Below are 127,275 nucleotides of genomic sequence, written 5' to 3' on the forward strand. Positions count from 1 at the left end.
AAGTCCATCGAATTTATCTTCCAACTTGCGTACCTCTTGTCGATAAGCGGTCATATTATCATCTTGACAGGACCATTCTTTCATGACTTGATTAACAACCAACTGAGAATCTCCTCGGACGATTAGTCGGCGAATGCCTAAAAGAGACGGCAATCCTTAATCCATGGAGCAACGCCTCGTATTCCGCCACGTTATGGGACGCGGAAAAATGTATCCACAATACGTAGCTCAATCTTTCTCTAGTCGGGGAAATTAGGACAACCCCAGCTCCAGCACCCGTAAGTCTCTTTGACCCATCAAAATGCATAGTCCAATATTCCATTTTCTCCTCTGGCATGTCTTCTTGGCATTCGGTCCACTCGGCGAGGAAATCAGCTAAAGCTTGTGACTTGATCGAAGTTCGTGGCTTGAAAGATATGTCCAAAGACATCAATTCTAAGGCCCACTTCGCAATCCGTCTGTTTGCTTCGCGGTTATGAAGTATATCCCCGAGTGGAAACGATGTGACCACCGTGACCGAGTGACTTTGAAAATAGTGAGATAATTTCCTGACGGTAATTAAGACACCATATAATAACTTTTGAACCTGAGGATATCTTGTCTTGGAGTCGGCCAAAACCTCGCTAACGAAATAAATTTGTCGTTGAACTTTTTGAATATGGCCTTCCTCTTCACGCTCGACAACCAGGACCGTGCTCACAACCTGGGAGGTCCCCGACACATATAATAATAGCGGCTCTTGCGGACGTGGCGAGGCCAAAACTGGTGGAGTAGTGAGAAGTTTCTTGAAGTCTTCAAAGGCTTTTTGTGCTTCGGGTCCCCACTGGAAATTGTCAATTTTCTTCAGCAACTTGAAAAAGGGCATCCCCCGTTCGCCGAGTCGCGAAACGAACCGGCTGAGCGCTGCCATGCAACCAGTCAACTTTTGGACATCTTTCTGGGAGCTCGGCGGTTTCATGTTGAGGATGGCATTGATTTTCTCCGGGTTGGCCTGTATGCCTCTTTGAGATACCATAAATCCGAGCAGCTTGCCTGACGGTACTCCGAAGATGCATTTTTCAGGGTTTAATTTCATCCTGAAAGCACGAATGCTTGCAAAGGTTTCTTCTAAATCCGCAATCAGGTCATCCTTCTGCTTGGTCTTGACGACTACATCATCAACATAAGCTTCAACATTGCGGCCGATCTGAGTTGAAAAACATCTTTGAATCATGCGTTGATAGGTTGCTCCTGCGTTCTTCAATCCAAAGGGCATGGTGATGTAGCAGTAGGCCCCAAAGGGCGTAATAAATGAGGTCTTCAAGCAGTCGGATTCTTTTAGTCGGATCTGATGATATCCCGAATAGCAGTCCAAGAAACTGAGTAGCTCGCAGCCGGCCGTTGAGTCAACCACCTGGTCAATGCGAGGTAACCCAAAAGGATCTTTAGGGCAAGACTTGTTGAGGTCGGTGTAATCGACACACATGCGCCATTGCCCGGTCTTCTTCCGAACCAGGACTGGGTTAGCCAGCCAGTCGGGGTGGAGGACTTCTTTGATGAAGCCTGCTGCTAACAGCTTGGCTAATTCCTCTTTGATCGCATCCTTCCTATCTTGTGCAAAGCGGCGGAGTCGTTGTTTGATGGGTTTGGCGTCTTCCTTGACATGCAAAGAGTGCTCAATCACCTCTCTGGGAATACCAGGCATATCGGATGGTTTCCACGCAAAAATATCTTTATTATTCTAAAGAAAGGTGATGAGCGTGCTTTCCTATTTACAATCTAACTCAGCGCCTATTATAGCAGTTTTGGTAGGATCGGAGGGATCTAGTGGAATCTTCTTAGTTTTGTCGTCGCCTTCTTCGGTCTTTGACAGCTTGGTCGCAGGCACTTCTCCTTCGCTTGCCGTGGTCGCAGCCAGTCGGATCTCTTCGCGAGCGAGAGTGATCTTGTGGATTTGGGCCATCTCGCAACTTTCTTTGTCACATGTGACAGCTTGCTTGATGTCGCTCCGTAGTGATATGACTCCTCGAGGACCAGGCATCTTCGTCATCATGTAGGTGTAGTGTGGGACGGCCATGAATTTGGCTAGAGCCGGTCGTCCGAGTATAGCATGGTACGCTGTCTCGAAATCAGCAACTTCGAAACAAACGTTTTCTGTGCGAAAATTCTCCCGAGTGCCAAAGGTAACTGGAAGAGTGATCTGGCCGAGTGGTGTAGCTGATAATCCTGGGATAACACCGTGGAAGGGTGCATTACTCGGCTTTAATTCCGTGCGAGGAATCTGCATATCGTCCAGGGTCTTAGCGAAAAGGATGTTGAGTGCACTGCCACCATCGATGAGAGTCCGTCGGAGCTTGACATTGCGAACCACTGGGTCTAGTACCAGGGGGTACCGCCCCGGGTGGACCACTCGGTCGGGATGATCCGAGCGGTCGAACTTAATTGCTATCTCTGACCACCGAAGGTATTGGGGCGTGTTAGGCTGAACCGCATTGATCTTCCGTTCTGTTAGCTTCTGCTTTCTCTTAGATTCATAAGCCAGGGGTCCGCCGAAGATGTGATTGAGTTCTTTGCGATGATCTTGAAAGCCAGTCGGGGCATCGTCTTCATCATCTTTCTTCTTTGATGTGCCTTGATCTCCGTCTGAGGGCTTACGTGCGTTCTTGACGTATTGCTCCGCAATCTGTTTGTAGACGAAGCAATCTTTGGCCACGTGGTTGGAGTTGGGATGATGCGGACATTGGGAGTTCATTATCTTGTCGAAGGTGTTGACGCGGGAACGTTGTCGGGAAGATGGAGAGGTTGTTGCCACAAGTTCTTCGGGCTTACGCTTGCGATCCTTGTGGTTGTTACTTCCACTCCGTCCTGCGGTCGGCGTATCCTTCTTTGGCTTCCAAGTGGTGCCCGACTGCTTGGACGCCGTAATAGCATCTTCGGCTTTGGCATACTCATTGGCTTTTTCAAACATCTGCTTGACCGTCTTGGGAGGTTTGCGTCCGAACTTGCCGACTAGGTCCTCGTGGCGAATGCCTTTAGTAAAGGCGGCAATGATGACGTCGTCGGTGATGTCGGAGATCTTGTTGCGTTGCTCAGAGAAGCGTCGGATGTAATCTCGAAGGGATTCTCCAGACTTCTGAATGATGTTGTAGAGATCGAAGTGTGTACCAGGCCGTTCAAAAGTGCCTTGAAAGTTGGCGATGAAGTGGTCGCGTAGCTCTGCCCATGATCCGATCGTGCCGCGGGGTAGCCCGTGAAGCCATGACTGGGCAGAATCTGCTAGGGCTACAGGTAGATAATTTGCCATGGCTTTGCTGTCTCCTCCTGCTGCGCAGACTATGAGACCATAGACGGTGAGCCAAGACTCGGGGTTGGTGGTGCCGTCATATTTCTCGATTCTAGTCGGCTTAAAGCCGGCTGGCCAATCCACTCGACGCAGATCACTTGTGAAGGCAGCAACTCCGTCCATATCGTCGTCATAGCGATCCAGTGAATGATTGCCTCTTGCTGCGCGAAGCTGGTTGATTGTGTCACGAAGATCGACAGGGCGCCTTTGATGTGGGGAGTGTGGATGTTCAACTCGACGTTCCCTATATCGTTCGGGAGGCGAACGAACAGATCGTTCATCATGTCCCCTGCTCCTGCGACTAGATCCGGCGCCGGCAATGCTGAGGCTTGGCTGGTGATAGCCCTGAGATCGAAGGTGAGGGACTCGGCTACCAGTTGGGGTGCGGGTGCTTGCGGAGTTGGCTGGAACCGAGGCAGCGATCATGGTCTTCGTCTGGTTCAAGATGTTGACAACATGATCAGCTTGATTGAGTACGTCTTCCTTGAGGAGGTTGTCGAGGAGAGTAATTGCTGCAACCGCGTTCTGCTGGGGGTGCGAAAAACCGCTGTTCCATCGACGTCTTGTTGCCCGATGAGCTCTCTCGCTCGTCGCCCGGATTCCAAGGCGCGCTGCCGTCGATCTTCAGCCTCCTTTGCAACTCGCTCGCGATCTTGTTGCTCACGCTGTAGTCGTTCTCGCTCTTGTCGCTATCGTTCTTCCTCCAGTCGGCGACGTTCAGTTTCTTGTCGTGTGCACTCTTCGTCCGCTTCTCGGGCTCGGCGTTGTTCCTCCGTTTCGTTGTCAGCCATGAATATGCCGAAGAAGAGAGGCGTGTAATTATCCTCATAGCTGTCGTCGAAGTTGTCGAAGTCGCCGTAGTCGAGGATCTCGGTTGGTCGAGAACTGACGCCAGGGGAGCTGAGGTAGCCATCCAACTCTTCCGTCGAGACTGTCCCAAGAGGTTGGAGTATAACGCCAACCTCCCTGGATCTAGATTGGATTGGGGCCGAAGCCGGGGCTCGTCTAGATCTTCGAGTGGGAGATGCCTTGGCTGTGAAGACAGCGGCCAAATCATCAGGAAGTCTCATCAGGATTGAAGGATAGGACTCGTCATCTTGATCTGGTCGCTGAGGGGTAGATTGGATCTCGTCCGAGTGGTTTGAAACCAACTCGGGAGAGATGATCTTGGAGTAGGCCTAGGCCGAGTTCGGAATACCGAACAGCGAGGGGACTTGGTTTCTCCCCGACTGGTTCGAATCCGAGTCAAGGAGAGAGATCTTGCCGAAGTTGTTGGTGATGAAGTTGAGGCTGCCGAACCGGAACGCCTGCCCGGGAGGGAAGGCGAAGTCGTCGATGCCGGAGACGGAACCCATCGCACTTAGTCGGCAAAAACTTGACGCTACCCCTACCTGGCACACCAACTGTCGAAACAAGATTTCGGCAATACTAAAAGGGGGTGGCTATCAAGCTAGGAAAGTGGATGGGTTTGGAGACGAAGAATTTTATACAGATTCAGGCCTTCTTATTCAAGAAGTAATACCCTAGTCCTGTTCGGGGATGATTCCGCCGAATGTATTATTGATTGTATGATCTAGGAAAAAACTGCGCCCCGAGAGGCATCCAGACCCCTCCTTATATAGGGGAAGGGGTCTGCTTTACAAAATACATTCCATATCCCAACGGAACATGGGATTACAGATAAAATACAATCGTAACCGACTAAATCCCGGGTATTTCCTTGACATACAAGTTTATAATCTAACCCGAGTTCTCGTGAAGATATTCTATCTCTATTCGATACCCTATACCCAGCTGGAATATAACTGCCATGTAGATATAGGGTATCCATAATCTCCACATGGAACGGCCTAAAGTCCTGATTTGATAAGATTGTAAAGTAGATTTAGGAAACTGATACCGTGTTGGTTAAGGTTTCTATCTTGTAATCCTGCCCCCCCATCATACATAAGGTAGGCAGGAGGCTCTCTAGGAGGCATGAGACAACTAGATCGTCAGATCTATACTACACTCGGCGGATTCAAATCCCCAAACAGGAGTAGGGTATTACCTCTCATTGAGAGGGCCTGAACCTGTCTAAATCCTTGTCTCCGCATCCATCCATTTTTAGGTCTCGTGCGCTACCCCCTTTTATTATTGCCGAATTCATGTTTCGATAGTTGGCGCGCCAGGTAGGGGTGCTTCAAGTTCCTCATCGAAAAGTGTGATGGAACTAATCTTGGAAATCACCGGCGTGGTCTTCGGTCCACGATCCATCTCGTCGAATTCGATGGATACATTCTCCGTGTCGTGGGATTTTCCTTAATTTCCAATCTATTATTATTTATCAATTTCTAATACACAGATTGATGTGTGGCCCAAATTTTTGTTTGCATGCATGTCCTGGCTATTGATGAGATCCGCCGGCTACCTTCAATGACGACGACGTGCTGAAGGACCATCAAGTTAGCCATCGGTTACAGGGCCGGATGCACATATGTGGTGGTGGTTAATTTTTTAATCACCCCTGGCAAGCTGGCTGACGCCGACTTCTTCTACAAATCGATCTACATGCAAACATACATGCATCGATTAACATTCATAATCATCTATACTTTTTTATTTGTTTATTCTACTAATTCTATTTGATCTGTGGTTTATTATTTTGCATGCACTCCCGGTCGAACGTGTCCGATCCCCATCACAAGAAGTTTCTGACTGGGATTTGATCTGGACTCGGTCCTGCGATCTGTACGAGCGCATGGCAGGACCTGTCGGGTGATGTGTGGATGTGTCTAGCGTTCATGCCACAGGAGATTAGTTGGCTAATTGATCAATATATGCAAGCCGTGTATATGCATTGATATATGCAAACATACATGCACAAGCTTCTTTATACCTATATTTTTCTTATGTGGTACTAAGCAGATGATCTATTCATTGATTTATTTTGCATGTACCTGTGTCGGCTACCTTTGTTGTTGCCGACTAACATCTTCACTGACCGGCCGCCTCGTCCGCTACCGACTGGAGCCCTCGCCTGCACGGCTGGTCTATTATGCCGCCGCTGTTGGACGTCTACGACTTCACCGCCGGCCTGCCTCCGTCGCCGCCAACTGTTGTCCTCGCCTTTACGGTTGGTTGGTCACACCACCGTTCACGGGCGTCCACGTCTTCACCGACCGGCTGGCCTTCGCCGCCGCCGACTGGTGTTTCCGCCTGCACGGCTGGCCTATTATGCCGCCGCTGTTGGGCGTCTACGACTTCACCGCCGGCCTGCCTCCGTCGCCGCCGACTGGTGTCCTCGCCTATACAGTTGGTCGGCCACACCACCATTCATGGGCGTCCACGTCTTCACCGACCGGCTTGCCTTTGCCGCCGCCGACTGGTGTCTCTGCCTACACGGCTGGCCAATTATGCCGCCGTTGGTGGGCATCTTCGCTTTCACCGTCGACCGCCTTCGTCGTCGCCGACTGGTGTCTTCATTATTATTGATGGACGACTTTGTTCCCATATTGGCCACCTCTGCCACCACCAAGGGGAATATTACAAAGCTAAGTCATTAATAATTTTCTTTATATGATATTTTCCTTTTCCTCTGCCTCACTACATCAACTGGTTCGCCGTTGACTAGTGAGTCGGGGGCTATAGATGTTATATCATATTTTTAAACAATTTTTATTTATCTTGATTGCTTGTGAAATAATCCGAGTAACAATAAAGTTCCTATCGAGTTATGGAGTTCTATCTTCCTATGCTTTCTGTTTGGTTTGCCGATGGATAGTTGCCTTTGGGCCGATTGCTAGCACCCGGGGGCTCGTTGGATGGGCCGAGTAACGCAAGGTGCTAAGTATTATTCGGAATAAATCAAAAGCATAGAGATAAGATAAATTTATTTTCTTCTCTTAACAATTGCAAAAGTACCCGAGTAGTAAACTCTGAACCGTGAAACTTTGTTCCATTAATGACGAACTCATGTCACTCGTATGCATGTTTGGGAAGTGCCTAGGCCGACTCCCAGTGCTTGGGGGCTATGACTAGTCGGGCATAGTGTTTAAACGTAAGGAGTCATCCGCTCGGAGAAATCAAAATTGACAAGAGGAGAAATATATATTTATAAGTATTTTAAAATACTTGAATCTTTCTCAAGTACTGTATTTACATCAGATACTACTCATCCTATATGTTTGTTCTTCAGGATCCAGATCCAGATATGCATAAAAGGGATTCATGGCTTTAAGCTTATCTCTTACGCTCCAGGAATGGATTAGTCAGAACATCACCGACCGGCCGCCTTGTCCGCCGCCGACTGGTGTTTCCGCCTGCACGGCTGGCCTTTATGCCGCCGTTGTTGGGCGTCTACGACTTCACCGACCGGCCGCCTTATCCGCTGCCGACTGGTGTTTCCGCCTGCACGGCTGGCCTATTATGCCGCCGTTGTCGGGCGTCTACGTCTTCACCGACCGGCCGCCTCGTCCGCCGCCGACTAGTGTTTCCACCTGCATGGCTGGCCTTTATGCCGCCGTTGTTGGGCGTCTACGTCTTCACCGACCGGTCGCCTCGTCCGCTGCCGACTGGTGTTTCCGCCTGCACGGCTGGCCTATTATGCCGCCGTTGTCGGGCGTCTACGTCTTCACCGACCGGCCGCCTCGTCCGCTGTCGAATGGTGTTTCCGCCTGCACGGCTGGCCTATTATGCCGCCGTTGTCGGGCGTCTACGTCTTCACCGACCGGCTGCCTCGTCCGCTGTCGAATGGTGTTTCCACCTGCACGGCTGGCCTATTATGACCGGCTTGCCTCCGCCGCCGCCGACTGGTGTTTCCGCCTGCACGGCTGGCCTATTATGCCGCCGTTGTTGGGCGTCTAGATCTTCACCGACCGGCCGCCTCGTCCGCCGCCTACTAGTGTTTTCGCCTGCACGGCTGGCCTATTATGCCGCCGTTGTTGGGCGTCTACGTCTTCACTGACCGGCCGCCTTCACCGACTGGCCGCCTCGTCCACCGCCGACTGGTATTTCCGCCTGCACGGCTGGCCTATTATGCCGCCGTTGTTGGGCGTCTACATCTTCACCGACTGGCCGCCTCGTCCGCCGCCGACTGGTGTTTCGGCCTGCACGGCTGGCCTATTATGCCGCCGTTGTTGGACGTCTACATCTTCACCGACTGGCCGCCTCGTCCGCCGCCGACTGGTGTTTCCGCCTACACGGCTGGCCTATTATGCCGCCGTTGTTGGGCGTCTACATCTTCACCGACTGGCCGCCTCGTCCGCCGCCGACTGGTGTTTCCGCCTGCACGGCTGGCCTATTATGCCACCATTGTTGGGCGTCTACATCTTCACCGACAGGCCGCCTCGTCCACCGCCAACTGGTGTTTCCACCTGCACGGCTGGTCTATTATACCGCCGTTGTTGGGCGTTTACATCTTCACCGACCGGCCGCCTCGTCCGTCGCCGAGTGGTGTTTCCGCCTGCACGACTGGCCTATTATGCCGCCGTTGTTGGGCGTCTACGTCTTCACCGACTGGCTTGCCTTCACCGCCGCCGACTGGTGTCTCCGCCTGCACGACTGGCCTATTATGCCGCCGTTGTTGGGCGTCTCCATCTTCAACGACCAGCCGCCTCGTGTGATGCCAACTAGTGCTATCGTCTTCACGGCTGGCCATGTCGCTGCCACCACTAATAGGCGTCATCATCTTCAACGCAAGCTGTCTACGTCTGCCGCTGACTGGTTTCTTCACTTTCATGGCTGCATGATTCTGCCAGTGTTGATTGGCCTTATCGTCTTCATCGCCGGTCGTCTCGTCTGCTGCTGACTAGTGCCCTTACCTCTATGTCTGGTTTATACAGCTATCACTACTGATGGACATCATCGTCTTCTGTCGCTGACTGGTTATGCCGCCGCCGACTGGTGCTTTTATCTTCACAACTGCGCGTCTTCACTACCAGTTTGCTTCTGTTGCCGCCGACTCGTGTTCACTTCATCACGGCAATGCAACTTTGTCGTCATGGTAGAGCGACTTCATCTTTATTATCTTCGGCACCGGCAAACTCTATTGCTGCTACTTTGCAAGTTTTGCTACTTCACTAACCGCGACATCTTTGTGAACCTCGACATCTCGGCATGCGATGCCGTGTTATTTTACTACAACAAGTAGCTCTCCAATATTCAGGATTTCTACTTGGACATCTTCAACACATATCTTCAATCAAGCAATGACTATTCGACGACAAGAAGCTACAGTTCTCGACTCTATGTTCAGTTATTTCCCAACTAATCAAAGAGTCGGGGGGCTACACAAATACAAGGCTCAAAATTTGACAAATTTTATGTCAAGCTGAAGAAATCAATTAATCAACCAACGAATCAACTCCAGGAGTCATTATCTTTATCTTTGCTTCAGAGCAGACATTCTACTTCAACAACTTCAAATATTTCGGTTTAGACGAGTTGGGCAACAACATTAACTCTCCTCCAAGTGAAGCATCTACAACAGCTATAACATTAATTTGATGGACTATTGTAACTGACATCATCACCAGCACCTCTGCTTCATCGGCCCTGACATCTCCGTTGTTGCTAATGGATGATTATGTCTTCACCGACTTATTATTTCACCTTCACGGTTGACCTACTATGCAAATGTTGATGAGCGTCTTCATCATTATCATTGGTTGCGACACTGCTATTGACTAGATCGCCGACATTGTCATCTTCATCATGTCAGTTGCGTTTGTCGTCGGCGACTATTTCCTGCATCTTCATGATTGGTGGATTTCGTCATCGCCTTTGATGCGTGTCTACATCTTCACCATCGGATTGCTTTCATCACCACCGACCGGTATCCTTGCCTTCACGGATGGCTTATTATGTCGCCACTAATGGGCATCTTCATTTTCTTCACCAGCTGCATCGTCTGTCTCCGACTGATTATTTCGTCACCATGGCTACAAAACTCTGTCGCTATTGCTGGGTGCCTTTATCTTCACTGCTAGTTGATCTGACTACTGTCGACTGGTTTCCTCGTTTCCATGCCGATTGCATCAGCTATCACCGATGGACAATTTCAACTACTCCAAAGGGATAAGCTATATGCTTAGGGGCTCACGAGCTCAAGCACAACGATCATACCTTCAAGATGGATTTTGTTCCGGATACATGCAACATGAATTCATGATCATGGGTTTATTTTCTATGCTCAAAGACTGGACTATTTATTATTCCCCGTAAGGGTTATCAACCGAATACTTGCGCCAGTCGGGATTCAATTTTTATATCTATTTTGGAGTATCCCATAAGGGATAATCACTTATATCAGAAGCTATTCATATTAGCTACACTTGGTCTATATCACCTGGAAGATTTATTACTCGGGAGCATGTTACATGCGTCATCCTTTAAAGGGTGTCGAAGGCATTTTTTTGGCCTAGGCCTAATATGTCTGCAGCCCATATTTTTAGGTATGGCCTGTCACGTTCTTTTAGGGACTTAGGCACTTTTTGCTTAGGCCAAAGTGCGCGTGATCAAGTGCCCAATACCTTAAAATCCTTTTATACCGCAATTACTCAACTTTTTAGGAGTTGGTACAATGCATCTTAAAAGGTGTCAAACAGTAAAGCTTTATATAGCTGCCTTGTTGACTTTTTTTATATAGTCATGACGCTGTTTGGGTTTATCAAGCAATTGATTGGATACAATATCATTGCTTTTTGCCACGTAAGTGTGCATTTTTATTGACCAATATTATGGCTTAGGTTGATTATATATTTTGGTCATTTTCCAGATGGTTGGTAAATCCTTATGAGTTTATTTACTCGGATGTTACACCACATATGCCATATATTTCCAGGTGTGGTGAAACCATGTGTCTTTTAGGGACTTAAGCACATCTGTTAAAGCAGTGTGCGCATGGTGTATGCCCAATACTTTGGAAATTTCTTTATTCACAACATCAAGCTCTTCTTTATAGCTGTTTTGCTATGTGAATTTTCAATAATGTAGTCAATTTTAGGTTGCATGCATCATATTTTACAAAGCAGTCGGTATATCACTCGGATCATGTTATTCGGGATTCACACCGCATATGCTATATATTAATATTAAGTCACTTGGTTGACTACAATTATCAAAACCACTCGGTTGGTTGGATTATTTATTCCTTGACTATATGCTTAATTTGTTCAGCTAACCACATAGTCGGGGGCTACACCTATTAGGTGCATCTAGTCGATGCACCTGACTTTATTTTTCAGCCCTTCACGGTCTTCATATTTGGTAAAAGTACTCGGGAGATCATGGCGATGATGATTGAAGCACTCGGCTTTGGAGTAATCTGGTTTGAGAGAAGATTATCTTTTCGACTGCGAAGGTCTCAGGGGCTACTGTGGAGATTATGGGTACCCCATACCCATATGGCGTGGTTATCCGACTGGTTATAGGGGATAACTTATATCTATAAAATATGTAACGGATTATGACTTGGGTATTACGTTTCCCTGTATATTATGGAACGGCCTAAAGTCCTGATTTGATAAGATTGTAAAGTAGATTTAGGAAACCGATACCGTGTTGGTTAAGGTTTCTATCTTGTAATCCTGCCCCCATCATATATAAGGTGGGCAGGAGGCTCTCTAGGGGGCATGAGACAACTAGATCGTCAGATCTATACTACACTCGGCGGATTCAAATCCCCAAACAGGAGTAGGGTATTACCTCTTTTTGACCTGTCTAAATTCTTATCTCCGTATCCATCCACTTTTAGGTCTTGTGCGCTACTCTATTTTATTATTGCCGAATTCATGTTTCGACGTAAAGATTGTTTGACAAAGCAGATCATGATCAGGTTGTTCTGAAACAAGGAAAAGTTGATTTAATCTTCTTCTTTTATTCACGTTATCATCATGGCAGAGCAGAGGACGTACGACGATAGAACATGAAGGCCTCCACGATGCATATTGAATTTCTTATTAATGCAAGACGAGAGTACTATACGTACGACTACTAGTTCGTACAATGTAATTAATAAGGTTGTGATCAAACATAATCGATCTCGATTGACCTGTAATCTTGAGCATTGATCTGCTGTGCATTGCTTAATTGAGCTACCACTGCACGAAGACCTGCAGATGGTTCATGTGTGCAGTTATGGATCGATATTAGGTTTCGTCAGCATGCAGCATGATGTGTATGTGTTGTTTGATGCGTGTCAAGTCATGGAGATGGAGGCTAATTAAGATAAATGAATTCAATACAGCTTAGATCTTGCATGCAGGATGAGAATGCAGATATATATATATATATATATATATATATATATATATATATATATATATATATATATATATATATATATATATATAATGGGAAGCAAAAGCTTCATCCTTGCTTGTTAATTAAGATCTATAGTTGATAGTAATAATCCATGTACATAAATATGGGTTGTTATCCATGAAAAAGATTGGGAAATTCTTTGTTGAAACTAATAAGGAAAAATGGCGCGTATTGTTCAGCATGCATGCCTTTCAACTTTTTTTCTAAAACAAACAACATAGTGCGATGTTTCACTGAATAGAGTAGAAAAAAATTATAAAACTACTATCCTAAGACAATAACCAAGAAAATAAAAATAAAAAACCACCACCATACACTGACAGCACCTACACACAACCAAGAAAAGGGCTAGCACCGGGACCGGCCACCACTAGACCCAGCAAATTAAGGAGCTATAGCCAAATCACCAAAACAAATCTCTAACAAACAAGCACCTAGCTGACAACACGACAGCGGGATGAAAAGGTAATAGAGAGAGACGGTGAGAAAGAAGAAAGTTCCCTCTTCCTCACGTAGACCAGTCAACCCGTTGCCACCCACCGGCTTCGCACCAATTGTCTGAGCATGGTTTTGGCAAAAATAAACCTCCTAAAGGACGTTTTTATGAAGAAGAGCGACGAAGAATGCCGTCCACCGTTCGCTGAGGTCTCAAGGAGATCCAAAATAAGGTTTTCACCCCACCTTTTACTTTTGCTATTCATTCATCATAAGTTAGTACAATATTTCTCATTCTTTAGCCAACATGCTTTGACTATGATCCACACATCTCTCTCATATGCAGGTGAGAGATCATCATGCAGGTGAGATGAGACGGCCAAATTTTATTCTTGATTCTTCGTGCATGTATGCTGCCCTACTTGACGGCAGATACAGTGACAAAAGCTATCAGTCGATCGAGACTGAAAAACAAATATTGCCGACAGGATGGGCCATCATTCCCTGCAAAATTCTCCCTTTATCTGCACACATATATATGTGAAAAGTTCCATATTTTTTTTTTCAATTTCATACTAGCAACCTACCTACCTCGCATGCCAAGTGTCATCAAGAACAGCAAAGATTTTCGCAGATAGATACTTCACATGGACACGACATGCGTGCATGGCGAATTGGTGATCAAGCAGTTAGCTAGTGCGCGGCAGCATTGCTGTCAGTTCTCTCAGCTGAGTCCGATGGATGCATGAGAAAATTCAGAAAAAGCTGATGAACTTTACCCAAAAACGAATCCAGTCGCTAAGCTATTAGCTTTAATTTGATCATGTATATGTCAGTGGCATCCAGTTCATAGCGAGTAGTAGTAGACAGTAAGACAGATGCATGCGACTTCGTCCTAGCTAGCTAGTGCGCCTCTCAGGCCCATTTGCTTGTCGACAGCTAATCCATCGATCGATTCGATCGATTGGTGTTCATCATCACTCCAAAGATCAGAGTCAACGATCGATTTCAAGAAGAAACTAATCCATCACTATATATCATTTCGAAAAATTAACAATCGACACATGAACCATTAACTTTTTGACTAATTAATCACACTTGCAATACGTGTATATATATCTACGTATATACTCCAATAATGCTACATATGTACAAGGATATACGCATACGTATGTACATGTATACGTGTACGTATGTATGTATGTATACAGTTAAGCTTGTTGTATATGCTACGACGACGCCGGCGACGACCACGCCCAGCGACCGGCGATGCAGCCGTCGAGGATGGCGCGGCCGATGTCGCCGCCGGCGGCAAGCGCGTTGAACTCGCTGGCGCGCATCCGCACGGTGAGCTGGCCGGCCGCCGGCGGCGGCGACCAGGGGTGCACCGCGGCGGCGCTCGCCGTCGTCCACATCTTCTTGGATGCGCAGCTCCCCATTTAGCCAGCAGCAAATTAAGCGATCGATGCAATTAAGAACCTAACTAATTATGATCATATATCACTCTTGCTAACTAACTAAAAACTTATAAATATTGCTGGCTAGCTACCTAGATTGCAGTGAATCGAACTCTCAATTCATTCTTTGTGTACTGTCGCTCAGAACGAATTGCATCATGTGCTAGATGACACACATGCATGTACAAACTACTAACAAACATATTTATAGATAGACAGAGATTCATGGATCGATGTAGCTAGGTAGCCGGCCATAAATTGCGGCAGATATGATATTGCTGCTACTGCTATGGAGTACGTAGTGTGCAGAAGCAAAGCATGCAAGCAATGCAAGCTAAAGCACATGAAGTTGGACAAGCGTCAGGAGAGTGGATGGAGACGCCGGCAAGAAACACACTACTATATACATCTCCTTTGCATTAATATTATAATATCGCCAATTGAATTAATTATACATTTTCTTTCAACAATACTTATATCTATATATGTGTGTGTACATATTATAAATATATATGTTGGGTTTGTATATATACTCCCTCTCAGTTATATTGCTCTGGTGTCATTTTAGATTTGCCGTATGTCTAACTTTTTATATCTTTGACCATTAATTACGAAAAAATTATATGGTTTGACATCATAAAGATTAGAGTATTTTTCAGATTCACGGTAATAATTTGCATATTGTTGAACTACCAATATGATTTTTCTATGAATTGATGGTCCATCAATAATGATAGAAATGGTTGAGTTGGGACAAAGCTGTTAGAATAATAAGTAATTTGAATCAGATGGAGTCGATCAATGATAGAAATAGTTGAGTTGGGACAAAGTTTTTAGAATGATATATAAGTAATTTGAAACAGATATGATGGAGTCGATCAATGATAGAAATGGTTGATTTGGGACAAAAGCTGTTAGAATGATAAGTAATTTGAAATGGATAAGTATTACTTTTCTTTTAATTTGGTGATCCAGCTTGTCTCGAGTACTAGCTAGATACATATATGATGATCTTGTTGACAGGGTAGACGACTATTGTCGCTAGCTGCAGTGCTGGCAACTGATCCTGCTGCTTATGTTGCTGTTGCTGTTGCTGGATTATGTAAGGTTAATTAATTAGACCCTGAAGACACGGATATTGGACCATATGGACATAGGTTTATGGGGCGGCCCCGCTTGCTTGTGATACTTTCATTCCTTGGACGAATGCAGAAAGGGAGATTGTTGTGTGCAAGCAACGTTCTTGAAATCGGCAAGCCTGAGATACACATGCAGTTGTCACTGTACAGATTCGTATCTATTCATACTACACAGTTGACCAGTTGTTTTCCTTTAACCGAACGGCACCAGCAGTGATGAAGCTTCTTTCATTTTAAGGCTTGTTTAGTTGGGGAAAATTTTTAGGTTTGGTTATCATATCGGATATACGGACATACATTTGAAGTAATAAAAGTAGTCTAATAACAAAACAAATTACAGATTCCGTCAGAAAACTGTGAGACGAATTTATTAAGCCTAATTAATCTATCATTAGTAAATGTTTACTGTAGCACCACATTGTCAAATCATAGCGCAATTAAGCTTAAAAGATTCGTCTCGCAATTTACACGTAATCTATGTAATTGGGTTTTTTCCTACATTTAATATTCTATATATATGTCAAACATTCGATGTAATAGCATGAAAATTTTTATTTTGGGAACTAAAAAGAGCCTTAAGTAGGGAGTCTTAATCGTGCCATTTTGCATGATACTCAATATGAAGACCCATGGACCTTGATGTAATTTTTCAAAAGCTGGGTGGGCATGACCAAGTTTGGTCTCTATGAAACTTCGCCACTGGGCACCAGCCTAGTTCGAAGCTTATGCTAGAAAAAATTACAAGATTATAATCCTAAAAGAAAATAATAAGAGAAAAGAAATAATATCGCATCACACGTACCAGCAACCTCCACAAACCGCTGGAGAGAGAGCTTAACACCGGTCGGTCACCGCTACATGTGACAGTTTGCCACCATGCTAACAACCGAGCCACAGACGTGGCCAGCTGGTTTTGGCCACGCTTAAGTTGAGAAAGTCTTTAACATTCACATTCATATATAACTAGTTCATAATCTGTGCATTTCAATGCCAAATTACAAGGTGTATGCATTCTCATAACAAGGTTAATTTTTTTTCTTTCTTTTCTGATTAAACAAAGGCCAAATTTATGTCCGATGTGTTCTGTTCCAAACTTTTGATAATGAAAATCAATTCAGCCTCTACATCAGACATATATTCCTTTTTTTCCCAAAAAAAAAAAAGAGCGTATGTACGACGTAGAGGCTAGATCGATTTTCGTTATCAAAAGTTTGAAACAAAACATATCAAAGAGTACTAGTAGCATATAATAAAAGTGATTAATTAAGTTGGTGTTGTTATACAGATGACAACAGATTATATTCCATATGTCCCAAAATATAAGGTTTTTTAGGTGGATGGGACACATTGTCTATACTACGAATCTGGACAGAGAGACTGGATATATATACGAATCTGGACACAGTCTCTCCAGATTCATATATACTACTAGAATATGTCTCATCCATCCAAAACCTATTTATTTTGGGACAGATAGACAGCCCCATCGGATGGCCTAATAAGCCAAAGAAAAAGCCAATTTTTGAATTTTCAAGCTTAATTTTAAGATTGATTTTGACATATTTTCAACGTAGTTTCTTTTTCAATATTGACTTTTAAGTAAAAAAACACATTTATAAAAGTTTTACCCACAAATTTATTTTTATTTACTAATAAGCCGTAGCCGAACGATGGAGACCAGAGTATGATGTAAAACAAGTACGGGTTGGTAGCTAGGCAAGCTGAGATATATATTCAGAAAAATGGTGTACATGCATGGGCCTGCTGCTTGACAGTAGTAGTGATTTGCATCCTGGTACACTCACACATCAAGGCTACGACCACACTGTTTTTAAGTTGATCCAAATTGATTATGCACGGATAGTTCAGCAGACAAGAACTGTTTGAATGAAAACAAGCCTGCTACTACTAAGATCAATTCTGGCAATAATTAGTATTCCAGTTAGTTGGGAAACAGCAATTCAATTGCCTAGTTTGTGACAGATGAAATCATCCCAATTCCAACTGCATCATAGTATATAGGTAGCATAGGGAAATGCAGTTTACGACATTAGGAAGCCCGTAGCCGGCATCACACTACATTTTTCACATGAGGCATCTCAAAACAGCGAGGCGCTGTGCACGCGGTTGCAACTTTTCTTAAGCTACAGCGAAAAGACAATTAGTACTAGTTCAGAATTTCAAATCACGAGCTCGATAATCAGAGAAATCAAGTATCCTGCAGATGCAAAATTCATGAGAAAAATGGCAATCTCAAGTCTGAACTGATGGTGATCAAATCTCTGGCCTCTGCTGCACCCACCTCGATCGATGACTGCACAACCTGCAACAGTAGCCACTAAAACCTGATGTGCAGTTTTGACACGACCATGTGATGCAATAGTGGAATTTGAGCCTAAAATGAATGGATGTACGTACTACCACTGGACAGCTCATAACCATGGAAGCTCTTCTTATCAACGACCAATCAAGAAACGAACCATAACATAGTTGCAGTTGCAGTTGCAGTTCCAGTGCATCCATCCAATGGTGGATCTGACTGTACAGTTCCACATGTCTGCCTTCTACTTGTGCCATGTTTTGCAACTCGACCAGAACCAAAATAACTTGAGATGAATATATGCATTTAACTCTGAAATCTACTGACACGGTATTGTGCAGACAATAAACATAGAAATCGGCATAAGGCGATAAAAACGAATGTTCAGTGCAAGAATAATACAGTTCCGACGAGTGAATTGAAGGCGAGATCTGGGTCAGTAAGAAAAAGATAGCAGGTGGCAAATGTACAGCATAACGATAAGTCTCCATTTTCAGGTAACGAGTTCATCAGGTTTTCAGTAGCAAACAAGACACAGCAAACAACTGAACAGCGACAAAAGTCCAGGAGTTTTGCCTTGCTGCATCAAGGACAAAAGCGTCAGGCCCACTTCTAAGAAGCGCTATGTGCAAGGTAAAAAAGAAAAAGACCAAACCCGGTAACGGTTTCCCCCCTCCATTGCAAGTGTAGATACTTACTAACGGTACAGTAAAAAGAAGGCCGAGCAGATAAAACAAAAGACATATATCGTAACTTCTCTTTCATATATGTCTATCTCTATATATAAGCAGTGCCATCAGCACCTCCTGTACCTACAACACCTAGTGCATCAGCTGGCGAGGTGCACGGGGACGCACGGGAGTCTTTGAGGGGCTCACCCTGAAATATAAGCAAAGCCGCCTCAGTCATTTCCGTAAATAACTTGTTTGTACAAAAGCTGTCAATATGTGAAAGACCACATCTTTACCTTATTGGCAAGGAACCCAGTATGACACCACTGCAGTTGAGAGCAGCAGTGGCACTTTCAGCCTGAATGTTGACAAAAAGAAGTTAAACGTAAGATAGAGATCAGTTATGTATACACAGAAACTAGCACCATGTAAGATTTTGGATAAAGGAATACAAGTTTGACCCCCCACCCCCACAGACAATATGCTTCAAAGCTGAGGGCGTATCAAGTTAATGCACTTAGCATAATGACAGAAACAGCTAGCAACAGTTCCTGTAAGCAGGAAACTTATCAATCAAGAGTACTTAGGACCACAGTCCAGGGTTCAAGGACATGATTTTAAAAATCCACCTATACTGCCATGCAATGCTAGACAAGAGATCATAATTCATAGCACCAACCAACACATCTGTTGTCACCAATTAACAGGAAATCACTGTTGAGTAGGACTAATGGAGAAGAAAAATTTCAAATAGCAAGGAATTATGTAAATACCAAATACACTCGATCTCGTCTTTCCACAGTTCTCGCTCAAAACATCAAAGGCTCTGAACTGTTTTCTAGCTGATTTATTCAGTTGATTGGACTAAAAACTCAGATAGCGCAGAACAATTTCGTGCTGCACTGATTGACAACTGGATTCCATAAAAGTTCTTTAAAAAATCGAACTACCTAGAAACCACAGTAAACTGACTAGAGAACAGTTCATTGTGCATATTTTCTACAAAGTCGTGAGCAGTGTGCTATTCTGTGTTGTCAACTAGTAACACTAAAAATTTAATGTGTGTAGAAATGCAGCAATTTTAGACAAATATGAAACAGGCAAGACATACTGACCATCACAAACTCCACAAAGGCGATGCGAGTAGAATGATGGTAGTCACCAAGCAACCTCAGCCGATATACCTGTAAAGGTGGTATTGCAATGAGGGAAGTTGTTCCTTGAATTGCATTTCAGTATGATTGTGAAGAAAAGGTTGACATAAGGAATGACAAATCACCAACCTCTCCACATATCGACTCGAAGAACAATTTCACATCTGCCTGAGAGACCTGTATCAAATGCATCAAATGCCAAAGAAACATGAGCATAAAGGATAACGAAAAACAGAGTACAATGACTGGATAGCAAATTGTAGCATACCTTCTTGTCAATGTTTGTGCAGTAAATAGTCCTTGCACACATCTCACGCTCATCATCGGACTGCAGGCAACAAGAATGGGGGCCAGCTTTTAGACATCAGGTGTACACGTATTTGCATAAATTTCATTGAAATAAGAATTAATAATGAAATTTATGCAAATACATGAATTGTGCAGATTCAGCTTACCCTGGGCAGAAATGTTGGGTTAACAGGTGCAATCGCAGTTTTTGATGGCAGCACCCTGACAGGATAATATCCAAGCACGGTTCCCGACAAATTTAGAGCAGCCCTTGCACTCTCTGCAGCAGAGCAGTTTATTAACCAATTGACTATTGATCTAAGTATATGCTTAATTATCACTCGACCACTTACCCTCATCAGTGAACTCTATGAAAGCAAAACGAAGAACAGAATTCGGATCCCCACACATACGACAGTCCACAACCTTCAGAAAGAAAAATTTCAAGATTATTATGCACAATTATCACAGAAAGCAAGTGTGGAGCCAGAAAAATGTACCTGTCCACAGTTGATAAATAGTGCTGCCAGTTGCTCTTCAGTGACCTGAACACCAAGAAAATGAAAGCTATCAACATGCTTACAATTTCTGATTTGCAACTGCATTAAAAAGAAGGGAATAAAAGGAAACTGGATATCATCTTGCACAATGGAACAGCAGAACAATAATACAAATATGGACTTATGGAGTTCAACAGGCTCCAAAAGTTGAATTTATAAACTTTATCAATACAGAAGAACAGCCAAGTGAAAAATAAATTTAAAATAACCCTTTGAATGCTGAATTAGGCATTTCAACACTGAGAGAACATAGCCTTACAGAACACAACTATAGTAAATGCAAAACCATTAGCAGCACCTCTAACATAAGTGATGCCATAGATCTCAGACCTTGTCAACAATTTCTTCAAGAAAAGCTGATTCAGTGTAAAGCTTTCAGTACATAAAAAATGCCGACATGGCAAATATAAAGAAGATACAATTGGAATAATTTGCATGGCTGCATATCTTTAACAGGACCTCATTTGTCAAAAGAGAAGTAGCGAGTGATTTGCTTCTTGTTATGAGTATCAGAGTATATGCCACAAAATAGTATGGCATGGAGCACACAAGGACATTGTTATACAGATAATAGAACAAAGCAAAATCATATTTACCATGGACATAAAACGTAAAGCATCTGACTCATGATTCAGCGTTACATTAGGAACAATGCTAAACATAGAGACTAAAGGTACACTTGGCTTGGATATCCACACAATCCCATGAAAAACAATAATGTGACAAGTTGTCCTAAGATTATCTAAGAACCATAACAAGTGATGCAAATGCACCTACAAAATGCTTGGATGAACTACACCTAGCATTCCACCAACTAAGCTCAAACCCATCTATAGACAGGCTAAATGACGACACCTGGAATTAAAAAAGAAAAGAGGCATCCATTTGTGTCAGCTTGCTGCTATACATACAGTCTCGAACAAAGGATTAATTGAAAAAGATTAAATTGCGCTCATGGTATAAGAACTTGAAATATGTGTAAATTGGTATAACAAGTTGACAAGTGGGTGCATTTTCTGATTTGACTGTGCCACATGTTCAAAAGCGACCATGTCAGTGTGCCATCGGATCCCCACCGTGCTCAGGTACCTCCTGCCATTGCAACACCGTGCAGCACCATTCGATGATCAGAGATGATTGATATCTTGCAAGAACTGTGTAAAACTTGTGGACTAAAGCTGTTTCCATTGCTTAATTTGATTTTTTCCATTCCTACAATCAATGTGATTCTTCTCCCTGCTGCAGCAAGCAATCCAATGGGAGACGGAAAACTTCTAGCAAGCGGCTTAAGCAGAGAAGATTGGCCTGCTGAACCTTGTCCTCACTATACATCCACACTGCCGACATGTTCAATGCGATCGTCTGAACTCTAGCCCTAGACATCATCGTTGTCAGGAAAAACACCAATCTAGCATGGACTCCTCTCAATAGAACCAATTCACGGTTGCATGCCGACATAGTCAATTTTGCACACGTGGCTCTGCCAAATCAGAAAATGCACCTACTTGGCAAGTTTATATACCAATTTGCACAAATTTCAAGTTATTGCACTAAATCGCACCCACTCACTAAGTTCCTATACCGCAAGAGCAATTTACTCATTAAAAATGCATCCGTATGTGTCATCTTGCTGTACGTACAGTTATCTCAACAGAGCTCAAACAAAGGGCAAAGAGAATGCATTTTCTAAACTTCTAGCATACTTCAACCAAGAATATGGCTACAAGTAGGACAGAATATAAATCCATTGAATGTGTACAGACTGCAAATGCACAGGTACTATTGTCATCACATACACCACACAGTACACAATACTGCCTAAATGCTACAGCTAAAATGTACAGAACACCATAAAGTGATGTGCTTTTTTCTTTCTACCGAACAGATATGCCAAAGAGAGAAACATTTAGGTACCTTGCACTCACGAACATGGCAAGAAACATTTAGGTATCTTGCACTCACGAACATGGCAATAAAATTGTTTCAGTATATACCTATTAGGGAAAATACTAGATCCAAGAAGGGAGATGTATAACTAATGGAACATTGATCATCCTGCACCAAAAAAGAACGCGTTCACTAGCAAACAGAATCAGCCATTTAAAGCCTCAATCTTAGTAAACATCACGAGCAACCAAATAATTTGACGTTCATTTCCAATATGCGGATATGAGACTACCTTAATGAAAACCAACCAGACCATGCAGGCTAGGAATGTCAGCATGAAACCACAATATACACTCATGAACAGAAACATATAAAATCTGGTCCTGGCTGTATCGCACCAAATAAGAAATCCTAAGCATTTACTCTCAAAAAGTTATCACTCTGAATATACTAATTTTGCAGGGTGGTAATACACAACAGGGCATGGATTTTAGTTACTGTTGTTTCCTATTAGGACTAGAGCATACAAAAGGAACATAGAAGCAGGGCTCATAAATGAAGACATTTCCAGAAATACATAGCTAGCAAAGTAACTCCCACATTTATGGTGGCTATGTTTGCATATTACTAGATTGAATTAGTTACATGCGTAACGTATGCAACGTTGCAGGCACGAAAGCTACCAAGGTGACATACTACAGGTGCAGGATATGTGAAGAAGCCAAAGAAGGTAGCAGTGCCAAACAACCAGAGAAGAAAACAAAAACTCAACAAGGCTGGCTGCACCGAACGTAAGCACAGAAAAGGAAAAAAGAAAACACCCATACTACAACTTTCTAGATTCCATAGGAAATAAATCGCCGAGAAGTGCAAAAGCAGAGCTTTGGTAAGAAGGGGCACCCAAATCTATGAAAGCAACAGAGAGGATGACCCATGGTAGCGTACTGTACATCCCAACCTGCTCCTCCCACCCATCCATACCCATTCATGATTCATCATCTATGTGACTCTGTCTCATGGTCTCTCTCATCGAGATCCTGTAAATGGTTTCGTCCCTAACCCATCTCAACAGCACGGGTGACCCAAATCGAACTGATATAATCAACTAATCATGAGAAATACAGGAAATCGGCATGACGAATCAAATCGACAGGCGAAATAGAGTTGTGGGATTGATAGCGCGGCGGAAATGGAGAGAAATGAACCGGATCCATGTGTGGGGGTGGGGGTGGGTGACCTGGTGATCGATGTCGGAGACGTAGACGGTGCGGCGGATGACCTCGTCGCGCTGCGCCATGCTGGTGCGGCTGTTCATCCGGCGCTTCCCGGCGTGGCCCTGGCCACCGAACCCTCCTCCTCCACCTCCTCCTCCGCCCTTCTTCTGCGGAGAAGAGAAGAGATGAGACGAAGAGCGTGAGAATCAGGAGGAACAGCAGGAGCCGCGGGAAAAGGTGAAACAAAACTCCTGAGGTGGTTGGTTGGTGTTACCCTGGGTCGGGGTCCGGCGAGGCCATCGACGGCGGGGAAGACGTGGGAGGGGGTGGGGGTGGGGTAGTAGGCGTAGGCGGTGGGGGAGGCGGCGGCGAGGGAAGGCGGGACGAACTCCTCGGCCATGGGGTTGAGCTTGGAGAGCAGGTCCTCCAGATCCCGCATCTCCCTCTCCCCGGCGTCCCCCTCGGGCGGCGGCGGCGCGGCGTGGTCGGCGGAGGTCTCGACGACGGCCATCCCCGCAGCAACGGGAAGGTGGATCGGTGGATGGAAGGGGACAGGCGGCCAACCAAATTACCAAACCACGAGGCGAGGGTGGAGGTGCAGTGGTTGGTGGAAGCGCGGGAGGGGAGGCTAGTGATGACGCATCGGATCGGCGGGAGGAGAAGGAGATGGAGGAGGAGGTGGATCGGGGAGGGGAGGGGACAGCAGAATCAGGAGGAGGCAGAGCTCCGACCAACCGGCGCAGGGGGAGGAGCAGAGCCCTCGTCTCCTCCTTTTTTCTGTTTCTCTCTCTAGAGAGGAGAGGAGAGGAGACAGAGGAGAAGGAAGGAGCTTTGCCTTTTTGGGAGGAGAGAGGAGAGAGAGCGCCCGCCACTTCCACCTGCTCCTCTTCTCTCCTCTCCTCTCCTCTCTCGCCTGCCTTTTTTTTTTTTGCCGGGAAACCCTGCAGCGTTCCGGAATTTCCCTTGTCAGTGGTTTTCTCTTCTCTCTTTTTTTTCATTTCTTTTTTTTTTTGTTGATTTTCAATGTTGTGAATGAGATTGGTGATGATTTTTTTTACTAAGATGTGTCACATCCAGTACCAAATTCGTTTTTATTGGGACAGAGGGAGTACTTGTAGTTGTTATGGTTATATTACGGTATATTTCTTTTAGCTTTTTGCGTGTGGAATGTTTTGACTGTCGAAAACAGCATGTAAAATTTATCGGAGGGAGTATATTAGTGTTGTGGTGTGTTCCCTCGGGTGGAAATATTTGTCGTTTTCGGACCAACAAAATGGTTTGTGCGTGGAAACGACGAGATAAAACTGGTTGGAGGGAGTGTTGTTATAGTTGTAATCTTAATCTCAGCTCTGATTGGTTAGTCACAGCGAATAAAGCCGAAGCCACGTGAACAAAGCAAACAAAAGTGATCTATGAGAGAAGCTTATATATCTGTAATGGTTTAAAAGACGAGGCTGAAAAATAGACTAAAGAAAATATAGAATGAACTCTTCAGTTAGTTTTCGGAGTTTATAATTTTGTTGTGCGCGACAAGCTACGAGTAGATGATGAGAGCGGAATTTCGTCAACATATAATAGTATCTCTAAAAATGTGTCTAGTTTATTTTTCTTATTGCTTCCTTTTTTTTTTCTCTTCCTTTGATCAGCTGCCATGATGTTTTGTTGGGTTTGCACTCCGAAGAAATGGAGGTGAGTTGTTTTGATATGGTGACTTGGTGGTGCTCAACCCATGAAATCAAGACCTTGTCTATAAGGATGCAGAAATCTAATGGTGACTGTCTCCACCCACTTTCTTGAGTTTTTCTTACTTCTATTTCTAAAACAAGTTGATTTCTTGATTCCTTTTCTGTTCAATCTACTAAAGGGGTCTTGACCTATATTTGTATGAGAAGATTAATCATGACGAGCATGTAGAGATAGGGTGCGCGCGTGATGGATCGATGTAACAATGCAAATGGCTAGATGATATCTTCACGATGAACGCAACGTGGCAATGTAACATTGAGTCAACACGCCAAGACAAAAAGGCATCGGGGCACGAGAACGATGGGCCCACCGCACCTGGAAGCTCTCGGGCCAACAACACCTAGAAACTCTCACCCTATGTGTATCTCAAATTGAAAAATAATTATGTTCCCCATCATGCTTTTCTGTTCTCCCTGATAAATAAAGAGCTTTTGTTTTTTCATCCATCTTAGAAAAGTGGTGGCATTAGAGTTAGACACCGCTTTATAATTTTACCATAAGTTAGAGAGTAGATAAAAGTCGTGTTTTGATATGTGTACCAAAGTCATAAGATATGCCATGTTGCTAAAAGTTTTTATTAGCATTTTCCTACCAACCAGCCATTAACCTATAAAAAATATTACCAGTACTAGATAAGTAGAAATTAGGTTGGATCATCGTCCATAACAAGCCGACACAAAGCCTAAAAACGAGAGCGCCTACTACACTGCACAGTTAAAATGAACCATTTTGACCAATCTTAATTTTTACAACCTTAGGAGGCTACCGCTTCCATCGGTTGCCCATTTTGCCTAATAAGCCAAAATGGCTTATTAGAAAATAAAAACTAATTTATAAGTAAAACTTTTATAGATTTGTTCGTAGTGACTTAAAAGCCAACGTTAACAAAAATTACGTTAAAAGCATCTCAAAATCAACTTCAAAATCAAGTTCAAAAATTTAAATTTTGGCTTACTCTTTGGCTGTTTAGGTCAAAAGATGGGGCTGTGCTTCAAGTGGAGTTCAACAAAAAAAAAAAAGGAGTGCTGGACTGTGATGCAAAAGCAGGAGATTAGAAGGGGTCACCTGTGATATAGAGAGAAGAAAATAAAAGGGAAAGAGGAAGGTTCTTGTTGCATACTTGCAATGGCTGGTTGGTCATTTGGTACGGCCACCGGGCTTGGACTATGGCTGCTATATGAGCAAGGCCCATGACGAACACAGGAGAAGAATAGAAGAGGAGATCCACTCCTACGAATGCATGGACCTGGCTCCCCATGCACCGCAGGCTTTGCACACGTCAGCACCGCTCGTCGTCTTCCCCGGCTCACGTGGACCCGGTCCATCCGGTGGCACGGTGCGTGCATGCATCATCGGTGCATGCACCGAAGAGGGTGCGAAATTTGCAGGGAGAAAACGAGTTCTTTTTCTTAATTTTCTTGTGATGATTGAAACATTGAAGAAGGTTAGCACGGATGGTTTTTGAGATTTTATCTATACTTCAAGTATTCAATTAAACAAAATCGAATTTTTAGAAGGGATTTGATGTCATTGTTTGTAAGGCGAAGAGGTGGTCCGCAAAAAAAATAAATGATCTACTTAATTTAAAAATTGAAAATTTTAGAAGGAATTCGAATTTCATTGTTTGTGAGGCGAGTAGGTGGTCAGAGAAAAAAAATCGTTTTTTTTTGCGGGGCAATGAACATTGAACGAGAAGAACACGGATGATTTTTGAACTTTTTATCTACTTAATTAATTAGTTGGTTAGTTAGAAATCGATTTCTTAACAAGGAATTTGAATTCCATGGTTTTGCTTTTCGACGTTGGTGTATGTCTTCGGCTGGGGAGGCAGGGTGGAGACCAAAGCTGGCGTTTTTATTCGTACATGCTACTGGTGTTCTGTTACACCATCCCTCCTTCCTCTTGCTACGTCTCTCTCTCGTCTCGTGTTTGTGTTCTTGAATCTTGATATAAATGGATACAGATAGAAGTACTACTCGATGCAAATATGTAGCAGGACGAGGCAGCAAAAAAGCATGGGAATATCCACGCCAACACCTGCTTGATCCGGTGAAGGAAAAAGCTGCTTGTCTGGCTTGGTGTACACTGGCACAGTATAGTACTCCTACAGTCCTACAGAAAGTCAGAAACACAAATGTGGACTCTTTTAGATCGAAGGAAAATCAAATGAAAAAACAAAGGATTGAGGTGGTGTTTGGTTGGAGGGACTAAAGTGGGGCTAAACTTTAGTCCCTCTCACAAAAACATAAGTTCCTACCATAGAGACTTATACTTTTGTGAGAGGGACTAAATTTAGTCCCTAGTTCCCAAACACCCCCTTAGTGCAGCATCATGTGGATACATGATTCAATCATAGGAGAAAAATCCTCTAGTTTTCTTTGCGTAACTGTATGGTTGTGTTTGGATCTCCTGAAGACGAAGATAAAGATTAAGTGTTTCACGCAAAACGAGGTAGTAATAACATGTGATTAATTGAGTTTTAATTATTACAAACTTGAAAGATGGATTAATCTTATATTTTAGAACAACTTTCATATAGAAAGTTTTCGCACGAAATGCCCTATTTAGCAGTTTGAAAAGCATGTCACTTTTATCCAAAAGTTTATCCAGTTTTTGTTGGAGAAAAGAATAATGTCTATGTCGAACTCGGTGAAGATAGAGAAGGTTTAGAAAATACATGGTTGAACCCAACAATTGTACATAGTTCCTCCACCCATTCAACGAATTGGCCTTCATCTTTTGGCTCGTAAAATCAGCCCATTTGCCTTCTCTTATTTGATGACTCTACTGCGGACAAGATTCTTCTAACATATTATTGCCCCTGATATGATCACTAATATGTGGAGGTCATCGTCAACCGTCCACATGACTCTTTAAGTAAATTAAGTAAAAGGATCTCAATCTCTCAGGTGTTGTCTCTTCCCTTTGATTGCTTGAGTACCTTGGTGGCTATTTGTGTCTTTTGACTTGAAGAATGGGAGCGTTCGTCTCGTTTGCCGTGAGTCCACAAAACTATGAGCTTCCTCTAATTCAAACCCGCGTGTTTCTAATCCTCTTCGTCTCATAGCCTGCAACGCAAGAGAGTCTTGATGGTTTATTTCTTTTACCACATCATGTGACGCTTACGATGTTAGTTTATTATAGATATAATGCACAATTTGTTACTCTATTAGTTAACATGCAAAGTTTTGTAGCAGTAGCCTCCTATCATATCTTGAAAGTTTTTTTTCCTGTCCCATGTAATTTTACAGTCATTTATTTTGCACGAAAAATCTTACCGTATCCTTATGTTTTTGGTACACTCTTGTGTTTCCAAGGAGCGTTGACTATTCGGCTTGAATAAAGGTGTGTTTGGTTGGGTGGATGGAGCATGGATAGGAGATGGCCACCCGAGTTTTTGTGGTGTTTGGTTGAAGGGCAGGGTGGATGGGGCAGCCTAGAATAGGGAATATTCCCTTAATATGCTGGATGAGTGCATCCGGCCGATTTGGCTGGATGAATCCATCCAGTTTTGGACTGGGTGATGTGTCCTATTCTGATTAAGTGTGGTTGGTTTGATTTCCTGTTAAGCAAGCTCCAAATGATTTTTTTCTCCTAAACCGTTTGTCTAATTTATGATTTAATTACACCATTATATTTGTTATAATTAAATCTTTAAAACAAGATTTCGGATGATTATATTTTGATAAAAAAATATATATGATAAATGAGTCCCACTAACTTTTAGCTTTTCGCATCTATGCTATATCCCTCCAACCAAACAAGAAATTGGATCGCCATATCCATACAAACCAAACAGAAAATTGGATCGCCGTATCCAATAAAGTATGGATGGCCATATCCTATCCATACATGACCGTGAATCAAACACATTATAATAGGCCTCCACTCACGAATCTGATCATGGGCTTGTGCCTGCCAGCCTATGCATCATTACTTAATGGGCCTGGACCCTTAAATGGGCCAAGTTCATCACGCAAACAAGATGTGGCCCGTATCGGAGATTCCCTCAACGAAAAGGGCCCATCTCCCCCGGGCTGCTCGGACGATGGCCCACATACTCACGGCCCACCGTATCCTATCGTGCCCTATCCAAACACGCGCAAACACCGCACGTGCCTGACCCAAACTCCGCAAACGGGCCGGATCCGAACCAGACGAGGCCCACGATCCGGCCCAAGAGGAGAAACCCTAGCGAGGAAGAGAGCGCCTCCTACCCGCTATAAATTACCAGCCACGCCGCCTCCTCCCAAACCCTAGAAGCCTCCTGCGCCTCCGCCGCCGCCGCCTTCTTCGTCTGCTGGTACGCCGCCCTCCGCCGCCGCCGCCTCCGCATCCAATCTGCGTTGTTCTTCCGCCGATTTCGATTGCCTCACCTTTCGTTTTGTTTCTTGATTGATCTCGCAGAGTTCGTAGATCAGCTCGAGCTCGCCGCCATGTCGTCCAGCGAGGTCGCCTGCACGCTCGCCGCCCTCATCCTCCACGACGATGGCATCCCCATCACCGTGCGTTACTACACCTTCACCCCTATTTTGATTTTGCTTTTCTTGGCTTGGGGTGGATTTGGTTTGTGAGATTGATTATTTATTTTGTTGGTGATTTGGTGACGAGCAGTCTGAGAAGATCGCCACCCTGGTGAAGGCGGCCAACATCAAGGTCGAGGCCTACTGGCCCGGTCTCTTCGCCAAGCTCCTCGAGCACCGCAGCGTCGATGACCTCATCCTCTCCGTCGGATCTGGTAAAACCTCCCCGCCCCTTGTCCCCTGCCTCCTTGCTATGCCACTGCGTGATTGTCGATGTAGATTTGATTGAACCTAGTTTATCTCATGAGGGAAATTACCATAGATTTATATAGGGTTTGTCATGAAGATGTAATCCTATTAGTTGGTTGCTTCGGTCAACCTTTGTGCAATTTAGTAATTGTAGTTGTACATCTGTTATCTCATAAACATTGCGATTGCCATCGGAATTATATAGTTTGGTGTAGATTATTACAACTTAGTTACTAGTTATGCCGTGGAATTGTCTTGATCATGTGTTCTATTCTAATCGTGTCAATGTTGTTTGGAAGTTAAAAGCTGTTTTGAGCTGTTGTCATGTTTCATCTTTGCCATATTTAACTAGGAAACTTGAGCATGTCAATTCTGTTAATATTATGTTGTGTATGAGTTCTGGTTCTAGGATTACTTGTTTCGTTCTGTTAATAAATCGTTATATACATGTTTGTGATCTTAAAACAAATATTGTATTTACTTTGTGCATCGATTATGGTTGTAGGTGGTGGTGCTGCTCCAGTTGCTGCTGCTGCTGCCCCTGCTGCTGGCGGTGGTGCTGCTGCTGCCCCAGCTGCCGAGGAGAAGAAGGTGAGCTATACATACAATTTGCTTGTTATTTTTGTCATGACACATGTATGTTTTGTTTTGTTTTGTAACTTACAAATGTCTTGGTTTTCCTCTTATCAGGAGGAGGCGAAGGAGGAGAGCGACGATGACATGGGTTTCAGCTTGTTCGACTAAGCAGTCCACAGATGTTAGCCAGTCCGCCTATGCTTTGCAAGACTATCTTATGTTGTGTCTTTTAGGTTCACTTAAAGTACTCTCAAGTTTTGAGTTTTGATATGGTGTTATCGAGAATCTGTGTCTGGGATGAGAACCTCAAACCTCCTTGGATGGTCCTATTAGAATGAAACCGTTCTACATTCTTATATCTAGCTCTTTTATTCTGTGGTCTACTTGTCGAGATATCTTCGTTTATTTTGTCTTTGCTGTTTAATATTTTGATATGCAATGTGTTCCCTTTGAAATATTGCTACTAATTGCTCGGCTCACATATCTCAATGCGCTTAAGTACAGTCTATTTTAACTTCAAATCGACACGAATGCGCAGCGGTAAAATAAATTCACATTCGTGAAATCTCTCTACCGTACTGATCATCCTTGCCTTTTATTGTCCGTATCGCTTACGAGAGCAACCAGCGGTGGAAACAACGATTTCTTTCGCACTAACAAAATTCAGTAAATTCTATCTACTTTTGCAATTTGTTTCTTGGTTAGAGTTGCAGATTTGGAAAGTTCATTGCTGAAAGTAATTCTCATCTCTATTTTCTGAACAACTTCAAAACTTTTCCACTATCAAATACATAATCCAAATCCAAATGCAAGCGTATGAATAACTTTCTTCGACAAGTAGTGTTAAAACTAACATGATCCGTCTGTGCTAAACTCGAACAAAATTTTTGAAACCGCTGCCTGAATTTTTAAAACAAATAAACCGCTGCAGCATTTCCAGCAATCAGAAAACAAATATATTGATTCAACAAAAGGAAATCAACGGAGTGTTCCCAAAAATCAGATATGCAAGAAATTGTCATATTTGTCAGTCATATTTGTCCTGAAGCATGGAAAAGGAATTACTATTGACATGGAAAAGGAATTAATTTACAGTGTCATGAAGCATGGAAAGAAGGAATTACTAAGGAATTTACAGGGGCTATTAATACTCGAGCGTTTTTTTAGTATTGCCTTTTGATTTTATTTACAAGAACTAGTCATTTACCTAGTGGGGGGCTATGGACAAAATTCCCAGGACGCCTAAAATAATAATAATAAAACCATCCTAGCTCAACTGGCACCGATATCTCACAAAATTGGACTATCTACATAATATGCGTGGTGGATCATCGTTATATCTAGTTATCTACCTACACTGTTCTAGTCTTACAAAATTGTCTATGGCATGATTCAGCCGGGAGAACATCAAAAAACGTGGAATGATCTTGGCTGGTGATCTTTTGAGGTGCAAAATGATGGCAACCACTGAAACGAATGTTATAGAACTTCAGTAAATGTTGCTTCGGTGAATGATGTTCTTATCCCATCTTCGCGCTTTCCCCTTCTCGATAAGTGCCAGTAGGATCTGCAGTGTGCCCTCTGCGTCTTCAATGTTTGGCATCTCTACGCTGAAATGGAACAGCGGGATGAAGGCCGAGCTCGCACCCCTGTTTCTTATGCTCCCTCTTTTGTCCCTTGGCGATGTTTCACCGTTGCTCCCGACAATGTTCACTACCTCCTGAGCTCTGTCCAGATGAACAATGCTTTTGAGGCTCATCTCGGTTTCGATCGCCCATTGAGGGTCAGGAGGAACACCAACAAACTGGGGTGATCCTAGATCCACCAAGTATGGGCTAGAAACCAGCAGAAGCAGTTTCTCGGTAAGCACAAGAAACTTCCCGGGCTCTCTGAGCGTTTTGCACATGACAAATGTCTCCTCCCTCAGTCTACCACCATCAGCTTGGAAAAGCAGTGAAATCCCAATTGCTTCTTCCCAGGAGTAAGGGAACAACGAACGATCTCTGGCCACGGGCCTTGGGAAACGGACTCGTAGGCGGTTCGATTCATGAGGGTTGCTTCGGTTTCTTATGCTCTGTGCAGTTCTGCCAGTCGCTTCAAGAATGCTGGCCATAGGCCTGGCTACAAGCCCTGCTGTTCCCATTGCTATACCTGTAAAAACAGATGAACATTTGATCAGGGATATGAACAACAGTAAACTGATTACGGAGGCACATTGAATTGACTACCTGAGATAACTCCAGGAAGACCATGTTTCTCGGCACCCTTGATTGGTGACTGCAGGAGCCCGGTCAAACCCTGCAAAAAATGATTGGACAGAAGTAAGCTGTGACATAAAGGTGAATTTTTTTTCCTCCCTAAGCATATACTGATAATAAAATTGTGGTTGAAAAGAAGTGCAATATTCAGCGACAAGCGCCAAATGGTTCAATTCTTAAGCAAGACGAGGTATTGGCTACAAGGTTAAAACAATCTGATAGAGAAATGGCATTCACCTCTAAAAATCCGTTTAGCACTCCTTCCCCATGCAAACTTAGCTGCCTCTCCCGTTCATCCATTTTAGAAGCAGCTTGCTCATCATATGTAAAAGCAACAAGACCCTGCATAACAAAAACATTCCTGAGCCATATTTCTTGAGAACGTAAATCTCAAATTATCAAATAGGCACTTGGCATAATACCTTATAAGCAGTTTTACTGAAGTGAGAAGTGGCACTACTAACAGCATAAACTGTACTGCCGATAAGTGTTTTTGAACCTTGTGCTATCCCATTTAACAGTTCAACCGGACTCTGTCAAAGTGCACAGTATAGATATGTGAGATGCAGGATTACATAACTGCATATTCCTTCCAAGGCTTGCATCTACAAACCTGCAATATCCCTCTCCTAGAGGCAGAGACGAAGTCCTTCAAGCCAAATCCAACATTCCTAGCGAAACCCATAGGATTTCCAATAACACCAGCAGAGCCAAAAACCTGTCTCATCACAACAGATTCGGCCGTTTGAATTCAATAATTCATACAGCAAACATAGACTACCCTTACTCCTTGCAAATTGACACTTTTTAAAAACATATATATGACTAGTGTTGCCCTCAGTATTTTCTGAAGACCCAGTGGTCCTTTTGGACGTTTTACTACCTACCAAGATGCAAAAGCCGCCCTTGACCACAAAGAAAATTAGCCTGAATGGTAGCCATTTACCTTATAAACTTCATGAAGCAGTTGCCTGCTATAATGCCTCACAAGAATGTCCTGAATGGATTGCCAGCTGGCCATAAGATTTTCCACCACTATTTCTCCAAGGTGAACTGGTACTCCTTCAACATCAATCAGGGCCATAAGACCTCTCTGCAACCAAAAGTTAAAAAGGCCAAAGAGGCAAAGCACTCACATAAGATTGCAGTGCATATAAAAAGAGAAACTGCTACAAGTAGCATAATAGAAGCACACATAAAGAATAAATAAATTTAATAAACAAATATATAACCACATTAAGAATTTTCCTATTTCATAGCAACCTTATATAACTGAACATAACATTAATAGAAGGAAATAAAATGTCAATGCCTGACCAAATTAGAGCCCTCAACAACACTGACTACAGCTTCGGAAAATATTCTGTGTTGCCACTTCACAAGTTCTCATGCCGTGCATGAAACTACAGATGGCAGGATAAGTGGCTTATTTCTTGTGAGCTTTAACAAGTATGCTTATAATACATGGTCCTCAACTTCAGGCAGCTTTCTACATTAATTTCAAGCGGAAGGTTAAGTGCCACAATTTTGTAGCATGCGTGGAACTGTACTTTTTCACGTAAAATTTCTCCAAAATTCCTGTGCTCCAGACACCCAGCTTTCTCAGTTTTCTCACAGAATGCCTACCATGTGTTGCCTCCGATGCTGTCTTTTTTTAAGGAATTCAGTCAGCTAGTTACTATCCTAGTGCAGGATGAAGATTAGACAACCCAAAGCATGACCGGTGCTTTGATGTGAAATATGATTCTCCTATATATTTTTGTAAAGATAGTTTCTTTCGAAAAGATGCAATACAGAGTGAACATGAGCATACGCTGAATACACAGGAGTTTTTTTTAATATGGATAAATAACTATTCTTTCAGATGCATGATCGAGTAATACTATATAAACCAGAGAGCTCTGTATAGAAAAACAAGGTTTCTTTTTAAAAATAAGAAGTATTCTGCAAGGGGAGTGAAGTATGCTTCCACCTGAATTGCGGTACTGTTGTTGAAGCTTGTGCTCGGATCTGAGCTACTTTCATTCCTATTGAGCCATGGAGTGCTTGTAAAACTACAACAGAAGACATGCAAACAGATAAACTGACTGATAACACTTTTCTGCAGTGATGTCCAGGAAAAATAAAAACATAAACAAAATAACCTGAAAGTCAACTTGATAGGAGTCAACTCAAACAATTCAATGTATACTTTTTTCTGCTTTCTGGCCAATAGGTGTATTTGTTGCCATGGAGCACCGATTGGGACAACAGAAGGCAGAAGTTGGTCTTGCTGTGCCTCCACCATGTAGGAACTTTGGGGCTTCCCAGATATGCGCTTTGAAATTTTCTCATATCGACCAAATATATCCGTAGCATCATCTAAAATACCCAAGTCAAAACTTCTATCCAGCTGTCCAAGATGTATTCTAGTGGAAACAGATCTGATAAAGTCAATCATGCTGAAGACAAGTCGTTCTTCAAGTTCAAGGTGAAAAGGTGCTATGCTGCCAAACACCAGATGGAGAAAGTTATTACAAGTTTAAATCTCAACATACAAAAGAACATATAATAATAATTGAACGACTGGTACCTCATGTTTATACATTGGTACGAAACAAATGGTGCGTCATTAGATCTCCATTTAGCTGCAGCAAGGCGCAATATGGGTTCTGGAGAAGAGTTTTCATTTGGAGATCTCACCTTCGTATCTCTACTCTTAAAAAAATTCATGTTCTTTCCTTTGTGACTTCCCTCAAATGATAGCATGACAGGGTATGGACTGTCAGAGAATTGATTATCAATTTGCATAGATTGCATTTCAATCGTAATTTGTTGCTGATCTAAACTCTGCATGGCAACAATTCTTGTCTCCCTAGCAGAAGCAAACAACAATTCCTGCCCAAAAAATGAAGTATAGTAAAACAAAATTCTCTTTTGAAGCAACTGCTGAAAAACATGGTAGATTTGAGGATCTACCTGGGAAAGTGAGCTTATCAAAGATATCCCAATAAACGGCAAGTGTATTCTGAAAACATCTGAAAAGTTCAGCTCAAGCTCCTGTTTCTGATCAGCATCTTTAGGTTCCCTTGAACCAAGGAGATTTGTTTCTCTTTTGTCCATGTTGTGGCAATTTGAATCAATAACACTAAGCACCTGCAGTTTATAATTTTAAATGCATAATTTCCAATGGAAATGGATTAATCAATTCTTAATAGTTAGTGAGCCTGAAAAGCAACCTTAATTGCTCCCTCCGCGTGCACCGAAATGCAGAATTTCCTTTCAGCTTTCTGTTAAAAGTATATCAAAATTAAACCAGGCCATAAAGCAAGAGTACTGTAAGGAGTAATTGGTAAGCAATATCAGTCAACTAAAGATTATCATAAAAAAGAAACCCAGATGTCCCAGCAGCAATCCAGCCTCTCCCGTTGTTTAATGTGATTATGTAGATTTATATCCTAGTGATTCTAGACATAACAATGTGAAAAATTGGACAACGCGATTTCCAATTGTACAAACCTTCAATCTTTTCTGAGAGGGTCCTAAGAGGATAAAATCCTTCTCCACACAAAACTTAAAACATTAACCAGGGGTGCAAAATAATTGAACCGAAAGCTAAAAAGATATTCACAAGCACAAAAAATTGCTTTCATAAATCCTGGCAAAAGAAAGTTCATTCAGAAAGAAAAGGTCTACTGATTAACTGCTACTTTGATGACACCTGTTTATTTTTCTGAAATTCCATGATTAGAGAATCATGTTTTGACCAAAGGAACCAGCTCCATTTGACAGTGTTTAATCAGAAGAATATGACAAGTTTGCCCTTAAAGAATTCAGTTCAAAACACATATGACATGATACATTGCTAGACCAACTTGAGAGTATAATTACCTCGGATGTCAAAGGTAGGGACACATGAATATCATCATTTAGAATATCAAGATTGTATGTACCCAAACTCCGTTCACCAGGAACCTGCAAAATATTACGGGAGTCAAACCATGTTGTATGATTGCTTGACATGGAAAAGAAATCCAAATGCCCCCCACACTTTAGCTAAGAGTCTCCCTAGCACCATGAACTTAAAACTGGGTATTGAGCCCCCTAATATATCCAGTCCAAATAACCACTTGAGATATTTCGCACAGTGGTTTTTCCCACGTGATGCACTTAACAGTTCTACCATACTGATGCATGCTCACTCGAAAATTTTGCCACGCTGGCCCAGTGACTAAACCACTAAGCGAATAACAAAAATACAACAAGAGCAACAATGGCAAGGCTGCTTTATCTTTGCTCAACTGTCATCATCCTTTCTGCAACCACATATGCTCATGCTATACTTCTTATTTGGTTAGTGGATAGTTAGCTCAGTAACATGGCAAAATCATCGAGCCAGCACACCACACAGGCAACATCACTCAGGGAGTATTTCGACAAGATGAGAAATTTTACAGGGCTCAATACCAATGCTAGGTTTAATAGTCCAGGGTGCTTGGTGGGATGGGGCAGGATTAGACTTTTTCCTAATGGAAAGGAATTAAACTGTCAAAATGAATCTTGACAAAATACCTCGACAGTTAGGCGATGAGGATAGCAAGGTTCATCCCAAGCATATTGACAGGATGTGTAAGGATACACAATTGTTTCAATGGATTCACATTTCTGCTGATATATACGCAATTTCTGAAATTATTGAATGAGAATTGTTAGTTTTGAGTGTTTTACAGTTCCCAAAGTGAACTACACAGCAAGAACTAGTTACCTCCATTGAAAAATTGTCAACCCTGTAAGGTACGAAACCAGTTTTGTCATCAGAAAGCAGAATCAATATTGTACCGGTATTGCTATTGTTTCTTCCCGCAAATTTATTGCTGTGTACATCGATATCAGCATTTTGTACTTCAACTCGAATCATGTTTGACACCCCTGAGGCACTATTCCTCATTTTCAATTGAACATCACCTAACCGGTCAGGGAAAAAACTACCAGACCATTGCCATCCTGGCCCATCGAAACGAATTGAAACAAGTAACTCTCTGCAAGAAGATACTTTAGCACACTCGGTAAAGATTGAAATAAGATGAACGGATAATACAAGTAGCCTTATCATTCTGGCAAGACTGATGACTGATTCCAGTTACAAAAATTAACTCCTAGAGTATCAGGATAGCAAACAAGGGGTTTTAGCATGCATGCAACAATAGAAAACTAGAGCTATCTATAATTTAAACCCATATTTTACAACATACATGAATGAACCAGAGCCTTAACATAATTATCCAGGTACATAGGATATTAATAAAATTACCTCTCTGTATCAGACCAGTGAAGAAAAGAGTGTTGTCCAGAACTTAAATGCTTAGAAAACCTTGTTCCCTTTTGCCTATAGAACAGGTCATTGCTGCATGCATTACAAATCACATATCTGCAAAATAGCCAGGCGACCATGTAATGAGAAAGTTACATAGGGGGAGAACATGAAAGCAGATCAAAATATTACTAGTTGCCTGCAAAAAGGATGAGCTAAGATAGAATTATGAAGTCTTAATATCAGAAATGATGAATCCTTCTCTAGATCTAATGTTATCGCTGGCATCAGATGATCTCTTGGCCAGAAAGAAATTCTTGAGAGCAAGCAAGGGGGAAAAAAGGAAAAAATTCTTGTTCAAACAATCTACTCCCTCCGTCCCTAAATATAAGGAATTTTGATTGGATGTGACACATTCTAGTACAACGAATCTGGACATGAAGCCTGTCCAAATTCGTTGTACTAGAATATGTGACATCCAACCAAAATCCCTTATACTTAGGGACGGGGGGAGTATAAAATTAAGAGTTTAGACTACCAATGCAGTCACTCCCTATTCTGTATCTTGAAACAAAGGAATGACCAAATGGTTTCTCTTAAGAAATTGTTAACCAGTTAAATCAAATGCAAACGAAAGTACTGCACAATAAATGCAAACGAAATGCAACTGGGGATTTTTATTTTCTCGATCATGATGCACTAGGGATTTCAAGGGGTCAGAAACCACATAAAAAGAAATACCAACCAATGCTATTTCAATATCTAGTCTTATTCTTTCTATTTATTCTTCATAATGGATCATGATATTCGTTTTCTTTCCAGTGATTGTATCTGGATTTAAAACGAAAGGGCTCTGAACATAATGCACATTTAAGATATTTAAGAATATCTACTGTGCACTGACGAGAATCTTGTCATCTAACAACCATGGATAACAACGGAAAAACTTTCAATTACCTGGGCTGGAAAGCAATAGCCCTTGTTCTTCCAAAGAGTTCTGTTGAAACAGGTATAGATGTTGCAGCAACTAAAAATGCACCAGAACTAGATGATTGTGGAATGGTGGCATTCATTGAACCACTGGCAGGGACAAGGAGAAATGGACTTGACCAATCTCGTCGAGTTGTTTCTGTTCCGCTGTTAGGTACAGATGCATTCAACTTTACCAAAAGTTCAGTTGCAGGTGTATGCCCAGAAGGAGCGAACATGTAAGCTTTAGCCTCTTTGTTGCATTCTTTTGGAGCATCCTTAGTGTTATTTGCAGCCGTTCTGTTTGAATAAGAGCTGCCTCCATCAGCAAAATCCAACTGTGGAATTTTATTTGCAAAAGACCTGCTAAGCAAAATGCACACTATGCTGTTAGGCATAAAATCTTCAAAAGTAGTTTTTAAAAATAGTATGTATGTACTTTAAGCGCCAGAAAGACACTGACTGTATAGGTGGATCTTCTGAAACAAGAAAAAGACCATTTTTGCCAAGCAAATGTCTTGTCTGCCCATCCAACTCGAAACTAGAAGGGATCACAAGAGTGGATCCATTCCTTTCACAGCTGCTTTCTGTGATAGTGAGCAACAGATCTGTGCAGTTGTACAACAAAAATGGGACAGAAAGGTACAATTCTCTTGCACCAGAATTAGCATCCATTGCTTTCTCCAAAGTAACATTGAGAGGACCTGCAAATGAAATTTATCACTGAAACTTTAAATATTTAGAAATATATTAATCAGAATAAAAAAAAGATAGTCCCAACAGCATACAATTCAATTCATTTGAGTAGAAGGTAATTGTCTCTGTTAAGGAGAATTTTGGTCCATTTGATTTGGCTGCAGTAGAGAATGATTCCACACGAGGGAACTTTATGGCCAACGATCTGTAATCTTGTATATGAAATGTAATTCCAAGATCATTGGAAGGGTCAACAAAAAATATTGAGGCAAAGCTTACCTGGAAAATATTATTTAGTAACAAGTTAGAAATAAAAATATATAATTTAGACATATGTAAGGCACAAGAAACTTACCTCCTTAAGTGAAACTTCATTCGCAACCCCACCATTATCTATTGTCAAAGAAATGCACACAGGAAGATAATTCTTTATGAGAAGTGGTGTACTAAGTCTGACTTTCCGAATGAAATGTTTCCTTGCCAAAATTTGCTTAGAAGCCTTTGGAATAGGATTCCCATAGTTTGGTTGGCTTTTCTGGGTACTACTGGATGTAGGGATACTGTATTCTTCAACAGATACGCAGCAGCGAAATGGATCATTACTAGGGTGAGAAGGATAACACACAGATGATTTCATAAACCCAACCCTGCTTTCATGTGAAAGCAAACTTGATAAAGAGTGGGTTTCACTCCACAAATAAGTTCTGCCTACTGGATGCCACCTAATCTGGCCAGCCTCTGACAAATGAACTGGCAGTGGAAACTCTTTGTCAGGAAGAATTGGCCCTAATACCTGCAGAACAAAAGTTTCTTGAGAAATCTTATATTTTGCTGATTTCAATTAACCAATTTCTATGAGTAGTTCAGAAGTTGTCATTGGGTGGCTGACACATTATGCAAAAACAGGCTACATATAGTACCAAAAAGGGGGAAAAAACAGATTCGAGCAGGAACAACAACTAGCATATTCATTATTGTTGTGATCTGTAATACAGGGGGAAGGGGTACTGTTTGTGAGACATTACTGTTTGCCGCCCACAAGCACAATATTAGTTGGAAATAACATATATGAATAATTAATTCCCCTGCTATGGGATTATTTCCATAGAGATATATCCTATACATTAGATATAAGTTTTCTTAAGTCAAAGCTTGTTAATGGGGATCAAGGGAATCATGATTATCAAAAGGATAGTATGTATCCGTTGTTAGCCAAGGACTAATGAATCCTGCCATGATATGAAGTTCTCTAGTCCCAGAAAATGGTTATGCTCTTCAAGACATGCCTTCTTTGCAAAGTAGTTAACCAGTGCAGTGGGAACCACAGTTCACATTAATTATGCTGTGTGTAGAAATAATTTGAAGCCGCTTGCTAGTACCAAACTACCAATCTCTGATAAAGTTTCATCTAAATCCAAATACATAACTTTGAATTCATAAGCGACTTTAATGTTGAATTACAAACAACCTATTTTAAACCCAGATTCTAGTTGTTTTTCCTTTGAACCATCTAAAGGCACAGAGAGGCCACCATTGGGTTATTTCTAGAGGTTCACCCACAAGAAGATACAGAAGCAACAGGTAAAGCTAGACATTAGAAAATATGTATCCATCTACTATATAGTATATACCTTTGAAGATACACCGAATGGAATATCAAATCGCAATTCGAGGGGCATTGATGTTGCATTGTAGAGTTTGACCTACAATAAAACATACTGTTAGTCTGTGTAAGCATCTAACGATGAAACTGATCATTTAATAGGCCATTACCGTCGAGTAAACTCGTATAAGCTTGCTGTAGTTGTGTAAGGAGACATCGAGTACCACAGGCACAATTAAGCCGCTTTCATGACTACCCTTTCTGTTAGATGCAAATGCTTCCCAGCTTTCTTCACTAAGAGTCTTCTTACTGGATGAGAAGTTTACTTCAAAGAAGTAAATGCCCACAAGATCCATTGACATTGGCTTAGAGGACCCAGAAGTTGCATCAAACTCGATGGATATCATATAATGTGAGACTGCACTCATCCGTTTCTCAATAAGATGCTCAGAAGATCGTGCTTCCCTGTGTTGAAAGAAGAATTCATCAAGAGCTTCTTCAACATAAATTGGAACTGCATACCCTGCCGGCACAGAATTTTCATCTACTACTGAGAAACTATCAATGTCATCTGAATTGACAGCGCCACGGTACACCCTGAACTTAAATGGTAGTGACGTGTCATTCGCGAGGATGTATGGTGCATATCTTCTGGTATGCACATCATCACGACTTAACCTCAGGATCCCAATATCTTCTCGAAGACCACCTTCACTAACTGGATTAAGAGAATTTGTAATCATTTGACCAAGCCTGAGGATAGCCTGCCAATTTATTTGAGAATTAATACTTAAAAGCACAAAAGGTCCCAGACATATATCGAACAGATCCTATAGAGTTAGTTCTTAAATCCACCGAGAGGATTTCACATAATCCATCTGATGTATGGATGAGTCCATTCTACGGATCTGTAGTTCCCCACCCATAGTCCCTGACTCTAAGCTAAAGCACCAACGTTTTTCAACCTAATGAATTCTAGTGTTACAAGAAACCTCACATATTACTTTGAAAGGCTAAATAACACATACTCCCTCCATTCAAGTTTGATCATCATATTTCAAAAAATCGGATTTTCAAGTTTGATCATCACATTTGCAGTGGGCAGGCTGTTGCGCCTCATCCTAACTCCTATGCGCTGGCCGTTTCATTTTACATGCACAATTAAGCAGCTGCTGTGCGGACGCCTCGGGAGCAGTCTATAAAAGCTCGTGGCATGCACGCGAAATTAATGGCATTTACAGTTGGCTACAGAGCATTTGGTTCCATCCTGCATGCATGGCCAAACGATAGGCAGCTGGCCTGGAGTAGATTAGGAAGATGATAAGCGCGCATGTTGTCCTTGGTCTTTGTGTCAGACTGAAATATGATGATCAAACTTGAATGGAGGGAGTATTACTTAAAGCTAAATAATAATCACAGAACTAACTTTCCTGAAACCTGCATCACTATTTGACCAAGAAGACAACAGCAGTAAAACTTTATGTTTATCACTTTGAGATATTATCTTTTGGGGGCATATCACCTCGAGATATTGGTAGGAAAAGAATACAAGGAAGTTTGCTTACTGGTAAATGTTGGAAATGAAGTATAACAGAATAACTTACCTCAATCAAAGGCTCTGATATATTTAGATTAAGCTGATTGCTTGAATTTAACCACACCTCAGTACTAGGAGATATATCCAGCGCATGATTGGCACATTTTCTAATAACATTTAACTGAAATTTTGAGGGTTCTATAAAAGGCTCCCACATAACCTGCATGCATATGTGTTGTTATTCCTTTACTCAGAACCAAAGATACAGTATATAGAGCAAGAAGGTAGAACTTTACCTTATCAATGTTGTTGTAGTTTACTAAAAGGTCAACAAAAGCAGAAACTTCAATCCGATAGCTCATTTGACTAAATTGCACCAGTAAGTTCTTCATTAGGGTCTCTATGACAGGCCCATGACTGCCCCACTGTCAAAAGCACAGAAACAGAAAAGAGTCGAAGGTTAGAGGCAGAGGCTTATTGAAAAGCAATGCCATTTGGCATATCTGGGTATTTAAAGATAGTACAAATCCATGTTGCTTGACTAGTTACAGAATGTGACTTTTTTTTCTAGGTAAGGGTGGTGCACTGAACACCAAACCTACATTACACCATTCATTTGAAAGGTTGACCAAATGAAGCTAAATATCCATTACTGCTCATAGTACAAAATCTTCTGTGGACAAAAGTATCTATTTGCATGCACTCAGTATTAAAGTTTTATAATCCAACAAGTGCTCCATTCACGATGTCCTTTTTTTCTGTTAAAAGTGATGTATTCGATTTGTTTCTAAATTTTTAGCTTCCAAATGACCAAGAAAATATATTTCTAAATAGGTAGTTTAAGGATGGTTGCTTTATATTGGCAGTGTGTCGGTATTTTCATTTGCAGCAAATAAATAACTAGCAGTATACTGTTACTTACCCTTCCATCATTTAGCAGGATAGAACCTTTTCTTAATCCCACTTTGAATGTCACAGAATAAAATGAGGAAGCAGATGATGACGATACAGGAAACTTGAGTTCCATACTGCGACAAAAGCTAAATATCTGATGTGAAAAACCAACATCCATGTATTCTGCTTGTAAATCAACAGAAAGATGTAGCGGCTTCCCTTCCGGTTGATGAATATAACCAGCAGCTTTAGCCTTGGATATATGCATGAACGGAACAGAGGTACCCTTATCCCCTTGAATCATCTCCAGTATTATCTTCATCCTATCTAAATCACATCTGAAGTTCATCCTGCTATCACCTAATGATACAACAAAATGTTTACTATTGAACATTAAGGTGATAAACTTGCAATCTTTTGATTCAGGAGATCGAATATCATCTGCAAAGTGATGACTGGTAGCTTGCATTGTACAAGAACCATAAGTCCCAGGCATAACATTGCTTGCACAATTTTCTGTTTTCTGCCAGATAGGTACATGAACTACACAATCAATATTTTCACATGTTACCAACAACTTAGAATCATCTAATGAACCACAATCTGTTTCAGGAAATGATGGTGTTGCAGAGTCTGAAGAACAAGGCAAAGCAGCTGAATGCACCACAGGGGAACTGCTTTCTTCTTTCCTTGCGTACGAATGAAAATGATTGATAATGATGTCCCAATCAACTAAGTATAGCCAGACCTCAAAAGAAGGTACAGACATTAATATTTCATCTCGTCCATCATGCTTCGCAAACTTGATGAAAACAGGAGACAACGACCCATCAGACATAATGGAGACAAGAGTGTGACTGTCAGATGACTGAAGGGCTAATGAAACAATATCCATGTCAATGCGCTCTGGTTTTTCACTAACCAATACAGCAGAGACATCAAACTTCATATTTGCATTGGCAATCTTCTCCAATGCCAAACCCTTATCTTTTGAGTGACAGAAGAAAATCGCCAGATCACTGACAGAAACAGTGATATTAATGGAATCATTAGGACCAGGGCTCTCCTCATTTAAAATTCTTTGTTCTAAAAACTGCAAGGCGTTGCCTTTGTACAGTTTACTTGCTTTGCCAATAGAAATTAACTCATCAGTAACAGCAAAAACTGCCTCCATTCCATCCACAAAATAAAGATCTGTACATAAGAGAACAAAGTGCAAGCTATTATTACATAACCAAGACAGTTGCAGAGGTGTTAAAATTCAATCAGGATGGACCTTTACCTTCAGCAATTAAGTTGCATTTTGATATTTTGCTCATAATGAATGTGGGCAAAGATGATTGCTCGGAGCAGGATAGTTCTATGCAAGGAATTTGAATCCATATACCAGCGTCAAGCTTTTCCACAAGAGATTGGATTCTTCTAGGCATGTTTTCATCAAGCTTCAGGATAAAATTTGCTTGGTCATCTGGAAATAAAAGTGATATGGATGCCTTAACTGCACACAGGCTGATGATGTCAACTCTGCTGGAAACCATACACTCTGAACTGAAGAATTCTTTGGGGATACGATTTGCAAATTCTGCAGTGCTTCCAGTTGAAATGAACTCACCAAAAAAATATGGAACACCAAGTCTTAGACCAAAAAAATGTTGATTTTCCACAGGAAAAAGCACAACACAATCACATAACTCAAATGTATATGTCATACTGTCAAGTGATTCTCCAGAGCTCTCAAGATTGTGATTTTCCACAGAGTGATGCTCTTCTGGCAAAGAAGTCCAATCGTCCAACAAAAAGAATCCAATAAACATAGCGAGTAACTTTGATGGTAATACACAGCAAACATTTTGAATTCCAATACATACTTCAGTTGACAGTGCAGGAAAGTCCTTTTTAATACGGATGTTGAGAATATTAGCATTACCATGTGAAGATCTACTCCATAGTAGTTCATGGACACTTGGAGAGGTCCATGATGAAGAAAGCATTATATCTTTAGCAGACAACAACAAGTCCCATGAGCTTGCATCAGACAATGAGAGTGCAGCTATAGACTCGGGAACACTAAGTGTAGCTAAAATACCACATGATTCATGGAAATGCACCCTAACAGAAACAAGAGATAGATCTAGAACAGTTAAACTGGCATTCATGGAGTTCTGAGATGAGTTGGATGAACAATTGGAATGCTTGGTTTTGCACAGTGAATTGCTTGCAGGCCCTTGTGCACAGTAACAATTTAAATCAGAAGTCTCATTGCATTTACTCTTTGAAGATGAACCACCTGATGCCTGATGTCCAGATATGAAATCCATCCGTACAAAGGGAAAGTGATCAACAGGGATTCCTGCAAATAATGTGCCGTCTACACCACAGAAACTAGAAAGAGCAAACTTAGGAAATTTGGTATTGGCTGATCCTAATTTCATTGAACCCAGATCCAGTTCTGAGAGCACAACATTAGTGCCATCTGGATATGCTGCATCAAGACTTTTTAGAAACCTCCTTATCTGACCAAAAACAGAAGGAATAAGATGCAGATCAACATCATTTAGGTTCAGCTGGTACACATGGTGCATTTGATCTTCATATTTAAGAGTCCTGTAATGCAGCTTTAAGCAAGCATCAGAAGTGGAACTTTCAGGAAATCCTGTCAAGTTTACACAGGTTTTGCAGTTTCCTGATAAACATAGCACACATGAATATGATTCCTCCTTCAGATTATTGGAAGTAATTTGAACCATCTTCACAATAACCCATATATCTGACAATTCCTGGATAGCATACCTACAAATTACAGCAACATCTAAAAGTCAAGAGAAAATAAACAAGATTGCAGGACTAGTGATTTAGTGAACAGATGCTGACCTGATATCAACATCTCCAATACAAACAGTTATAGCTGAACTTTCCTCGTGATGGTCCTCAAGGTCAACCCTTAAACTCAGCTTGGCTAATTTTAGAGATGCAAACATATTTAAGGCTAGCTTCTTGGGTTCACTCTTAGTATCATCCGAAGTGTTATTTCTGATTAGGTCGGTTTCTTTCGCATAGTAGAAACACAAATTAACAAAAGCACTGTACAATGTCTGACAAAAGTACATGTTGGCAAATGGCACAATAAACGAAACCTGCCAAAACAATGGTTTCAAATAATTTGCTTAGAGAAACTTACAGCGAGAGCATATTGTATGCAGATAGAACACATTGTATGCACCATAGTGAAACACCTTTTGTATGAATCATATAAATGCATGATAACCCAGAACATCAAAAGTCAACTGTAAAGTAGTTAGTCACCAGGTCTTAAATAATGAGTACCTCCAATTGCTTCAGCACTGGTTCATCTAAGAATATGCACAATCCAAATACAATGGAAGCATCCAGTTTGACAAATGTGGAGGAAATATCATGCTTATCCGGCATCAATACCTTCACCTGCAAACATGTATACATTTACCATTGATTCTGGTGGATATTGAATGCATAAAAAAGAATAATAAAAAGTGCAACATGCCTAACCTCAAATCCGGTGAGGCTAACCTCAAAATGATTATAAAGATCATCCAATTTGAAGCCAATGAGCAGGTCATCAGAAAAATTACTAGGAAGAGTTTTCGATATGTAATCAAGGAAAGAATTGCTTTCTTGTGTCCGTGAAGCATCCCTAACTGTATCTTTGGATTGCATGGATACATCTCCAGCCTCAAAAACCTGCAATATGTACTTATTGTCAATCACAATTTACAAAGCCAATTAAAACAACCAACTGAAAGTTGGAAAATATATAAAAGACTATATTTAATGTAAACCACTTCTTTTAAAGACCATTGAGCTAGAAAAAATGTTGTGAGGACATTAAGATGATAAGCTGGTATCAATGGATTCCGGCTGGCTAACAATAGTGTCTGTTATTAAACAGTCCAAATTATTTTAGTATAAGTCAAGAATGAAACAGGGGCATGGTATTGACTAGTTATCAAGTTGTCATGGAGATTGGATGACTCTAGACCCAACCAGCACAAACCTTGACATAGACATCAAGCTTCCAACTCAGAAGGGCAGAGAAGAGATAGCCTCATGAAGAGTTCTTCTTTCTTCTTCATCATCAAACTAAACCACGCTAATCTCCTAACAAAAACTAACTGATTTTCCCATATCTACTGCCAGGTGACTACTGCGACTGAAGCTTGCACATGCAAATGCATGCACATAACAGTCTGTATGTAACAAGCTAAAAACCCATTGCATGTTGCTCTTGGCCGTAGTGCTTGTTGTTGAAGGCAGGCCAGACATGCACATTACAAAAGTATGAACTCCCCAAAGTGAATCTGATCTGCAATGCTGGCTTACAGGCATCTACCGGATCCACATCAACAAACATATAAGGAAATTTGGAACATAAGATTTATGAAAACATTATTTATAATTAGTCCATACCATAATAAGCTCTTCCGTTCCACAATTTCGTGATGGTAGCCTGACAACAAAGTGGTGAATCCTTAAATCCCAAAGAAGCTTTTTTCGGTTTGCAGACGTATACCTATAATTATGTTAAAGCAACAAGTCAAGTGATATTTTTACATTACAGTGTTAACAAAAAAAAAGTAAATGGGGGAGAACTTACTTTAGTTTGGAGAGAAGTCTTGCTCCAAAACTATCAAAACGATTTAGTGAGGAAAGTACCTGCAGGGATATACAAGTACATAAGACTAGCGACACACCCATGCCTTGACGACAGCCACCAGACAAATATAGTAACATACTATATGATCTAGAGTTTCAATGTATTTATACACATTGACCCAAAAACTAAGTATACACATATACAAAGAATGTAGTTTCTTTAACAAAACACATTGCAAACATCCTCAGCCATGTATACATACTAATATCTAGCAGGGTTTACAAAACCGCGCGGTTATCGCAGTTACCATGCACAGTAACATTTTCAGTTTTTAAAACCATGGTATGTCTCGCGGTTTTCGCGGTAACCACCTTACCGCAGGGGTCCGGTATCCGCGCCGAAAACGGTAAGGGGAACCATGATATCTAGCCATATGGGGATTGGTGCATAACGCACATCATCACCATAACTCCTATTTTAAGGAACAAAGAGCAATCCTAGCTGTCACTCTTTTGGGGAAAAAAATATTTAACATGGCATTTACAAGCCGCCGTACAACCTACTCCTTGGGATGAAAAATCCCAGTCCAGGCATGAGCATAAAGTACTTGGAAGGTGCAACAAGTAAATTACAAAAGAGTAAATTGCACCCACGGTACAACAACTTGGTAGGTGGGTGCGATATAGTGCAAGAACATGAGAATTAAACGTCCGAGTGCAACAACTTGACAAGTGCGTGCATTCTAGTACAAGAACATAATAATTTAGTATTTTGGTATATCAACTTGGCTAAGCTTATGCTAGGTGAGTTTTTTTCACATTACATAGTAATCATACGGATATTATCTTATAATATTGAATTTAATCTTTAAGAATTATACTGCACATAATAGTACAATTTACAGACAAATACCTTTAAGAATTTTTTTTTTGTTTTCTTCATCTTCTCAAATATCAATCGAAATATAATAATTTCTACATCCAATTTAATTGGCTTTCAGTTATCAGTTATTAGCATAAAAATATAAACATACTTATACACATCCGTGCTAGTATATTGTCAAAAGTAGTACTTAAAAATTGAATTTATATAAAAAAAATGCTCCAAATAATTAAGTTGTTGCATAACCTTTTAATTTATTGTATCAAAACCGTACCTACCTTGCAAGTTGTTGAATTTATACGATCACTGATAAAGTTCTCATATTAAATTGCACATACATGCCAAGTTGTTGCACTAGAACGCTCATTTTTCAAGTTATTGCACCAAATTGCACCCACCTGACAAGTTGATGCACCGTGAATGCAATTTACTCATTACAAAATGAGATAATGTTAGTGCAGGGGGAAGCACATAATATGCATAATGGATCAATATGTTTATGTTTATCCTCCCAAGCAATAGAACATGGGTGTACAATAGAACACTCACCCTATCATGCTGAAACTGGAAGGAGGAAAACAAATCATAGATGTGCATGAGATTATAGATGAACACTGGTTCATATATGGCACTGAATTCCTGGACAACAACCTAAAAAGGGAATGGACAAAAATATACAAATCAGCAATTAAAATCTTTAAGCCATATGTAGTGACTTCTGTAACTCTCTTTGGATGGAAATTAAGTACCCGTGTCAAAGCTTCTGGGCTATGGTTTGACTTAGGACAGTCAACTTGAACACTGATAACAGGTGTCCCCAGACCATCACCAGTGCTACACTAAAATAGATTATATTTTAAAAGACGAGCAATTCACAAAAGGAACAAAATGTTCCTGATGATTTATGTAAGTGTACCTTTTCAGCCAGCAAGACTTTATTTTCATTTAATGGGTTGATGATCTCAAGTGAATCAAGCCAGGCAAGGATAGTTGTTGAATCATCCCATATTTTACATTCAACACCAAGCCCAGTGAACATTGCATCTACAAGTTTCATGCCAATTTTCCTAAACCATAAAACATTTTGCGAAGTTAACCAACAATAAATGTTTCCCCAGATAAATGAAACCAAGTAAACAGTGTCACACATATGCATATAGCTCTGCATTTATCTTCTAGCATAGGGTATTTATGCGTATTTTTGTCTGTAGCTCTGTTATAAATACTTTGGACCATCGGCCCATTGTCATATAAGGTTCATTGCATAACAAATAGGAAACAGAACTCTTGATCATCAGTAACAAATAACCAAACTATAGGAAGTAGGAGCTACAGGTTTTTTAACTGCCACAAGCCCACCACACCAATAGACACCCATCTGACAAAACAGCAAGTATAACAAGGAAAGACTTTCAAGAAACTACAGAGATAAGAACTTCTGTAGACTCTAAAAGTTTTAGTTAAGTTCAAGGAAAAATGGTGTTCTTGGTGCTTGTGAGTATGGTACATGGGGGGTTAAGTCGTTAGGATGGACAGCAGTTTATCAGGAGTTACCACCATCCAAACAGAATCTAATAAATACTAACATTTAATTGTTTCATGAAGGTTGAAGCTGTTATTGTGATTGTTTACAACAAAATGAGCTCAGGGAGCGCTCATCACACAGGGCCCTTTTGGGCTACTCTTGTTTTACTCAGCTAGGTAAGCAACTGCATTTCAAATTCATAATAGAAATTACTTTACTAAATATGGCCAAAAACTAACTACTTAGCTTGTTGCTTCTGCAATATTTAGCAAATTAGCAGTGCTGACCTAAAATTTATTATAATTGGTAATGGAATGTCTGCAACAGTATAACATGGAAGTACCAGTGATATAGGTATGCAACACTTGCCTGGAGGTGATGCTTACAAGGATCTCAGAAAAAGATAACCTAACAAATAAAGAATAGTGGTTTTCTTTTGTCAAATGATTTTCAGCAGAAGAAATAGGATGGAATTCCGTTCCCTCGTATATATCCTGAGAGATTTTGAATGTAAGATGTTATGTCATTTCTTGTACCTATAAATCAATTGCAATGGCCTTATATACAGTAATTCTAGAACCACAGAGTACCTTAATAATGTCATCTGAAACATCAGCAAATGAGCTGGTATCAGCTGTTCCACCAGCACCAAGCATTCCACGAGAAAGCCACTTTAACCATCCTTGGCCTGCCCCAGCTGACTGATCATCAATTCGAGGACTTCCTGGACTAGAAAAATTATCTTTGGTAGATTTCACCAATGCTTCCTGTAAATAATCAATGAGATATTGGCAAAGCTAATGCTGAAAAACTAAAAGATTGATATGCATTCTAAAACATGAATCTAATATATGCAAGTTCTACATAAGAGGCCAAAAACAACTGTAGATCACGCCCAGGTTCATTAATTGTTCTTATAATGAAAATGGGAAGAAAATGCAATCAAAGCTACAGTCCAGATGCATTGCTCGTATTGGTCGATCACTCCCAGGTCACTTTCTACCAAAAAGGAAAGTAATATGATATCCCTGTTTAATCCCACATTGGAGAGCCTAACAGAGGTGGATTAACGCAAAATTGATCCTAGAATTACTGCAGAGTGAGAATCTGATGTGTGTATAGACATACCAGGAGGAAACAAAAAAACCATGGTAGCATATCCAAGCCTTGGAGATATATACTACTAGTTAAACTAAGTTGCCAAGGCCAATATACCATCAATCCAGATTAAGAATATTGGGCAAGTGAGAAATTATGAGATACGGATGTTAGATATGTGATTGATTAAGGTCAAGCCATCAAGATAGTTTCAGCTTCAACGGTAAATGTGTTTTTTGACAAAATTAAGTCTCATATTCACATTATTCCTCACATAAAAGAAACCAAGTACCTGTAATTTCTGCTCTGCAATAGTTCTGTAGTTAAGTATATCATCTATATCACCTTCTCTGTCCATATTTTCCAGCTCTTGTAGAATGTCTTCACTAACAAGCTGAAAATAACAGACTTATGTCAATGTGTGCTCCAAAAACACATATGAAAAAGATGAAACATGTTCTATGTCGAGAGAATCACACCTGTCCTTTCTGCAAAAGCTCCAATTTCATTCTGTAAAAATTGACATATTTCCGACGGCAGTCCCTGTTAAACACATCAAGGAGGCATATGTGAAGAGTGGTATTTTCATACACAACAGAATATGATAGATGGACATTTGGTTCAGATAGACAAAAGCAATCATACTCGTGAATCATCAAACTGAAAGTATTAACTCTTAGTGGTTCCAGAAATTTTAAGATAATGAAATTTGATAATCATAAAGTTTTAGAGTTAAAAACCAAGAGCGGTATGACAAGAAACCAGGTTTCGCACGATGGGTTGGCAAGGAAGATTAAACAGCTGTTAAGCTGTAGGTGCCTTCCAGAGGTGGAAGATTTGCATTCTTCCTATTTGACCTGAAAAGAAATGACCAAGACATGACCAGGTCGAAGTGAGTTCTAACTAGTAACTTCTAACAGGCGTTGGAGGACTAAACCCATGTATGTGGCAAAATATGAGGATGACTTGTAACTAGGGGTGAAAGGCCAACCAAGTCAGCAATTGCTACCACCATCTAGTAAAAAACAATAAAATGTTCAAGTAGCTATCTCTACGTCATAGATAGGGTCCATGCCTCATTAGTTCTGAGACCCTGAGCTCCCTGAAGCTTGTTTAGAAAGAAAAAAGGAAAACAGGAGCATATATTAATAGGTATCTTATTGCATTTGCTGCTACCAACAACCTAAACTTTGACACAAAAGGGAAAACCATACAGCCAATTAGTTTAGTCATTTCCCTGAGGAATAAATTTCAATTAGTTTCCAAGATCTGAATATTTACCAAAAATGTATTCCATTTTATATGTATGAAAATAACCATATAGAATAATTGGTTATCTTTACCCATTCAACTACGATTTTATGTTCATTTGACATCTTACAAATCAAGTTGAAAAGGAAAGAGTTTTCAAAAAGCTCACAGTCGTTGCCCCAAGTAATTCCATGAAGTTTTCCTCAGTTCTCTGCGAACATCTGCTAAAACGGATCTCTGAGCATAGTGCCACCACATCCTCTGCCAACCTTTATGTCTCTTAGATAAAGAGCTTTGAGAGGGACGATAACGGCCATACCTGTGAAAATATGGGAATAAGCATTTATGGCTTAATCTTACTGTATAGCAGATGCTCAGAGCAAATTTAAAAAGTTTGCAATAATGCCCAATTACGAAAGGATTATTTTTGTGGAGGGGCGTTCTTAAACATCTACTAATCTTATCAAGCTGATTGCCCATCCTTTGATGATGGAAAACAGATTATTCTGGGATTATCTTTTGCCAAGGTTCTAAATCATGATTTTTACCATCTTCACACTTTTGCACAAAGACTTTTGATTTTAGTCAATTTTCTAATAGAGCATGACATATTGGCAAACACCTATGGGCCCGCGTTTCAGAATCCGCCTCTCAGCAATTGGTGGCATCATGAAATACTAGTGTTCTCAGCAATTCAATGGCATATGAATTATTTAGAGAGGACATGAAGTACACATCTATATGGATGGGTGTAAGAACAAGTGCATGTTGAATGGTACAAGTTTCCTACGGATTCTAAAGAAATGAAACTATGCTCAGATAATCATAGGTTTTTTTTTCTTGAGCTAGAGCAGCTTAGCATTTAGATTGATGTACCCAAACATTAATTTCCAATACTAATATGATCCAAAAAAATCTTCTATGTATCCATAAAAAGAAAAAAAGAGACCAGCATTTTTGTTCACTCTGATGTGTGTCATCTGGTCAATATTGTGCATGGGATTTGTTTCATCTGTCCTTTTCACAATATTGTCCATATGGAATAAGTAATTTCATTCAAAGAATTAACTACTCTTGGTTATTTGAACATTTGGTTAAAGAGTGGCACATTTGTGAGCTGTTCCCCAATAAATTTAGAAGGGGGAAGCTTCTTTTTACTTTGGAGATGTTGGGTTAACGGTTTCAAAGAATGCTACATTTGAATCTCTCTGTGGGGGATATTTATTTTCACTTTTCTCCTATAACTTTGTTTATATGATTTCAATCCCTCTTAATTGATTTACAGTTGGACTCTCCCCTACAGATTGTCCCCAAAAAGACGGGTAGCAGGATCATATTGTCATCACTCATCACAAAGTCAGAACAAGAGTAAATGGAACCTAAAATATATGTTTTAATAGGACGGCAGCTTTAGTCATTTAGATTAGAACAACATACTTTGTTCGCAAAGCACAGATGGAGAAGTAATCACAAAGATTCAAGATTTGTTGAATCTGGATTTCATCAATCGATAGGATCTACAAAGATAAGATGGAGAATGTAAGGAGACAATAAACAATTCATTCCCAGAATATTTTAACATAATTACACTGTGCTAATAATAGAACAAAACGAACCAGAGCAGTTAGCTCTACAGTTATGTTATACCGAGGTGCACCATCAAGCTTTCCAGCTTTGTTAGCCTGTTATAAAGATGAAGTTCCATTAGATTAAGTGATCAACATTCATCATTAATTTTTTTAATAAAAAAAGACAAAACAATCAAGGTTATCATGAAAGAACCCAGAAAACTTTCGAAGGCCGGCCAAAGAAGGACTCCATCATTTCGCTTATTGACGGAATAAGCGAAACGGCATATTTGCAAACGGAAAATAATTTATAAATAAAACTTTTATATACATGTTCTTAGCGATCTAAAAGTAAAGGCTGAAAAATAAACTACGATGAAAATACTCCAAAATCAACTCCAAATTTAAGGTTGAAAATTCAAATTTTGGCTTATAAGCATAAGCATAAGCCAAAAGATGAGACTGGAAGGCTGCTTGAGAATACTATCATTAATAACAGACTAAATTTTATAAAGCTTAGGTTTTGCTGTCGAAGTCATAGAAACACCAGGTACCGTGTCTTGTGGATTTAACGTGCATAACCCACATTTTAGGGACATAAGGTTTCACATCCTTGCAAAAAAAAATAGATTCAGACATATGCATACAGATTAACTCTTTATGTTAAGATTCAACAGATGAACAGAAGGATATTTGACCAGTCCACCAGAACTCATTATCTCAAAACTGTATTGACTACATGTGAGTCGAAAACTCGGACACCAAACAATCCCTGACTAGAAAAGTCAGGGGTTTATGGGATTAAAATTAAGCCACATTACATTAATGGAATAACACTACTGAGTAACTCAAGTCTCTGGACAGTTTCCACGGTGCCTGAGAGATCCATGAGATGCTCCGAAGCATACTGAATGGAGGCTCAGCTATCCATGTGGACGTTGTTGAAGGATAGTTCCAAATGACCCAAAGGGGCACGAGAAGCAGGACATGTATTTCACCCTATCTTTATACCATCATAAAATATCTATGAATTGTTTGTTTGTTGTTTGAGTTGATCAAAAAGTCTAATACTGTGTTATTTTGGAGAATATTGTAGCAAAGATGGTTAATTAGTTGGAATTTGTCTAGGTTGTGGTTTTCTGAAACCTTAAGGCCCTAAAAGTCAGGGTTATATGCACGAACCATAACACCTAGGTTCTACAATTTCAGCCAGAAAACCTGGACTGTTTTAAATTTAGTAAAATTATTGAAGGAAACATGTGGAATAAATACACTTACAAGCACAAATATAGTCACGTTAAATGGATTTAGAAGATAAGCATCTCTTGGATGGGCCAATTCGTGACTGAAACTGAAATTAGTTTCAGTAAGACCACCAGTATCACATGAACCCTGCTGTTCATCCAAGTGATGACAGTAAATGCCAACATTGGATATCTCTACTGTCTTGTTTACTTCATCTTGTCTTGACATGGCCATCAAAGACCTAAAGCACAGAAAAAAAATGTGAACTTTAACATACGCACACAACACAAGCACATATCTGCAACCAACCGTTTGGCTACCAAATTATCTGCAAGCCTAGCAAACCGTATCTCTACACCGCAACATTGGCATACAAATTGTCCATATTCCATAGCCATTAAAAATGTTTGTCCAAAAAGGTGCAAGAAATTGTTTAACAGCAAAAGGCTAAAAATTCCTTATGATTTCATGATACATCATAATTCACACAACAAGAGAGAGTTCCAAAAGCTATAGCCACAACCGACAAAGGAAGTTCTTGAGGCGTTTGGAAATAAAATTTGTTGTAGAAGTATGGGTTCCTTCAGGAGCCAAGCTAATCTTGTAGTGCAGTTTCTGAAACAAGTTTCCATATTAGGTTGGTTATCTCTAAGACCCCACTTGTAGTTGACGCTTCTAAGAACTTCAATGGCTGGCAAGCATTTCCTTTAGTGTTTAGCAATTGCATCAGTTTTAACTTTTTTTCCTGATAAAAAAATCCTCTAATCTCCAGTAGCAAAATAATGAAGAACTAGTGTAAACTTTTCTTAATCAAAATATCCTTATCTTCAGCGGCAAAATAATGAAGATAAGAATAAATTGTATATAAATAATCCATTGAACTGAACCGGAACTGGAAGCTTTGGCTCTCAATATGTTGTTCCTTTTCCCTCTTGTTTCCTCATTTTTTGGCAGCTTGGCAAGAACAAAGAATTAAAAAAAATGGCTAACTCACATGGCAAAACTTTGTTTCTTCGGATCCGTTTGTATCGAGAGACTGGAGAATTCCAAACCAAACATGAAATTTCCCTGTTGACGTATCAGAAAGAAAATAAGCAGAGTTGAGAATAACTGACAGAACAACTGGGGAAAAAAAGAAACATATGTGTGAAACTAGAAAATAAATGAGCTTGCTGAAAGGGTGCATCACTATTGCCACATCTTCTGCACAAACCATTAATGTTTTGGACTGAAAATGTAATTTAGGAAGCTACCATGGTAGAATTTCCGAACAGGACTATTCCAAGATAGTCTCCTTGTTGTAAACAAAACTGATAAAGTGAAGATATTATAACTTCCAAGCTAAAGACAAAGTGCAAAAATTATGACTATGGAAGTAGCAGATTAAATGAAATCTCGTGCAAACCTATCTTTGGATTCTATCATTCAAACATTGAATGTAGACTACTAGATGGTATTTGAATTTGATTTTTTTTTTTAGCAAAACAATCACACTAAACACACAAAATTATTTGGTTGGACTAGATTCATGGAAACTTGGAGGTACATGGATGACCATTTGGAAGTTCACCCTTCATACGGCAACAATATCAGCCTTTAACCCCAAGCAATTTGGGGAAGGCTAAAAGTGCACCTTTCATATGGTTTGAGAATGATGTAAGAGGCATTCCACCAACTTAAATCTAACAAATACAAATTAAATACAATGGTCTCAAGTGACAGCATCCAAAGATTTGTGTTTGCAGTTGCACTAGATATATCCCAGCAATCACTAACTTTGAAAACTTCATAGCTTTTCTTTTTCATCTGGCAAAAAAATAAATGAAGGCCCTAGATATGGATCTAATTTGAGTAGGAAAAGTAATAACTGCTGGGAAAAAACTTCTGGTGCTCAGTAACAATGTGCATACAAAATCCTATAATTGTAGGGAAAACATAAACAGTATCCATGTTACAAACAAACGCAAACTTGAACCTCAGGCGAAACAGAACTGTACACCCAATCTGCATAGAATATGATGTAAACAGATATACCTGATCTTTGTAGTTATCAGCATAGGTGATATGAACATTTCTTATAGAAACTTGGATGTTGTCCAGTATCTGACAAGAGTAAAAATGAACAGTAATTAATGTTCTAGCACTACCTCCAAGTTTAGAGTCGCTTGAAAATAAACTGCAAGCTTGTTACCTTTGCTAATATGTAGGATAAAAGTGATTGCCCCGTTTGGTTATCTAGAAATAAAAACAAATGAAGTTGTCAGAGGTGGTTGTTAGTTTCTCCAAAAGGACATGAAAATCCCATACAGTTCCATTGACAATATGATAAAACTAGGTAAAGAAACATGTTACATACATATTACAAGTTAATGTAGCAGAGTGGTATATTCAAGAGAGGACAAAATGCATGCCATTGGAAATAATGAAAACAACGGTAATCCCGAAATGACCACTAACAACATGTTGTTGAAGTTAATAAGCTTGATAACAGTGATTTAAATATGAGACTAAAGCATCGTAATTTTCTTAAAAAAACAAAATGCACGAAGAACACGGAATCAGGACCTGTAATTCTTCTGGAAATCTTAGCAAGCTCAATAGCTTTAAGTTTAGCCAATTTTCCATCTAACTCTCTCTTATCCAGAGAATCTGAACTCCACTGGAAAAGAAACAGCCATTACTGGGTCAACATGTCATATCATTACAAGTAAATTGAACAAAGTATGACAAGATTCAATAACATGCCTCAGAGTCCTCCCGTGGACATGCACAGATAAACACGTCTTCTATGGCAATAATTATGGCACCCCACCCAAGTGTTTTCCATGGAATCCTGACGCTTAGTTTGCCAATCCGTCCTGTCAGGTAGTAGAACAGAAAAATTAGAATTCACAACTACACAAGGCACAACAATCTAGCAAAAAGTAAAGGCGATGGCATCCATAAAAACAGCCCAGGATCGATACCTTTCTTCAATGCGAATGGCAACTGCAGGTAGTCGAAGGCTTCCAGAATCAGCTCTACATCTACCAATATTATTTCCTCTGTTGAACATGGAGACAACTAGACTCTTAGCCACCATGCCAGAGACAGCACAATATTTTTTTAAAAAAAAGGACGTACATATGTGATCATCAATTCTAGGAAAATTAGTTAGCCATCAGTGAAAGAAAAAAACAAAATCAGCATCCATCACAGTCACAAAGCATAAAGGGACACAGCGCGCACAGGGAGAAAAAAAAATCACAGAGCGATCAAACTGGGTCCTAATTGCACATTCACATTTATTACATTGCAATCGCCACACAGAACAGTTTCGGCACTAAACGCAACCAGCCATAGAATCCGAAAACCACATCGCCGTCGCGGCACCGGCGGCGTGATTGGGGCGAAGCGCGATGGAACGGGGGAGGGGGGAGCGCAGAGGTCCTCGTCGGCGCGTGGAGCGCGGAGGGGAAGGGAAGGGATCGATCGAGGACTTACGATTCCAGATGTTAATGGTGAGCTGGTCCTTCTGGAAGCTGACGTAGCGGCCGAGGAGGGCCGGGAGCACCTTGCTCACCAAATCCTCGAACATGGCGGCGGCGGCGGAGGAGGAGGACCCTAGAGAGGCCGCGCTCCCATGGGTTTGGAGGGGGGGGGGGGGGGGGGGGTGAGGCGGGCGGAGTTGGGTTTGGGAGTTTGCTTGGAGGAGGAGGAGGAGGCGGCGGCGGCGGAAGGAGAGGGGCGATTCGTGTGGGGGCTCCCTCCCTGTACGTATCTGCGCCGTATCTGTACTCTCTCTTTATTCTGGAACGACCGTATTTGTATTTGTATTGTACTCGCTTGAGACATTTTGACTTTAGAACCCTCGAAGATTTAGGCTGTGTTTGCCATTAGAGCGAGTATAATAGTAGGCTATAAGCTGGCTAAATTCTGAGGTGGAGGAAAGAAGAGAGGAGAAGCGGGCTGTAAACTTACAGTCGGCTCGGACACAAGAACCAAAAAAAACTCTGTGAGAAAGACAAGTGGGCTATGTATTAATTGTAGAGAGCTCACTATTATATGGGTAGGCTGAGAGTAGACTACAAAGAACCTTATAGCTAACAGGTCGGCTATATTATTAGCCTTGCTCTAAGACATGTGTTACCAACCGGAAAACACGGAAACCGGAGCAGTCCATTAATGCATGATTAATTAAGTATTAGCTATTTTTTTCAAAAATGGATTAATTTGACTTTTTTAAGCAACTTTCGTATATAAACTTTTTTTAAAAAAAACACACCATTTAGCAGTTTGAAAGCGTGCGCGCGGAAAACGAGAGAGAGGGGTTGGGAAAAAAGGGTGCCGAACACAGTCTTAGTCGAACTCTTAAAACTTAGGCTGTTTTTATATAATATTCCGTCCATTTCATATTATAAGTTATATTATAAGTTGTTTAACTTTTTGTCTTAGTTAAAGTTCTTTAAATTTGACCAAAATTATAGAAAAAATTAGCAACATTTATAACACCAAATTAGTTTCATTAAATTTAACATTAATATATTTTGATAATATGTTTGTTTTGTATTGGAAATCTTAGTATATTTTTCTACAAATTTAGCCAATTTAAAGAAAGTTTGACTAAAAAAAATCAAACGATTTATAATATGAAACAGAGAGAGTAAATATTTAAGTTCGTAAAATCTAGTAATAAGTTTATGATATTATAATTGTTATTTGAAGCTTCTAATAATTCAATTTGTGATTCGTGAGAATACATCCACAGATAGTGATATTACTGTTGCAGTGCTAGGAATCCGAAATTTATCTGATAAAGGAGTCTAATTTCATGTAGGATCAAAACTTAAGCTTTGGTGATTACTTACCAACTACCCAGCTTAATACTCCCTCCGTCCCTAAATATTTGACGTTGTTGACTTTTTAAAATATATTTGACCGTTCGTCTTATTCAAAAAATTTAACTAATTATTAATTATTTTCCTATCATTTGATTCATTGTTAAATATACTACTACTACTCAAGTTTTTTAATAATATTCACAAAAAGTTTTTGAATAAGATGAACGGTCAAACAAGTTAAAAAAAGTCAACGGCGTCAAATATTTAGGAACAGAGAGAGTATAAGCCAATATAGTAACTATAACCCGGCATTGTTAGGAAAGCCAAGAAACTAGTGTAGTACTATGAGATAGCATAATACATGAAACGAATAACGACAGGAGTGCCGCGTCAATGCATCATCCCAATGTTTACAAGTCTGAAGGTCAGGAGTACAAAACAACATACAAACCATGCTACTTTCTCTCAGAACAATTAGCTGCTTTGCCATGAAGTAAACAATCAGCATAATCATGTAATCTCGCAAATATCAGGCCTTAGCCTCCCTTGCCTACAAAATTTGTACAGCTAAGGATATGTTTTAAGTCTTGGACATCTCGCTGCTAAAGCAATTATTCACTCAGCCAAGCTGGCAGCATCTTTCAAGCGCTCCCGTAGTATGTCACAGAGCTTACTACAAGCATCCATGCAGAGCTCTACCGCCTATTGATGGAAGGAAGCAAAATGTTAGTAATTCATACTGTTTTAGTATCATATGTTGATGTAACAGAAAAGACACACACATTGGTGATTTTGCCATCAGACCACTCTCCAGTAAGTGTTAGCTGAGTGATCTCCTTGCGGGCTGGCATGTACGCCACCATAATGCTGCCGTCTTGCCATGCTTCCTCGTCAGAGGTTGGGTCGATGATAATGTTCTTCCCGAAACAGGACTGACAAAGAAGCAAAGAGTGGATTGTCTTCAAATTCAAATGTCGAGTTTTTAAGTGTACGCATTGTAAAGCGGAGAGAATGTGTGGCCATACCACAGATACCGATGTAACAAGGTCATACATCATGATTCCGGCATCAGCCAACGCAAGACTAGCACAAGAAATAATGATGGGAAGATCACCTGAAATCAAAGTATTTCCAGTATGAATGGAAGTAGTTCAATTCTTTTCTGTAAAGAAATAAAGTTTCTTGGAAATAACTCATGATGATATGAAGGCTTCTTTCAAAAAATATGGAAGACGTTCTTGTGCCATCATATTATACTAGTTCACAAAGTTTAAGTTCAGGTCATAATTCTTCCTAAAATAAGTAACTACAGTGTACTACACTAAAACAGCACAAGCATATCAAATGCAGCAATATCATAATCAAATTCAAGGATAGTATCTTACTGCCACCAGACTCAAGAACCAACGCAAAGACATCAACAGTGGTTTTTGGAAAAGTGTGTAGCATCACTGCGCCTTCCAGGGCTTTATGGAGCATTGCGGAGTACTCCTTGTTGTCCATTCCCTGGAATGAAGATGCAGACTTTCAACATTTATTTCGAAGCATAAATGGTCCAGTAAGAAATTTGTTCAGAGACAACGGAGAGCTAGTAAAACAGCAGACCTGTCCACGTATAGGGGTGGCAAATGTTGTGTAGCTCACATTGCAATTGAGTCTACCGGTATCACTGTACAACATTGCTTTCTTGCTTTCTCTTGGTCCAAACCTGAAAAATTGCTCATCAAATAAACATGACCAAGCAAGCAGAGTAATAAGACAAATTCAACAGGAATAAACAATATGAAGAGTTTGACTGACAAGATATGTGAAACTTATGTAACATGAAGCTAGGAAATACATGTTAAAGGTCAGCCTCAATGCCTTCAAACTATCGTTGTCATTCTTATTTGGGGTCCCTTGAGAAAGGGCTAACCATAGAGCTGAAACCCTCAAAAGTCATAAGAGCACGAGTTTATAAAATACTGATAAATGTTAGCACACTCAACTGATAGATGCATAGAACATATTGATACATGAATCCAAGCGAGTATGAAATGTTCTCAAGCATTTAGTAACTTTTAAGCGTATTTCAAGTTCACAGAAAGAAGCTGTGAAGTGTAAACATATTTCAGTTGACCTTAACTTTCTAGCATTTGGTTCCACAAATGCCAAAATCTTTTCAAAATTCGAATTTAGAATGATAGTTGGAGGATAGATTTGGAATATCATAATGGAAACTATTATGTTTTAGTAGGAAGTTGAATTTATAAGAGACAGCTTTCACATTGGGATCTAATGAAAGACATGTTCTTTAACACTTGGAATCTAAACTAAACCACAAATATACATACATGTGGTACATGATTGTATAAAAGTGCAATTATACTTACACTGACACAATGACCTTTGTCTTCCCAAATTCTGCATAAGCAGATCCTGATGCGGCAGTTGTTGGTCCTGTTTGCATAACTGCAAACCAAATCAAATTTATTGTTGACTCTGATTGACAACTGAATCAAATTATATTATCGACTCTGATTGACAACTGAGAGTCCCACTAGCTTCAAGTCAAATTCCAGCGATGGTAGAACACTTTGTGGAACCATTCAAGTCAAAATTGAGAAAGAAATAGCGATAGTGAAACACAGTTTCAGAAAATTTATCAAAGAAGATTCTGCAATCATGTAACATAGACCATAATTCTCATACATGAAAACAAAATTTTGCTCTTTCTTCAAGGTTGGTAGTATCATAGATGCATGTTGTAAAATCCTATCTAAATTCAAGAGTTTTTTCCTAAGCTTGCGTATACTGGTCCAGATGCTGCACTGCCCTATTGCAATCAGACACACATGACATGTAACATGCAGCAGCATTTGCTTTTATGTAATTAACAGCAAACATGCTCGAAAATAATAGATGGGTATGTGTCGAGGAGTGATCCTCTCTAGCGGGAGATCGTGAGACCCCCCTTTCGTGAGTTCGGCCGGGAGAAGAAGCTCGCCTCTAGAAATCGTGTATCCGTCCCCAAGGCTCCTAGCTAGCTCGCACACAACCAAATTATACAGGTTCGGGCCGCTATGAAGCGTAATACCCTACTCCTGTGTATGGGATTTAGACTGAGAGTTACAAGGGTTCCTAAACTCGGGAGAACACTCTTACTTCCCTCCTCCACAAGCTCAGGTTTTCTGAGAGTCGTCCCCTCTCTCGGTGGGCAAGGTCCTCCTTTTATACCTCAAGGGGATACCACATGCACCGCCTCTACCTACTCTTCTTTCGGGTGGGGACCCACCCTATCTTGACTGGAACTCGACCCGTGCCTTCGCCTGGAAGGTAAACCACAGCTTGTCCTTGAGCAGGGCCCAGCGCCGTCCCTCGCCTGACACGGGGGACAGCCCTGTCATTCCCTCATTAATAGGTGAAGACTTGTGGTGGCCGCCGTCCGAATGACCCCCCGATGGGACGGGTCATACCTACCTCCACTCCACCGGAAGCAGATGCGACGTGGGAGCACGGTTGTCCGTCCAGTCAAACGTGACCGGCGTCAGGCCGGTCACAGATCGGTCATTCTTGACCATCGCGCGTCAGTTTAGCACGCCGCACGTCTGCCCCACTGCATTAAATGCGACAGGGGGCAGTTGGGGCGCTGCGCGCATTAAAGGAAGTTTAGCCTGGGCCCCCTCCTCGCTTGCTCCCCCCGCCACACAGCGGCTGGGCGAGGGCCTCGGGGCAAAGCAATGCAAGGGCCCGAGGGGCATGACGTGGCACCCTGAGGCCCCGACCCCCCGGCCGCTCCTACGGTTTGCGGAATGCGGGGACAGGACCAGGCTGTAGGGAGACGTGGCAGGATGGGAAGGTAGATTCCCCTCACTTCGCATACCCCCGGGCCCATATCTCCGACAGTAGCCCCCGGCTCCACATCGGACATTGGCCTCCTGAGGTCGGTCTGACGTGGTGCCTCACGACTTCCCAAGCTGGGGTTGTGGGCCCGGCAGGGAATCTAAGCGGATGCCGCCGAATGGCCAGGTTGGCGTATAAACAACAACAGCGGTTTGACCGCCACTGACCGCGCTGATGATGAGGAAGCTTAAGGCGCGAAAATCAGGGGGTTGGTTGGACCACACCTCGACTCCCTCGCCCGCCACGCATGCGGCGGTACTGGTGACGGTTCGCCCAGATTGCGCCCGTGACCGTCGCACGCCCTACGCCGAGTGTGCCGCTGACAGGCGCACTAAATGCGGGGCGCGGATTCAGTGGGCGACGTGATGAGTGGTCGCAGGAAACGACGAGGCGACTGCAGGCGCGAGAATCGTGGGGGCAACCGAGAGGGCGTGAAACAAGGAGGCAAGCGCGAGCGAGGCAGGGATAAAAGGATACGGAGGCGGGGACTTTGCCTCCTTCCTTTCGCCAACTGCTCACCCGCACACTCGCTCCCTAAGCCCTAACATTCTCGCCACTCCACGCTACTCCGCACACCAAGCCCCTCGTCGTTTCTCCGCCGGTCATCATGGCTCAAGATGCCGGCGACGCAGTGCTTCCGGCATCGCGCATTACGGCGGATAGGCACCTTAGTCTCCCCCGCAAGATCATGCCGGAAGATGCTGCCGTGAGGGCAGGGGAGTCGCGGCCGCGGTACCCAGAGCGATCCGTGCACCTCCTGTCCTTTGCTATGAAGGGGTTGATCCCGCCATTCTCCGGATTCTTCCACGAGGTTTTGGATTTCTACGAAATCCATGCCTTGCATCTCGCACCCAACGCCGTGATGACGCTGGCCATCTTCGCGCATTTGTGCGAGATGTTCATCGGGGTGCGGCCGACGATGCGGCTGTTCCAGTCTTTCTTTGTCCCGCAGCTGCTGCAAGGTGCGGTGGTGGGGGGATGTTACTTCCAGCCCCGGCCAACTTCCCACCTCGAGCGAGCACTGTCAGATGGTCGCTCTGGTCAAAGGTGAGCTTCACCTCCGACCAGCGCGCCTTCCGAGCCGCTTCGTGGGTTGGGACGACGGCCAGAAGCTCTCGCCTCATGGCCTTGAAGCCTCGGCGGGAGGTGTGAGCGCAAGCCCCCCCGTCGAGCGTGGCGACGGTTCCCTGAGGTATCTAGAACTCCAGATCCTCGCTGTTATCGCCATCATCGGCGGGAGCCTTCTTGGCCTCCCCTCGCCGGTCATCGGCTGGGGTCGCGGGGGCTTTGCCCTCTCGTCGACCCTGCTGCTTCTCCTCATCAGCTTTTCGGAACCGCTCGGCCAAATTCTTGACCGAGCGGCAGTCGGCGAGACTGTGCTGATAAGTGTTGTGCACCGAGCACCACTTGTCTGCCGACCGGTCCTCGCCGGATGGAGCAGTGGAGCTTGGCTTGTCACCGGTGGCCTTTCCCTTGCGTGGGGCCTGTGAGGGCCCATCAGCCGCAAGGACATGGCCCTCGTCATCGGAGCGGGCCGGTTTCCTTTTGCCCCTCCTATCTCGCTGCTTAGAGCGGGGAATAGACTCGGGGGTAGCCGCAGCCGCCGCGCCGGTGCCGGGGGAGTTCCAGGCCCACGCCTCCTCCTTCCGAGCCACCTTGTCCGCCAGCTCGAAGAGCTCGGTGGTGGTCTTGGGCTCCTTGGAGGCAATCTTCTCTAGCATGCGGTTATGCCGCACGCCATTCCGAAACGCATAAACGACCGCATGGGCCGGAATGCATGGAATAGTGTTGCGGACCTGGCAGAAGCGCTATATGTACGAGCGGAGGGACTCGTCATCCTTCCGCCGCACAGCGTGCAGGTCCGCCTCTTCTCCTGGGCGGGGATATGTGCCCTGAAAGTTCGTGACGAACTGCTGGCACAGGTCCTCCCAGGAGTGGATGGAGTCGAGGGGCTGGGTCATCAGCCAGCCACGCGCCTGACCCTTGAGGGCCATGGGGAAATAATTCGCCATGACCCGGTCGTCGCCCCCTGCCGCCACAATGATCGTGGTGTAGATCTGGAGGAACTCGGAGGGATTGATGCTGCCATCATACTTCTCCGTGAGGTTGGGGCGAAACTTCAGGGGCCACCGGACATTCCGAAGACTCGCCACGAAGGCCCTACAACCAGTCCCTCCAGGGGTGAGCGTGGAGGGAGGACCGTCTCGTGAGGAGGAACGCGGCACTCCAGATGAGGAGGCACCTTCCCCCATGCGGGCAGCTCGGCGCTCGTCCCGGCGTCACTCGATATTGATTCGAGCGTCTTGCTCCCCGTAGAGACCGTCGGGACGCGTCCGGCTTCCCGAGGGCCCCGACGATGTTGGAGCCGTGGACCTCCTCGAGGCCGTGGCCGATCGACGGGCCCTCCTCCTCGCTGACGAGGAGAGGGTAATGGGGGTACGCGACGTACCGGTGACGGCGGGTCGGCCGCCCGCGGCCAACTGCCACTGGGCAGTGGTGACCAAGTTGGCCACGTCGTCCAACCAGCGCTGAACAGGGGTCTCCGGCTCCGAGTTCACGGGGGGATGCAGCAGAAGGGCACCCGCTGCCTGAAGCGCGCCTCGGGGCGAGCCGCCGTCACCGTAAGTGAGGCGGCGCCGTGCCCCAACGCGACGTGGCCTCCCTCCGCCCGAGGGCGGGGAGAGGGCCGAACCACCTGAACGAGTGGGGTCCTCCCTCCGCGAGGGATCGCGGTGGGGAGGAGTTGGAGAGTTGCGGCGGCGGTGACAAGGGCCGCGGCTCTCGCTAGCATCCTCACTCCCAGATGGAGTGGGGGTGAACACCACTGCCTCCTCCTCCAGGACCTTGACCATGATCGTCGAGGGTCAAGGAAAACTTGGGACGGAAGAAAACGACTTCTCTTTAAAGCGCGCGACTTCCCCCTACCTGGCGCGCCAGCTGTCGAGGAGTGATCCTCTCTAGCGGGAGATCGTGAGACCCCCCTTTCATGAGTTCGGACGAGGAAAGAAGCTCGCCTCTAGAAATCGCGTATCCGTCCCCAAGGCTCCTAGCTAGCTCGCACACAACCAAATTATACAGATTCGGGCCGCTATGAAGCGTAATACCCTACTCCTATGTATGGGATTTAGACTGAGAGTTACAAGGGTTCCTAAACTCGGGAGAACACTCTTACTTCCCTCCTCCACAAGCTCAGGTTTTCTGAGAGTCGTCCCCTCTCTCGGTGGGCAAGGTCCTCCTTTTATACCTCAAGGGGATACCACATGCACCGCCTCTACCTACTCTTCTTTCGGGTGGGGACCCACCCTATCTTGACTGGAACTCGACCCGTGCCTTCGCCTGGAAGGTAAACCACAGCTTGTCCTTGAGCGGGGCCCAGCGCCGTCCCTCGCCTGACACGGGGGACAGCCCTGTCATTCCCTCATTAATAGGTGAAGACTTGTGGTGGCCGCCGTCCGAATGACCCCCCGATGGGACGGGTCATACCTACCTCCACTCCACCGGAAGCAGATGCGACGTGGGAGCACGGTTGTCCGTCCAGTCAGACGTGACCGGCGTCAGACCGGTCATTCTTGACCATCGCACGTCAGTTTAGCACGCCGCACGTATGCCCCACTGCATTAAATGTGACAGGGGACAGTTGGGGCGCTGCGCGCATTAAAGGAAGTTCAGCCTGGGCCCCCTCCTCGCTTGCTCCCCCCGCCACACGGCGGCTGGGTGAGAGCCTCGGGGCAAAGCAGTGCAAGGGCCCAAGGGGCATGACGTGGCACCCCGAGGCCCCGACCCCCCGGCCGCTCCAGCGGTTCACGGAATGCGGGGATAGGACCAGGCTGTAGGGACATGTGTCAGGATGGGAAGGTAGATTCCCCTCACTTCGCATACCCCTGGGCCCATTTCTCCGACAGTATGCCTTGAGCAACAAACACCTTAGAACACTCGGGAGAAATTGCGTCAAGCGCATGCTTTTGTTAATTGAAAAGCACACACTAAATGAAAGTTCAGAAAGGAAACTTCAACTTGTGAACTCTGGAACATGAGCAACGTGCACTTAAGCTTAGAGAGGTATAACGGTTTGATTTTTCACTCAAAACTATTTTGGTCACATTCTGTTTGTAAATCTACACTTGTAGATACTGTGGCATGAAGAATACCTAGACTGCTGTTTGTGAAGTGCTCCAGCTCAGAAAACCAACAAAAAGTATTCCTCAATCCCCTGCTCAGATAGAGAGCGCCAATGTAGTTCTGCCAATGTAGTTCTATTTTCCTTCGATTTAGTCAATAATGCCTAAGACATACTAGTATATTCACGTTGGACGATGTCTTAAAGAGTAAAAGAAAGCATTTGACAGTGGGAATATTTCGCCCAGACCACCATCAGCAGCATCCTGGCTCTGCCACTGAGGACATGGAACTGCCGTTGTCAGTACTACTCACGCATAACGTCGAACACCTCAAGCACAGACCAGGCGATGGCAGAAAAATGTTGCTTAACCGGGACCCTTCAGCACGAATGGGTGGGCGCGTTCGATGAAGGTCGTCACTAAATCAGACATTCAGGGCAGAGCAGACAGAGAAATGGGAGCAGGTTGAGAAGGTGGACGAGGCATTTACATGCGGGACGGCAGTCGTGGAAGGAGCGGCCGTCGGCGCGGGGCCAGTCGGCGTCCTCGGCGAGGTGGCGCCGCAGCTCCTCCTTCCTCTCCCTCCGCTTTTCCCCCGCGGCCGCCGCCGGAGAGTACGTCCCAGCAGTAGCCGCCGCCGCCGCCGACATCGCCGGAAACTGCGTGTATTGCCTAGTAGCGCAGCTCGCTCGGTTTTTTGGCTTCAGCGACGGCTCGAGAGAGACGATGGCTGTGTGAGCTCGCGCCTGGGCCGAGAGAGACTAGCTAGGTTAATTGGAATGGGCTGGACCTGGGCCGAGTAGGATATCGCCTTGGGCTTGCTTGGTTTTTTAACCATTTGTGACCTTACCATTTTTATTTTGGCAATTGGCAAGAATTGGGTAGGGTTTTTTTTTTTTGGTTTTATTGCCAAAGTTGTACTAAAGTACTGTTTATGTATTGTAGTACTAAGCAAAATAATTTGGCAGTACCAATTTCTTTGGCTACAAACCAAATAGATGCCAGGTTAGGTTTGGCCACAAACCAAATTAGCCATAAATATCGATTACTCCTTTGGACCGCATGATTTCATATATATCAGTTCAATTCCAGTGAAAATCTTCTAAAAACTTGTTTTAGCTCCTATGAAAATCCTATAAAGTTCCTGTGTTTCAAATGATGCCTTGGATTGTATACATGAATATCAGGCATTTGGACATATTTTTACATTTATCTTTTTTTTTTCTTTTCCTCCCATTTTAAGTTTCAACCAATGCATTGCAAACTAGCCAGGAAAAGATGCCAACCACAGGGCGCACCTGAAAAAACTAACCACTGCATTGCATAACAATTTCGTTCTCCCGAGCAATTTACATGTTGGGTTCAGAGAAAACAATACTATGAGGATGCCTGAACTACCACCCATTGGTTGTCAAAACTGTGCCTGCAAATCGGCCACATGACCTTCCCAGCATCGCCGGTGCACCTCCTCCATCCTCTCCACTGGATTGCAGATGCCGGTGCAGTTCCAGTCGAATGACGCTGCGCACGGGTTCCCAGCCTGCGCCTTCCATTCGCAGTCTGCAAGACCAAACATGCCACATGAATGTATCTGAAGGGTCAACTGGAGGGCTTTGAAACATATGACAGGTAAGTAGATGCTGGATGCTTATGATGGCTGAGATGATCTTAGGTGCATCTCAAAAGCATTGCCACTATTATCAGAGCTGACTGCAATGATTGGTGGGGCATATCGATGGCATATGTTCCAAAGATAGACGAACTGCGCAAATAGTAACAATTTCAAACTTTGGATGATGAGACGATACAACAATGTGTCCATGCCTTCTGAAGCGCAAATTGCAAAGAGAATAACTGCAGCAGAAATTAGCTCTACATTCACTGTGAGGACATCTGTAAACAATTGGCATCGGCATCATATTATTGTGAGGTCATTCAGTTAAGAGTAACCAACTACTGCTAAGTGCCAGACAGCCAGCAGCATTCTGATGAATAAAAAATAGATGCTTTCAAATATTTGTTCAAAATGTCAACAAGCTGGTTTGAGTATAATGCCCAACTATCATTTCAGAACAGCAGGGATCAGAAAGGTGGTAAAAAGGCTAAAAAGAGTCTCGCGTCTTAATTATTGAAGATAGGTGCTAACCGCCATGGTAGTTGTTAAGACATGCATGTCATCTTTTTCTTGGTAGAAAAAATGAAAAAGAAAAGCTTTGATCAACTACTTAATATGATTACATGCAACGTCCAGGTTGAGTGAAATCATGTCATTGTTGAGCATACAAAAGATAAAGAGATGCAATAGGAGAATATGCTGAGGTAACATGGAAATCGATACTAAAGTAAGACAACTACCTGGGGGAGTGCCACAGCAAAGGCTTCTCTCATCCACATGCTCAACATCCAATCCAATCAACCAAGAACCAAATGACACGTCTTCGTTTGAATATTTGTGCAAGATATGCCTGAAAGTAAAATCAAACAAATATGAAATGGAGAAGTAACATAATCCAATCTTGCATATCCAAATTAGAACTCACCGATTTGCTGATATGTAGGTTGCTAAATCTCTGGTTACAGCATACAATTGTCGTGTTGCATGCCTAAAGTAGTTGTTACCCTCAGTCCCAAATTTCCAATGATCTGGTTCATAATACTTAGATTCACTGTTGACATCAGGCAAGCGCTTCATTAGACATTTTGAGAAATAAACATTGTTAACATAAGCATATATAGTAAGATGTGTCCTTATATTAGGAGAATGTGAAGTTGTGAACTTGTGTTATTGATTATCTATCAGTTGAATTATATTTGTCAAATACATAAAACGAGATGAGTGTAGCTTCTATTGGAACACTATAAAGGCTAGCTTTTGCAACATTAGAAAGTAGCAAGACTAAGTTCCCATTTGAATGGATGATACTCCCTCACACAATCAGGCAGTAATATCATATGTTTGCATTCTATTTTGATCGAAGTTCTCATTTAGCACATTTACCAATCTGTTTAATTAACTGAAAAAAAATTGCAAGGTTTCTGGAGTGTTACTTTTTATCAACAACAGGTCCGGATTTCATGCAGCCAATGTACACCCGAGGTTTTGATCTGTGCCGTGCCAAAATCGACCTGGTAATACCTGTGATGAAAGAGGGACAACCTTACTATGCGCTATCATTGATACATCAGAATATCTTCAAAACAAAACCACAACAGCCAAACTTTAAAGAATGGTCCTGGGTTGGCATACCTATGTTGACATGAACATCGTCATCAACTTTCACATAGAAATCAGCATCCCAAATGGAAAGAGCGGTTGACAGAAACATCTGAATCTTCAAAGGAAGACTGCCATTTCGTTCAACATGATCCTGGTAAGGATGACCGCTGTGTCAAAACTTCAATATTATCAATAGATTGCTCAAAAACAGGAAAATTGAAACTAGAAGAGCCAGCATACAAGTCTCAAAATATCATTGTATTCTTTATCTTCTGCAGCAATGGCACGCTCCACTTCACTGTCAGGACTTGGATTTGCACTACAAGAAGCAAGGCCCAAATTCAGCGGTACAGTAAGTGAAAACACCGACTATTTTCCCTTTTTTATCGGGGACATTATGTCATTATATTAACAAGAAGAGGAACAAGACCATAATGTTTGATACAACACTCATTATTTTTCCCCAGGCCTAAACTAGACAATACCTGCGCCCGATAACAAAACGGATAACAACGCCCTTCTCCTTCTCCAGCCTTTGCAAATGCTCGCCTGGACAGTGTCAAATTAGGTAGGTATGGAGCAAAACCTCTGTGATGCATTACACAGAAAAGGGTTATACAAATATACAATACCTTGTGGCAGCCATGTCTGCCGGATGGAGTCTCTCCGCTTGCGATTAGCAAACGTGGTCACAATGCCCATGACAAAAAACAATCTAGCCCTGGTGCTTCCCTGGTCACTACCCGAATCACTCGGAGATAAGCCCTGGCTCCTAGCTTGCATGGTTCTAGCAGCAGCCAGGCGCATCTCGATTTCAGATATTGTTCTATCCAAAGCTCTGCAGCACAAGTAGTATAAGCAAACCTAAACATCAATCTAAACTAATTCTGACTGCATAAGCTTCAGACATTACATACATGATGACTTCCCGAGTTTGTGACACTTGGTTCATTACAGCCCCCGGATTATCCGAATTCACCTGGCAAAATCCGACCAGACGACATTGTACCGCATCCCCATTAACACAGCAATTAAGAGAAAAATAATGGATACAACATGATAAATTACCTTGGTTCGGCAATCGGGAAGCTCAGGAACCGCCCAATATCTGCAAAACCAACCAGACGAGCAAAAAATCACCATTCCCAGCCTCAAAACCGACGAGCATTGTCTCGATTCATGTGGCGAGGAGAAGAGATTGCCTAGACAGCACCGAAGCGGGTGCGGCAGCATGGAGCAAGAGGAGAGCAGCGGATTTGGGGAGCGGACAGCGAACCAACCTATTGACGACGCAGACGCCGAGGAAGAAGCAGGCGGTGCAGAGCGCGGCCACCAGCCGCGTGGGCACCCGCGCCGGCGGCGCCTGCTTGTGCGGCCTCGCCGCGGCCGCCGGCGCGAACATCGCCGGCCGCCGCCTCCTCCTCCTCTCGGATTCGTCGTTCGAATGAGTGCGAGATAGCTATCTCTCTCTGTGCCTTGGCTTGCTTGCTGCAACGCACTGGCTGCCTGGCTCTCTCGCTGCTCCGTGGACTCGGTCCATATAGCCCACCACCTGCTGCTTCTTTTTTTTTTCTTTTTTGCCCCTTTTGCAAAGTACAATTCCATTGTCCTATCTGAAATGATTTCACCGGTTTTTCTCCATGGTTTTCGCATTCGGGAATAACATGTGGCTCGATTTTTCAGATAAAGTATTCAATGCTATGGTTATTGCTTTTCTAGTACAAGTATTAGATAATATAGGCGCACGTATGGTCATACCGCTAATCACATGTATGTATGCATAAGTCCGTTAAGAAACATATAAAACGAATCAAATGCTTAAATATATGAACTTCAGTGACCTTTTCAATATGTTTTTTTTAAAGACACATGCTTATTATGATATTAATATTAATCGTGTTCTTAGTATTTCAAAAAAGACATTCGCATCCGTGACAATTGGAACATAAGAGCATCTACAGCGTGAATATAAAATCAATTTTACGGCAAAAGAACCGAACCATGCGGTTCGTTGTAGTTGTCGAAACGTAGTTGTCAGAGAGCAAATTGAACTCCAAATTAGAGTCCAACAAAGGGTGTAGAAAAATTATTTAGATGTGCGTGAATGCATAGAAGGTAGACTAGTGATTGATTGATTCTTTTCTGCGAGTCCCACAAAATGATTTTAATGCTACAACTATTGAACTAAAATTTTGTTTAGCTCTTCGATTAGATTGGTCGAATAAAACACTACAAATGCCCTAAATTGAGCTTAGGTTATAAGATGGCGTATTTAAACGAACTTAAGTAGTACAAAATTTGATTTAAACTCAATAAATTCAAGATATCACCTTTGCCACCGGGTTGAGAATCACACACGTTGCTACTGCTATCAATTTTGTCACACAAACATTACTTCTGTACAACGTACTCCTACAAACAAGTGACAATTCGTCGTAGCGTCGTAGTTGTACTGTTTGGCATTGGCAGCATATTTAGTTTGCTTTTTCCAGCATTATTCATCCTTACAAGAAAAGAAACCAAAAAAACCACATCAGTTCAGTACTAGTCCGTACTATATTTTCCTGGTAGTAGGAAAGAGAGGTAGCTGGTGGTGGACCAGGTCCACCAACAATTTCACAGTACAGGCCGTCCCAACAGACAGCGGCATTTATCATCCTCAACGCCTGGTACGCCTAGCACAAAGCGCGCACGTCCTCCGGTGCTCCTCCCTGGACCCGGCGCAGCAACGCCGCAGAGGGCACCGACCACCTCCTCGGTCCACGGGTCCAGGGCCGCGGCGGTGGTGGTGGACCGGTTCGCCGTAGCACGGAGCCACGCGGTCCACCGCTCTTCTTCCCCTGTAGTGAGTGTAGCGTAGCCTTTTTGGACAGAAATTTCTGGGCCCACTGTCATTGATGTCTGTCTGCTAGTGCTGCCTCTCATCAAAGGCTAGCTGGTCTAATAGTAACACCCTGTTTTGGTAGCTAATGATTCTGACAAACTAAACTGGTTTTTCTAGCTTCTACTCATTTTTTATTAAAATAACTAAGCTTAGTCTTGCTATACTTTATAATAAACAAAATAACAAATTAAGCTTTCATAAAATTAGACAAAAAAAATAGTATATGACATGTAGGTCAGATGGCTATAGGTCACGCAAAGTAGAATTATAGCATATGAATCAAAACATTGTCTATTAAAACTATAGCTTGTCTAAGGTTAGTACTTAGTATAGCAAATTTAGTTGCCAACCAAATAGGTCCTAAGTTTATTTTGTGGCATTCGTGTGGTTTCTCCGCATGCACGTTTCCCGAATTGTTAAACAATATGTTTTTCAAAAAAAAGAAAAATATTTTTTTAAAAAAACATATTAATATATTTTTTAAATTTAAAATAATTAGTACTTAATTAATCATGAGCTAATGTCACATCTCGTTTTTTATATCTTCTCACTCTGATACGAAAAACGAGGTGAGCTATTAGGCGCCGTAGCCCCAAATGTGAACTGCAATCTTGATTGTTTAGGAAGTTAAAATTGTAAGAAGGTGGAGTAGTCAGAAGCTCCTAAACAGGGCTTTAAGTCCTTTCTTCTTCTTTTTTTCAACAATCTATGATTATTTGTGTTTTAAGGCTATGTGATAAGTAATCTATTCATTTCATACCATATAAAACATTTTGGGTTTTAAATAAATTCATTCATAGATCAATGCATATGCTTCATATATATATATATATATGTATCTAGATAAATAATGAAGATATTAAAACGTTTTATAATGTGAAATAAAGGGAGTAGCATGTTTATTTTAGCTAAAAGAAAGGTTACTTTTCTTGTGTAAGCACAAATGATGGTTGGTGTGCACATTAGTGGTCATCATTTCTTTAGCAGTTTGATTATTTCTGTGCTGAGCTTATGCGTTGCATTGCACATTTGCACATGAAGCATGTGATGGCGTGAAGTACTAGCATGATTGGGGGTAATCATCGGCAAACCATTGTTCAATTTAAAGAACGAGCCAACTAAGTAGGTTGAAAGTAATGAAATACTAAACATTTCAACTGCTCGGAATGTGGTTAACAGTACAACTGTACAAGGTGTAATAATGCCAAAAGTTACTCATTAAAATCAATACCTGGTTTGCTCCATCTGGACCACCTATATATTTATTAATAAATTTTCTTCAAAAGTTGATAGATACAAATATATTATAATCATAGTGTAATTATATTTGTAACTTGCATGTAACTGCTATATAATTTATATGCAATTTTCACAAAATTTATTGGTAACATGTTATTTTTATGAAACAAAAGTCATGGAACTGAATGCCCTCACGTGCTCTTTGCTCCAAGCTTTTTGGGCTCATTTTCCCACATATCAAAATGGGCCTTTTTAGGAAGTCTAATGGGCCTTGAAAGCACCTCCAGTGTACTAAAACCTCTAGACTCCATCGATCGGCCACGGAATGTCTAGAGGTTTTAGTACACTGGAGGTGCATAAATGTTATCCCTCAACTATATAAGACCGCCAAAAAAAAAGTCCTGAGAAAGTATAGATGTTTCGCTAACATGTCATCCTAGTCGCAAAACATAAAGAAAAAAAGTGGTGTTAACAATCCTAGACCTTGTTTAGTTTCTAAAACAAAAACTTTTCATCCATCACATCGAATGTTTTGACACATGCATGCAGTATTAAATGTGGATGAAAAAACCAATTACACAGTTTGTGTATAAATTGTGAGACAAATCTTTTAAGCCTAATTGTGCCATGATTTGACAATATGGTAGTACAATAAACATTTACTAATAACGGATTAATTAGTCTTAATAAATTCGTCTCGCAGCTTCCTACGCGAAATATGTAATTTATTTAGTTATTAGACTATGCTTAATACTTATGTTCGTATATTCGATGTGACAACCAAACCCAAAAGTTTTCCCCAACTAACGCTGTGTTTAGTTCTGAAATATTTCTTTAAACTTCTAACTTTTCCATCACATCCAAACTTTCCTACACACATAAACTTTCAACTTTTTCATCACATCATTTCAATTTCAACCAAACCTCCAATTTTGGCGTCGACTAAACACAGCCAACAAGCCCCTGGTTAGTAATCTTCTTCTCTCGTTTTTCCCTTTGCCGCAGAGCGAGAGCGGCAGCGGGCAGCGGCGCGCGGCCGGAGGCAGGCGGAGCGGCGGCGTCGGCAGGTTGCGCCGCGAGCGCGGCGGCCACTTCCCCATTCCATCCCGTTTCGCCGACGAGACGCTCACCGGCGCACACTCGCCGCCTCCCGCCGCCGCTCATCGGTCCGGTACTCCTCAGTCGTCGGAAAGTAAGTATAATGGCGGCTGCATTTCGCTTCCCCCTAGCTGTTTCCATCCTGAATTCCTGACGCCTTTCTATCTCCCCCGATCGATCGCTCACTTGGAACCCTCTCATGATGGAGCTAATCCGAGCTGAGGGAAATCGAGGTTTGGGTAGGAGCACATGGCGGCGGAGAGGGGGAAGGGTGATAGATAGCGTTGTCCCCCCCCCCCCCCCCCCCCCCCCCCCGCGTCGCTGGAATCAGTTTGCAGGATTTTATCTCTTTCCTCTTACCGATGGCGACGACCTTGGTCAGTCACCGTCGAAGTCGCCTTCGGCCATGGTTGCCTCAACTCAGTGCAGGCATATGATCGATTTTGCCAACTTAGTTTGGTTGCAAGTCAGCTAGTTTTAGTCCTTTTCCCAAGTTAACACAAGTTGGTGACAGAGTTTTAGCCTATTTGCAAGTTAGCACCAGGTGTGCTTGCATTTCTGAATGAACCAGTGATATATTTGATAGAACTATGTAATTTGTGTTTTATTTGGTTGGCCTTGGCCCTATGCAGTTAACGTTTTCTCCCATGCGAATTTGCCACGTATTTGGTTGGCTGGCAGGATGTCCAACGTGACTGTATGTGTGCGATTCAGACCACTGAGCCACAAAGAGAGGAAGACTAATGGTGACAAGGTCTGCTTCAAGAGATTGGATTCAGAATCTTTTGTTTTCAAGGTTTGGATACTCTTTTTCTTCTGCCATTATTGTTTCACAGATAAGGCAGGTATACTGAATATGTAAATGACCAGATGCCTTTTCTGTGAGATGTGCAATTTGGTTCTAGAATAGGACTCTTACTCAAGATTACTGGATTTGTTTAATGTTCTCATATCCATGAGCCATTAACCTTCTTGAGCATGTCACATAGCTGGCCCTGTGTGCAAGGATGGAATGGATAGTTAATAAAGAGAGGAGCATTCTTATGTTTATTTAGTTATAGATGCATTCTCCATGCTAAATCCCTGTGATATTGTTGGCAAGCCTTTTGTGTTTGCTCATGTTTTGTTGTTTCTGCAAATAATTTTGAGTTAGGATGAGAGGGAAGAAGATGTCATATTCAGCTTTGACAGGGTGTTTTATGAAGATGCAGAACAGTCTGATGTCTATAACTTCCTTGCAGTGCCAATTGTCGCAGGTTTCTTTCTGCCTATTCATCAAGATAGTCAAGGCATCTGCTTATTGCAATAGTCTCTAGTTTTGTCTTGACTGAATTCTCTTATAGTCATGAGGTGCCATGCTTTGTACCAACTGTCTAAATTGCTTGGACGCAGATGCCATCAGTGGAATAAATGGGACTATAATTACTTATGGTCAGGTATGTATTGCTGCAAAGTGCAAACGCCTTGTTCCCTAACTAGACAGTTGTACACAAATGTTTGATGCACAGCTTGCATAAGTAACTTGCTTATTTTGTTGCTACTACACTACCAGCCTCAACCCTAAAATTTACACTGAACAGTCACCATTTGCAGTGCACCTAATACGCTGTTACTATGTCTGACATGAGCTACCCATGTCAACACTGACATTTTATTTAACTTTTCCTATGTGAAGACTGGAGCAGGAAAGACATACAGCATGGAGGTAAAGTGTACATTGCTGGGATTAATTTAAGGGATGATGACTGACTGCATCACTTCAGCTTTGACTTGTGTTTTTGTTTAATTTGGATGTTGGCACAGGGGCCGAGCATCTTGCATTGCAATAAGCAGAAAACTGGACTAGTCCAGAGAGTTGTAGATGAGCTTTTTCAATCTCTACAATCATCAGAAAGCATGGCTATGTGGAGTGTGAAATTGTCGATGGTAAAAATTCCAGCCTCATGTTCTGAATTTGAACCCACATCACTAAATCTTTACTCACATTGATATACCACTTCTCAGGTGGAGATATATTTGGAAAAAGTAAGGTCAGTGTTGTTGAGAATATTTTCTTATGCTTCCGCTGTACAGATTCATATGTTGGAAATAGAGTATCAAACTTTATTTTGTCATACCTCAGGGATCTTCTTGACTTGTCCAAGGACAACCTACAAATCAAAGAGAGTAAAACTCAAGGGATCTACATTTCTGGAGCAACAGAAGTAAGAGAGAAGTGCTTAAATTGTGTCCTTACGTTTTGTTTTTCATTTGATATTCTGAAACAAGTATATAATTCCATTTTATTTTTCCTTGATGGCTTGTGACATTTCATCATCTCTGTAGGTATCCATCCAGAATAGTTCAGATGCCTTGGAGTGCCTTTCTGTAAGTTCCTTGTGTTTTTCTTGGAATGCCTCTCTGTGATTAGATACCAATTAGTTTTTGTTTGTTTCTTTAAATTACAGGAAGGAATTGCCAACAGAGCTGTTGGAGAAACACGTATCCTCTATTTACTATTTTACTGCTTCTAGAACAGCTGTAAATATTAACACTATGCATTTTATCGTCCTTAATGTACATAGAAATGAACCTGGCTAGTAGTAGAAGTCACTGCTTATACATTTTTTCAGTTCAACAAGGATCAACTTCTGATGAGAGGTATGCTTAATGAATCATAAACATCAGCAATCAGTAGTTCAGTGCAACATTGCTTCCTGTATGTGGATAGGTGTTCCTTATTCCCTTTTTCGTATTGGTTGCAACTAACTATATATAACCTTAAATTTGGTGATGCCCATTCCTTTGTGCTATAGACTGATTTAGTGATTTGATATCCAAATGCTGGATTTCTTTTGGCTCAAATTGTTAAAATCTGGTTATTCAAGGAAAATTGCAGTTGCCTGTATTTTAAGTAAACTGCCATCCTGAATAAATGATGCTAGTCTGAGCAGGACGTGTTTCTTTTTCTCTAAATAAAACTTTCAGGGTGAGAGGAGGGAAGATTATTCTTGTTGATTTAGCTGGTTCAGAGAAGGTTGAGAAAACTGGTGCTGAAGGACGAGTTCTTGATGAGGCAAAGACAATCAACAAATCTCTCTCAGTTCTCGGGAATGTTGTCAATGCTCTAACAACTGGTATAGACTTTTCTGGAGAGAATAAACATCAACAGAAGGTCACCCTCACGATTTATGCCTTGCTATATTTACTTGTCTTATCTTTTCATCTTCAGGTAAACCGAATCATGTGCCTTATCGTGACTCTAAGCTTACGCGCATTCTTCAAGATGCACTGGTTGGTGAAAAGATTTTCTCAGGAGTTTCTGAATCGTCGGGTTTGTCTAAATGCCACTGGTTTTTGCAGGGTGGCAACTCAAGAGCGGCATTACTGTGCTGTTGTTCCCCCAGTGCTTCAAATGCACCAGAAAGTTTGTCTACTGTTCGTTTCGGAACAAGGCATATCTCTTGAACAATGCATGCTGGAGTATTACATTTCTACCTCTGCATATTGTCCTGATTCTATGGCAGCATCTGTCCAGGACAAAGCTCATAAAGACCACACCCAAATCAACCTCTCCCGAAGTGGATAGCATCAAGAAGCCCATCCTTGATTCTCATGGCCAAAATGATCTGCGTGACCGGATTCTGAACAAGGTTTGTATAGCAACTAACCAGAGATGGCCAATTCAGGTCCAATTTTTGATCACTTGATACCTCACTGAAGATCAATCATTTTTCCTCAGTTAAGGTTGAGCCTGAAGGAGGAAGATGTGGACCTTCTGGAGGAACTGTTCGTGCAGGAAGGCATCATCTTCGACCCCAACTACTCCGTGGCAGACATCGACTCAACCTGCCAAGACGCCGCGAGCCAGGAGGTCTCACTGCTCACACAAGCTGTGGAGGAACTGAAAGAAACCGTCGAAGAGGTAGTAGTAGCATCAAGCCTCCATAGTCCATATACTCCCTCCCAGTGTCATTGTTCAGGCAGTAACTGTAGCAAACATGTTTTGCAGCTCACCGATGAGAACGAGAGGTTGAGGGGTGAACTCGAGCTCGCGCAGGAGGCTGCCGCCGCCGCCGCTGCTCGGGCTGACGGCGTGCTGCTTGGTTTCGTGCCGGCGGTCGCCATCAGCTCCCTCCTCCGCCCCTTTGGGTTCGTTCCAGACTGAAGACGAGATACAAGGTCACACATAATACATTTTGCTGCCATTTCTGACGTGAGATACAGTGACGGTAGGAACTAGGAAGAAATGCTAATGTCATCGATCGAACTTCTCACTTGCCTTTATCGCTGTGATAGTACACAGAAGGAACATTGACATCGAGCTGGAAGTTTTGTCATTTCGAGAATACGCGTGTTTGAGTGGCTAATGTCACCGATCGAACTTCTCACTTGCCTTCATCGTTGTTATAGTACACAGAAAGAACATTGACATCGATCTAAAAGTTGTCATTACGATAATACGCGTGTTACTTAAAATTACCGTATTGAAATGCACCCTAATCGTTTGTTTGCTTTGCTTATGTTGTGTTTCCTTGAAGCCTCGATTACTTCGACATTTCCAAAACTTGTAACAGTGTTGATTTTTTTTCAATGGCGTTTGACTATTTATACTGTTTAAAAATATATAATTAGTATTATTTATTTTATCGTTACTTCTTTAATTATCAAAGAAACTTAAAGTATGACTTATAAGCATTGTACACTAAATTTTTAAATAAAATGGATGATCAAGTCAATTGCATTATCTATTATAAAAAGTAGACAATATGTTATTTCCTTGGCGAAAAAGAGAAATAAAACTTTTCCACAACTTGTAGTGAGCAGTGTAGCATGGAATCATTTAACTCATTCACAAGCATTAATCTGTTTCATATTATAAAACGATTTGGTTTAGAATAAATTTCTGCATTGATCCATGGGTAGGAGTATGTGTCTAAATTCACTTGAAAAATTTGTGAGGGATGGAGATGCTAAAACATGTTATAATTGGAACGGATGGAGTATTTTGTTGAGTAAATTTCACAAAACTATATATACTTTGGTCAAATTATCACAAAACTACATATTTAAGGTGATGTATCACAAAACTATAGATTTAACACTAAATTTCTCACAAAACTACAAATTTAAGGTATAGTATTATAAAACTATATATTTAGTAGCAAAATAACAATAAAACTACAAGTTTAGTGTTCATTTAATCATAAAACTTAGATGTTTATAACTCAAACATAACACACCAGTACTAAAGATTTAAACGCTAAAATATGTAGTTTTGTGATAACTTTGTTAATAAATCTGTAGTTTTACGATACTTCACCTTAAGTATGTAGTTCTATGATAAATTTAGTGTAAAATGTGTAGTTTTGTGAAACATCACCTTAAATCTATAATTTTGTGATTATTTAAATAAAGTATATGTAGTTTTATGAAATTTACTCAATTTTGTTTGGTGAAGTTGTCGACGTGGCACACCATCGAGCCGCTCATCTCTCTCCCAAGCCAACACCCGAGAGTGGGTCGAGACAGGGAGCGTATCATCCTCTTCCTCCCGCCCCCGACCTCTCTTCCCTATCCACCCCATCCATGGCTGCCTCCTCCCACTACGCCCTCCTCCACCACCACCTCCCCAACCCTCTCCATCCCCGCCACCTCTCCTCCTCCTCCTCCCCTTCTCCTCCCCCTCCTCTCCACCTCCACCTCCACCTCCACCGCCACCGCCTCGCCCTCTCCACCGCCCGTTTCTTCAGCCTCGCGGAGCGGCGAGCCAGCGCGGGGCCACTGGTGTTCGAAACGGAGGAGGAGAGGAGTGGGTGGTCGGGTGCGGAGGCAGCGGAGTCGAACTACGACGATGAGGAGGATGAGGAGGAGGAGCAAGGGTGGGCGGGCGGCAATGCCGCGGGGTGGCGCGGGGAGAGCCACGAGGATGATCAGGAGGAGGGTTCCGGTTCCGGGGAGGGGCGGAGGCCGCGGCGGTCGCGGCCGCGCGAGCTGTTCGTATGCAATCTTCCCCGCCGCTGCGACGTCGACGACCTCTACGAGCTCTTCAAGCCCTACGGCACCGTCCTCTCCGTTGAGGTATACGCATATCATTCATTTCTTTCTTTCTTTGCCTCATTACTACTGCAATTCCAACACCTGGTGGTAAATCTGGTGATATACTATGTTACTGCTACTGCTAAGAAAGTAAGAATCACCGACCAGCTTAACCCAAAATTTTACTGACCAATTGAATGGGGTGGACACTGTCAACAAGTGAATTGGGGAGCTCATCATATATCCAATGCAAACGGTGACTAAGGCTGTGTTTTTCTCCCAGTTTTCCCAACTCACCTCACTCATTTTCAGCGTGCACGCTTTTCAAACTGCTAAACGGTGTGTTTTTTGCAAAAAGAATCTATATGAAAGTTATTTTAATAAAATCGTATTAATCCATTTTTCAAAAAAAAAAGTTAATACTTAACTAATGATGCAATAATACGTGTTTCGTTTTACGTGCCGGGGACCCCTCCTCCCGAACGCAGCCTAAGACTCCCCTTTAAGTTTTGAACGATTGTCAAGTTGTTGAGTAGGCCTGGAGGCACAAACTGCAAGTTAGTTCTTTGATGTTTCAGACTTATATGATCTCTTTGCAAAACACCTGCTCTTGCATTTTGATGCTAAATATATGTATTTACTAGAGAACTATAAGATTAATACATCAAGCAAAGTTTGGAACTTATATTAGATGCTACTACTTGCTTGGAATGGATGAATGACCCCTACTTGATTCCACTTAGCTAGCATGTTTAAATTCTTCAATTCCCATATCACACCGGTTTGCATATCATGATGTTAGAAAGCGCTTCAGATTGATTTTAGAGGTGCGCTGTGATGTTCATATCTGATGACAACCCGCAGATTTCCCGTGACCCTGAGACTGGACTTAGCCGAGGATGTGGTTTCGTCACAATGCGTTCTCTCCCAGAAGCTCGGACAGCCATGAACGCTCTCGATGGATTTGTGAGTCACACAAGAGCCCTGCAGTTTCCCCTTCTCACACTGTATTTATCTGCTTGATTTACAAGTGACATCTAACCTTCTCTTGCATTCATCTCTCTTCTAGGACCTGGATGGGCGTGAAATGCTTGTAAAACTATCATCCGACGTTGTTTCTAAAAGGAGAAACATCAACATGACTCATACGCCACCTGTGAAAGACCACATCTTCGAGAGCCCACACAAGATCTACGTTGGCAACATCGCGTGGTCTGTTGAGCCACAAGAATTGCGAGAGTACTTCTCTCAGTGCGGAACCGTCGTCAGTACAAGGCTGCTGACAGATCGCAAAGGAGGGAGAGGCCGTGTCTATGGATTCCTCTCATTTGCTTCAGCTGAAGAGCTTGAGGCTGCATTGAAGCTTGACAATACGGTATAATGCTAGCCATTTTCCTTACTTTTCTGAGTCACTGCATTTGCTTGATGCTAGAACAGAACTCATAAATTCCTCCTTGGATCTCTGTTCCCAAGAAACTTCATATCTGGATTTGCTTCGGAAGCTGCTAATGGGGTAATTTTGTGTTAGAAAATCTGAAATGAGGATTATGGGTGTACATTTGTATTTCTAAGTTTCTGCTTGAGTAGAACTTTGCCAGTTAACTGTAGCTTATGAGGCTTAAGCAGTCCTGGTTCACATTTTCTCCAGATTATTTTCTGAGCATGTACCTCTCATTTGCCATGGCTTACGCTGATTATTGTTTTTGCAACAGCATTTTCATGGACGGAACATCCTCGTCAGGCAAGCTCATGAAGAGCGTCAGGCACGCTGAACCGTCCAGGGATTATTGGAGACCTATTGCAATTTTGTCTAGCTTATTTGCTGATTGAGTTCGTCCTTGGGCACAATGCTGCACATCAAGACTAACATGTGTTTTTTTTTTTGGTATGTATTGAGTATTCTGTATTCTAGTGACTTGAGTACAATGCGAATGGGTACTAGCAATCTTTCCACTATATACTCTAGTCTGATGAAATGATTCTGAGGAACAAACAGCTTGTTTTTGTTCTAGTCAGAATCATTTCACTGAGTACAGGCAGAATCATAATATGGCATCTAAATTTAGAAAAATAGCGCCTCAAGTTTGGTTTTAACGATTTAAACAACTTACTCAAACCTGAAGCTGAAAATAGTATCACTCTCCTTAAAATCAACGCAAATCACACAGGACAGACCACAGCAAACAATTTAGAGTACAGAATGATTATAATAAACAAAATCTCGATGCACATTACTAGAAGTTTAACGTTCAGAATATTGAATGCATAAGGGTTTTATGGCATTCTCCAGACAAAGGAAAATTAGCAGCTCCTGCTTGTCTCAAGACTCATAATGCGCTACATAAATAAAATCCATTCCTAGAACAAGCTAAGCTTGAAGCAGCAAGGAGCACAGCAGAAGCAGAGCTCTCTCTCTAGGCCACCAGAGTGCTGGCTGTGGTCGACTCACTGCAGAAAACAAGGAATTTGTCAGCCACATATAAATATTACACTATGACTGAATCAAAATTGTTAATATAACAAAACAAACACAATCATTCAGGCATTCGGCATTAACACCTACCAGCGTGTATATATGGAAAAAAAAGCTACTAAATCAGCAAGAGTAGAATGCATGTATATCTATATGTAAGTTGAACAAGTCATTAGACTGCGAGCATCAGCATACTCACCCATAAGCAAAGAAACATAACTACAAAGAAAATGTCGAGCTTAAGAAAACAAAGCATACTATGACAATACCACCAACACAAGTGCAGCTACAAAGCACCTTTAATTAAGCATATTCTCATCTTCATTGAATTTTGTAATATTGTTTAGAGTACCCAAAAATAAAAGCAACACAATCTCAGCCTTTTGCAACTATAGAATTAGTGTTCTTGATTACTGTTATCTCCTAGCACATAAGAAATATCATTCTTGATAGGAGTCATACCGTCCTAACAAATTTGAAACAATAAGGAACATCAAATTTCAGAAGACAGTTTTTTCATAAAATATCTGCGTATTTGACAGGCATAATGGATGCTAGCCTTTTCATGACATATTAATGTATGAATGCCAAAGTCAAAATCTAATTATCAGTAAAATATAACTAACTGATAGAATCAGATCGCTTAGCTAGCTTAAAGACCTAACCCAGTAGTAGGAGTTCAGAACGAGTAGCAGTAAAATCACATCATTTTCTGTACATATCAATATGTTCCTCTTCCTCCAAAACATGTCAAACAACAGTATTATGTACAAACCAATATCTTCCAGTAAAATTCTTATGTATCAAACAATACGCAGTGTTCATAATATTTTCTGTAGAAAAACATGATCAAAATTCTCAAACAGGCTCCAAATGGGCTAAACATGTACAAACAAGCCTGCAGCAGAACATCGTCTACAATACAATTCCTTAAGGAGCTTGAAAGTAGTTCAAACATACAGCACTGAGCTGGTATGTAGTTCTACTAAACAAAAAATCACAATTCACAATTGTTGGGTTCTTATTAGCAGTTGAAATAAATATGATAAATCGCTGAATGCACAGAACTGCTACAAGCTGAACCTAACTAAGAACAGCACACTAGTAAAGTTATATGTGACTAACAATTAAACAACTAACAAACAATACAAACAAGTGGGCGAGGTGTAACTTACTACTTCCAGGTGGGCGGGAGCTTCTTGGTGCGCTTGTAGTAGCGAGCGAGGCGGTGGATCCTGCTCTCAACAAGGATGAGCCTAAACTTGGAGTCCTTGTCCTTCCTGTTCCTCTCCAAATGCTTCCTAATAGCAACAGCCTTCTTGATCAGGAAGTACAGGTCCTCCGGGATCTCCGGCGCAAGACCTACCCACCATCACACACAGACATATCTCCACATTAACACACACAAGGCGTCGAGCGATGGTAATTGAGTGTGAGAATTGGGGGTAAATCTCATTCTCACCATGGGCCTTGAGGATGCGGAGGATCTTGCTGCCGGTGACGCTCTTGACGAGGGGGATTCCGTGCTGGTCACGGAGCACCACGCCGATCTGCGACGGCATCTGGCCCTTCTTCGCGGCCTTCATGATCATCTCCTCCACCTACCAAGAACCGACGCACACAAACCGTATCAAAATCACCGTGAAAAGGGAATGGAAAAAAACCAAATCGAATCAAAGAATCCAGGAGATGAGGAGGCCCTCACATCGGCGGCGGCGGTCTTGACCCAGCTTGGGGGAGTCCTCTTGTACGGAATCGCCGACGACGAGATGCCCTTCCTGCGCCCACACACCGTCGAGTAGCCGCCATTAGAACAGAGATTTCACTAGACCAAGAATACTATAGTAAAAGGGGATGAGGAAGAAGAGGAAAGGATACCCGCGGCTGTGCATACGCCCCATGGTGGCAGTGGGGAATTTGGCGACGGCGACCGGCGACGGCGGTTGGCGACTGCGCGGCGGATGAGGCGGCGGCGGCGGGAAGAGCGAGTAGTGAGCGGGGTGGCGGCGCGAGAGAGAAGGGGTAAGGCTAGGGTTTGGGGTGGCTACTTATGTGAGTGTATTTACAATTCAGTCCTCCCGAAAGTGTATTTTTAGATCCAAATCCACCTTATTTTGTGTATGAGTGAATTGCACTTTGGGCCATGTTTTATTACCAAAGTTTCACTTTGGACCACCCTGTACGTAATATTTTCGCTTTCGACTAGATAACTTTGCCTTTGTTGCACAATGAACTACCCTAACTCTTTTCGCTTGTGATGTCTAGCGTCTCTTTCGACAAAAGTATGTCATGCATATAGGTATGAAAGTTTGCTGGCATGCCGTTAACAATTTGCTCGAAGTCATCGAAAAAATGAAAATGTGTTTTGGGGTGGTCCATTGTGCAACAAAGCTAAAGTTACCTAGTCGAAAGTGAAAAGATTAGATAAAGGGTGATACAAAGTAAAACTTTGACAATAAAACATGGCCCAAAGGGAAATTATCTCTTTATGTATATCGGTATCACATCTTTGCAGGACCAAAAATGCCAGCTTATTAGTAATAGGTGGGCCAAATTTTTAAACTAAAATCTAACCCTGCACAATTAAATAAAGTTAACCATTTTAGAGACTAAATCAATTGAGATATAAAACGCCAATACTGTACAAAGTCACGGATTGTGATCCAATGCGAAGAATCAATTTCCAACTAGAAACTTTGAAATATGTCTAGATAGATTTTTAATCGATTAGAACAACATTGGATTATAATACATAAACAAACACGAAACAATTCAACCTTTTCGTGTTAGATGACATTAAACCATATCCCCATCACTAATGATGAGCACTATTCAACCCTTCTTACGGCCAAGGTTCTAAATAGTGGGTAACAAGGTTTTAGCATATTCGGGTTGATATAGCGAATAGCAAAACGCTATTGCACACAATATTCCATGACTTCTTTAAAACATACTCACTCCGTCCCAAAATAACTCAATTCCTGGGTTTTCGTGTCCAACGTTTGATCGTCCGTCTTATTTGAAAAAATTATAAAAAATTTTTAAAAAGATAAGTCACGCATAAAATATTATTCATATTTTATCATCTAACAATAATAAAAATACTAATCATAAAAAAAATTTATATAAGACGGATAGTCAAACGTTGGATACGAAAACCCAGGAATCGAGTCTTTTTGGGACGGAGGGAGTAGTAAAACTGTGACCACCATTTAAAAAAGAAGTACAATATTATTCATTACATGCTAAGAAAAAACAAAATATTCAAGCAAATAACTAACAAAATGGATGACACAACACAAGTTCAAGCTTCAAATTTCACACTACAGCACTTAGTCATTAGTGTGATTTAAATTGGCACCAATGTCTTCTTCAGAAAAATAGAGTATTACATATCCGATCCAAATTACTATCAATTTATGTTTGGCTACCGGCAATAGCAATCATGAGTTGACTAGCGGTGGTGTGGTAGCATGCACTGAACAGATGGAGGGGATGACCACCAACAAAAACCAAGATCAGAACACGAATGATGGAGGATTATTCTCAAGATCAGAACACGAACGATAGAAAAGCAGAACAGAGAATGCTTGTGGCGGCGGAGAGAAATCACAATATAATTTGAGTTTGCTATGGCTTCAAAAGCTTTGCAAATCAATCCATATGTCATACTCAAACAATCACTTCACCCGTATAGATACATAATACAAGCAATATGGCAACCACAACGTTCTTGATCGTTGATTTCAGTCTCGACCTGGACGCAGCAGTAGTCATGGATTTTCCACAATAGCAAACGCTATTTAGAAACTTATTACATGTGACTCGAGGAGATGGCATAATGGGGAGGAAGGAAGATAAGCAATATTGGCTCATGAGACAGTTGATTATGAAATCAATTATTGATTCATAGCGTATCGGCTAGAGCATGTTAAAGATTAACTATCTTGGTTGAGTATTGCAGCATTGAGTCGAAGCGTAAAACAGCCCAAACCGTATTGACAGTTAAAAGGTATTGCATATTTCAATTTTCTGGCAAAAGTTAGCAGTTCACATGATCATCGGTGTTGCAACAGTACATTATGAGATCACAGGTGGAGACTTTGACGTATCAGATGATGCAAAGACAATGATGCTATGAGATGACACCAACGAAGAGGATAAGAGAGCGGAAAAGCGCGAGGGAGCACGTATTTTGGTCTAGCCGAGTTTGCTTAAACACCAAAAGAAAAACACCTTCAATAAAAAGTGAAAAAACACTTATCCAAACCTAATCTGTTGCAGCGTGAGTGAACCAATCGACAAATAGTCGCACAAATAAGATATTCATAGCACCGGATTTCTCTCACAAATATTGTGAAAAGTTCTATGAGAAGCGCTTGAGAGCAAATTAGCCTCGATCAACCAGAATTATGAACTAACATCGTACGATGAGTTCAAACACAATACCAAAGTACGGGATAGAGCTGGATGCAAACGATGCCGAACATTATGGTAAGGTAACAGCTAATTGTAAATAACAAAATACCGATGCATGTTTAACAGACAGAATTGTGAAACCAAAAATGGTTTATAGGATCCCCCGAGTAAACATAGAAAAACTTGCAGTTTCTTGTCCACGTCTAACTCGCTCCAAACTCAAAGCAGTACATAAATTGATTTCTAGAACCAGGTCCATATCGAAGCATCTAAGAGCACGCCAGTGTTCTCTTAGGCCACCAGAGTGCTGGCCGTGGTTGACTCACTGCATAAAAATAATTGTTGTTAGCAGCTATTAAGGGAGATTACGAGAATCAACTAGTTATCAAACACACATGTTGTGAATAGCTTTAACTAAATTAAGAGATAAAAAGCAATTAACAAAGTGACCAGGTTAATTAGGCCAGTATTCCAAAGAGACAAATTTAGTAAAAAAAAGAACTAAGAAAGGAAATCACTGTTAGTGTATAAGTTGGGCTAAACGAGAATGCACCATAGATGCAGACAGCACACCTAAGACAACAGATTATATAGCAAGTGAAATTTAGCTTGGAAAAACATGTACTCTATTATACTTGTTGATTCTGATATATATATACAGTGTAGCCAACATCATTTCACAAAAGATTGGCCTAAGTGAACTCATAGTAGTCTCACAACTCATGTTATTATGTCATTCTCAATAGTAATCAGGCAATAATATCACAACAAAGGAACAGCTAACTAGTTATTCAAGACCAATTCCACATGGATTCATCAGGCACATACGAATTCAACGGAAAGTGTGATAAGGTCTCACAGGTAACCATCATCACACACTGCTTATGCCCATTAATTAAGTACAACTATCTACGACCATTTCTAGTTTTCACAGCACAGACTACTTTAAAATCGTACTACATACATAGCATAATCAAAGAATTGTAGGAACAACAAGAGGAAATGGCCATATGGGCAATGTGACTTACTACTTCCAGGTGGGTGGGAGCTTCTTTGTGCGCTTATAGTAGCGGGCGAGGCGGTGGATCCTGCTCTCAACAAGAATAAGCCTGAACTTGGAGTCCTTGTCCTTCCTGTTCCTCTCCAAGTGCTTCCTAATAGCAACAGCCTTCTTGATCAAGAAGTATAGGTCCTCCGGGATCTCCGGGGCAAGCCCTACCCACCAATCAAACCACACAAATCATCAGCACACAAACGCACGGTGCATCAATCAATGGAAGAAATCACAGGGAGGGAGATCTCACCGTGGGCCTTGAGGATGCGGAGGATCTTGCTGCCGGTGACGCTCTTGACGAGGGGGATTCCGTGCTGGTCACGGAGCACCACGCCGATCTGCGACGGCATCTGACCCTTCTTCGCGGCCTTCATGATCATCTCCTCCACCTACGATACGAACCAACCAACCCAACGGAGTCAGAATCCGGAAACCCCCCACCCCACAAATCGAACCAAATGGAAGAGAGCCAATCGAGAGAGGGAGAGGAAGGAGAAGGCACCCACATCGGAGGCGGCGGTCTTGAGCCAGCTCGGGGGAGTCCTCTTGTACGGCAGCGCCGACGACGAGATACCCTTCCTGCACCACCGCACCGCAGCGCAGCCGCCGCCATTAGACCAGAGAGGAGAAACCACTAGAGCCAAACAATTACACGCCGGAGAAGAGGGAGAGAGGGGGATTACCCGCGGCTGTGCATGCGCCCCATGGCGGCGTCGAGGGGTTTAGCTCCGGCGACGGCGGGCGGCGGCGGCGGCGGCGGCGCGCGAGGGCGAGAGGGGCGCGAGCGGGCGGTAGGATGGAGAGGTGCGGGCTAGGGTTTTGGGGTGCTACTTATAGTGCGCTGGCGGCGCTGGGGATGGGATGCTAGGGCTGCGCCATTATGGGCCGGGCCATCGCGCGTTAAGGCCCATTGCGTGAGATGTTTCAGCCCAGTAAGCGCCTAATCTTGGAGGCTCCTTTTTATTATTTTGGAAATGGAGTATCTATAAAAAAACCGTCGAAGTATAATTACATTGTAACGGCGTAGAGGCGGACGTGGTCGAGGAGGGGCGGGAGGTGGAGGAGCACAAGCCCCAGTAGGTCCGTCGGGAGATCTTGCCACTACGGTGATGGCTGATGCGCCGCTGCCATCCTCCTCCTTCTCCTCGTCGGCAGCGGTGGCGTGGAGCGTGAACAGGAGGCAGCCGCAGACGGGGCCGGCGGCAGCCAGGGCAGCGGGTGGAGCGCGAGCAAGAGGTGGCCATGCGTGAGGCGGCAAAGGCGCTCCGTATCAGGGGCGATTTTGCCATTTCAAAAAATTTATCACCTATTTTGACTTGGAAATTATAAAATATTATCTCCGGTGTCGTATAGCCAATTCTATATGAATGTGGATAATGCTAGAAAGTCTTATAATATAAAACGGAGGGAGTAGAAGGTATCATAAACCCCATGGATCAGGAACATGATTGAACTCACATCAATTAAGTCAAATAAGTCTTAAACGAAGGCTACCATGATGGTTCATGAGCCTTAGAGATCTTGGCAGAGATGCAAATGCTTAGGGGGAGATATTAAGCATATAGTAGAGTTTCCACGTAAACGAAAAGCTGAATACAAGAGGATTGGGAAAGTTGTAAATTGATTGTGGAGTTTCAAGTAAATGGAAAACATCCAGGTATTACTGTACGAACAATTAGCATTATGCATGAGAAAAAGGAGTATCTAAACTCTGAACAAGAACTGCAGCGTGGGACTTTTTTTTTACTAAAAAAGCACATTATCAACAGATTAGCACAATTAATTGGTGAAATCAATTTAGTGGAAGAATAAAAGTACCCAATGTAACTAAACAACCATCAGTGTTGCATGGAAGTGGAATTATGGGAATACTTCCCATTTCACTAGATTATAGCTCTGTGAGTGAAATGGGGGGCAAATCAATGACCATTCAAAAAGCAATTTCTGTTTAATTGATATAGTTCTACTGGATTACTCACTGTTAAAGCTGGACCAACATATTCAAGAAATATGTTTCATGACAGGAGAAATGCTCCAACGAAATTAAGCCATGTTTCTTGTATCACACGCAAATCGAGCTAGGCTGATGTAATTCCTTTTTTTTTTTGCATATATTACCGTGCAATTCTTTTTACATTGTGCCAAGGCACCATAGTTAAAACTTCAGAGCAAAGAATGAATAAACGCTGTGCTGTGCAGCGTGCACGACGGCAGCAGCAGAATGTGATTCCAGAATCAACGAAAAAGATAGCCAGTGCCGAAGCTCATGCATCTAGCTGCCAAACAAATCTGCTGACTTAGAAAACATCAGACAGGGCAACAAGCAGCTCACCTACAGCTTGATCCTTGAATGTAAGACAGTTGCTAGGAGCCAATGCTTGATTTGATCTACTTCATATAGATGTTAATGAATCTAGACACATATGAATATCTAGATTCATTAACATCTTTATAAATGTGGACAATGCTAGAAAATCTTACATTGTATAACGGAGTGGGTGGTAGATATCCAATGCATGGGCTTGCACATTTATGAGACAGATGAATCGGAGCGTGCATCTTATTAGTATGGAGCATGAATAGTGCATTTTGCTTTTTCATTCAGCTTTGTTAGGCACAAGGGAACCTACTGTTCATTAGTTATTTTCTCTCACCAGCACATGTCAGCAGAACTTATCTAAAAGTTAAAAGAGCTTGTATTTCCTATATCCAACTAAATCCGCATTTATGATCTCTTTAAATCTGCTCTTTTAGCTGCCAAAAGGATAGTAACAATTTTCCATGTCTAAACTAATAATGTGTTGTGCTGGGCCAAGGAACCCACCAATATCTCAGTTTGCTAGAAGGTATAAAAAACCCCATGGATCAGGAACAGGATTTAACCTATATGAACAAAGTCAAAGGTCTTAAACAAAGGTTACAAAGATGGTTCATAAGCCTTAGAGATCTTGATAGGGATTAAAATGTTTTTTTTTTTGGGGGGGGGGGGGGGGGATATTAAGCATATCTGATTGGGAAAGATGTAAATTATTTGTGAAGTTTTTTCACGTAAATGGAAAACCCCCAGTTATTACTGTAGTAGCAATCTAGCATCATGCTTGAACAAAAGGAGAACTGCAGCATGGGACTAAATAAATTATTACTAAAAAAGCACATTATCAACAGACTAGTGGAAGAATAAAAGAAACCAACGTAACTAAAACAATAACCGGTATTGCAGGGAAGTAGAACCATGGGAATATTTCCCATTCCACTACACTAGCTCTGTGAGTGAAATGGGAACAAACCAATGACCACTCAAAAATCACTTTCTGTTTAATTGATAAAGTTCACTGATTACTCACTGTTAAAGCCAGACCAACATATTCATCATAAATATGTTTCATGAAAGAATAAATGTTCCAACGAAATTAAACCATGTTTCTTGTATCACAAGCAAATCGAGCTAGGCTAATGTAATTCCTTTTTTTTTATGTGTGTATATTACTAATTAATTGATTATATTAACTTGCAGCTTGAAACATGGCCAAATTTGAAGCACAACATTACCATTGTGGGCGACAATACATTAATTGAAGGCCCCCTTGTCAATGATCCCATAGTATTAATCAGCGAGCTGAAATATGAACAGAAAATGCCAATACTAAAATCAGGTAATGAGATAGGTCCTACTGCTCCGTGGAAATTTAAGTTTTCAGGAACGATAGGATGTAAACAATTACGACGATCATAGTAACATCAAAATGCCACAAATCACGCCATCTGTTTTGTGATAATAAGGAAACAAGCATGGCCATACACCAGATTCACATATTTTGGATGATTGATAGATCCACAATTTACATTGCAGAGAGCGAAACAAAGCATCATTAATCATATCCATCCATCAATCGATTAATCATACCACTATACAGACCCTAGATTATCCAAATCACACCGAAAAGAAAGCACAAAACGAAGTAGGAGGGAGCAAGCAAAGCGTAAATGAAAATAAAGAGAGATCACATGATAGGTAAGGAAACAACAGACCAGAGAGTTATTGTGTGTCAAAACTGTGGATCCTGAGAAGAGGAGGGGGAGTAGAAAAACAGAAACTATGAACATGAACAGTGCATTTTTCTTTTCATTCAGTTTTATTTTGCACAAGGGAACCTACTGTTCATTACTTCTTTTCTCTCACCGGCACATGTAAACAAAACTTGTCTAAAAGTTAAAAGAGCTTGTATATCCTATATCCAACTAAGTCTACATCTATGATCTCTTTACATCCTGAACTCCACAGGCTATTTTAGTTGTCAAGGGGAGAGTAACAATTGTCCATGACTAAACTTAATGTATTTTGTTGGGCCAATGAATCCACCAATATCTCAGTTTTCTAGATGGTTATGAATCCACCAGTATCTCAGTTTTCTAGAAGGTATCGCAAACCACATGGATAAGCAACAGATCGAGTTAATATCAATTACAAACAAGGTCTTAAACGAAGGTTACCAAGGTGGTTTACGAGTTGTAGAGATTTTGACAGGGATGCAAATGCTTGGAGGGAAGATATTAAGGACATAGCAGAGTTCCCGTGATTGAAAAGCCAGATAAGAGAGGAATGAGGAAAGATGTAAATTAATTGTGGAGTTTCAAGTGAAATGGAAAACTTACAGGTATTACTGTATTAGCAATCTAGCATCATGCTTGTAAAAAGGAGTATCTAAACTCTAAACAAGAATGGCAGCATGGGACTAATATGATTTTACAATTTTACTAGACAGGCTCATTATCAGAAGACTAACACTATTGATTGGTGAAATCGGTTTAGTGGAAGAATAAACGAACCCAATGAAGCTAAAACAACCATCGGTCTTGCAGGGAGGTAGAACTATGGGAATATTTCCAATATCACTAGATTATAGCTTTGTGTATCAGAAAAGGACAATCTAAACAAGAACAGTGAAATAGGAGCAAATCAATGACCACTCATGGAGTACTTTATGTTTAATCGATAGAGTTCTACTGGATTACTCACTGTTAAAGCTGAAATATATTTCTTGAAAGAAATGCTCCAACAAAACTAAACCATGTTTCCTGCATCACAAGCAAATCGAGCGGTAATGTAATTGCTTCTTCTGCATATATTATTACATAATTGATTATACTAACTGGTAGCTTAAAACATGGCTAAATTTGAAATGCAACATTACCGTTGCGGGCGACAGTACATTAAATGATCCATAGTATTAACCAACAAGTTGAAATACAAATGGAAACAAAAAAACTGCCAATGTACTCCCTCCGTTTCACAAAGTAAGTCATTCTAGCATTTCCCACATTCATATTGATGTTAAATTAACATCAATATGAATGTGGGAAATGCTAGAATGACTTACTTTGTGAAACGGAGGAAGTAATAACTAAAATCCGGCAATGAGATAGGTCCTACAGCTCCCTGGAAATTGAAGTTTTCAGGAATGTGGTAGGATGTAGTAAACAATTGCAGTGATAATAGTAACATCAATAAGCCACAAATCACGTCATTTCTTTTCCGATAATAAGCCAGATCCACATATTTTGAATGATAGATAGATCCACAATTTACATTGCAGTATTGAACAGAGCGAAACGCAAAGCATCATTAATCAGATCCATCCATCAATCGATTAATCACACCATTATCCAAACCCTAGGTTGTCCAAATCACACCGGAATGAAAACACAAAATAGAGAGCAAGCAAAGCACAAATCAGGAGAGATCACATGATAGGTAAGGAAACGACAAGCAAGAGAGAGTTATTATGTGTCAAACTGTGGATCCTGAGAGGGGGAGAGAGAGGGAGAGAGGGGAGAAAACCAGAAATGACAAATTATTTGGCGACGATGCGGCGGATGAAGTCGTCGTAGCGGATGGTGCCGTCGGGGGCGACGTCGACCTCGCGGATCCACTCGTCGAACTCGTGGGGCTCAAGCTTCTCGCCGATGGAGGTGAGGACGTGGCGGAGGTCGGCGACGGAGACGGTGCCGGAGGCGTCCTTGTCGAGGACGCGGAAGGCGTCGCGGAGCGGGCGGTCGAAGGGCTCGGGGCGGAGGTGGGCGCGCATGAGGTCGAGGAAGCGCGGGAAGTCGAAGGGCGCGGTGAGCTTCTCCTGCGCGGCGATGTCGCGGAGCTGCGCCTGGGTGGGGTTCCCGCCGAGGGAGCGCATCAGGACGCCGAGCTCCGACGGCGCGATCCGGCCGTCGCCGTCGGTGTCGAAGAGGGAGAACGCCTCCCGCATCGACGCCACCTGCTCCTCGCTCAGCTCCTTCCCCCCCATGATCCGATCCGATCCGATTCGGTGGGGATCTCGCCGCCGGAGATGGAGATGGAGATGGAGATGGAGGTGAGGAGATCTCGCGGTGGCTGCGTGCGCTTCTCCTCCTCAGCTGCGCGTCTGCCTCTTTGCGCGTTGCGCTTGCTGTGGTGGGGAACAAAGTGGGGGATCGATCTCGCGAGGGCGAGGAGGAACGTGGGGTTGGTGATGCGGCCGCTGGTGGGCCGTCAATCTCACATCCGGCCCAGCATGCCGTCATCTCGATGGGCTTCCTCCATTCAGGCCCATCAACGTGTTTAGGCTGGAAATTTACAGGCCCATCAAGTAAAGGCGGGACAGTTTTCAGTTGGGAATAAGTTCACTTTAGCTCCCTCCAGTAAAGGTTGGATATGATCGGAATGGTTCACTTTGACTCCTTTAAAAGTTACCTGAATCTAATCCGTAACCCTGAACCGCAAAACCAGATATCTTGACCCTCTAAACTGTTAAAACCAGTACAATCTGACTCCCTCGGCGGTTTTGCAGAGCGGTTTCGCTGACATGGCACTTTACGTGGTGGTGTTGTCACGCCCGGAATTTCTATCCAAAATTCCAAACGCTTACATGTGTATGAACCCTCGTCCAGGAATCAGCCGAGGCACACAATAACAAATTGATAATAGAGTACAATTATTACTCTAATTAATAAGCGAATAAAATGTCATTACAGAGGTAGATAGTTCCTCTCAATCAATAAAGATCTAAGCAGCGGAAAATAAGATAAACGGCGCAGACGACTCCACTCCACAGGCAGTTTGACCAGGGCTACACCTAATCCTCCACACCATCAGCATCACTGTAGAGCTCCTCCTCTGATGAATGATTGCAAGGTGAGTATATGACATACTCAGCAAGCCACGCAGCAAATATACAAGTGCACAGGATAACAAAGGACGGCATAGTAGGGTTTCATTTGCATAAACAGCATTTAATAAACATTTCAGAATTTAATAAAACAGATAAGTAATAATTAAACAATATTAATCCAACGCTATACAACATACCCTGTTGCATAGGTCCAACCATTCTGAACAACCAACCCGGCTGCACAGTTCTATCTCCAAACCAGGAATATACCATTCTAATTAGGAGCTAATCAAATTATTACCAGTTATAGCATCTTTCATTATGATGAGAGGTGTGAGACTAATCACGAAAGACATTGTTAGACCCGCCCATAACCGCGGGCACGGCTATTCGAATAGTTTTACTCTGGCCAGAGGTGTACCACTGTACCCACAAGACACAGCCCCACAACATGTCACCATGTGCCTCAATACCACCACGGTACCTCAGAAAGGAGCTGTGATAGTACCCCTCGCACAACACAATCCACCACAGCGCACCGTTCCTGGATCATAATCACCCCCTTATAAACAAGGCATGGACTCCCCAGCGACCCCCGTGGGCTTATCTCCGCCACTTCTCAGTCTGGTGCCCCGCAACGAACCATGCTATACAAAAGTTAAAACCGTTGCCCACGCTGGCTTGTGGTTGGCACGGTTAATGTTTCACAACCGAAACTCGTGAACCGGTCCTTAATTGTCATGAGCACGACCATCAAAACCATGTGCTCACAACCCACCATTATCAGGTTTTAGTTGGCAAATCAATTAATTAACTAATCATGATTAACCATCATGAGCTATCATTAAGCCATCATTAAATATTAGTGAATTAAAAGTTATCCCAATAGTGTGCTAATGTTTCTAAGCATGGCTAAGCAATCACATCTAATATCTAGCTGAACCAATATATAAAGCTCAACTAGTCAATTTATAATAACCCAAGGTATCAAGGAATAAAGTAATCAAGAACAAAGGGGCTATAACAAACCATAGGTTAACTCCACCCAATGACATTCGAAAATAAATGCAATAGTTGAATAGAAACAATAGCTTCAAACGGGATCAACATGCTCAAAGGGTCGTTTGGGATCTGTGTGACTTGCCTTGCTGGCCTCGGAACTCTTCAAATTCTTCTCCTGCGAAAACGGACTCTCCGGAAACGTCGTAATCTAAAGAGAAAAGAGCAAAATCACCCAAACAGCACATAAACAAGCATGAACAATACATGTGGATATTTTTAACATGTAAATCTCAATTTTAGAAAAATTTAGAAACTTGAACCAACTAAATCCGAGCTAAGATGAATTAGTTATGAATTTTCAAAGATTAAATCGGATTAAAACACTTATATGGATTTTGATTGAATTATGACGCAATAATGAATTATTTTTGAAAAGGAAAAGAGGATTTATTGCGTCAGCGGCTAGGGTTTGCGGTGGACCGAGTGCACGGCGGCGGTTCACGAGATTGGACGGCCGAGATCGATCCATCCAAAACGAACGGTCGAGATCGACCGGTCCACGGCCGGATCACGGCGGACGGCATCGATGACGTCGGCGATGACGTCACCACCGGCGGCGACCGAACCGCGCGAGCTCGCCGGCGAACCACGGCACGACAGCGCGAACGGAAAGCCTCTACGGGTTGCGGGCGGCACGGCGAACTCATCGGCGACCAAAGCGACGGCGGACGATGACCGGACGACGTCGGCGACGAGGAAGAAGCGGCGGCAACCTTCGGCTGGACGACGGTGACGGAGTTCCGGCGGTCGACAGCGACGGCGGAGGGGCGGACGAGGACGGCGACGCGACGGCGACCACGACGGCGGCCTTCCCGAGCGACGGCGACGACCGGAGCGACGGCGGCGCACGGCTGGAGCGACGGCGGCGACGGCGGCGCTAAGCTACACGGTGCTAGGGCGCTACGGGCGGCGAGAGACGAAGGCGAGGGTGGCGACGGGTAGCGGAGACACCGGGGATCCTTTTAAAGGGGCAAGGAGGCGGCGGCGAAGGCCCACGGCGACCGGCGACGCGAAGGAAAGGTTAGGGTTCGGGAGAGAGAGACGAATCCGATTCGAGATCGAATCCTCCGCTTTCCAAACGATTTTAGCCGATGATTCCAAAAGAGAAAAGATAGAGGAGATCGAGAAGATCATTTCCCCTCTATCGATTTCATCGGAAACGGAAAGGATCGGCCGGATTGGAATGGCGGCGGCGGCGCGGCGCGGCTAGGGTTTCGTCGGGAGGAAGACGACGACCCTGACAGGCGGGCCCCACCTGTCAGCGAGCGGACGCGCGCGCGAGCGGCGGCTGCGGGCCGGCTTGGGCCGAGGAGGAGAGAGAGAAGGTTTTGGGCCGACTTTCGGCCCAAAGCCAAAAGAGACTTTTTAAAACCTTTTTCAATTTAAATTATTCATGAAATGCAATTCCATTTATTAAAAATACTTCCTTAGCTCAAATAAATCCCAGAAAAATCTAGGAATTATAGAATTAAGCAAAGTATTTAATGAAATTTTATCTGGCCCCACTTTATATTGGAATTTATTATTTAAAATTAGATCTTCTCTTCAAGACTTTTAAAATCAATTCTAATAATTCCAATTAAACAACAATTTATATTTTTAGGATTTTTAGGATGTGACAGGTGTTGACCTAGTCTTCGTCACACGTGGCGTTTTGACGTGGCGCTTATGTGGCAGTAGAATTAAAAATTATATATGGGACACATTTGTCATTCAAAAACAAATCGTGGGGCCCACCTATTCTCTCATCCCCTTCTTCCTCCTCTCTCTCTCTTTCTTTCTCTTTCTTTCCTCTTCGCCTTTCTGCAGGGTAGGTGAGACCTGAAGCGGCGGCGGGCAGGAGGGTGGGTGCTGGAGCGGCCTCCATCGCTGCCTCCTCCCAAACCCTCCCTTCCCCCGTAGCCGAAGACGCCGTGGCAAGCGCCATGGCCGCGGCCTCTCTCTCCGACGAGCTAGAGCCCGCAACCGCCCGAACCCGCATCCGATCCATCCCTTCCCTCCCCCATGGCCGAAGATGCCACGGTGGCCGCTATGGCCACGACCTCCCTCTCCGTCGTCCTGAAGTCCGCCACCACCCGCACCTGCATCTGGCGAGCACGTCGTCATGGGCTGGTGTAAGTTCAAGTGCCTTAATTTGGTTTCGGTGATTAATGACAAATATAATTATATGAGACTAACGTTTTTATGAGCCTTTCTTTAACTAGTCTCATTTGGATATGAAAGTAAAAATGATGAGAGGTATGTATTAAACTTCACATATTCTAACTTGGTCTCTCTTGTGGATCCAAAATATAGTGTGAGCTTCCTATTTGATCTTTATTGATTATGTGCATATGCGTTCCTTCATATCCATATGTATGCACATCTTGAGGGGGAGCTTATTCTATATTTTGTTTATTATAAGATTTCTATCTTGATTTGAAATCATTTTTCATCTCATCTCTCTATATTGTTTATATCGGGTTATTATCCATCACCAAAGAGAGAAAAGATTGAAAGATCTTGGATTAAACAATTTGTGTAATTGTTACTTTGGTGATAGATGATAAACCGATGTTTATGGGATTAACCTCTCTTTTGCATAAGTTGTCTACTAGGTTATTTCCCGATAATGAGATGTGGAAGACATGCATTCTTTTGTGATGGACCTTAATCATGACAAGGATGAAATGCATGGAGATAAAACGATATGTACTACTTCTTATCTCCTACTTTTTGATAGGTTCATATATATGATTTCCATGTTATTGATATATAAGTGTGAGACTAATGTTTACTCGAATGTTATCTTATTTAGTCTCATTTACATTGAGAACATGGAGATCATGAAGGTATATGTTTTATGTTGGTCTACATCATTACTACATATGCCTTCTCTATATGTATAGGATAAACCCCCATTGGTCATTCTCTAATTATGCATACACTTGCATCTCTTGTATATTTATTTGTATGCATATATTTAGGGGGAGCAAATCCTATACATTTATTGTGCATGTTCTAGATCCATGTTGTTCACCTATTATTTATATCGGATCTTTGCGCTTGAGCTTGCATACGAGTATATGAAACTTGTGATGTTAATGAATACTCAACAAACATATCCATATCTTTCATATGCAACCGGTTGGTCATTAAGTGAAGGATAACAACCGATTTGTTGAGACTAATGTTCTCCTTTGAGGTGTGAAAAGGAATAGGTCCCACTACGATGAGGCTAATGAATGACACCATGGGTTAGTGGTCACCAAGCCAAGGACATCGTCATGTTGGCAAGAATGAAGTCAAGCTTGTGATGATAATAAAGTCTTGACAAAGGATGGACAAGACCTCGGCATAAACATGGTTCAACCGGATGGTCACAAGTGTTGATCTCGGCTCAAGCTTGACCCCAAGATGGATGGCGCAAGGCAAAGGTATAATGTAGCTAAGAATGTTTTCTTAGTCTTTTCCCGGTCTTGGTGTTTGGTGTAGACCGGATTTGCTAGATAGACGCCGTACTATCAAGAGGGGTCTATGAAGCGAGCTTGTGGATGATCTTGTGCCATATTAGTTCATATGCATGTAGGTGCATTTTGTGGGCTTGTCTAACCAAGTGTGATGAGTTTTCTCAAGTCCTAAACCAAGAGAGAAGTGGGCATGTCCAATAGGAGTGAGTGACATCTTGTGGGTATGTCCGGTGGATATCCTTTGGAGTGTGAGCCCTTTATCCTTGACTTAAGTTGTGTTTCTTGGATGGATTTTTCATGGGTTTGATGGCCCTTTGAATAAGCTTTCCATAGAGTCCAAGAACGCCAAATTCCGAGACCCGAGTCAAGAGATATCGCCGTTTTACTAACGGTCGGTTGAGCTGAAAAGTGACCTGTGGTCTGACCGTGGGCCTTAGGCCGGTCTGACCGGGTCTGTTAGCCGGTCTGACCGGCGTGATAAGGCCGGTCTGACCGGCCCCACTGGTCTGTTGCACTGGTCTGGTTTTTGGTGGCGATACAGAGCCGCCAGAGCCGCAACCGGTCAGACCGAGCCGATGGCGGTCTGACCGAGCCGTGGACGGTCTGACCGGCTACTACACTGCGGTCAGACCGGCCAGGTTGAGTGGGCTCAATGATTACCCTGTAATGGCTAGTTTTCTAGCCGTTACAAAGTAGTCCGGTCTGACCGGCCTCACAACAGTGGTCTGACCGACAGAGCACAAAGTTGGGGATTTCGGTTCCAACGGCTAGTTTTGGTGGTTGGGAGTATATATACCCACTCCCCACCAGCAAGGGTAAGGTTTTGGCACTCCATTGCATTATCTTGAACCCTTGCAAGAGCTCTCACACCCTTGTGCACTTAGTTTATCTAGTGAGGTGTTAGAGAGTGAGTTAAGCCAATCCAAGTGCATTGCTTCATTGTTATAGCTAGTGTGGCACTTGATCATCCTCGGCAAGCATCCTAGACTTGTTACTCTTGGAGGTTGCCGCCTCCTAGACGGCTTGTGGAGGTGTTGCCCGGTGACCTCTCCGAGGAGATTGTAGAGGAGGCCCGGCACCGTTTGTGAGTGGTTTGGAGTTCACCACCTTCGGAGTGAAGGAAGAACTACCCCGAGTGATCGAGGCTTGGGTAGTCCTCTCCGTGGGCCGGCACCCGCCTTACCCACCCCTTGACGAAGGGGGCGTGCGGTGGCTTCGTGGTTGAGCGGTGGAGTTGGGCTCGCCTCAACGGGGATTAGGAAACCGGCGAGTTTCCGAACCTCGGTGAAAAATTTCTTGTCTCTTGTCTCATTTATTTGTTGCATTTACATTTGTGCTATTTACATTCATAGAGACATATTTGAGCCCATATCACTTAGGTTTGCAAAACTTAACTTAGTTGCTTAGTTAACCTTGCACCTCACCTTGCCTAGCAACTTAGGTTAGTTTTGTTTAAGTGCCATTAAGTTTTAAAACCGCCTATTCACCCCCCCTTTAGTCGGCCTCCTCGATCCTACAGCTGGTGGGTCAAGACCGGGCGAGAGCAGGAGAAGGGCTCCTTCGCCTTCCTCGAGCTCAACGACGGCTCCTGCGTCTCCAACCTGCAGGTCCTTGGCGACGCCGCTGTCCATCCGCTTAGGTCACTTCGAGCTCCTCCGCCAATCCTCCAGCCCAATCTCCAGTAGCGGCGACATACCGTTCCCCATTCCCCTAGCCCCCTCTCTAGCGCCGGCAACACGCCAATTCACCATCACCGTCTCCAGCGCCGGTGGCACGCCATTCCCTTAAGAAACACAAAACCACCACCAGGAAGAAAATAACCTTTTTACAATCAACCCTTGTCTCCTCTCCGGCGACAAAGAAGGGGCCATTTGCCAGCGTCGTCGGCATAGCCGAGGACGAAGTAGGGACCTCCCTCGAGCCCCTCCGCCGAGGAGCGCCCTTGCTGCTGCCCGCTTGCCGCCAAGTGGTGCCCTGCTGCCGCCCGCCGCTGACCTCTCCTCCACTTCCTGCAGCAGCGCTGCCTGCCGTCATCGCCTAGCTACATAAGAGAGAATATAGAGAGGAGAAGGAAGGTGAGGGAGGAGAGGATGACAAGTGGGCCCCACATATATACTTTTTAATTCTAATGCCATATAAGCGCCACGTCAACGCCACGTGTGACAAAGACCAAGTCAACACCGCCACGTAGGTGCCACGTCAGCGAAACCGTCCTCCAAAACTGCCGAGGGAGTCAAATTGCACCGGTTTAACAATTTAGAGGTCAAGATATCTGGTTTTGCGATCGAGGGTCACGGATTAGATTCGGGTCACTTTTCAGGGAGTAAAAGTAGACTTATTCTGACATGATTAGTATCTTTCAACTGAAAAACCGCTGAGGGAGTCGTTTCATACATTTTTAATATAGTTGAAAGATATGTTATACCCGATTATACGGTGAGGGAGTCGTTTCATACATTTTTAATATAGTTGAAAGATATGTTATACCCGGTTATACGGTCGAGGGATATAAATCATGTTGGAACAATGGTGGAACCAAATCCAACAACATATTTGAGGGAGTCTAATTGGATTAGTTTCTTTTCAGTTGTACACTTGTACTGCATCAGCAATTCAGCATATGCAGGTCAGGAGGCGTACGTGCACTCTGTATATCCTCCATGGGCCATAGCAATTCGACCTGCAAGGCTTGCAAAAGTGCAAAACCAGATGAGAGTAATCTGTAATCACCTTCGTTTTCGTGTGACTGACATATGGAAGCTTTTCCCTTTTTACTTTAACCTTTTGGATCTGCACAGTCACAGAGCAGCATGGGGCCCATTGATCAGTAAATTAATGGCGTTTTTTGACTCACCGTCGCGTTTGAAGACATGGCATACAACATGATGCATTTAGTTACAGGAATAATGAGTGTTACTGCTGCTCCAGTACGAGTTACAACTGTGCCGTGTTGTGTGAACGACGACCTGACGAATTCGTTGTTTCCTTTGTCCGTTGCTCATACCAGTTTGCATGATCCACCAACCAGGACAGTGTTGGATCAGTGGAAGACAGAAAATTTCAGCTCCGACAGTGTTCTCTTCCTTCACTGCTTCCCTGTAGTGCCGAACTTACTTCAGACATGTCTGGAACAAGCTATACGCAAAGACAAGAGGGGGCTTGTTTTTTCTCAAAATTTAGCAACACCAGAATTTAGATGGGTTGACAGCTATTGCCAAGTTTTGGTAGAATAAACCAATGCAATGTTACCAAAAATTCTCAGGCATTACCAACGTCTGATAATAAACTAAATGAATTCACTTATTTGTTAGTTTTACTCAACAATGGTACTTTCTCTTTTTCACGTAATAGCATATTTTGGGTTTTAAATAGATTCATGTATGGATTTATGTGCAAGTGCTTTATATATGTGCGATAATTCATATGAATACTAGTGAATCTAAGGAAGGAATAGAGGGGCTAAAATTCATATGGAACAGAGCAAGTATGGTTTAAAATGACACCACATTAAATGAATTGTTCCTTCCAAATTATCGAGCACCAACTTTTAGGGCTGGTTTGGTTTGAGGCCTAAATTAGGCTTACCAATATTTGGCAATTTCAATAGTGTTTGGTGTCTATTTGGTTTGAAGCCAAATTTTGGTATGCCTAAGAAAATAGGCCATTTCAATAGTGAACTTAGACTATTTTGGCTTCAATCCAAATACAATTTTGCCTTACTAAAATTAGTCATGCCAAAACTTACTGAAATTTGGCACTAACAAAATTTGATAAGGTTTATTTAGGCCACAAACCAAATCAACCCTTAGTTCAGTTCAAACTCTGCCTCTCCATGGGCTCCAAATTCAAAGCTAGCTGAAGGGAAGGGATTCGATCTCCAACCCACTGGGCCGCTTATCTTAACTCCCGGGGGCCCAGCAGCAGGCCCGCGCCACGTGGAGTGGTGGCGGGGCACGAGGCGTTGCAGTTCCCATCTCGCCGCGTGCGCGCCAACCACGCGCTCTCGGCTCGATGCCCCGCCTCTCCCACGAAAAATATTAAATACAATAATTTTGGACGCTCCCCGATTCAAAATTTGAATTCTCTGCTACAGTTTCTCCTCGATCTGAAACAAATCCGACCGACCTAAACCAACCAACCCCATCGACTGGACGTGAATGCAGATCGCATTTTCATTTGGATTTTGGATCGATCATCGCCAGCCAGAATGTTTTTTGCTCAATTTGCGTTTAGATAATTAGCCCGTGATCGATCGCCGTACGGCCCTTGGCCACCTGCTCCAATCATGCATGTGCCGATTGGATTTTTGAACAATTTGTACTAATTTGATTTCACTCTAAACAGTCGAGCTTAAACTACTGGAGCAGTTAGTTACTGCCATCATTCTGATTTCTCAACACACGTACGTACACGTACACTGACTGCAGTATGTAGAAGCTGGTCAATGCAGACACTGGATCAAAATTATTCCCACTTTTTCAAAACCGTATACTTGACGAGGATACAGTATCTGATCCGTATTTTTATACTCTAAACTTTTATCAAACTCAAACGTACAATACATCTCAGACAAGATAGACATGCACACGTTCATGTACTGTACATACATGCAACAATCCCAATAAAACCCCTCCTTTTTTTCACCTTTTACCATCCATCCGATATTTCCATTTTTCCTCTTTTTACCAGTTACCACGATCACTTTTTTTTACCGTAAACCCCCTATAAACCTCCGAATTCTCACTCCTCCGCTCTCCACACGCCTCCAGCCTCCGAGCTTGTCGCTTCCACATCCCATGGCGTCCACCACCACCAAGAACGCCCTGCTCCTCCTCCTCCTCCTCCTCCTCCTCCTCTTCCCTCTCCTCCACTCCTCCCTCGCGGACGTCTCCGCCGCCGCGCCGTCCTCCGCGTCGGCGGCGGAGGTGGACGCGCTGATGGAGCTGAAGGTGGCGCTGGACCCGTCGGGCCGCCTGCTGCCGTCGTGGGCGCGCGGCGGCGACCCGTGCGGCCGCGGCGACTACTTCGAGGGCGTCTCCTGCGACGCGCGCGGCAGGGTGGCGGCGGTGTCGCTGCAGGGGAAGGGGCTCGCCGGCACCATCTCGCCGGCGGTGGCCATGCTGCCGGGGCTCACCGGGCTGTACCTGCACTACAACGAGCTCGCCGGGGCTATCCCTCGCCAGCTCGGCGACCTCCCCATGCTCGCCGAGCTCTACCTCGGCGTCAACAACCTCTCCGGCACCATTCCCGTCGAGCTCGGCCGCCTCCCTGCTCTCCAAGGTGACTCACTGACTGATCAGTTATTGGATTGCATTCCAGCTGCGATTTGGGCAGAAATTAGTACTACTGGTAGTTTTTATTTTGTTGTTTCTTCTCTGCATGATTAGTTCGAGTTCTCTAGTGTTTGTAGTTTGGGAATTTTGAAAATGTTTAGAGTTTAATGATTTGTGTATATGCAACTCTGTTCCTGAATTTGATGGAATTTGGAGTACATTGCGTTGTTTGTGCTCTGCATAATTAGTTCTAGTTATTTGGTGTTTCATTAAATTTAACATTAAATATATTTTTATAATATGTATCTTTTGTGTTGAAAATACTACCATGTTTATGTTTTTCTGTAAATGTGGTTAAACTATAATAAGAATTTTAACTAGGAACAAAATTCAAGGCGATTTATAATATGAGACGGTGTGAATAGTTTGTAAAATCTGAAACTGCTAGGAGTTTAATGTATTGTGTACAGTATATGCAATTCTGTTCCTGAATTTGATGGAATTTTTCGTACATTTTGGTACCTACTAGTAGTAGATAGTACTTGAGAGAGGGGCTAAAGTCCCAAACACCCCCTTAGACTTGACAAGTTTCTGTTCTTTGTTTGGCTCGGAGCTTTGAGTTGACATAGATAAAACATACTGTACTACTATTATCGGGGTACATTATTGTGTTCCCCAAATGCTAGTACCAAATCATATGCTCTTCTTTTGTCTGAGTGCCGATGATTACCTGCCCCGCTGCCCATACAATCATAGTACTACTCCATCAAAAAAAAAAATTGAATCTAGAGGCTTGTTTACTTTGCTATCATTTTTAACTTTACCAAGTTTTGATTTTGGTAAGATTGCCAAAATATCTTACCAAAATTTTAGCAAGGTTGATAAATTTTGGCAAGATTTCATATGTACTTACTAAAAATTGCCAACAAATTAAATGTAGCCGCTTTTTTGGTAACTTTGCTAAAAAAAAAGGTAAGGTTGAAAATGGTACTAAAGTGAACAAGCCCTAGGACTGGAGGTGACATATTCTTGTACGATGAATCTGGACAGATGTATGTCTAAATTCGTTGTATTAGAATATGTCACATTCAGTATTAGATTGGTTTTTTATAAGACGAATGGAGTACAACCCAAGACATGTGAAATGACAAAAAGTTTGAGCTTTGCTCAGTACAAATTGGCGTATTTGCATTCCTTCGTAGTACGGCTACTTGATGTGTGTATCACGAAATCCGATCTTTATTCTCTGCCTTTTGGCAGTTTTCATCTTCCGTTTCACTCTCTACACTGACACAAAAACAAGTCCAGATTCTGCTCAAGAAATTTTATCAGTGTTCTGAACTTTGAACTGTTGCAACAGCTATCCACCTGCTCCAGTGCTCATGATGCCAGTACTACTACTCTGTCTGTTCAATTAATCCAGGATTAATTAGCCTGCTAATAGCTTGATTGCCAATCAGAGATACTAGTATGACACATTTGGCACATGACACACCTACCAAGAGTTAATTATCATCATTAACTGTTCGGCAAATGACTGAAGAGTTTTTGTGTTTCACTGTGCAGTACTGCAGCTCGGGTACAACCAGCTCTCAGGGAGCATCCCTACTCAGCTGGGCCAGCTCAAGAAGCTCACTGTGCTTGCCCTCCAGTCCAACCAGCTCACCGGCGCGATCCCGGCATCTCTCGGGGACTTGCCGGAGCTCGCACGGCTGGATTTGAGCTCAAATCGCCTCTTCGGATCGATCCCTTCCAAGCTCGCCGCAATCCCCAAGCTTGCCACATTGGACCTCAGGAATAACACCCTTTCAGGAAGTGTTCCTTCTGGTAATTATCATTAATCATTAAACAAAAACAGTTTTAATAGAAAATGAAGAGTTTAACCATGGTGTCATCAGTAATTGTAATTAGTTAGTTTTGTGTTTCATCTGAGTAGAATCCATTGATTATTGTAGGCCTGAAGAAACTGAACGAGGGGTTTCACTTCGATAACAATTCAGAGCTCTGTGGAGCTCACTTTGATTCTCTGAAACCATGCGCAAACGGCGATGAAGACGATAATGAAGAAGGCAGTAAAATGGCTCGTAAACCTGAATCAACCAATGTCAAGCCACTGCAAGCTCCACAGACTATGAATGTGAACAGAGACTGCGACAATGGCGGCTGCTCAAGGTCATCGTCGTCGTCGACGACGCTCTCTTCAGGGGCTATTCTTGCCGGAACAATCATCATCATCGGCGGAGCGGCGGCGTGCGGGATATCGGTGATCTCGTGGCGGCGCCGGCAGAAGCAGAAGGTCGGCGGCGGCGGCACGGTGGAGAGCTTGGAAGGACGAGCTAGTAGTAGCAATGCGTCGTCGTCGTTGATCAACGTGGAGTACTCGAGCGGCTGGGACACCTCGTCGGAGGGGTCGCAGCAGGGGCTCCGGCTATCGCCGGAATGGTCGCCGAGCGTCAGGTACAACATGGAGGAGGTGGAGTGCGCGACGCAGTACTTCGCCGGCGCGAACCTGCTCGGGAGGAGCGGCTTCGCGGCGACGTACAGGGGGGCCATGCGCGACGGCGCGGCGGTCGCCGTGAAGAGCATCGGCAAGAGCAGCTGCAAGGCGGAGGAGGCCGACTTCCTCCGGGGGCTCCGGGCGATCACGTCGCTCCGCCATGACAACCTCGTCGCGCTCCGCGGGTTCTGCCGCTCCCGCGCCCGAGGCGAGTGCTTCCTCGTCTACGAGTTCATGGCCAATGGCTCCCTCTCCCGCTACCTCGACGTCAAGGACGGCGACGTCGTGCTCGACTGGGCCACGCGTGTCTCCATCATCAAAGGCATCGCCAAAGGTACACTGTACTTCACCGTGCTCCGTTTGGTCTGAAATATTTAACGTTTAGGAAAAAATTTGGTTAAATTGTTGAGATTTAATCACGAATTTTATATTTTTAGAATTTGTAGACAAGATCCGATTGAAATGTTAAAATTTGGTCATCATTCTCATATTAAAAAAAAAGTATAACTAAGATCCGGTTAAACCGTTAAAATTTGGTATAAATTTATTTTAATATGAAATTGATGACCAAATTTTAACGGTTTAACGGATCTTATTTATATTTTTTGCTTTTGAACTAAGAAAATAAGATGTTATTTTTGTTTTTAATCTAAGCAATTGAGAATTTAGTTATAGTCAGAATTTTAAATGTTTGACGGAATGTACATTGTTCTGAACGCTAGTAAGAGTTTCTCTTTTCTGTTTGAACTACAAATTTGAAGTTTTTGTTTCGTTTGTTCGGCGTTGAGATTGACTGATTTAAATTTGAAATGGCGAATTTGTTCAGGAATCGAGTATCTGCACAGCAGCAAGGCGAACAAGGCGGCGCTGGTGCACCAGAACATCTGCGCGGACAAGATCCTGATGGACCACCTCTTCGTCCCCCACCTCTCCGGCGCCGGCGAGCACAAGCTGCTCGCCGACGACGTGGTGTTCTCGACGCTCAAGGACAGCGCCGCCATGGGCTACCTGGCGCCGGAGTACACGACGACGGGGCGGTTCACCGACCGGAGCGACGTCTACGCCTTCGGGGTGGTGGTGTTCCAGGTGCTGACGGGGAGGAAGGCGGTGTCGTCGGAGCTCCGCCTCCTCGGCGGCGGTGGCGGCGCGGAGTACTCCGGCAAGCTGGACGACCTCGTCGACCCGCGCCTCGGCGGCCGGTTCTCCAGGCCCGAGGCCGCCAAGCTCGCCGGCATCGCGCTGCTCTGCACCAGCGAGTCGCCGGCGCAGCGCCCCGCCATGGCCGCCGTTCTGCAGCAGCTTGGCGCCACCCAGTAGTGACAGCGTCAAGCTGCCATTGTCACTGTAGGTTCACCTTGTATTATTAGCTAGGTGCCTAGGTGTTGTAGGAGCTAGCTAGCTGCCATTGTCGTTCTTCCAAGCTCCACCTTCGGTTCCTTTCTCAGGAACTCGATCGTTTGCAAGTTAGCCATTGTTACATTTGCCAGAATTGAAGAAGTTACTGCATGATTACACTACAATAAAATTTTCCATATATGTTTTCTTTTTCCAAACACAAACATACAAGTTCAAATTTAAACTATACAATTAATACTATTGACTCATAATTTTATTTTCGGAGTTGCTAGAAATATGACGCCATATGCTATGGTCGATTTTTTTTCAGCCACTTACACAGTAGTTACACCTCATTTACACCCCACTTACATATGTAATTAGTATGTAATTTTTGAATTTACATATGTAATTTTAGTACTTACATATGTAATTTTGAGACTTACATTGTAAATATACTAAAATTACATATGTAATTTAGGGACTTACAATGTAAATACATGCCGACTATTTTTTAATGAAAAATATGGCACCATAAATATAACTACACCCTTTATTTCTTTAACTTATATATTTGTGAAATGATATACTCCCTTCGTCCCAAAATAAGTGCAGTTTTGCACTATTCATGTCCAACGTTTGACCGTTCGTCTTATTTGAAATATTTTTATGATTACTATTTTTATTGTTATTAGATGATAAAACATGAATAGTACTTTATATGTGACTAATTTTTTTAGTTTTTTCATAAATTTTTTAAATAAGACGGATGGTCAAACGTTAGATACGGATTTTTATGACTGCACTTATTTTGGGACGGATGTAGTAGTACGTATTGATCTATCTTTTTAAGATTTTTTAGTGATACTCAAAAACGAATGGACGTACTTTCCCAAATAATAAAGCTACAGGTAATGTACTCATTTTGATGGAGTAACTTTGAATCTGGCGGTTAGTTCGATCTTCGTTTGATGAAACTTGAGAGCCAATTGTGCGTGCTGACGAGGGCGACGAGAGGAAGCCGGGATCTTTGTTTTTTTTTTTCTTTTTTGCAGTGTGCCGGTAAATCAGGGCAATGTGCTTGGTTTGAATTGGTTTTGAATGCGCTCATGCGGCGTGCATGTAGGATGTTGATTTTGGCCATGATTTGAATGCCACCGTGACGAGGCATTGAAGCCAGTGGCCCAGGGATTTGATTACTCTTCTTGCAGGTTGACGATCTACTGTGCCACACTGCCGCTGCAGGGGTAGAGGGTAGTGTGTTTGATGATGAGAGAATCGAGAGGTCAGAGGAGGCGCTTCAGCTCTGGCATTAAACTCTGACGAACATGCATGTTCAGATTCAGAGTACAGAGTCCACTAGTATTTCGGAATGTAAAAAACATTAAGCCCAGTTTAGTTTTAAACTTTTTCTTCAAACTTTCAACTTTTCCATCACATCAAAACTTTTCTACACATATAAACTTTTAACTTTTCCGTCACATCGTTCCAATTTCAACCAAACTTTCAATTTTAGCGTGAACTAAACACACCTTAAATCCCCTCGAAATTTTGGTGAAAACTTTTGGATTTTGAACACATTATTGACAAATTCAGGGGAAGAAAAGTAGGAACTTATTTAGCTGGAAACACATTGTTAGCAACTTTTTGTGACAAGTCAACGAGCACGATCGTAGCACCTAACGTTTTGCGGTGATCTTAAAGTCGCCAACCACCTCAATCTAGCAAAAGCTAAATCAAGATGGGTTTTGATAAACTAAACTGGCTAGCAAAGCCGATTTAGATGAAACTATGGATAACTACCTGTCTAGTGAGCAAAATAGAAGGTTTTTAGGACAAATCTACAAAGAGGTGTCGCACTCTCGCAGCGACAGCGGATGATTTACAATGCAAATCGATAAAGATGGAAAGACTAAACTATAACTAGAAGTAAAAGAACGATTCGATTGATTGATAGTTGATTGTGTGTTTACAATTGAACCGGCCTTTTCCTTATATAGGGGTTGGTCTTGCCCTCTACAGGCTCTCCTCCACATCCAACTCAGGATAGAATCCAAAGGAAACCCAAAACATGCCTTCTCGAGTAAGGAAACCTCGAGACCCGACGAAACGGATTCGAACTCGGACTCTGCCGATAAGACCGGCCACCAGTCTGACCGGTCTACTGGCGGCGGTCAAACCGGCCTACCCAAAGGAAAACCGGCAGAACTCCAAACTTTGGCAATTTTCCCTATTCTATTCCTAGGTGCCAAATTTAGGTGTAAACACACATCCTACCCAAACCCACGTATATATAAACCCAAAATTTTGGGAATTTCGATTGGACGGAGAGCGTTCAGTAGTTGATGAACTGGGAATTTCCACATGTTCTGAATTGAACCCATGACGCCACATCAAATTTTGATTTAAATTTCAATGGCAAATTGTTAGCCCTTGATTGAGTGGCTGGTGCTCCACGTTTCCCGCCAAAACGTGCAACGCGGCGCGCGCCATCATGCACGGATCGCGTGGCCAATGGGAAATTTTTCCCCGTCTCCTTCGGATCGCGCGCGGCCACTCCACCGGACTCCCCGAGTTCGCTAGCTCCTCCGGCCACCCATGTCGCTGGCGCCGCCGGCCGCCAGGGTGCACCTGCAGGAGGTGGCGGTCAATGTCAACAAGAGCCTCTTCTGCTTCGACCACGACTCCGGCGCCACCTCCTCCGGCGTCTTCGCCGGCGACGACCCCCTCAAGTTCTACTTCCCCCTCTTCCTCTACCACGTCTGCACCGTCTTCGCCCTCTCCCGCGCCATCAACGCCCTCCTCCGCCGCGCCAACGTCCCCCTCGTCATCTCCCAGATCCTCGTACGTTCGCGCAGCGTCGTCTTCTTCTCCGTCTCCGGCAAAGCTCGCCGGCGTTTTTGATTGGTTGATTTCTTTTTCAATGTGTAGGCCGGCACGCTTCTTGGCCCGTCGTTCCTCGGCCACATCGCGCCGCGCGTCGGCGAGCTGTTCGCGACGCCGGAGGGGTGGGTGCTCATCAACACGATCGGCGGCTACGCCTTCACGCTCCATATCTTCGTCATCGGCGTCAAGACGGACCTGGGCATGATCCGCAAGTCCGGCAATAAGGCGATCGCCATCGCCGTGCTCGGCACCGCCTCGCCGCACCTCGCCATGTACATCACCGGCCTCGCGCTCAAGGCGCGGGTGCCGGCGGCGTGGGCGGCGTCGTTCCTCCTCACAAACCTCAACTCGTGGTGGTCGCTCTCGGCGTTCATCGTCGTGTGCTGCACGCTGCACGACCTCAACCTGCTGTCGTCCAAGCTCGGCCGCCTCGCCATGTCCGCGGCGCTCATCGGCGACTTCGCCAACACCTTCGCCATCGCCGGCGTCACCTCCTACCTCCTCGCGGCGAGCCCCTCGGAGAAGCTGCAGCGGATCGGCATCGCCTCCGTGATCGCCTTCACGACGTTCATCGCGTTCATGGCGCTCGTGGCGCGGCCGGCGATCCTGCGGCTGATCCGCGACGTGCCGGAGGGCGCCCTCCTCACCGAGGCGCGCCTCATCGCCGTGCTGCTCATCTGCCTCACCTGCAGCTTCACCGGCGAGCTCCTCGGCCTGCACGCCACGTACGGCCCGTTCATGCTCGGCCTGATGCTCCCCGGCGGCGCGCCGCTCGGGGTGACCATGGCGGAGCGGCTGGACCGGCTCGTCGCCGGCGTGCTGATGCCGCTGCTGTTCGCGCAGGGGGGGATGCGGCTGAACGTGAAAAAGATCACCGACGCCTCGACGTGCGCCCTCCTCGAGACGTTCCTCGTCGTCGGCGTCGTCTCCAAGTTCGTCGCCTCCATCATGCCGTGCCTCTACTTCCGGATGCCCGTCCGCGACGCCGTCGTCGTGGGGCTCATGATGAACTTCAAGGGCATCACGGAGGTGGTGTACGCGTCGGCGTTCGAGGACGCCCAGGTGCTCGACGAGCAGGTGTACGCGGCGTTCATGATCAACGTGCTGCTGATCGGCGCCGCGTCGGCGTCGGCGGTGAAGTACATGTACCACCCGGAGGAGAAGTACGTGGCGTACCGGCGGCGGACGGTGGAGCACAAGAAGCTCGGCGAGGAGCTGCGCGTGGTGGCGTGCATCCACTCGCAGGACGACGTCGGGCCGATGCTGGCGCTGCTCGACGCGTCGTCGCCGACGCCGATGTCGCCGCTCTCCGTCTATCTCCTCCACCTCATGCCGCTCGCCGGCCTGACCAGCTCCGTGCTCCGGCATTTCAAGCACGGCAAGCGCAACTGCGTGCCGTCGGGGACCACCGACTCGGAGCGCGTCGTGAACGCGTTCCAGTTCTTCGTGCAGCAGCGGCCGCCGGGCGCGGCGTCGCTGGTCCCCTACGTGTGCATCGCGCCGTACGCCACCATGCACGACGACGTGTGCGCCGTGGCGCTCGAGAAGCGCGCCATGCTCATCGTCGTGCCCTTCCACAAGCGCCTCGCCATCGACGGGTCCGTCGAGCCGACGTCGCACAACGCCGGCGCGATCCAGGCGGCCAACACCAACATCCTCAACTACTCCCCCTGCTCCGTCGCCATCCTCGTCGACCGCGGCAGCCTCTCCACCGTCGCCGCCACCGCCGCCGCGGCCGACGGGTTCCCGCACCGCGTCGCGCTCTACTTCCTCGGCGGCCCGGACGACCGGGAGGCGCTGGCGCTGGCGGCGACCATGGCCGAGGACGCGACGATCGGGCTCACCGTGTTCCGGTTCATGCTGCCGGCGGACAGGCAGAGCCGCGGCGGCGAGGGCGACGGCGAGGAGGACCGCCGCGACGAGGCGGAGCTGCAGGAGTTCGTCCTGCGGTGGGTCGACGACCACCGCGTCGCCTACAGCGAGAACATGGTCGGTGGCTCCGACGAGATGGTGGACGTCATCCGGAAGACGAGCCCGGCGTTCAACCTGCTGGTCGTCGGCCGGCGATCGGAGAGCCCGGAGTCGCCGCTGACGGCCGGCATATCGGACTGGAGCGAGCACCTGGAGCTCGGCGTCCTCGGCGACCTCCTGACGTCGACGGACTTCGGATGCAGGGTGTCCACGCTGGTGGTGCAGCAGCAGACCATGGCGGCGGCCGGAGAATCCTGCCGGTTGCCGGAGTTGCCTGCAAAGCACAAATCAGATGAACCTGTCTGACAAATCATGACACTCTTTATCTCTAGTTGTAAGCATATTTTACTGTGTTGTACCACTAACATCTTGGCAGCTAGAATGCAATCTGTAGCAACCATGCCTTCCTAGTCTTTTCTATGAACACGCTAATATGTTTATAATCTCATGATTGGATCAACAGACTAAACAGCTCAGATAGCAACAAAAACAGATCTACTAGTAGAGTAGTAAGTCTCCAAAGAGAGTTAAGAGCAAGTACCATTGCTTAGTCCAGCAAGTGACATACTGACAGTTTTGGTCACAAAGAGACCAACCTGGGTAAAGTGCAGGTTTTCTTTTCTTACATTTCCCGTGTAGCTCTGCATGCAAGCTGAGCATAGAAACGACACAAAAGTACTATACTAACAGATCATTTGCCAAGGTGAGCACGAGTTACATTTGTTTTGGGTGGAAACAGTATGTTGCATATACTACTGGGGAACTAAGTGCGGCGGGAAGATGTGTTCTGGGTGGGCCTCTTCGTCCTAGAAGAACTGGCGCCACGGGATTGACCAGGGCCAGGTGCTGGAAGCGTAAGCATCTGATTCCCATCTCGGATGCCAGAACGAGCAGTTCCTGCATTGTTGTGAAAGATCAAGAATTTGTGAGAACAGAGCTATAGGAATCAAGTTCATTTGTCAAGATTTGATTAGAAATCAAGCCCAAAACAGAAGTTGCCAAGTTCCGACTCAAATCACGTACATAAAATAAAAGGCATGATTTATGGACACACACAACCAAGATCATTGAAACACGATAAAAATCACCATCATTCCTTGATTCAAAAATCTCTGGACACATCCATTCTCCTGCAATTGTGTTGCTCTGCAATTTTATATTGGTCCAACCTTTATTGGTCCTGAACCCATAATTTGACTCAGCAAATTCTATTAAAAAACTGCCCTTTCTAATGCATATTACTAGTAATACTAGGTGATTCCCCGTGCTTTGCTGCGGAAATTCCTAAATAATTTTTAATTTTTTTTAATAATCGAGCTAAAAGTAAAAAAATTATATTAGTTATTAGCAACACACAAAACTAATTTGTCAAACTATGTTCAGAGAGAAATACATTTAGTATACTTTGTATGAGATTGTAGATGAAATATGATATCCCACACTTTAATTATATGGATGAATATATATATTAAGGACTATAAAAATGGTGGATATATACATGTTAAAAAATTTTGTGAAAAATAATGTGAAGGAAGATGATTGGATGTTGATTTGTAGAATTCAATGAATTATAGATTAAGCTTGCATAAATTTTGCATGTAATTATTGCTAGTGGATGATGAGGTGGCATGTTTGCATGTTGAGCTTTAAAATTAGTGGGTTATAACTTTATAGTAAGATAGGATTAGGGGAAGTATCTAGACAAACCGTCCTACCATGGTACAGTGATGGACTGATAATTACAACATTCAAGAGTTTCTTTCAGACTATTGATGAGCGGATGCACCAAGGTATGACCGATATGGGTTAAGGCCTTAGGGGAAGATGACCTGATCTATTATCCCACAACCATTAGTAAGTACACTTTCCCATTTTGAGAAATTTGATCGATAGTAGTAGATAAGTTAGCACAAAACAGACAGGCTGTCTGTAGTAGATAAGTTAGCACAAAACAGACAGGAACCATAACTTCTATTCAGTGTTTCCAGAAACACACATTACATATTCTACTACAGTATTACACAGTGCATATGCAGCATGTCCATGTCTGTTTGTGCATGTGAGAACAAGAGGATGTACCAGTGCTAAGCATGTTCACTCTGGGATCCCAACCAGACAGATTTTGCACTGCATTTCTCTGCCACGATTCCTCAAAACGAGCAAGCTCATCTGTAATAAAAGGAAAACAACGTCAGATCAACTCGGCTGAGGATGGTAAAGGTTCCAGGATTAGAAGGGGCTAAAACCTTCATTCAAGTTGTGCAAAGTTTGCATCGTGTCAACGTTCCCATCAGAACTCAGTTTCCTTGTCAATGAATGGCCCTGCAATGCGAGAATAATAAATTTTATTCATGGAAAAACAGCTGAATAATAACTTTAACAACACTCCCAATCTAATTGGAAGGAATAAAGCAGGTTATTTATCTGAATTACCAAGTACCTTATTGCCAATTCCACGTAAAATCCTGTGAGTGGCTTTACCAGTGGTCGTGTCTGCTTCCTTCCTTTCTTCAAATGTAACCTAGAGATATAGAAGAAACAGTAAACACTACAACTTTGGAAGTTCCAACAGAACAAATAAATAGGTGAAGGAAACAAAACTGCTAAGATTACTTACTCCATCTCCACCAGTCCTCCTAGTGGCTGAAGACGTGTAACAAGCTCCATTTGGACCGCCATACGTAACAGTTGAGCTCTGAAACATAAATGTCTGAGGTTGTGGACGCGATGTGCTGGCTCTGGCATACCCCCTTTCAAACTGCTCGTGCCTAGACCTTTTATTATCTGCTAAAAGATTTTTAACAACAGTACATGGTTGGCAACAAGCCCATACTAGAAAACGACCAGCAGCATAAAATAAAGTAATAAACCAACCTTCAGTATCTTCGTCAGGATCCTCCACATATGGCATTTGGGCCATCCTTGGATGCTTCCTAGGGTTATCATTCCTCTTCTCATCTTCTTTATTCACATCTGCGCCATCCTCATCATCTGAAGATAGCTCCTGGATTATTGGCCCTCTCGGCCTGCTTGGTTCAGGAGCTTGCTGAAGGAAGCCTCCAGTATTGCTCAGTCCATTGACATTTCCATGAGGCCCAAACATGCTTGACCCAAAGCTCCCAAACATGCTTGGCTGTAACAAGCTAGGTCCCATCATAGCACCGAAAGGGTTTGTGAAGAAAGGATCATCAAAGGGATTTGCCCCACCAAAGAAACTTGACATTAGGCTCCCTGGTTGTCCAAAGCTACCCAAACCTGGAAAGGGGTCCCCAAAACCGAAGAAACCATCCCTCCTGCCTCTCCCCCCTTGCATCTTCTATTTTTGAGGTACCCTGCCCAGTTAAAAGATATTCATTATACAAACAACTATGTTATATGATATATTAGACGAAATCATTAGGTCGTCAATAAGTAGGATCTATAAGAAAACCAGACATCATACAATGTGACTTTTGGAATTAGCCTGCACATTGTAGGCATGCAGCTTTTTTTCATTGCAAGGTTATCAATAAGTAGGATATAGAAGAAAACCTGACACCAAACAATTCTGAATTTTTGGAATTTGCCTGCATGCTTGAGCACTAATCTATCTGTTCTATTACAAGGCTACACGCCCACACGACACACATGTGAACGTGATCCCTTAACACATGGCAAAGTATACAGAGGACTATTATTACTTAACATCATATAGTGAAATAAATACACTTATGAAAGATTGGTTGAACTCTAAAGTTTAAACAGAAATCAACTACAGAATCAAACATAGTGACCAGCCGAAAAAAGGCACGCTCAATGACATAAAGGGATTAAAGGAAACAAAACAGCAACTAATTTATCTCATTTATCCATTATGGTCCATTATAGCAAGTATAGCTACAAAAATTTCCCTGGCACACCATATCCATATACTCCTACCAAAAAAGCAGAGAAGTTCCCTCTTCATCAATTTTATACCAATCAAGCAACGGAAATTGCTAGTTAGCCATGCATTACTGCCATCCGACCAGCTAGTATCAACTATCAAGTAGGAGTATCAACTATCATGCGTCATTTCACCATGTAATATTCCACATGGGAAAAAAGAAGGCCCTAACAATCGCGGACACTGCTCGGGCTCGGATCGCTTCAAAATCTAGCAACCTAAACTAGCTAACACGATCGAGAGGCCTACCAGCAACGCGATCCAAAACTGCCGCGGAACACGAGTAAACCCCAACACTAACAGCAACAGGAGGGGGGGGGGGGGGGATTCGCACGTACGGACTCGTGGAGGAACGGAACCATCCATCCATACCTGGAGCAGCGGCGGCGCGGCGATCTGATCGGAGCGGGAGGCCCTAGCTTCCGACGAGCTCGCGATTTGGGAGGAGAGAGAATTGCAGAAGCAAAAAGCTGCGCGTGTGGAGAGGGAGAGAGAGAGAGAGAAGAGGTGGAAGTTGAACGGCAACTCGGGGGAGAAGAGAGAGAGAGAGAGAGAGAGAGAGAGAGGCCTCGAGACTTCCAGAAGCGGATTCTTCTCAGGCCTCGGCCCATTAAGAATTCTTCCGTCCTATGGGCCCATTGAAAAATTTTCTTTTTCCCAGCCCATTTGGTCTCACGTTTATTCTTTTCTTTTTGTTTTCTATCTAGCAGGGTTTTACCCTTTTTTGGTTTAGGGACGAGCGACCGCGGGATAAGTTTAGGCAAATTTTGCTAAATTTGAACTAAATTCTACTCGAGTTTACTGTTTCAAATTTGAATTCTCAAAAACTGTGTTAAATATGTTTTCGTCCTACGTCGAAACCTTGAAATTTCGCGTTTTTCGAACTTGGGACACGTGGGTATACAAACTTATATTTGAGGATTTCTCCATATGAAATTCCAGATGTCCACTATGTAGCTTGAGATGCTAATAACCATTATCTACTCTATCAGAATTTTTAAAATATTCCCCCTAAAAAAGAATTTTAAAATATTTTCAATATAATAAAAACGGTTAATATTTCCCGCCTCTACGATTAGACACACAACCAATGAATTCTGTCGCGTAAACTTCTAATCAGCTGCACTACAAAGTAGCTGGAATGTTGCATCTAAAGGTCGACAATGATACGTAGGAGTATGCCAAACTCGAAGAGTAGCATCTGATGAGCTTTTAAGCTCTGAACAGTAGCATCCCTGAACTCTGAAACTGCTGGCTGCTGCCTTTGCTGGTAGGCTTTATTAAGGCTTGTTTTTGTCGGTCATCATCAATGCCCCAATCTTAGCTTAGCATCTGCCGCGCACATTCCTGCAGCCAAGAAAGCACCAAGCATGGTGGTGGCCTCCCTCGTGCAGCAATCTCCGAGGCTGCAGGAATCAGGATCCTCCTCCTCCTCATCTGCAACTCTGAATAATGCAAGATATGCTTGCGCTTTTGGCATCTCGCACCTCATGGCTGCAATCATGGCGGCAGCATACTGATCACACCATAGCTAAAGCTCTCAACGACGTACAACCAGTGGCTTGGGCTAGAGCTACGGGAGTAGCTTCTTTGTTAGGCCATCTGTCTCCATCTTCAACATCCAAGCATATATCCTACCCAGCTTTTCATGCGTACAAGATATATATGATATAATATGCTCATAGTATTTTGCTACTATAAATCATCTGGTCAGTTCAGATTAGCTGTGTACATCAGGGATTGAAATTTCGCCCCCACCGGCAAGCACATATCTCACCCGAAATTTTCGGTTTTATTATTGTATTTTTTTAATTTGGTCAAATTTTATTTAAATTCATTCCAAATTAATCAAAATTTCAAATAATTTCGGTTAAAAAAATACCAAAATTTCAGACACCCCCAGGTAAAAAAACATATTTTGAAATTGAAAACCTGGTGTACATCTGTTTTAATGTAGAGGCCCGGGTTCTAATCTATTTTCTAAAACCAAATCTGGCCGGTTCAGACAGAAGTTCAGAATTTCAGATCAAGCATGCTGCACATGCATGAGGTAGCTAGTATGATGATATATGTGTGGATTAGTTAGTTTAACTCACCCAGTAGTAGTCTTTTATTGCTACTACTAATTAGCAGTAGTTAGCTACAAAGTGTTCATCAACTACAGGTAGGATTTGTGGAATTTTTTCTTCGGACAAGAGAACAGCTCTGAAACTGAAAGTCCTCCGACTCCGACTGACAGTACTAAGTGTGAACTCAATCACACTGAATCAATCACACTGGAGCATCACTGATGAACTCTACAAGTGTCGATGGCCATATATTTATTTATTGGCCTTATTTATTTTTCCATGAGACTAAGCTTAGCTAGGTGTAAGTATAATTAAGCTAAGGTAGCTAACAAGAGGTAGTTCGTTTGTCACTAAAAAAAATACTATCAGCTTCCGTTAATTAAGGAGCTAAAAGCATGAACACATGTCAGTCACTGGCAGTTCAGCAGATGCATGCGTTCTGCAACTCAATTAGTGGGCCTCTAATCTACGCTTTTTACGCCTAAACACCAGATTAATTAATCTAATTAAACTATGAGCTTTGCTAGCTAGGTCGAAAAAGATGGTGGAATATGCCCATGCGAGAAGAGCCCAATAATACAGACAGGCGCATGCACAAAGCAAGTGGACTTGGATAATGATAATAACGTATTTGGGTAAGCTTAATCACTTTGGTTATATGGTTTCTTAATTAGGGATTAGTGTTGATAATTAGGAGCCTTTGGACCACACATGTAGTAGAGCATGTGGTCACTATAGTGCGCTGGAAGCGTGCAACAAGCTCCTACTTCGATGTGAGTGTGTTGGCGTGCACCCATTAGAGCCAAGAATTTTAAACCAGTTTTTCTCCTGTAAATTTCTCCTTGGTGATTAATTATGATTTGGATATAATTTAAACGCCCTTTTAATCTCACCATGGGCATCTGCCTTCACTTCACTAAGGCACTAACCCCTGCAAATGGAGCCTTGTTAATATATATAAGCTGTGGGAATCTTCTCCAACAAATGCAGATGGCACTACTGAACTGAACACTGTGTTTTTCTTTTGAGAGGTACTATAATGAACCAAATATATATAATTATTGTCCCAAATTAGAGCATAAATTCTGTTTGGAATGTGATTGAAACTTGGAGCATATAATTGTACTATGATCTTTTAGGATAATAATATTATTGTGCTTTTCCCCCTTGTTTTTATCCTTTCAGGAAAGCTTATATTTATCAATATTTCTTATGGAAATTAAAAATAGCAAGAATAAGAGAAGTTCCTTATCCATATCTACATGGACACTTTGAATAGATGTGCAAACCTACAAAATAGCTGATGAGCTTCTTTCTTGGGCTGTTTGTGCTTTTGCCATTTGTTTCCTCATGATGGACCCTCAGTTTGGGTTACATTTAGCTTTGCAAACAACTTGTGATTAAGTGGTGCTTAATGCTTAATTAACCATCTCTTTTGTATAGGAAAAAGTTAAGTAGGGAGACCCACTTGCCCATCACATCCTTTAAGTACAAAATGCCTTGCTTTTGGTTGCTTGCTTGTCTTCCCATGGGTTAACAGGGTGGTGGAGTACCCATGATCTAATCTCCTTTTTCTTCCCCTCTTTTATTTATTAATTTTAGATTAGTTAGATAGATAGATGGTTTAGGGGGCTAGAAGTTGGAGTAAAGCATATGTCATTGGTCTAATCTTAATCAACTAATCCAATTTCTTTGTGTGTTGCTTTGCTTTCATGGATTGTTGAATATTGACTCCACAGTGTTTATTAATTGCTACCATTATATTTATAAATGTTTCCATCCTAATCTAGCATACGAAATCTTTTTTGTTTTTTGTGGGATACTAAATCCATATCTTTTTCCATGCTTGTCTTGCAAGGAAATAAAAAGATTAATTAATACTGGAGAATATATTTGTTATCATGAAAAAAGCAAATTATTGTTGAGTGTTGGTGAGCTGTCCACAATTGACTTTTTTGGGATGCATGCATATTAATATGCGAATGTGTCTAAGTACATATAATTTGTTCTGATTAAAAATAGCCCGTGTTTTCCTCCTTTTGTTTTACCGACTACTACCTCTCTTCGGTAATGCACTGAACAGCATGATAGTTTTTTAATAAAAAACTTTCTATATACATATTTCCTATCACCCTGTTCTAAATTCATTTAAATTTTTTCTAATATTTAATTTATTGGTTTGTACCCTTGAAAAATTATGTATCTATTGAGCATTCTATTCCATTCAGCACAAAAGAACACCCTTTGAGTCAAGAATGAATGTAGTAGTATCCACTATCCAGAGACCAAATCCTGGAATTAATCCAATGCTGATGAGTGATGAATCATATATAGTAAATAAAAACCTAAATTGTCAGGTTCCTTTTGGACCAACCGACAACTAAAGCATATACATTGTCGATCTCGAATTGAAATGGTCGTCGATCTAGCTAACTAGGTTCGACATGCCAGATTTTTTTTTTGGCACAACCTACAAAGTGTCAAAGCAGAAAAAACATTGTACTTTCATGTATGCACGTACAAATCAAATATCTAAACGGTCGATAAGATCCAAATGTAATTATGTGATGCTAAAGAAATTCAAGAAATAATTTGTAAGAAATATAGTTTGTCTCGTCTTTTCTAAACACGTAAATATAACACAACAATGGGTTGGATTTTTCAAAACTTGTCCGATGTTGGGGCGGTTTCCACTTTTTAGTTTTGAAATTTCTCAAATTTGTAAAACCATTTGGAAAGAAACTCATTTGTAAACTCTATATGTTGTTCTTATTAGGCCCTGTTTCTGTTCCCAAAACAAAAATTTTCATGCTATCACATCGTATGTTTGGACATATGCATGGGATATAACTGTAGAAAAAAACCAAATACACAGATTGCATGTAAATTGCGAGACAAATCTTTTAAGTCTAATTGCGCCATTATTTAACAATGTGGTGATACAATAAATATTTGCTAATGATAGATTCATTAGGCTTAATAAATTTATCTCGTGGTTTTCTGATGGAATCTATAATTTGTTTTATTATTAGACTATGTTTAACACTTCAAATATATGTCTGTATATCCGATGTAATAACCAAATCTAAAAATTTTCCCCAACTAAAGACCTTAGTCAAAGCAAGGGCTTGTTCAGGATCACTAGCTAGGTTGTTAAGTTTAATCTGTTGACCACCATACAAACAGCTTAATTAGCTTTCGGTATGGACACAAGACAAACTTACTAGCTTAATTAACTTAATTAATCTAACATTAATTTGACTCTCTCTCCTCTCTTTGACTCTCTCATGGAGGCATATTGCCTAATCATATGGCTATGGGCTGTCCATCTCAGCTTTCTTTTGCTCTTTTGACCGCCGCCCTCCTGCACTGCACAATATTCCAGTACAGTACGTACTATGTAAAAGCCACTCCTGCACTGCATGCCAATGGATTTGGATCACGCGTGTACGTACACATGCAGCCCGTGTATGCAACCATGTAGTGCCACTACCTTGCATATGCTCAGCTTTATTTTGACACGTTCCAACGCACAAAAGACACAAAAGCTATGGCCACACAAACATGTACTAGTGCACAGCATGCATGGAGCCATAGAAGAGGGATATAATGGAGATAGAGCAGCCGAGAAAAGCCGTCCGTTGTTGTGATATGATGTGTATAGTAGAAATAGTCTTCTACTGTACGCAGTTATGATTGTTGTTTCTGGTTTTGGTCGTAATGGTTTCTTCTTTTCCTTTCCTTTTGTTTTACAAGTGTTCGTACTAATTTAAACTTGTTTGGACTCTAACAAATACAACAAGATAAGGATATCATAATTAAGAGTAGTTACTTTGTGCTTGTGAGTTGGCTTTTATTCTCTAGTGGAGAGTTTGGCGTATTCATTGTGTTTCTATATTTTTGTTTTGTTGTTTTATCTTGCACAACATGTTGGGCATTTGGACAAAAGGGTGGATATGTCTAATGTATGTGGTTTGCAAAAACTTATAAACATAAAGGTGGTAGCTCCAACCACCATATTCTTTTCATACCACCTACATTAGGAATTTCTTCATGGCTTGAAAGGATTTTTTTTTTGGAATTCTCTGCCAAAAAAATTGTACAAAAAATATTACATCAAAGCATACTAGACAAAAAAATCCTTGTTAGATAGA

General features: G+C 42.8%; 13 protein-coding genes across 19 annotated transcripts; 5 read left to right on the plus strand and 8 right to left on the minus strand.

Annotated features, from left to right (window-relative positions):
* Positions 1-18,443: 18,443 nt before the first annotated feature.
* LOC127782210 (polyadenylate-binding protein-interacting protein 11-like) lies at positions 18,444-24,616 on the minus strand. Its single transcript, XM_052309297.1, has 10 exons — positions 24,025-24,616; positions 23,774-23,917; positions 20,590-20,634; positions 20,443-20,515; positions 20,257-20,369; positions 20,070-20,129; positions 19,931-19,978; positions 19,763-19,831; positions 18,944-19,005; positions 18,444-18,855 (listed from the first exon to the last, which is right to left on the minus strand). Exons 1-10 carry the CDS (start codon positions 24,259-24,261, stop codon positions 18,798-18,800), a joined length of 909 nt encoding a protein of 302 aa, XP_052165257.1. The 5' UTR covers positions 24,262-24,616; the 3' UTR covers positions 18,444-18,797.
* Positions 24,617-29,702: 5,086 nt separating this feature from the next.
* Positions 29,703-31,227, plus strand: LOC127781899 (60S acidic ribosomal protein P1). The gene is made up of 5 exons (XM_052308964.1): positions 29,703-29,799; positions 29,904-30,001; positions 30,111-30,234; positions 30,774-30,859; positions 30,959-31,227. The coding sequence occupies exons 2-5, from the start codon at positions 29,933-29,935 to the stop codon at positions 31,010-31,012; spliced, it is 333 nt and encodes a 110-aa protein (XP_052164924.1). The 5' UTR covers positions 29,703-29,799; positions 29,904-29,932; the 3' UTR covers positions 31,013-31,227.
* A 748-nt stretch (positions 31,228-31,975) lies between these two features.
* Positions 31,976-59,918, minus strand: LOC127781898 (uncharacterized). Its single transcript, XM_052308963.1, has 48 exons — positions 59,774-59,918; positions 59,257-59,334; positions 59,036-59,148; positions 58,856-58,949; positions 58,482-58,525; positions 58,325-58,393; positions 57,285-57,358; positions 56,324-56,531; positions 55,094-55,159; positions 54,915-54,994; positions 53,647-53,796; positions 52,706-52,769; positions 52,519-52,620; positions 51,719-51,895; positions 51,498-51,622; positions 50,520-50,670; positions 50,353-50,442; positions 50,153-50,254; positions 48,722-48,780; positions 48,535-48,637; positions 47,617-47,808; positions 47,416-47,532; positions 46,963-47,225; positions 45,374-46,881; positions 44,120-45,285; positions 43,494-43,622; positions 43,265-43,417; positions 41,831-42,424; positions 41,689-41,760; positions 40,413-40,850; positions 40,150-40,336; positions 39,825-40,065; positions 39,350-39,727; positions 38,393-38,509; positions 37,847-38,120; positions 37,654-37,767; positions 36,973-37,056; positions 36,321-36,371; positions 36,061-36,237; positions 35,675-35,979; positions 35,247-35,588; positions 35,075-35,156; positions 34,049-34,195; positions 33,716-33,820; positions 33,525-33,635; positions 33,340-33,444; positions 33,073-33,142; positions 31,976-32,995 (listed from the first exon to the last, which is right to left on the minus strand). The coding sequence occupies exons 1-48, from the start codon at positions 59,865-59,867 to the stop codon at positions 32,334-32,336; spliced, it is 10,227 nt and encodes a 3,408-aa protein (XP_052164923.1). The 5' UTR covers positions 59,868-59,918; the 3' UTR covers positions 31,976-32,333.
* Positions 59,919-61,474: 1,556 nt separating this feature from the next.
* LOC127781341 (exosome complex component RRP41-like) lies at positions 61,475-69,837 on the minus strand. Its single transcript, XM_052308283.1, has 7 exons — positions 69,601-69,837; positions 63,483-63,561; positions 62,716-62,818; positions 62,496-62,616; positions 62,136-62,224; positions 61,893-62,042; positions 61,475-61,812 (listed from the first exon to the last, which is right to left on the minus strand). Exons 1-7 carry the CDS (start codon positions 69,758-69,760, stop codon positions 61,726-61,728), a joined length of 789 nt encoding a protein of 262 aa, XP_052164243.1. The 5' UTR covers positions 69,761-69,837; the 3' UTR covers positions 61,475-61,725.
* A 318-nt stretch (positions 69,838-70,155) lies between these two features.
* Positions 70,156-73,808, minus strand: LOC127783324 (beta-1,6-galactosyltransferase GALT31A-like). Its single transcript, XM_052310581.1, has 11 exons — positions 73,608-73,808; positions 73,396-73,435; positions 73,245-73,306; positions 72,960-73,165; positions 72,813-72,876; positions 72,568-72,646; positions 72,358-72,478; positions 72,159-72,246; positions 71,651-71,776; positions 71,466-71,575; positions 70,156-70,670 (listed from the first exon to the last, which is right to left on the minus strand). The coding sequence occupies exons 1-11, from the start codon at positions 73,727-73,729 to the stop codon at positions 70,522-70,524; spliced, it is 1,167 nt and encodes a 388-aa protein (XP_052166541.1). The 5' UTR covers positions 73,730-73,808; the 3' UTR covers positions 70,156-70,521.
* Positions 73,809-77,440: 3,632 nt separating this feature from the next.
* LOC127783402 (kinesin-like protein KIN-1) lies at positions 77,441-82,173 on the plus strand. 6 transcript variants are annotated; one of them, XM_052310668.1, is made up of 17 exons: positions 77,441-77,642; positions 78,181-78,344; positions 78,702-78,804; positions 78,941-78,984; positions 79,224-79,253; positions 79,352-79,474; positions 79,553-79,578; positions 79,671-79,752; positions 79,874-79,915; positions 79,996-80,029; positions 80,113-80,188; positions 80,516-80,664; positions 80,760-80,821; positions 80,891-80,982; positions 81,066-81,180; positions 81,270-81,452; positions 81,540-82,173. In XM_052310668.1, the coding sequence occupies exons 2-17, from the start codon at positions 78,231-78,233 to the stop codon at positions 81,693-81,695; spliced, it is 1,431 nt and encodes a 476-aa protein (XP_052166628.1). In that variant the 5' UTR covers positions 77,441-77,642; positions 78,181-78,230; the 3' UTR covers positions 81,696-82,173. The 6 variants fall into 6 exon arrangements, with proteins under 6 accessions (XP_052166628.1, XP_052166626.1, XP_052166627.1 ...); XM_052310666.1 differs by having other exon boundaries at positions 77,442-77,642; positions 78,230-78,344; XM_052310667.1 differs by lacking the exon at positions 77,441-77,642 and adding an exon at positions 77,895-78,092.
* Positions 82,174-83,010: 837 nt separating this feature from the next.
* Positions 83,011-85,522, plus strand: LOC127781429 (31 kDa ribonucleoprotein, chloroplastic). The gene is made up of 4 exons (XM_052308383.1): positions 83,011-83,608; positions 84,431-84,532; positions 84,636-84,941; positions 85,279-85,522. The coding sequence occupies exons 1-4, from the start codon at positions 83,117-83,119 to the stop codon at positions 85,336-85,338; spliced, it is 960 nt and encodes a 319-aa protein (XP_052164343.1). The 5' UTR covers positions 83,011-83,116; the 3' UTR covers positions 85,339-85,522.
* Positions 85,523-85,770: 248 nt separating this feature from the next.
* LOC127781431 (40S ribosomal protein S13-1) lies at positions 85,771-88,069 on the minus strand. The gene is made up of 5 exons (XM_052308385.1): positions 87,918-88,069; positions 87,745-87,817; positions 87,502-87,640; positions 87,215-87,401; positions 85,771-86,014 (listed from the first exon to the last, which is right to left on the minus strand). Exons 1-5 carry the CDS (start codon positions 87,938-87,940, stop codon positions 85,981-85,983), a joined length of 456 nt encoding a protein of 151 aa, XP_052164345.1. The 5' UTR covers positions 87,941-88,069; the 3' UTR covers positions 85,771-85,980.
* A 2,459-nt stretch (positions 88,070-90,528) lies between these two features.
* Positions 90,529-92,321, minus strand: LOC127781430 (40S ribosomal protein S13-2). Its single transcript, XM_052308384.1, has 5 exons — positions 92,196-92,321; positions 92,019-92,091; positions 91,763-91,901; positions 91,487-91,673; positions 90,529-90,783 (listed from the first exon to the last, which is right to left on the minus strand). The coding sequence occupies exons 1-5, from the start codon at positions 92,216-92,218 to the stop codon at positions 90,750-90,752; spliced, it is 456 nt and encodes a 151-aa protein (XP_052164344.1). The 5' UTR covers positions 92,219-92,321; the 3' UTR covers positions 90,529-90,749.
* Positions 92,322-97,018: 4,697 nt separating this feature from the next.
* On the minus strand, positions 97,019-97,970 carry LOC127781432 (probable calcium-binding protein CML7). The gene has a single exon (XM_052308386.1). The coding sequence runs from the start codon at positions 97,809-97,811 to the stop codon at positions 97,365-97,367; it is 447 nt and encodes a 148-aa protein (XP_052164346.1). The 5' UTR covers positions 97,812-97,970; the 3' UTR covers positions 97,019-97,364.
* A 9,967-nt stretch (positions 97,971-107,937) lies between these two features.
* LOC127781498 (LRR receptor kinase BAK1-like) lies at positions 107,938-112,479 on the plus strand. The gene is made up of 4 exons (XM_052308458.1): positions 107,938-108,445; positions 110,005-110,265; positions 110,394-111,269; positions 111,762-112,479. The coding sequence occupies exons 1-4, from the start codon at positions 107,962-107,964 to the stop codon at positions 112,250-112,252; spliced, it is 2,112 nt and encodes a 703-aa protein (XP_052164418.1). The 5' UTR covers positions 107,938-107,961; the 3' UTR covers positions 112,253-112,479.
* Positions 112,480-114,831: 2,352 nt separating this feature from the next.
* On the plus strand, positions 114,832-117,829 carry LOC127783281 (cation/H(+) antiporter 15-like). The gene is made up of 2 exons (XM_052310522.1): positions 114,832-115,114; positions 115,202-117,829. The coding sequence occupies exons 1-2, from the start codon at positions 114,869-114,871 to the stop codon at positions 117,431-117,433; spliced, it is 2,478 nt and encodes an 825-aa protein (XP_052166482.1). The 5' UTR covers positions 114,832-114,868; the 3' UTR covers positions 117,434-117,829.
* Positions 117,651-121,591, minus strand: LOC127783282 (uncharacterized). Of its 2 annotated transcripts, none has more exons than XM_052310523.1 (7): positions 121,425-121,591; positions 120,002-120,459; positions 119,745-119,914; positions 119,568-119,648; positions 119,374-119,449; positions 119,207-119,296; positions 117,651-118,024 (listed from the first exon to the last, which is right to left on the minus strand). In XM_052310523.1, exons 2-7 carry the CDS (start codon positions 120,438-120,440, stop codon positions 117,891-117,893), a joined length of 990 nt encoding a protein of 329 aa, XP_052166483.1. In that variant the 5' UTR covers positions 120,441-120,459; positions 121,425-121,591; the 3' UTR covers positions 117,651-117,890. The 2 variants fall into 2 exon arrangements, with proteins under 2 accessions (XP_052166483.1, XP_052166484.1); XM_052310524.1 differs by having other exon boundaries at positions 119,745-119,911; positions 121,425-121,590.
* Between the last annotated feature and the right edge of the window lie 5,684 nt (positions 121,592-127,275).

The sequence above is a fragment of the Oryza glaberrima genome, chromosome 8 (genome assembly GCF_000147395.1).
Source record: "Oryza glaberrima chromosome 8, OglaRS2, whole genome shotgun sequence".
Taxonomy (NCBI): domain Eukaryota; kingdom Viridiplantae; phylum Streptophyta; class Magnoliopsida; order Poales; family Poaceae; genus Oryza; species Oryza glaberrima.

Excerpts from the sequence above, each read along its gene's own strand:
- LOC127781498 (XM_052308458.1), top strand. The coding sequence starts at position 107,962 with ATGGCGTCCACCACCACCAAGAACGCCCTGCTCCTCCTCCTCCTCCTC. Across the intron at positions 110,266-110,393 it reads TTCAGGAAGTGTTCCTTCTG|GCCTGAAGAAACTGAACGAG; the intron begins GTAATTATCATT and ends TGATTATTGTAG. Across the intron at positions 111,270-111,761 it reads CATCAAAGGCATCGCCAAAG|GAATCGAGTATCTGCACAGC; the intron begins GTACACTGTACT and ends GAATTTGTTCAG.
- LOC127783282 (XM_052310523.1), bottom strand. The coding sequence starts at position 120,440 with ATGCAAGGGGGGAGAGGCAGGAGGGATGGTTTCTTCGGTTTTGGGGAC. Across the intron at positions 119,915-120,001 it reads TCCTGACGAAGATACTGAAG|CAGATAATAAAAGGTCTAGG; the intron begins GTTGGTTTATTA and ends AAAATCTTTTAG. Across the intron at positions 119,649-119,744 it reads GGAGGACTGGTGGAGATGGA|GTTACATTTGAAGAAAGGAA; the intron begins GTAAGTAATCTT and ends CTATATCTCTAG.
- LOC127782210 (XM_052309297.1), bottom strand. The coding sequence starts at position 24,261 with ATGGCCGTCGTCGAGACCTCCGCCGACCACGCCGCGCCGCCGCCGCCC. Across the intron at positions 20,635-23,773 it reads TCTCCGACATCGATCACCAG|GTCACTGAAGAGCAACTGGC; the intron begins GTCACCCACCCC and ends CTTGGTGTTCAG. Across the intron at positions 20,130-20,256 it reads ACCCAACATTTCTGCCCAGG|TCCGATGATGAGCGTGAGAT; the intron begins GTAAGCTGAATC and ends TGTTGCCTGCAG.
- LOC127781341 (XM_052308283.1), bottom strand. The coding sequence starts at position 69,760 with ATGTCGGCGGCGGCGGCGGCTACTGCTGGGACGTACTCTCCGGCGGCG. Across the intron at positions 62,819-63,482 it reads ACAAAGGTCATTGTGTCAGT|GTTTGGACCAAGAGAAAGCA; the intron begins GTAAGTATAATT and ends GCAATTTTTCAG. Across the intron at positions 62,617-62,715 it reads CCACCCCTATACGTGGACAG|GGAATGGACAACAAGGAGTA; the intron begins GTCTGCTGTTTT and ends TCTTCATTCCAG.
- LOC127781432 (XM_052308386.1), bottom strand. The coding sequence starts at position 97,811 with ATGGGGGGGAAGGAGCTGAGCGAGGAGCAGGTGGCGTCGATGCGGGAG.
- LOC127783324 (XM_052310581.1), bottom strand. The coding sequence starts at position 73,729 with ATGTTCGCGCCGGCGGCCGCGGCGAGGCCGCACAAGCAGGCGCCGCCG. Across the intron at positions 73,307-73,395 it reads TTCCCGATTGCCGAACCAAG|GTGAATTCGGATAATCCGGG; the intron begins GTAATTTATCAT and ends GGATTTTGCCAG. Across the intron at positions 73,166-73,244 it reads CAAACTCGGGAAGTCATCAT|AGCTTTGGATAGAACAATAT; the intron begins GTATGTAATGTC and ends CTTGTGCTGCAG.
- LOC127781430 (XM_052308384.1), bottom strand. The coding sequence starts at position 92,218 with ATGGGGCGCATGCACAGCCGCGG. Across the intron at positions 92,092-92,195 it reads GGGCGCATGCACAGCCGCGG|GAAGGGTATCTCGTCGTCGG; the intron begins GTAATCCCCCTC and ends GCGGTGGTGCAG. Across the intron at positions 91,674-91,762 it reads CCGCATCCTCAAGGCCCACG|GGCTTGCCCCGGAGATCCCG; the intron begins GTGAGATCTCCC and ends ATTGGTGGGTAG.
- LOC127783402 (XM_052310668.1), top strand. The coding sequence starts at position 78,231 with ATGTCCAACGTGACTGTATGTGTGCGATTCAGACCACTGAGCCACAAA. Across the intron at positions 79,254-79,351 it reads GAAAGACATACAGCATGGAG|GGGCCGAGCATCTTGCATTG; the intron begins GTAAAGTGTACA and ends ATGTTGGCACAG. Across the intron at positions 79,753-79,873 it reads ACATTTCTGGAGCAACAGAA|GTATCCATCCAGAATAGTTC; the intron begins GTAAGAGAGAAG and ends TCATCTCTGTAG.
- LOC127781899 (XM_052308964.1), top strand. The coding sequence starts at position 29,933 with ATGTCGTCCAGCGAGGTCGCCTGCACGCTCGCCGCCCTCATCCTCCAC. Across the intron at positions 30,235-30,773 it reads CATCCTCTCCGTCGGATCTG|GTGGTGGTGCTGCTCCAGTT; the intron begins GTAAAACCTCCC and ends TTATGGTTGTAG. Across the intron at positions 30,860-30,958 it reads CAGCTGCCGAGGAGAAGAAG|GAGGAGGCGAAGGAGGAGAG; the intron begins GTGAGCTATACA and ends TCCTCTTATCAG.
- LOC127781898 (XM_052308963.1), bottom strand. The coding sequence starts at position 59,867 with ATGTTCGAGGATTTGGTGAGCAAGGTGCTCCCGGCCCTCCTCGGCCGC. Across the intron at positions 55,160-56,323 it reads ACGTGACTATATTTGTGCTT|GCTAACAAAGCTGGAAAGCT; the intron begins GTAAGTGTATTT and ends TCTTTATAACAG. Across the intron at positions 53,797-54,914 it reads ATCTGTGCTTTGCGAACAAA|GTATGGCCGTTATCGTCCCT; the intron begins GTATGTTGTTCT and ends ATATTTTCACAG.
- LOC127781429 (XM_052308383.1), top strand. The coding sequence starts at position 83,117 with ATGGCTGCCTCCTCCCACTACGCCCTCCTCCACCACCACCTCCCCAAC. Across the intron at positions 84,533-84,635 it reads TGAACGCTCTCGATGGATTT|GACCTGGATGGGCGTGAAAT; the intron begins GTGAGTCACACA and ends TCTCTCTTCTAG. Across the intron at positions 84,942-85,278 it reads CATTGAAGCTTGACAATACG|CATTTTCATGGACGGAACAT; the intron begins GTATAATGCTAG and ends TTTTTGCAACAG.
- LOC127781431 (XM_052308385.1), bottom strand. The coding sequence starts at position 87,940 with ATGGGGCGTATGCACAGCCGCGG. Across the intron at positions 87,402-87,501 it reads CCGCATCCTCAAGGCCCATG|GTCTTGCGCCGGAGATCCCG; the intron begins GTGAGAATGAGA and ends GATGGTGGGTAG. Across the intron at positions 86,015-87,214 it reads CTCCCGCCCACCTGGAAGTA|TGAGTCGACCACAGCCAGCA; the intron begins GTAAGTTACACC and ends TGTTTTCTGCAG.
- LOC127783281 (XM_052310522.1), top strand. The coding sequence starts at position 114,869 with ATGTCGCTGGCGCCGCCGGCCGCCAGGGTGCACCTGCAGGAGGTGGCG. Across the intron at positions 115,115-115,201 it reads TCGTCATCTCCCAGATCCTC|GCCGGCACGCTTCTTGGCCC; the intron begins GTACGTTCGCGC and ends TTCAATGTGTAG.